The 116,897-nt window shown below is 39.0% G+C and overlaps 18 protein-coding genes and 1 long non-coding RNA gene across 29 annotated transcripts in view; 8 read left to right on the forward strand and 11 right to left on the reverse strand.

Annotated features, from left to right (window-relative positions):
• Nucleotides 1-1,571, reverse strand: part of LOC112169660 (serine/threonine-protein kinase EDR1) — a 5,959-nt gene extending 4,388 nt beyond the window's left edge. Inside the window, exons 1-2 of the mRNA XM_024306722.2 lie at nucleotides 837-1,571; nucleotides 1-351 (exon numbers count right to left, since the gene is read on the reverse strand). The exon at nucleotides 1-351 is cut by the window's left edge and continues 90 nt beyond it. Of these exons, the coding sequence (XP_024162490.1) occupies nucleotides 1-351; nucleotides 837-1,274 (789 nt within the window). The 5' untranslated portion in view covers nucleotides 1,275-1,571. The remainder of the gene's footprint in view (nucleotides 352-836) is intronic.
• Nucleotides 1,572-3,606: 2,035 nt separating this feature from the next.
• Nucleotides 3,607-8,771, reverse strand: LOC112169891 (glycine dehydrogenase (decarboxylating), mitochondrial). The gene is made up of 15 exons (XM_024306983.2): nucleotides 7,527-8,771; nucleotides 7,097-7,339; nucleotides 6,919-6,996; nucleotides 6,728-6,828; nucleotides 6,452-6,647; nucleotides 6,192-6,317; nucleotides 5,854-6,039; nucleotides 5,655-5,768; nucleotides 5,308-5,460; nucleotides 4,911-5,099; nucleotides 4,700-4,777; nucleotides 4,489-4,614; nucleotides 4,317-4,415; nucleotides 4,077-4,194; nucleotides 3,607-3,942 (listed from the first exon to the last, which is right to left on the reverse strand). Exons 1-15 carry the CDS (start codon nucleotides 8,769-8,771, stop codon nucleotides 3,851-3,853), a joined length of 3,144 nt encoding a protein of 1,047 aa, XP_024162751.1. The 3' UTR covers nucleotides 3,607-3,850.
• Nucleotides 8,772-12,228: 3,457 nt separating this feature from the next.
• On the reverse strand, nucleotides 12,229-14,775 carry LOC112173340 (putative GATA transcription factor 22). Its single transcript, XM_024310951.2, has 3 exons — nucleotides 14,184-14,775; nucleotides 13,054-13,497; nucleotides 12,229-12,856 (listed from the first exon to the last, which is right to left on the reverse strand). Exons 1-3 carry the CDS (start codon nucleotides 14,424-14,426, stop codon nucleotides 12,449-12,451), a joined length of 1,095 nt encoding a protein of 364 aa, XP_024166719.1. The 5' UTR covers nucleotides 14,427-14,775; the 3' UTR covers nucleotides 12,229-12,448.
• A 7,331-nt stretch (nucleotides 14,776-22,106) lies between these two features.
• Nucleotides 22,107-25,423, reverse strand: LOC112172515 (probable beta-1,3-galactosyltransferase 12). Of its 2 annotated transcripts, XM_024309891.2 has the most exons (7): nucleotides 24,854-25,421; nucleotides 24,415-24,567; nucleotides 24,240-24,322; nucleotides 24,074-24,173; nucleotides 23,854-23,967; nucleotides 23,347-23,489; nucleotides 22,107-22,523 (listed from the first exon to the last, which is right to left on the reverse strand). In XM_024309891.2, exons 1-7 carry the CDS (start codon nucleotides 25,267-25,269, stop codon nucleotides 22,426-22,428), a joined length of 1,107 nt encoding a protein of 368 aa, XP_024165659.1. In that variant the 5' UTR covers nucleotides 25,270-25,421; the 3' UTR covers nucleotides 22,107-22,425. The 2 variants fall into 2 exon arrangements, with proteins under 2 accessions (XP_024165659.1, XP_024165660.1); XM_024309892.2 differs by lacking the exon at nucleotides 22,107-22,523 and having other exon boundaries at nucleotides 23,347-23,496; nucleotides 24,854-25,423.
• A 771-nt stretch (nucleotides 25,424-26,194) lies between these two features.
• On the reverse strand, nucleotides 26,195-28,539 carry LOC112172514 (zinc transporter 4, chloroplastic). The gene is made up of 4 exons (XM_024309890.2): nucleotides 28,230-28,539; nucleotides 28,093-28,141; nucleotides 27,268-27,971; nucleotides 26,195-26,844 (listed from the first exon to the last, which is right to left on the reverse strand). Exons 1-4 carry the CDS (start codon nucleotides 28,242-28,244, stop codon nucleotides 26,389-26,391), a joined length of 1,224 nt encoding a protein of 407 aa, XP_024165658.1. The 5' UTR covers nucleotides 28,245-28,539; the 3' UTR covers nucleotides 26,195-26,388.
• Nucleotides 28,540-42,100: 13,561 nt separating this feature from the next.
• On the reverse strand, nucleotides 42,101-44,872 carry LOC112168754 (putative F-box/LRR-repeat protein 23). Of its 2 annotated transcripts, XM_040509621.1 has the most exons (4): nucleotides 44,504-44,872; nucleotides 43,412-44,266; nucleotides 42,547-42,857; nucleotides 42,101-42,459 (listed from the first exon to the last, which is right to left on the reverse strand). In XM_040509621.1, exons 1-4 carry the CDS (start codon nucleotides 44,836-44,838, stop codon nucleotides 42,365-42,367), a joined length of 1,596 nt encoding a protein of 531 aa, XP_040365555.1. In that variant the 5' UTR covers nucleotides 44,839-44,872; the 3' UTR covers nucleotides 42,101-42,364. The 2 variants fall into 2 exon arrangements, with proteins under 2 accessions (XP_040365555.1, XP_024161428.1); XM_024305660.2 differs by having other exon boundaries at nucleotides 42,101-42,857.
• Nucleotides 44,873-52,454: 7,582 nt separating this feature from the next.
• LOC112173180 (pathogen-associated molecular patterns-induced protein A70) lies at nucleotides 52,455-53,772 on the forward strand. The gene has a single exon (XM_024310760.2). The coding sequence runs from the start codon at nucleotides 52,578-52,580 to the stop codon at nucleotides 53,475-53,477; it is 900 nt and encodes a 299-aa protein (XP_024166528.1). The 5' UTR covers nucleotides 52,455-52,577; the 3' UTR covers nucleotides 53,478-53,772.
• Nucleotides 53,773-55,419: 1,647 nt separating this feature from the next.
• On the reverse strand, nucleotides 55,420-56,033 carry LOC121050275. The gene is made up of 2 exons (XR_005802537.1): nucleotides 55,907-56,033; nucleotides 55,420-55,654 (listed from the first exon to the last, which is right to left on the reverse strand). It is a non-coding gene; the product is annotated as an uncharacterized LOC121050275 (long non-coding RNA).
• Nucleotides 56,034-63,804: 7,771 nt separating this feature from the next.
• Nucleotides 63,805-66,809, forward strand: LOC112168830. 2 transcript variants are annotated; one of them, XM_024305755.2, is made up of 7 exons: nucleotides 63,805-64,193; nucleotides 64,281-64,380; nucleotides 64,469-64,589; nucleotides 64,947-65,068; nucleotides 65,182-65,303; nucleotides 65,891-66,050; nucleotides 66,208-66,809. In XM_024305755.2, the coding sequence occupies exons 1-7, from the start codon at nucleotides 64,037-64,039 to the stop codon at nucleotides 66,248-66,250; spliced, it is 825 nt and encodes a 274-aa protein (XP_024161523.1). In that variant the 5' UTR covers nucleotides 63,805-64,036; the 3' UTR covers nucleotides 66,251-66,809. The 2 variants fall into 2 exon arrangements, with proteins under 2 accessions (XP_024161523.1, XP_024161524.1); XM_024305756.2 differs by having other exon boundaries at nucleotides 63,811-64,193; nucleotides 66,223-66,809.
• A 4,579-nt stretch (nucleotides 66,810-71,388) lies between these two features.
• LOC112171827 (NDR1/HIN1-like protein 13) lies at nucleotides 71,389-72,192 on the forward strand. Its single transcript, XM_024308946.1, has one exon. It carries the CDS (start codon nucleotides 71,389-71,391, stop codon nucleotides 72,190-72,192), a length of 804 nt encoding a protein of 267 aa, XP_024164714.1.
• A 2,655-nt stretch (nucleotides 72,193-74,847) lies between these two features.
• On the forward strand, nucleotides 74,848-77,279 carry LOC112172941 (probable leucine-rich repeat receptor-like protein kinase At1g68400). Its single transcript, XM_024310454.2, has one exon. It carries the CDS (start codon nucleotides 75,070-75,072, stop codon nucleotides 77,044-77,046), a length of 1,977 nt encoding a protein of 658 aa, XP_024166222.1. The 5' UTR covers nucleotides 74,848-75,069; the 3' UTR covers nucleotides 77,047-77,279.
• A 186-nt stretch (nucleotides 77,280-77,465) lies between these two features.
• Nucleotides 77,466-79,016, forward strand: LOC112172942 (protein LATERAL ORGAN BOUNDARIES). 2 transcript variants are annotated; one of them, XM_040508812.1, is made up of 2 exons: nucleotides 77,466-78,494; nucleotides 78,600-79,016. In XM_040508812.1, the coding sequence occupies exons 1-2, from the start codon at nucleotides 77,834-77,836 to the stop codon at nucleotides 78,668-78,670; spliced, it is 732 nt and encodes a 243-aa protein (XP_040364746.1). In that variant the 5' UTR covers nucleotides 77,466-77,833; the 3' UTR covers nucleotides 78,671-79,016. The 2 variants fall into 2 exon arrangements, with proteins under 2 accessions (XP_040364746.1, XP_024166223.2); XM_024310455.2 differs by having other exon boundaries at nucleotides 77,471-78,502; nucleotides 78,607-79,016.
• Nucleotides 79,017-81,960: 2,944 nt separating this feature from the next.
• Nucleotides 81,961-83,209, forward strand: LOC112173699 (LOB domain-containing protein 22). Its single transcript, XM_024311378.2, has 2 exons — nucleotides 81,961-82,708; nucleotides 82,789-83,209. Exons 1-2 carry the CDS (start codon nucleotides 82,200-82,202, stop codon nucleotides 82,841-82,843), a joined length of 564 nt encoding a protein of 187 aa, XP_024167146.1. The 5' UTR covers nucleotides 81,961-82,199; the 3' UTR covers nucleotides 82,844-83,209.
• Nucleotides 83,210-83,494: 285 nt separating this feature from the next.
• On the reverse strand, nucleotides 83,495-85,486 carry LOC112173700 (acyl-lipid (9-3)-desaturase). The gene has a single exon (XM_024311379.2). It carries the CDS (start codon nucleotides 85,156-85,158, stop codon nucleotides 83,806-83,808), a length of 1,353 nt encoding a protein of 450 aa, XP_024167147.1. The 5' UTR covers nucleotides 85,159-85,486; the 3' UTR covers nucleotides 83,495-83,805.
• Nucleotides 85,487-86,879: 1,393 nt separating this feature from the next.
• Nucleotides 86,880-89,346, forward strand: LOC112170325 (UDP-sulfoquinovose synthase, chloroplastic). Of its 3 annotated transcripts, none has more exons than XM_024307580.2 (3): nucleotides 86,880-87,017; nucleotides 87,502-88,584; nucleotides 88,689-89,346. In XM_024307580.2, exons 2-3 carry the CDS (start codon nucleotides 87,538-87,540, stop codon nucleotides 89,088-89,090), a joined length of 1,449 nt encoding a protein of 482 aa, XP_024163348.1. In that variant the 5' UTR covers nucleotides 86,880-87,017; nucleotides 87,502-87,537; the 3' UTR covers nucleotides 89,091-89,346. The 3 variants fall into 3 exon arrangements, with proteins under 3 accessions (XP_024163348.1, XP_040364618.1, XP_024163349.1); XM_040508684.1 differs by having other exon boundaries at nucleotides 86,981-87,093; XM_024307581.2 differs by lacking the exon at nucleotides 86,880-87,017 and adding an exon at nucleotides 87,047-87,167.
• A 104-nt stretch (nucleotides 89,347-89,450) lies between these two features.
• Nucleotides 89,451-92,324, reverse strand: LOC112170326. The gene is made up of 7 exons (XM_024307582.2): nucleotides 92,163-92,324; nucleotides 91,770-91,888; nucleotides 91,508-91,590; nucleotides 91,072-91,193; nucleotides 90,397-90,561; nucleotides 90,079-90,172; nucleotides 89,451-89,958 (listed from the first exon to the last, which is right to left on the reverse strand). Exons 1-7 carry the CDS (start codon nucleotides 92,194-92,196, stop codon nucleotides 89,706-89,708), a joined length of 870 nt encoding a protein of 289 aa, XP_024163350.1. The 5' UTR covers nucleotides 92,197-92,324; the 3' UTR covers nucleotides 89,451-89,705.
• A 2,951-nt stretch (nucleotides 92,325-95,275) lies between these two features.
• Nucleotides 95,276-100,469, reverse strand: LOC112170259 (ATP-dependent zinc metalloprotease FTSH 4, mitochondrial). Its single transcript, XM_024307479.2, has 7 exons — nucleotides 100,213-100,469; nucleotides 99,228-99,318; nucleotides 98,798-99,061; nucleotides 98,285-98,521; nucleotides 98,061-98,185; nucleotides 97,063-97,539; nucleotides 95,276-96,550 (listed from the first exon to the last, which is right to left on the reverse strand). The coding sequence occupies exons 1-7, from the start codon at nucleotides 100,237-100,239 to the stop codon at nucleotides 95,624-95,626; spliced, it is 2,148 nt and encodes a 715-aa protein (XP_024163247.1). The 5' UTR covers nucleotides 100,240-100,469; the 3' UTR covers nucleotides 95,276-95,623.
• Nucleotides 100,470-102,865: 2,396 nt separating this feature from the next.
• LOC112172453 (protein indeterminate-domain 7) lies at nucleotides 102,866-106,059 on the reverse strand. Of its 5 annotated transcripts, none has more exons than XM_024309804.2 (5): nucleotides 105,788-106,058; nucleotides 105,532-105,570; nucleotides 105,277-105,429; nucleotides 104,787-105,183; nucleotides 102,866-104,112 (listed from the first exon to the last, which is right to left on the reverse strand). In XM_024309804.2, exons 3-5 carry the CDS (start codon nucleotides 105,407-105,409, stop codon nucleotides 103,095-103,097), a joined length of 1,548 nt encoding a protein of 515 aa, XP_024165572.1. In that variant the 5' UTR covers nucleotides 105,410-105,429; nucleotides 105,532-105,570; nucleotides 105,788-106,058; the 3' UTR covers nucleotides 102,866-103,094. The 5 variants fall into 5 exon arrangements, with proteins under 5 accessions (XP_024165572.1, XP_024165571.1, XP_024165569.1 ...); XM_024309803.2 differs by having other exon boundaries at nucleotides 105,277-105,420; nucleotides 105,788-106,057; XM_024309801.2 differs by lacking the exon at nucleotides 105,532-105,570 and having other exon boundaries at nucleotides 105,788-106,059.
• Nucleotides 106,060-108,263: 2,204 nt separating this feature from the next.
• Nucleotides 108,264-111,851, forward strand: LOC112173301 (probable ADP,ATP carrier protein At5g56450). Its single transcript, XM_024310913.2, has 2 exons — nucleotides 108,264-109,041; nucleotides 110,803-111,851. The coding sequence occupies exons 1-2, from the start codon at nucleotides 108,709-108,711 to the stop codon at nucleotides 111,439-111,441; spliced, it is 972 nt and encodes a 323-aa protein (XP_024166681.1). The 5' UTR covers nucleotides 108,264-108,708; the 3' UTR covers nucleotides 111,442-111,851.
• The last annotated feature ends 5,046 nt before the right edge of the window (nucleotides 111,852-116,897 follow it).

Here is a 116,897-nt window from a genome sequence, read left to right on the forward strand (position 1 = left end):
CCTCCTTATTTTCCACCTTCTTAAAATCTCATCCGCATCTCCAACTGGACCACCCATTCTATCAACAACAATATCAGCAATCTTCTGAATCAAACCACTTAAAAGTAGACCATGTTGAGAAATCCCCGACTCTAGAGATGCAGCATATGCTCTTTTCTCAAGTTGTTGCAGTTCAGTATCAACAAAACGGTTAACTAATATGACATCGTAGTCAACATTATCTGAAACCGATACCGCTCGAAATTCCACCAACAATGGCATCTTCCCTTGTCTAAATGAATTCGAGGTAATTCCATACACATCATAAAATCCATCCACCACTTTTTCATTATAATCTACAACATTATGGCTCTGCATCATAACACAGAAATGAGATTATTAAGAACCCACTTTCCTCAGAATTGACAAAATATTAAAGAACCGGATCATCATTTACAAATGTTCATCATACAAACATGCAAAAAATGCACGTTTAAACCTTCCATGATTGATCCTTCTCACTTATACTGGTATGCAATGCAATCTTTTTATCTACAACATTCTTTTCGAGACTTAATAACCGAGTAGAATCCCATAATTAACAGCAGGCACACACCTAACACCATTTAACCAGGAAATTGTTAACTAAAATGGAACCGTAATCTACAATTCAGCTATGCAACTCCATTTAACCACAATCCTAACGCCATTGCTATCTCCCCTACGAAATGCAAATCACTAGTATCGAAAGTTTTACAAACAAAACCTGATCCACTCTCAATTGGCGCAGATAAACTCGTCAAATGCATCAAAATAACGAAACCCTACGAAATTTAATTCATTCGAAAAGAGCTTACCCAGTAGCGAAGCGAAAGTATCTGAAAAGGGGCTTGTGCGTCGGCGAGCGACGTCGCCCCGCAGCCGAGGCTAATCCGTTTCGCGGCGTCGATCTGAGCCGTCTCAGGGTCGTCGCGCGAATCGGGATCGGAAGCGCTAATCGCTAGGGCCAACTGTACCTGAAACTCCTCCTCCAAGAAATTGAAATCCACGCCTCCTCCGCCACTCCCGCTCCCCCCGCCGTCGCCAGACGTCCGATCACTCACCGACTCCAGCGCCGCGATTCTCCCCATTGTCGCCGACCCCGACGACGACGACGCCGGTGACGACGCTGTCGGGTTGAGATTCGCCGTCCCCGGACTCGCCACCACCGGCGGGGCCACCGCGGCCGTCGTCTCGGCCAGCCTCTGGTCCCCGCCGATGTGGAGCTTTCTCAGTAGGTGCTTCATCTTCGACATCGAAGATCATCAATGGAGGAAAAAAAAAATTGAAAATTGAAAAACTCTCTCTCTCTTTCTCTCTCTCTCTCTTTCTCTCTCTTTCCCTTTGTGTGTCTACTGGATTAAACTAAGCTACGCCCCCCCCACTAGAAACAAAGCAGATTCGCTTAACCTGCGCACCCTTCTTCTTCGTCAAGCTACCACCGCTTTTAGAGAGAGAAAGAAAGAGAGAGTGGGAGAGGAAGGACTTATATTTAACCGCTCTCTCTCTCCACCCCCTTGCCATTCCCTCCAACACTAACACGCTCTGTATTAAACCCCTTGAACTAAACAAACGATTAAATTAAACTAAACTAATCTTTTTAGGACTCAACCCAAACAAGTCGAGGACTCTCCCACCACCTTCTTCTACTCTACTATGCTCCTCCTCACTTCCTTCCCATGGACACTCCTACCCACTCTTGGATCATAGACCGTTGAGTGTGATGTGATGGAGATCTAGTGGTTGGGTCTTGTTGCCTCCCCTAATAGTAACAAGATGGATTTGAAAGGGAAGAGGCTTAGTGCTTGATTTTGGATGGAGTTTTTAGTGATATATAATGACCGGAAACTACATTGCGCATCTCTTATGTTAATTATTGTACGTGGATATTGTCCGGTAGCAATGAGATTTTTAAATTCGACAACTGGAAAGTGAGTCCGCCGTTGGTAACACATAATTGAACTTTTGAGCGTTTGGTGAAGCTAAGGTGCGAAATGAATAAGGACGAGAGTCGATGGTCAATAGTTGGTAGATTTTTGATTTTTAGTTTATAAATTTTTTTTTTTGCTCGAATTTTTTAGTTTATGATTGTTGTAGCCAAAACTATAATGAAAAAACAGGAGATGAACAATCCATATATTGTTAGATTGTAATGAAACTGAGAATTAGGCAACTTTGACACAATATTATTTAACGTCCGACCACATTGACACGTATACATTTTTATGATTGCTTTAGCTAAAAATATAATTAAAACATAAAAGATGAACAATGCAGATATGATTATATTTGTACTAAAACAAGGAATCACGCAACTTTTATATGGTAAGATTTAGTGTTCGATAACAGTAACACGTATATAGATTTTTGAGTGATCATTAAAATTAAGCTTCATAAAAAGTAAAATAGGAGTCACTCAGTGACTTTTTGATTACTATGAAAATAAATCTTTTATATGACCACTATGCATTATTTTCACGTTTGAATCTAGTCACTCATCTTATCTTTGTTCAATCCAATTTTTATCTCTAATTAGTAAGCATGCTAGAGTAAGACGGATAGAAAGAGGACAGAAGTGGTATGCAAATATTCGTAAATACGTCGCTATGTGATCCATAATCTATCATGATCACGATTGATCATTGATGCAGGGTATGGTCCAAAGCCTCCGTGGGAGCAATGGGATAGTCATAGCTTGAAGTTGAAATTCATACACAATGTGGGGAATAGGGGCGCCGGGTGCATCATAAGGCGTGTACTTCTGTTGTAGCGAATCCGTATCACTATATGTCCATGTTCATCAATCACCAATCCTCGTATTATTTTACAGAACTTTTTATTTTCAATTTTTTTTCGGGAGATACCTTTTTTTATTTTTTTGATACAAGAATAGACAAACTACAACAAAAAGTCACGAATTTCGGGAGATACCATTGAACAATAGAGCTGTTATGATTTTTACATTGTAGGGGGAAAAAACTATTCAAGAGTGCAAAAGACAGAAAAATTAAAGTTGTTTGATGGAGGAGGAGGAGGATATTTCTCAAATATATTATGGAGGAGGCTAAGGTATTGTTACAGGGGTTTTCTAATTTTTCCTTAATTTATGTTAATCGTCCGGCTAATAAAGTGGGCTCACCTTTTAGCTCATACTATTTTTTTGATATTGACCATTCCTATATGTCGCATGTTTCACATTTAATATGGGATGTTATTGGGCAATTCTAATTGCTAGTTTGTTATCAATAATAATATGTCTTTGTTCAAAAAATTCCCCCCTTTGTTTTTTAGAACTTATACACGCAAGCTCAGCTTAGTGATAATAGTATTGTATTTAGCTTATAATTAATTGTTAATTAATCCTAATTGGTGGAGGTGGGACTACACCGACTCTTATTATAAGAAGTCGTCCTCAATTATCCGGGATCGGGTTTATCCTAGACCAACTTGATTACCAAAAACAAAGGCTTGGAGACTATTCCAAGGTCATGAAAACCATAGATGAGATGCATCCGTCTTACCTTTTCTTTTCTTTTTTTTCTACGAGGGGAAAAAAAAAACGAAGAAATTATAATTGCAACATCTGAGTTGCAAAATAGCAACAGAAGTTGTTATTAGAAAAGCTAATCGTCATCATCATAATAGGGAAATGAATGTCACCAGCTATGGCAGGCTGTATGTGTATTTAGATATGGATAAAATTATGTACAATGTGGAAGAAGGAGATGATGATTTCTTTTTTTGTGAAGAGAAGGGAAGATGTGGACTTCATTTGGTGCTATCCATGACCAGACTTTTTGTGGCGACGACGAGCAATGGATGGAGCTGAAGATTAAGCAGTGGCTGCTGCTGCTGTTTCCTCCACAGGCTCTGGTTGAAGAGTGCAGATGAGGTTGCGGTCACCATACACATTGTCAACACGTCCTGATATAATAGTCAACAAGATACAACATCAATCGGATAGTGATCAAGGCAAAAGAAAAGTGAATGCACAACAAGCAGTTCATGGTGCCAGCTTCCATACTAACATAGAAGTTCTTTCTGTATAAATCGCATACCTGTGGTAGGCCAGAACTTCGAAGAACGGAGCCACGAAGCTGGGAAGGCTGCATATTCCCGGGAATATGGCTTTGACCATGTGTCTCCCATGAGCAGTGATGGCGGGTGAGGAGCTCCCTGCATTCAAAGGTTTTAGTGCTTTTGCTTTATATTTTGAAGTTCCAATGTGCTACTAGTTCAGCCTAAGTGAAAATGTAGTTGCCAATGCTAATATGCTACTAGTGAGTGTGTTTTCTCACCTTCAGAACGTTGTTGTGAATATCAGCTTTTCCTTTCTCAACCTGGCCAATCTCTTCTCTGATGGAGATAAGAGCATCGCAAAACCTGTCCAACTCAGCCTGCCAGTAACATTCGAGTTATTATAAACCCTAAAGAAACAGCAGATAAAAAGTTTCTTTCTCTGGGGTGTACCTTGCTTTCACTTTCTGTTGGTTCAATCATGAGAGTGCCAGGAACTGGCCATGACATTGTTGGTCCATGAAATCCGTAGTCCATCAGACGCTTGGCAACATCTTCTGGCTCTATTCCAGCAGTATTCTAGAAAAGTAAAAAAGCCAAGTTCAGTTACACAGAGAATGAGCAGAAGTGAACAAATCGAAGCACATATTAAAAATACACATACCTTAAAGCCTCTCAAGTCAACAATGAACTCATGGGCAACGGTTCCATTGACGCCCCGGAAAAGAATGGGGTAATAGTTCTGTAAAAAAAAAAATAACAGACACAAGATGAGCAAACAGAGCAAAAACTAAAATAACAGACTAAAATTTCTATGCTGATCCGCTTTTTGGCCTTCAAAAACTTTTAAAAAAAATGAAGGAACAAGCATGTACCTCCAAGCGCTTTGCCATGTAGTTTGCATTCAGAATTGCTATCTTTGATGCATCAGTGAGTCCCTTGGAACCCATCATAGCTATATAAGTATATGATATTGGCAAAATAAGTGCAGATCCCCAAGGTGCAGCGGAGATGGTACCAAGTGGCTGAGACTTTTCTGGGGCAGGAATTCCACCAGTAGGAACCTTCAGTATGATTGCACAGAAGTTAGAAATTTAAGTATTCAACTGATGAAAATAGTCAGCCAACAAATATTACCAGAAATCGTCATGAAGTTGTGAAATGAATGCAGGTAAAATATGCTCCAGAAATTCATGAAATCTCGTATTTGCTAAGATTCACATTAATAGGGAAGAATTACATGAAATATTCAACATGCAAAGAGAATTATACCACAGGATGGGAAGGCAAGTATGGTGCCAAGTGAGCCTTCACACCAATAGGACCCATGCCAGGACCACCGCCTCCGTGTGGAATGCAAAATGTCTTATGGAGGTTCAGATGGCAGACATCAGCTCCAATCCAACCCGGGCTTGTCAGACCCACCTGTAATAACGAAAAGCTTTGATAAATAATGACAAAAATTTAGTCCAATACAACATTTGTTGCTTGAAGATAGTTATTGTATGTGACCTTAGCTAAATGTATTTAAATCTGCAAGATCTAGTCCAACCATGCAACTTAAATCTAACACCAGCAGACTAAAATAACCTTTACAGAGAAATAGATGACATACAGACCTGTGCATTCATGTTAGCTCCATCCATGTATACTTGACCTCCATTGTCATGAATTATCTTACAGATCTCATCAATACCTTCTTCATACACTCCATGAGTTGAAGGATACGTCACCTGGAATTTGAATTATGGTCAAAAGCCTGTTGACGTTACATAATTTCTCTGTCTTTATAAACCTCTTGCTGAATAGGATGCTTACCATAAGAGCTGATAGGTTGTCCTTGTTTGCTTCAGCAGCCTTCTTCAGCTCTTCAATGTTGATGTTTCCCTTAGCATCAGTTCCAATAGTGACAATTTTCATTCCACACATGGCAGCACTAGCAGGATTTGTACCATGTGCAGAAACAGGTATAATACACACATTGCGGTGGTGATCCCCTCTTGCCTACAGTGGTATTAGTGGATGATTAGTCAAGAGAATAAACTGTAGGTCATAGCCTCAAAAGCCTGAAGTTAAAATGCTTATTTTGCTGGACAACACATGCATGCTGATAGATATTAGAAAGAGGGAAACAGGAAGGCTCAGTGTGCCCATACAAAATGATATGCCCGAATAACCATCAGTCCAGCATACTCTCCAGCAGCTCCGGCATTAGGTTGCAATGAGAAAGAGTCAAACCCAGTGATGCTACACAATAGATCACCCAAATCTCTGAACATTTCCTGTGTTTTATTATTTGACAAGATAAAATATCAATAATTTATTTGTATGAAGGAATACAACACATACAAAACTTAGAAAATATTAATAGTTGCAACCTTGTTAAATTTACTAGTGAGTGAACACTTGTAATTACCTGATAACCCTCAGCTTGTTCTGTAGGGGCAAAAGGATGAATGTCTGAGAAATTAGGCCATGTCACTGGCATCATTTCAGTTGTTGCATTTAATTTCATTGTACAGGATCCCAATGGAATCATACTGTGGCATAATGAAAGATCCTTTGTCTGCAACTTGTGAATGTATCGTAGCAACTCATGCTCAGTATGATACCTAATAGAGAGCAATTGAAAATCAGGGGAGTTTTCACATAGTAGATTTTGAGAATTGAGATTATCTGGTAAGGGACATACGAGTTGAAGATTGGGTGGGTAAGATATGGGGTCTCCCTTGTTAGTCCAGAAGGGATAGCAGTCTTTACTTCTGGTGCAAGAGATGCAGCAGTAAAAGAGACCTGACAATACAAAGGAAGATATTACTTCAATGGATGCAATTTATAACCATTGCAAATACCATCTGTCTATAAAAGTCTGAAAATACTCACAGGCTTGCCCAAAGCAAAAATTTTGAAAAGTTGATCAACATCCTCCAAGGTAGTTGTTTCATCAAACGAAACAGTGATCTGAAAGGCAGTAAGTATTTCAGTAATCTCATCAAGTAGAGCATTATACCCTGGTGACCTCTTGGTTAAATAATTGATACAAAAATATAGACAAACTTACAGTTTTTGAGTCCAGTACTCTCAAGTTCATTCCATTCTTGGCAGCAGCATCAGCAATTGCATGTGCATCACCAACCGTAACCTTGACAGTGTCAAAGAAGGGAAGGCTCTGAACTTCAGTCCCAAGTTTCTTTAATCCAACTGCAAAGGCCCCAGCAAGACCATGCACCCTTTGGGAAATGGTTTTAAGGCCTTCAGGTCCATGATAAACAGCATACATAGCAGCCATGTTTGCAAGTAAAGCCTATAAAATAACAAATTTTCCGATCAAAATGAAATATACAAAACTAATGTCAACAACAATAATGAGCTGACCAGATACAACACAAAAATCATGTCAAGACTACTATCAGCCAATTGTAAACTTAAATCAACTCATGCAGCACTATGAAAAAATCACAGACCAAGTTCAAGACAAAGTAGTATTGTACCTGAGCAGTGCAAATGTTGCTGGTAGCCTTGTCCCTTCGGATATGTTGCTCCCTTGTCTGCATGGCCATACGCAGCGCAGGCTTCCCCGAAGAATCAACACTAACACCGATAATTCTTCCTGGCATCATCCTCTTGTACTCTTGAGAAGTGGCCAGGAATGCTGCATGAGGACCTCCATACCCCATCGGCACACCAAACCTCTGAGCAGAACCCACCACAATATCGGCCCCCAACTCACCCGGCGGCTTCAAAAGTGTCAATGCCAACAGATCAGAGGCCATCACAACCTTGACACCATTAGCATGAGCATTCTTAATAAACTCCCCATAGTCCAACACCTCACCCTCAGTCCCCGGATACTGAACAAGCACACCACAAACGTCACCACTCTTGTAATCAATGTCCTTAAGATCCGCTGTCACGACCTTGAGATCGAAACCATCAGCTCTAGTCTTGCAAATATCAATAGTCTGGGGGTGACAATTGTTAGCAATAAGAAAAGTCTTCTTCTTGCCCTTCAGAATATTGTTGCACATGGCCATTGCCTCGGCAGCGGCGGTTCCCTCATCAAGTAATGAAGCATTTGACATGGGAAGGCCAGTAAGGTCAGTGATCAAGGTCTGGAAATTAAGCAAAGACTCAAGCCTGCCCTGAGAAATCTCAGCCTGGTACGGAGTGTACTGGGTGTACCAAGCTGGATTCTCCATTATGTTCCTCAAAATCACGGGCGGAACATAAGTGTTATAGTACCCCATCCCAATATACGACTTGAACAACTTGTTTTTGGAAGCCAAACCTTTCATGTGCTCGAGCATTTGACTCTCCGTCAACCCCTCATCGAACTTTGAGAACTTCATCGATTCAAGACGAATCGATTTGGGCACGGTGGCATCGATGAGAGAATCGAGGCTGTTGAACCCACAAGCCTCAGCCATTTTGGTCTGCTCATCTGGGGTAGCTGAGTTATGGCGGCGAGGGAAGGTGTCACTGTTTTTCAAGGCCTCGACGGCAATGGACCGGGTCTGTTGTGACCCGGCAATGCCAGTTTTGCCTAGCGACGAATCTGATCTGGGATTTGTGCGCATGAATGAAGACAATGAAGAAACGTACCTTGAAGGTGTGTACATAACAGGGGAGGAAGACCCCAGCAGAGCAGAGGAGCTCTCATTCTGGCGAAACTGCTTGGCCTCGGAAACCAAGCGCTTCACGAAAGCCCGGTTCGCCAATCGCCGAGCACGCTCCATTGGAATATGGAGACGACGAAACTACTCTCTGTTTTGGAAAACAGGGGCGGTTGGTGACTATTGAAAGTTTTTGTTTATCAAAGGTGGGTTCTTTTTTAGCTATTCCATTGGAGTGAGTGAACCAGTTGGTGGGTTTGTGAGAGCACACAATCAAATGGGTTTTGTCTATATATAAATATATGGGTATAATAATTTATATATAAAAATGAAGAACATTTTCAAGATCTGGTGGTGGGTGGTGGGTGTGTCTGCGCACCTAGAGAGAAAAAGACAGGTTTTTTTTTTGTTGGGTTTTAAAGCCTATTACAAGTTTTGTGTTCATGAATCATGAATGTATGGAAGGTGTTGAAGCAAATGGGATTGAGTTTCAGTGGATCTGAATGGTTTCGGAAATTTCAGTCGAGGAGGGGAAAATGAGGCTTGAATATCTGGTTGTTGATTTGGTGAAGTATTGAGAATCTTTTCATTATTTGTTGGCAGATTCTCTATCACAATCTGCTTATCTCCATGTCTCACCTCACAGACAATAAGAACAAAAGGAGAGAGAAAATAATTCTTGAGGGCTAGTTTTGTGATAGAAATACCATAGTACTCAAAAATCACACTTGGGGTTATAGGGTTATTTGATATTTGTGAGTCTGGTAAAGTGGGGTAGTTGTGGTAATTTTGGGAAGGAAGGAATGGGAGGGATCATCCTTGAGACTTGAGAGATGAGATGTCCTGTGGGCTGTGGCTGACATGATGATATGGTTATGACGTTTGCCAGGCTGAGGTTGTTTTTGGTCTTGACTTTGAGTATCTATGAGTCTATGACCATAGATTTGTCGAACTATTATGGGGATCAACTATCATGTAGAAATCAACGGTTGGTGATTTGACCACATTTTTAGGGCACCAATCAAGGAGACTAAGGACTTGGTGAGTGGAAATCCGGAATGGAAAGGCAATAACTCTAGAGAAAAAAGGAGATGACCTTGTCATATCTTATTTGATATTTTGATTGTAAATTTCTAATGGTATAAGGAGATGACTTTAAGTTAGGTATTAGACTAGATGCTTTGGATGTTACACGACATTTTAGTTGTTTGTTATCCTAAAGTTAGGTCAAAAGAATTGAAAATGATGATATAAACGAGATTGGAATTATTTATCTTGTTAAATTTTGACCAACACAAAAATAACGTATTTATTAGTAAAGATATATATGGCTCGACACACGATCATGGTGTTGTTAGGCATTATGAGCTTGTGTTCGTTTAAACAGTCTAATGATCAGTCAATCATGTTCTAATTATCTTTTTTGTTACTTTAAAAAAATAATTATCTTTTTTGTTTTAAGACACCTTAAATGAGCTTTTAAGTGTAGGAGATGTTTTGGCCTCTAGAGGACATACATAGTTTCTTTGCTTCATATAGCCACTTTCTTTGTTTTTGGTTATGATATTGGAGGATTGTGGCCAAGGCTCTGTTCTCTAGTGTGTTCACTTCCTCGTTGAGAAGAAGAGTTAAAAGTAACAATCGTTTTTCTCATTTATATTTCCGATCACAAGTATCTGTCAATTACATGTGAAAGTTACATGTATGTACCAACGAGAGAGGGCATCCAATATTTAATTTCACTTAATAATGTCGGCTCAAATTAATTAATCCCCTTTCAAATGCCAAGAAGGTCACTCTCAGTGTCCAAGTGGGCCATGAGGTTTCATAGCCTTTAACTACCCTTCATTCATGGGCTTAGTGCTCAATTTCATCTTATGCGAGCTCAGTTTTACAAATTTTATGACGAGGACTATCCAACAGCAGGGAATTGATATTTGAAAGCAGTTCTCAATCAAGTTGAATCTGTCATTTCAGACAATTCTTAGGTTCACCCCTAGGGTAAACTAGCATATTCACCCTCATTGTCGATTAACATACTTTTACTTAATAAATTTATAATCCAACCATTTATATTGTATAACGTAATACAAATTTATTTTTTTTAGGGAAAAATATAATATTTATTCAATCCAACGAAAAGCAAACATTGGGGGGGACATAGACCGAAACCCCAAAAACCGCGGTTACAAATACCATCAGGCCAATAGGCCCAAACTCTAACCACAAAACACCTCTTTCCAAAGCTACTTTGAACCGATGATCCCCAAAGTCCTAGTAGTACCTCGTGGTCAACAGCAAAAAGACTGCGTCCTCTTCAACACCGTGTCCAAAAAGTACCAGACCACGTGTAAAGGATCGCTCGTCAGCAAATCGACCACCATAGTAAACCAAAGTAGAACCAGATTGTCCTCGGGAATGACACCATTTACATGGCATAACACTTAGACCTAATAGCTCAAAAGAGTAGGAACACAACCCTAACTCCAAGGAGTAACGACTTATTAACCCTAACCAAAAAACTAACTGAAAAAAAAAAACGCTAACAAAAACCAAAATGAAAACATTGCAACCCACAATCCGCCGCCAAGCTACAGTCATCGGAACATCAATGGCAGCCGTCGTCGCTAGTTTGATACTGGTGACATTACTCAACCCTATTGCAAATCTGTTCTGTGGTAGGCCCCAAACATCAAAGCGCAGCCACCATAGCCATCCTCCATGCCAACAAAACAGAGCTGCCAAAAGCCTCCTCTGACCCATATGCCATGCCGCCTCCCGTCGACCTCTAACACAGCAAACCCGACCCAACCGAGACGCAAACCAACCTCACCTACCCACCCAACGCCGAGCGATCCAGTTTTGGACCAAAGTCTGTGCAACTCGACCATGGAATCGCAGCCACTGTCACGCCTCACCCTTGACCAGATTGAAACCACCATTAGATATACCGCCGACATCAACCAAGACAGAGAAAGGTTGCCTGCAATGATTTCGCCACCACCCCCACGAACACACTGAAAACCCGTCCGACAACGACCACCAAACACTAGTGAGGCTAGAGGCCTGCGTCAGAGCCAGGGTGCTGCCAGACGAGACCGCGTAGCCAAAACCGAGAAAACCCAAAGTTTCAATGGAAACCTAGGAGCTCTGACTTTTTCTCTCAAAATTAGAGTCGTAGGTTACCTGAGGTGGTGAATTTTGCTTCTCACCAACATAATACAAAGATTAGCTCTGTAAAAAATCAATCAAATTGAGGACCTTTTAGCTATTCATTTCTATGAAATACATGGACGGTTCATCATAATAGTAGTAAGTATTGTTAGAACCATCCATTTGTTTGGTTCAATTAGATAATTAAACGATTTCCGATTCGATTGATTTTTTACAGAGATGATCTTTAAATGCTAATTTAAGATATGGACCGTTGGATTATAAATTTATTAAGTAAAAGTATGTTAATCATAAATTTATTAAGTAAAAGTATGTTAATCAACAATGGGGGTGAATATGCTAATTCACTCTAGGGGTGAATCTAAAAATTGTTCTTTCCGATCCATAGATACTAGTAAATTTAGCATAAACAAATTACTGCTACAGTTTCTGCAAAGACTTTTTCCATGGAAGTGGGAACGTCCCTTTAGAAAGTTTATAAACAACGCAAAAATCAAAAAGCATGTTTCCAAAAAGATCTCTCTCTCCAACTAGCTAGATTGGTTTGAAGATATAGCTAGCTACATTAATCTTGCTAAAAGATCGATCAGGGAAGTAAAGGAAGTACAGTGCTAATCGAATATCGATCAAGAGTGGTTCATACTTGGGCCAGAAGATAGGTCCATTAGCAGGATAGCAGCTTCTTCAACATCTCGAGGAAATAGTGCTGATGGTGGAGAAGCAGCTACCTGCTTGAAATTACAGAGCTGTTTATCATTTCTCTTGTAATGTATGCTAGGTGCTGCAGTACTCGTACTGTCGTCGGTCATGATGAGTTTTCTTTTCTTCTTGAAACTCACTGTGACATAGTGGTTTTGTCGTGACTTTTTCCCCTTACCCTTACTCATAGATGATGATTTGGCGGTAGTAGCAGCTGAAGTAGCGGCCGGGCCGTTGGTCCCACCTGCCAATCCAGTTGCAGCAGCAGCAGCAGCAGCTTCAGCCATGGATCTTCTCGCTTTCCTCTGTCGAATTCCACACGCATTACATAGTGACTGCACCAAAGACCATGAATTAGTGCCGTATATGTGGCCGTAAATAACACAAGCTAGTATGTGTCCTCACTCCTCTTACATGCATGTATATGTATTGTATGTAACTATGTATGTACGTTAGTACATGTGTATGTGTATGTATATGTATGTATGCAACGCGCACATTCATTTACAAAGATAGAAGAAAGACAGTTAACCTTGGGACCTCGAGGACCACTCCTCCAAAGTGGGGTTGTGTTGGTGCTGCAATCCAAACAAACCCTAACGGCAGACACTATACTGCTACTACTCTTGTTAATGGAAATTGTTAAGCTGCTGCTGCTGCTGGTTTCGCCGGTATTAGTTTCTCGATGCTGATCATCACGACGAGCACTTTGGAACTTATAAGTAAGGGGAATTTTTTCAGGCACTTGATCCGGTTCATGGGTCATCTTTTGCATCAACTTCATCGTCAAGGGTGTCCACTTTACTGGCCTATTGGTGTTACTCTCATGGTCTTCATTATTCTCTATTATTTGATCAGTGGATACAGATAACTTACGGTACTCCTCGTTGCTAACATCGGACACAGGATGAACTAAAGAAGAGGATGAGCATACTTGATCATAACTTGTTTCACCTTGCCATATGCTCTTATTTGCCTAATTAGATGAAAAAGAAAAAGAAAATATCAAAAGAAGAAGAAGAAGAAGATAGTTCACTTCTCAAAAGCCACATAAAAAATCATGTAACATATGCACATATATATATATAGAGGCATGTTCTAAAGCAGACGTTAGCACTTCGCTAAAGTGCGGACGGCGACGCAGCAGCCGCGTTCCAGGAGGCGATGGCTGCTCGGGGCTTGGCTGATGGAGGCCGGAGGCATCCCAGACTGTTCTGGGCAGCGATCGAGGTCGGAGGAGGTGGAGGTTGCAGGTTCTGGGCAGCGACTCGACCTGCAACTACAACTTTCTGGGCAGAGCTGCAACCTCTTCGCCTGCGACTCCACCCGACTGCAAACCGGTCCGTCCTACCCATGGCCTCCATCCGGCAAGAGGCGCCCCGCCGTCGAAGCTTGATCGAGGCTGCTGTGTTGACGTCCGCACTTTAGCAATAGTGCGGACGTCCTCTTTGGAACCGCTCCGTAAATATATATATATATATATAACAAATAGAGATTAAGCATTAGGCTATTGAGATAGCTATTCGAACAGAAGTTCATCAAATTAATCAGCTGAGAATTTAAAGAGGCAACAACACAGAGATTAAACCACGATCCAAGCTAAGATTATCATTGAATTAATATATTTCACAACTCTAATATATATTATATACACGTCCTTACCCTTTGCCCCTTATATAGTAGGGCTTGATCTCCTACAGTAATACTCGTACTAGAGATCCCCGACTGATCAGTAAGGGAGTCAAAGAAAGCAGGAAATGAGAGAGAACAAGAAGCACCGCCATATGGTAGTGATGATGAGATGAAGAGTTTTAGGCGTTGATCCTGTGCTGCTTGATCTGCTACAAAATTTTCAAGGGAGAAAGGAAAGGATGGTGGGTTCAGATATGTTGGAGTACTCCCCATGATGGAGGTATCTGGGTGTTTTTCCAGCAAAGAAGGACAATAAAGAGTACCTACGGTACGTAGAGACTTGACCTGTTCGATCTAGATCAGAGAAGGGTAGCTGATCAGATAGGGATGATAGATTTCTCGGAAGAGATACTATAGACTTTATACAAAAAGGCAAAAAGCAGAGAGATCGATCAAGAAAGGGCAAGACGGATCGAGAGAGAGCCTGCAAGGCATTCTCGTGACTAGTTCATGTCACACAGACAACACCCCAGGCCAGACATGCCAGTTGCATACAAAATGACAAGTTCAAAGGAGGTGTAGAATGCTACTACTCACTACTTGACCCCATTAGGACACATAATGTGACAAAGCCCTATTAATTCATTCTGCTAGCTACTTAAATTGACTTCACCCCTTCATATATTTCATATTGATATATATATATATATATATATATATATATATTTCAAAAACTTACTTCAAGTACATACTAGACAGCAGCTAAGTGATGCACATGTACGTATAAAACCCACACATGTTGTCCGATTTAAGAGATACGTAATTCTTGTCACGAAGCTCCAATTTTCTGTCCATCAAAAATTTTAATCCAGTGATAGAAACAATTCATTCTTTAGGTTGAAATGAAATCGTCCCTCTAAAAAGGTCATCTTTAATGTTCATGCGCATATCGTCTCAAGATTGTACTTGCACACTGGCCTTTGTTTGGTGTATGCAGGATACCTACATCAGTTTCACTCTGTCATTAAACGCTTCAAAACTTGACCTCCTACGCAACTTAATGTTCTCTAATACTATTGTTCAGTATTCAGGTCTACTGGAGTAGCCAAGTACTGCAATAAAGCTTTGAACTATTAGAGTAATATGTTAGTAACTACTTGTATAATTTAAAGATAACTTGCGGCTAAATTGTTTTTTCTACTCTTCAGATTATATGTACAACCTAATCAACATATATACATGAATTATACACGATTAATTTCTATATACACACACTTAAAAAAATAGATATAAGCTGTATATCATTTTGAACATGAAAGAATTATCTCATATATTAGATCTTTCAACCTAGCTAGAGAGAAATATATCCAAGGATCGATTTGGAAATAAACAAAGGAGAGATAAGATATAGAAACGGTGCAGATCGATAGAGATATGAATAGATCATGGATAGATAGCGGAATGTAGACGTATACGTCTATCTCCAGTTAGGCCTTACGTGCATGTTTTGCCAAAACCACATAAAGTTTGTACAGGCTCAGCGACAGTGCCAACCTCCTAGTCCCCTAGCCCCACACATTTTTCCATCAACCTTAGCTAGCTAGCTCCATCAGTACGTTAGACTACCCAGCTTAATTGCTTCAGAAATCACATCTTTCGATGACCCTAGCCTGCAGATTTCATTTAACCTCAATACGAACCTTCAGATTTACGAAGATGAAACTTATTTAGAGTAGCCATTTATCCAGAACTGTTTGTTTCCAAACGTCGATGTTCATCTATGTATGTTCTGTCTGCTGATCTGCCTAGTTGTGAGGATTGAGGAGACTTATATATAATCGATCTGTATGCATATATTCACACTGATCGATACTGATCGATAAGTTCATCACATGATCGAACTAGCAAGAAATGATTGCTTAATCTGAACTCTCAGAAGTGAGAATGCGTCATTGCATACATATATGATGCCAATCTTGTTTTATGAGCTTCTACTATATATGCATGCATGATCCTGTTCAAAGTATATGTCATTCCATATGGGAAAAATGAGACCTTACTAGTGGGTTTAATTATAAGGGTTTGGTCCACTCCATCCATAACCAATTAGTTTTGGATGTGAACCCCAGATTATTTTATCATGATATCAGAGCGGGTTACCCACGTGTGCATGTCTCACGGCCACACAGCCTTCACATCACCCAAAATTGTCCACGTGTATGGCTTGAAAATTCGTCACACGTGTGGAGGCGTGTTGAGAGTATATGTCATCCACATGGGAAAAATAGGACCTTGCTAGTGGGTTTGTAAGGGTTTGAACCACTCCATCCATAGCCAATTGGTTTTGGATGTAAACTTACTTTATCATATCCAACGGTGTATAAGTCAGATGTAGCCTTTTTACTGTTCATTACAGGAGCTATTGCACCGTTGGATCATGCGTATAGGGAATACACGCATATGCATGTATAGTACAAGTATCGTTTTGTTATATAAATATATATATATATACACACACACACACAACCTTGCTCAGGTGCGGATATCCGCACCTAAGCAAAACGTACGGATTTCCCATTTTTACCGACTTTCCGATCATATTTTCATATCTTAACCATTCAGCTTTTAGATCCTAATGTTTAGATCATCTCTACAAAATTTCAGCCAATTTGATGATCGTTAAGGCATCCAAAACTGCAATTTACGCGAACGAACCGAATCTGTAGGAACCGTTCGTGTTTATAATGGTAAATTGCAGTTTTGGATGCCTTAACAATCACCAAATTGGCTGAAAATTTGCAGAAGTGATCTATACATTATGATCTAAAAACTAAACGGTTAAGATGTGAAATATGATCGGAAAGTGGGGAAAAACTAGAAATCTGCAGCCAAGAAGGGTTGTGTGTGTGTGTATATATATATTCATTAATCCTTGAGGCTTCAGCTGACATCTATATATCTCACAACATTTTTGCATTGTTCTAGATCTTGTCTGCCTCTTCCTTTTCGACACCGTTACTCGATCAGAAAATATTTTCCCTACCTTTTACATCACATATATTTGAATTATACACACATATATGCATGGCAGGTATATCTGAGGAGTTTGATCACACCACATATACCTCAGGGTCGGAAGTGTATGTATGTGTGTATGTGTGTGTATAAAACTAGAGAAACTTAGACCAAAAAATAAAACTAGAGAGGTAATGTTCGGTATCTTTTAGAGAGAGGCTTTCTCCAGTAATAATTCATATTAGTCTTTTGCTGATATCTCGATTCCAATCCCACATCCATATCAGTCAGATCGAGGAGACATTCAACATGGAAGAGAACTACTGAATTGATTCCTCTACCATAAGATACCTAATCAACAACAAGTGATTATCAATGTATATATTGATAATCGCAGAAACTTCCATTCTTGGTTTGGCACAACCTGAAAGAAAAATCAAACATGTTCACAACGTGGCTCCCCAGCCAGCTTTAGCTCATGACCAGATAAATGAACAAATTTTCATAACTTAATATGAATTTCTGAGATCAAGAATGTGTATACGTATGATCCACTGTGTGAGTCCACGAATATATGAAGTCGATTGGATTATATATAGCTTAGAGCCCGGCTAGAGATCGAGAGGTGTTATAAATCAATCTCGTCAAACAAAATATGCCGGATTATTCCCTGCCATACAATATGTAATTACCATATCTTTGGTTTTTCAATTTAGGGATCAACTTGAGCTACATGCCACTAATATCCTTGGTGTCCTCACTGTGTGCGCTTAAACTGAGTGATCAGTTGTCATCTACACCAACAGAAACTAATACAAATAATAATAACAAACCAAAAAAAAAAAAAAACATTCTCAACCTCATAATTCTTTGTATATGCATGTCTTGCTGGTGCTAACTTGTCCCATTTATCATGAGAAATGCTAGTTGCGATCTTCTTGCACCCTTCCCTTTTGACCTTGGTTAATTTCCCACAATGGTATATAGTAGAATCCAAAGGTTAGTTGATGAGTGAGAAAGGTATAGTGGGAGGTGCCAGAAGATGGTGGCTAGCATTTCTCTTTGTTCATACTTGCGTTGTGTCGGACTGGATCGACTATGGTGATTGATTATGGTCTTGCACTCTTGCTGGGCTATGAAACATAGTACCCTTCTCTCTTTATTTGGGCTTGCACATCAAATTTGATTTCATGCAAAGCCCAAACCCATAATCATCACATCAACACTAATGACCAAACATAAACGTGCATGCATGGAGTACGGTTTTGTGGAACCATTACCACAGATAAAAAAAGGAAGCACGTACAGCAATAATGAGTCCCCAGTACCGGATGGCAGGACCTTTTACTCCTTGACGTCTAAACATGGCAAATGACTAGCGACCACCGCCTTGTCCCTAACCGGAGACATATGCATGCTTATCCAGCTCCCTATTACAGGACCCCAAACCCCAAGCAAATACCCTAAAACCTGAAAGCTACGAAGATGGTCCATCAATGGTCCTAAAACCTAAGGACAGCGACCACAGATCGAACTAGACGACCGATAGAGTAGAGTGGACCAAGTCTATAGGTGCGCAGATGAAGATTGAGGTCGTAAATTTTTTACATAGTAGTACGTAGCTTCTGCACTTGTACTGATTCTTTCCACTTCTTGAAAACTTGTATCACAGGCTCACCCACCGGCCTCAGTTAGTTGAGGTTGATCCATGTCCAGTCCTTTTCCAGAATAAATGAACAGTGACCAATTAAGGAACATATAATGATGCTTCGATCGATCTGTTTTGTTATTTGCTTTTGCCTGGCATGGAAACTAATAGGATGAGGAGCTTACACAGATCATAAAGAACAGTAACTATTTACACGAATATGGTAAGGATTCTCAAACCCCAGAAGCCTAAGAGACCCAACAGTAAAGACTTCGATTATGGCGCAACCAAAACCAGAACCAGGCTCGCTAGCTACAGTATCTTTGAATTTATGATGCTATGACTACCAGATCTTAAAACCTTTAATTGGCACCAGAAATTTGGTGGGTGTTTGCACTGTGGGTCAAAGCTAGCTTAAGTACCTGTACAGCAGAGTACAGAGGAAGCAAATACATTTGTTCTTACTATGAACATGAAATTAAAGAAGTCTATCGATCTTGAACAACTCGGTCCCCCATTTTCTTCATCTGTATTACTTGACAGAAGCAGAGGTAGGTTTCTGGTGCACGCCATGTTAAATTTTTAGCAAATTTGGTCTTAATCATGGCGAATCCAGGCCAGTAGCAAATGGGCTTTCAGTGGCCCGCGCGACCCACAAATTTATACATAAGAGGCACTACTGGTTAAGGGACTCCAATGGTGGTCCGTGTTATCGATTTATTACAACTATTAGAGCTGGGAAATGTGCTTTAGCTAAATCAGTTGGCTATACTCGATGATCATCACCCTCTTTACAGCTTGATTAGTAATTGCAAGTTCTTCAAAAACAGCCAGCGCGCTTGTGATCAAAATGTTGTTGCGAATAGGCTTACTATGTTGGGACAAATATGCATATTTCCGATCGATTGCTCTTATACGTAATAGTATCAATGGTTTTCTACTGATCGATAAGGTTGGATGATCTAAGTCATATTTTCAATCAAATGACTTGACTCGTCAATGTAACAACTCAGACTTGAATTATCGATGTAACAACTCATGTCAAGACTTTTTCAGACCCATATTCATTGGATGGATGCAATCATTGAAAAGGGCGTAATTGTTTAAAGCGTGCAAATGGCCACAACCATTGCATATAACATGGTGTTAGTGTTTACTTAAACTAAAGCATGAAGCTTGGGGTTAAGATTATACATGATACCAAAACTAGAACCAAAGGAAAGAAAAAAGCTACAAGAAATTTAAAGGTTAAACATGCATCTAATCCATTCCACAACATTCATGAACAGAAATATTAGGAACTCTTAACAGCAAATTAAAACCGCTAATCACGTTTCTAGCTTAGCTATTATTATACCCAAAACCCACCTCTTTTTAGAGTTTAGACTTTAGCTATCGACATCTGTACGGAGACTGTGGTCCTATGCATGGACCCTACTACACCTGATCTAAACTCTCTGCTCCTAATAAGTCTCTCTAAGAAGACCCACCACAGTGTACATCATTCCAGAAACCAGGTACAAGATCCGCTGGGCCCCAACTCATCACCCTCTCAAACCACTCCTCCTCATCCTCACCGTCCATCTTCCGATCCTCCTCGGCCCCACACCCACCACAGCCGTTGATCTCTCCTCCCTCCCCGTTCCCAGCAACCACCACCAACCCCCATTACTCCAGCATTTACAACCGCACAGCCCCCCGCTCTCCGGTGCCGGCACCATTTTCCCGGCGTACTCCACCCCCGCCATCACCGTCGACTCCGAGTCCGAAACAGCCGCCCCGCAGCTCTCGCTCTCCCAGCCGTTCCACCGCAAACACTGCCCCGTTGCACCGTATCCCGCCGCCGTCCACGACGGCTTTTCGGCCGAGGTGGCAGTGCCGGTCGTCGTCGTCGTCATCTCCTTGTAGAGCTCCTGCATGAACTTCTCTATCCGCTCTTCTCCTATAGGAACCTCCGGAATGAGCTCTTCCACATCGTCCGGCACGACGCTCATAACATCCATATATTTCCTGGACGTTTCGCCGGTGATCAGACATTCCGGCGGAAAACTTGAACTCCCTTCCATGAGAGAGAGAGAGAGAGAGAGAGAGAGAGAGAGAGAGTACAGAGCAGAGTGGGCGAAGAGGAAATGGAGGATATAAATGGAGGTTTGAAAAGTGGGGTGCTGAGGTGGCAGTCTGCCACGTAGGACTGGAGTGCAGAGTAATGACGTGGGCTTCTCATTTACGCGAGTCGTAGCTGAAACTGAGGGATCCAGCTAGAACTAGCCAAAACTAGTCTTCCCCAGTCAGACTCTATCTTATTTCCCACCGTTAAAAACCTGGTGGGACCTGTTAGTCATCCAATCGGACGGTCAGATTTAAGAGATAGATGTGGACACGGACAAAGACCGCCTCGAGAACCACATCTTTGAGCACATGGACGAGACTACCCTCATACCCATATCCAGGCTTTATTTTACTAAGCAACAGAAGTCAGACGGTGTAAAGTTTTTTGTACTTTTATAGAAAGCTGATGGGGGCTCCATAATGAGGATGATGATCATGGTTAATAATTAATTACAGTCACTGTTGTGTTGGTTTCGTTTTATTATTTGGGATATCTTCACAAATGGTGTATGAACTTTAGGCCATTCTACATTTTGGTGTACCAACTTTCAAAACTATCAGAATGGTGTATCAAGTTTGCTCCAATCTTTCATTTTGGTGTACGCCGTTAAATTTTCAGTTATCTTTGCAAAAAAAAAAAAATTTCCGTTATCTTTCCTTTAGCTTTGTCAGTTTTTTTTTTTTTTTTTTGTAAAGATAACGGAAAGATAACGGAAAATTTAACGGCGTACACCAAAATGAAAGATTGGAGCAAACTTGATACACCATTCTGATAGTTTTGAAAGTTGGTACACCAAAATGTAGAATGACTTAAAGTTCATACACCATTTGTGATATTTTCCCTTATTTTTTTATCAAGATGACAAACTTATCGTTACACATGACTTGCAGCACATGAAATTTTATTTTAGTTAAAATTAACTTTTGAACCGACTTCAATCAATTTCGCAAATCACGAGGATAAAATTAAATAGTTTAAAATCACAAGACTAATATTGAGTATCACCCAAAATCACAGTGATCATTTATAACTTTTACTCTTGAGTTTTTGACTTCAAGGTGAATGTAGCTGAAAATGGTGACTCAAATGGTGCTGCATTGTGGTACCACCTCTTTATCCAGAATGTGTTGGACAAGTCTGATTTTTGAGCTTTGATCTGGATAACATAGACATGAAGAAATTGCGCGAACAAGGTAATCTGGTATAGTAATGTATATTATTGTATTACTGGTTCGGATTGTATACATTCACTGGAATTGCAATCTGGATTTGTCTAAGATAGATAGATATCAACAGAGTGGAAAAATGCTCAGTAATACTACATTAATTACAACAAGAGACGATCAACACAAGAAACTGCAAGAGCGAGTTATAGCTTCAAAAGATCTCTCGTTTTCCTTTGGTATGAGAATACATGAAGTAATAAGATATTGCAGACCAAACCAGCTGTTCTTCCTGCATAGCCGGTATCTTGATGGGAAGTGTATGCATAGCTCTCTCTATCTGTCATCAGCATCAGTAGGGAGCAGGGTTGGACTTTTGGAGCACATACTCATTGCATGAAGCTCTTTCATCCGAATAGCTGGATTGCATAAACCTAGACATTTTCAACAGCTTCTCCAATCAGAGCACGTAAAAAAGATAAGCACTTGCTTGAAAACATTGCCAAGTCAAAGGTAATAACATTACAACTCAGAATTAGTGAACAACTGGTGTATGATGTATATCCTTTGCAAGCAAGCCACACAGTGCTTTCAACAGCTTTTCTACACCTAAGATTCAGGTCTCAAGGGTATTACTCCTTTCACAGGCCAAATCAGATCAAATGATTGTCATTCAAAGATCAAGTTATACATTTCTGAAGGTGAAAGTATTATACTAATCTATATATGACACAATAAAGGTGCAGCTACTAAGCAGCAGATAAACCCATGTTTGAAGAATCAGCTGTTGATTAAGCTTATAAGGTAACTGTCATAGCTCAAATGATGGAGTTTGTCATGAAGTATGAACCAAGTGTGATTCAGCATGAATACACTGCTTTCCGTTGTTACTACCCCTGATGTAGGATTCCTAACTTAATTAAAAATAATTTTTTTTTTTTTTTTTGAGAAAACATTCAATAAAGAAAATGCCAATGGCATGAAAAGGAGGCCATCTTTGCTAAGCTAGAAAGTTTTTTTTATTCTTTATCTCAATCAATAATTTCTTTCATTGTAAGAAGATACAGTGACACTGACCAGAACATAAGAATATTCTCCTATAAAAACTGAGCATAAAAAAGAAATACTACACCAATCATAAGCCTTCCTCTGTCTTAATTATCATGCCACTTAATGATCATTGGTGTTTCAAATTTCCAGCTTATTCTGTATACATAAATCAACTGTGAAAGATGATGTTTCGGAAAATAGAGTTACCTGAACATTTCGGGATGTCCCACACTGCAATGGATCTAGGTGAGCACCGAGGGTCACATAAAAAACGATTATCCTCATGATGGACATTCATGGCAAGCATCCATGATCCAATTGTGACATCTTCATTGTTAAACATTCTCAAACTGAAAGCTAGAAAATAATTCTATTATGCAAAGGGACATCTTCAGGAAATGAAAGAAGTATACAACAACCTCTTCAGATCAAAGCTCAAAACAAATTTAGAAAGGCTGCCATACACAGCATAACATTTGCAAAATTATTTTGAACAAAACAATGGAGATCAGAAATTCAAGGGTAGGTATCATTGCCCCATGAATCCCATTGTTTAACAAGACTTATACTATTGTCGCTGAATAATTAAATCCAAAAGCAAAGCGTAACATATATGAAACCTCCATAGACTACTATTGAAGAAAGGAAAAAGGTCACATTTGAAAGAAAAAATGTGTAACATAAACCAGAACACATAGAAAACAGGTGGAATACCTGTTATTTTTAGCAGTTGCCAATGACACAACCACCTCTGCAGATAGACCATAAATAGGAGCATAGGCATGTTGAAAGTATTCATTCCCAATCAGATGTCCTGATTTCTCATACCTGAAATATTTTCCATAAATAATGAATACCACAACATCGAAAGATTCATAAGAAGAATATATGACTAACTACAAGCTCGGTGGGAAGAATTTGATAACCCACATACCATTTCATTTTTGGGTCAGTAATCACTGGACCTTTCTTCATGCAACCAATGTAGGTTCGTGAATCTGTTCTCTCCTTAGCTAGAAGTGTTGCTAGTCGATCTGACAAATTGTGAAACTATCAGTGGATTACAAACATGGCTCAATGAAAGTATAATCTTAATATACCTGGGCGTAGATAAATATCATCATCAGCTTTGACATAATAATCTGCTTCAAACTGTTGAAACGCCGCCTTGAAAAACTCCAACCTAGGTACGAAACAGGGTGAAATAGCAGCATGAGAAGAACATACAAGATCATAATACATTACAAAAGTTGAATACAAATTGAGGACTCTTACGTTTTCCATGGAAGGCTTACATATTCATCCTTGATGTCAATCACCAAAAAGTCTCTGTACTTATCTATCTCTTTCTGAAGCTCTGCCATCTTCTTTGCATCTTTCGATCGCCCGATAACAAACCTAAAAGCTAAACCAGTAGCTTGTTCCAACCTACAAAATATCAATAACAAAAAAAAAGGAAACAAACTCACTGGTGGAAGTGTTAAACATAACCCCAATAAAAACAAAAGGCAACCAACAATTGGCATTTTCATCAAAATCAAATTATTGATCTTGCCAAAGGTTATATGAAACAAGTGTGACTTAGCACTACAGTAAATCAATCTGATCACAGCTAAAATCAGAAATCAGAAGTGAATTGTAACTAATAAATTTACCAACTTTCTATTTTGATCAGTGTAAATTAAGTAACTCTGGTGTAGAAAAAGAGATTGACCTCAAGAGACCATCCGGGTCGGAAGGAAACCAAGTGGTGCGCAGGGCGGCGCGGCGATCAGCTGCCCCGAACCCGGTCTGAATTCCGACGAAGCCGAGAAGCTTAGGCCGTTCAATCAGCCCGGCATTGTGGTTGAGGTTGCGATTATTGGAGAGGGAGTAGAATGCTCGGAAAGTATCTTCGGATTTGCCGCATCGGAAAACGGGGAGGGGTGTGGAGCGGCGGAGGGCGGCGACGGCGAAGATTGTTCCGGCGAGGCCGATGAGGAGGGAGATGAGGGAAAAGACGATAATGGGCAGGGGAGTGCGAGTGGGGACGGAGGCGGAGGTGGGTTTCAGGGGCTTGAGGAGCTTGGAGGAGTAGGACGTGGTGGTGGTGGGGAGAGGGGAAGACTGGCGGTGAGAGAAGAGTGGCATTTTGGTAAATAATGGAGTGAGAGAGAGAGAGAGAGATGGAATGTCTTGTTTAGTGTGTGAAATGTGCTAGATCTCAGGAGGTTCGGACGAGTGACAGAGACCCGAGACCCAAAGGCCGACGAAGATGATTCAACTGCAGCTGGACTTTAGTCCTCTCTCTTCAGTTTACAGTTTTACACTGTTTTTTTTTTTTCTTCATTAAAACGGTCTTCAGCGTTTATTAAATTTCTATTTGGCCCAAAGAAAACGAAAAACGTTTCTATAATTAAAAGAGGACAGAAGAACACTAAACTTTCATTTTTTTAGATAAAAAATCAATTCATAGTTTAACAACTTCATAAATAAAAAAATCATAATAATAATGTAGCGATTAATGCTTCTATGGTTGTTAAAAAGAACCAGTACCTAATAATCAGAATCAATTAGTCGATGAACTAAGACAGTGCTAAGAACGAAGCTCTCCCAACTTCTTGAACCCAAAAATAGAAGAGAGCACCTCTTTTTTTTTTTTTTTTAAATTTAACTTCCACGATTCTTATTCTATGATATAGGCTGATATTTATAGAAAAATTAACTAAAATATGGATATTAGATAGTTAGTGAACAAAATTGTCTGATGTAATGTAAGGGATTCATCATAGCTAAATTCTCATTACAAATGTTTCACAAAAATTACTAAAGATTTCTGTAATTGAAGAGCAAGAATTTCGTAAATGAAGAGTAATTTAAATACTTTTAGTGTATAACAGCCATTTTTTTCAAAACTTAGTTTTATTGTTGGTAAATTCTCTAGAAAATTGAGTTCACACATCAATCTCTCTTTCCCTTCTCTCATTTCATGATTAGGGCATAGTTCTAAGTTTGTAACTCATAGCTATTTAGCTTAATTGGATCTCTGTTAGTGTGAAAATATTGTAGATGCTCCTGAAAACCAAACCATGAATGAGCTGGCGATGATTATTGCATTACACGCTAAAGAGTCCTACTATTCTACAACATCTAGTCACTCAATTTCCCTCTCTTAGGAAGAACCAAGCCGAAAGAATTGAATTCACACTTGCATCACTAAAAGCTTAATTAAACACCCCAAAAAGAACATTAACAAAAAGAATGAGCAACCTAAGCCCAAATTGCAAGCAAAGACATCGACCCAGCTCCAAGAAATAGCAAGCAATAAGACAGAATTTGAAGCCGAAAATTGCAGCTCATCCTCTTGCTCAGAAAGTCCGCAGCAATTAGGTCCACCAAGGCCATGTAGACCAGAATACCAGCAGACATGGAATCCAAGATGCCTTCAGTGACCAGAGCTCCTGCACTGTTCGGGTTGTAGGATGAAGAAATTCCGATCCCAACACCAATACCTAGTGGAGTTGTTATGGCGAAAAAACAAGCCATTATCGCTGCAGATCGGTTCCTGAATTGGGCTTGTGATATGCAGCCTCCAAGTGCAAAACCTTCAAAGAACTGATGGAAGGACAGTGCTGCAACTAAGGGCCTTATGGTACATGGGCTCTGTGACACTCCTAGTGACAACCCAATGATCACAGAATGTGACACAATCCCAAGTTCCAGAATCTGCACAAGATCAGATCACCACTTTTAACCAACTTTAACATAAAATTTAGAGTTTTCATCATACCTACAAGTCACTTAGGTACCCAACACTGAAACAATCGCGAATGGTAGTTTGGGTATCCCGACGCACACTTTGGTACATTCAGTTACATTTTCAGTTATAATCACAATTTTTTTTTGCTCAAATCACTTCTTAAGCCCAAGTTAAAGAGCTAGTTCTATAATGTTGTTTTATTTTGAGCTCATCGTTTCAGATAAAAGAGTAAAACGAACTTTAGGTCATCACTTAGCGGTGTCAAATCATGTAGACCCCCACATGACGTAGATCAGAAGGCTCTACAGAATCCCTGAGCTAAAAAGCAACGTTCTTTTCAGAAAAGCAGGATCATGCTAAATCAAAATAACTAAAAATAAAAAAGGTACCTGTGAAACGACGACGTGCCGGACACCAGTATCCTCGTCATCATCACCGAACCCGTGGGAATGGCCATGCCCGTGGGCGTGACCCGAGTCCACATGACCCGGTTCGGTCACGTGCCCGTCGCATGCGTCCTGAGGGTGGCTGTGTCGATGGTGCGCCGCGTGGGCATGCATTCCCACAATGTGCATCCCACCGCCTTCCTCTTCCCCAAAAATCGTGCCATTCGAGTCCTTTTGGGCCGAGACAATACCCGACTCGGAGTCGTCCGACCCGACACGAACTTGGTCCTCGGTGGGCCGGGCCAGGCCCTGTTTGCGCTCGTAGTACTGGGTGCCCACGAAGTCAACGAGCAAGGTGGCAAGCGATGCCATCATGGCGAAGAATCCAGAGAAGGGGAACTTTGACCATGGAAACTCGGGCAGGCACGGGCTGTTAAGCGCGGCGGAACCGCCGGAGAGCATGTGCACGAATCCGGTGGCGAGAATGACGCCGGCGGCGAAGGCTTTGGCTCCGACGAAGACGCTGCCGTCCGTGCGGAGAACCCTCCGGTTCTTCCCGACCAGAGGAATGGCAATTCCGATCACTCCGGCGAGGAGAATGGAAGCGATGGCGACGAACTTGAGATTGAGCGCCGCAGCGTCGTCCCGGCAGGAATCCGACTCGGCGGCGTCGCAGGCGGAGGTGGCCATGGACTGTAAGAAGGAGTCTAAACCAGAATCGAACAGAATTTTCAGAAAATAACAAATCAATCCCCATTTCTAAATTCGTTCGATGCGTTTTGTTTTGTTGTTACAGGCAATCAAACAAAGAGAGCGTAAGAAAATTACCTGAGAGTTTGTGTGGGAAATCCGGAGGGGCGAGGAAGAGCCAAAGATCCTACACAAAACCCAATGCTGTTAATCGGTGAAGAAACTTGATAACAGGAATAAGGGGGGAGAGAGAGAGAGAGAGGGGGTTCACAGACCTGAAGGAATGACATGGGGATTTGGAGAGGGGGGGTTTATTTATGTAAATAAGTCAATAGTGATTGAACTGCACGAATCTCGAATTTGATGATATTGATCAGTTAGGCACAGTGAGTTGAATTGAACAGAACAGAACAGAGAGAGACGCGCACACATATAAAAGAGGGATGTGAAATTGGGAAGCGATGAGCCGATGGTGAAGGAGAAGAGGAATTAGGAGAGGGTGTCGACATTTTTGTGAGGAGAGAGAGATGTGTGTGTACATTTTCGGCTTTTTGTCAATTAATGAGCGCGAGAGTGTCGACACTTGCTGCACACATTTTTTCTTCATTCCTTTTTTAGTTTCAAAAGGGGGGGCTTTAGTTGTGAATTGTCATGGGAAACAGAAAGTTGTTTTTCTAGTTCCTTCGCAACAACCATGTCGATGTCGTGCAAGGAATCAATTGCCTCTGTGGGAGTGAGTGGGAAGAAAAACAGGATCAAAAATTTACCAATACTCTAACCCTGTGAAAAGTTTTTTTTTTTTTTTTTCTTTCTCTCTCTTTCTCTCCGGAAAATAAACGGCAACAGCAGTGTCATTGGAATGTGGACCGTGATTATTCCTTTCCCGATAATCATTTTTAAATAAAACTGAACCGGTGATTTGATCTTCTTCCTTTTTCTTTTTCTTTTTCTCTTTTGTCACCAGTTCATTTGACCTTGAAGGGAAAATGTTCTAATTAAACATAATAAACAGTGTGTTAACACTAATCAATAAGACGTTAATGCCGTCTAATACAACGTCCACTCAAAGATGATTGTCATCACTCGTGAGGCTAATATATTGCCAAGACACAAAGCATTTCATTACAGAGAAGATAACTACATAAACAGGAAGTCTCAGATAGCTAAACATGTCGAGTACATGCAAACCGAAATGTAGGCAGTCAGCATTAGAAAACGAATACATATGCATAACATATTAGGGAAGGCACTGCAAAAAGTTTCCAACTAGCCATCCCAAGAACAAAGTGCCTACCATTAATTATCCACATTGTATGAGGGGTCTATGTCCTCGATGGAATCCAGGGGAAGCCTTAACTTCTGAATTCGCTCGACACATCTTCTACCCACATCACCCTCCAATGTAAGATTCAAGCACCGTCGCAAATCAAGTGACTCAAGATGAGGACAACCATCAAGAATTGCACACAACCCTTCATTACTTCATTTGATTCCTGAAAAGCATGGGGTGGTGTAACCCGTGCATCGTTCCTGCTATAGCAAGTGCACAGTCATTATGCTCAGGTATATTTTGGTAATCTCCGAACAGTTTGTTGAACTTCAGTGATTTCAAAAGCATTGCTAGAGTTTCGTCATTTCATGTAAGATGTCCTCATCCAATGTAATGTCAAGGTCCTCCAATAATGGAAATCTCGAAGCCACTGCACGGAATCCCTCATCTGTAATTTCATGACAACCCACTAAACGAAGGCGTTTGAGTCCACTTGACCTGTTGAAAAATTTTAAATGAATTTGTTAGCCTAAAAAAGAAAAAAAAAAAAGTACTTGAATAAGGATGGACTTTCTAGGTGACTCAAAATTCCAATACAAGCTTAATTATATTGTTATCCATAATGTTCCAAAGCTAACTATGATCGGAATCAAGATAACTGTTTACACTGTGTTTTATCTAATTTTATAGGGGGCATGAGATTAGTCTCTTAAATCTCTCACACACCCCATTTCCTAATCCTATTCATAGCAGACACATTTTCAAGGTCTTGGAAGCTTAAGCACCAATGGAGATTCACAAATTTAATCCTAAAACATATTAACAAGAACCGTGAAAAAAATCAGACAGAATCATGTTGAGACAGTGTAATACTGATTCTAGGAATATTATCCAGGCTTCAAATTCTAATATTGGTGGAATGAAAGGCTGATATTTATAGAAAAATTAACTAAAATGTGGATATTAGATAGTTAGTGAACAAAATTGTCTGATGTAATATATGTATGGTATTCATCATAGCTAAATTCTCATTACAAATGTTTCACAAAAATTACGAAAGACTTCTATAATTTTTTTTGAAATGGGGCTGGTGCGGCTGCCCTTAAGCCTTGATTAACAAAATTGCAAAATACATGGGGAGAGACGTAGAGCTTGAACCCCAGATTACAAGAAACATAAAGAGAATATCCTGAAATAATACCAAGATTCTCCACAAAGTCTATGTATTCTAACAAGCACCAATTAGTAAGGAGTGCACGTATGACAACTCCATTTACGAAAGACTTCTGTAATTGCAGAGCAAGAATTTCGTAAATGAAGAGTAATTTAAATATTTTGAGTGTATAACAGCCATTTTTTCAAAACTTAATTTTATTGTTGGTAAATTCTCTATAAAATTGAGTTCCCACATCAATCTCTCTTTCCCTTCTCTCATTTCATGATTAGGGCATAGTTCTAAATTCGTAACTCATAGCTATTTAGCTTAATTGGATCTCTGTACGTTAGTGTGAAAATATTGTAGATGCTCCTCCAAACCAAACCACGAATGAGCTGGTGATGATTTCACAATAGACTATATGAGAGGATTGCATTACACGCTAAGAGTCCTACTATTCTACAACATCTAGTCCCTTAATTGCTCCACTCAATTTCCCTCTTGGGAAGAACCAAGCCGAAAGAATTGAATTCACACTTGCATCACTAAAAGCTTAAACACCCCAAAAAGAACATTAACTAAAAGAATGAGCAACCTACGCCCAAATTGCAAGCAAAGACATCGACCCAGCTCCAAGAAATAGCAAGCAATAAGACAGAATTTGAAGCCGAAAATTGCAGCTCATCCTCTTTCTCAGAAAGTCAGCAGCAATTAGGTCCACCAAGGCCATGTAGACCAGAATACCAGCAGACATGGAATCCAAGATGCCTTCAGTGACCAGAGCTCCTGCACTGTTCGGGTTAGAGTATGATATCATCTTCTTTCTTTTTCTTTTTCTCATGTCATCAGTTCATTTGACCTTGAAGGGAAAAGGTTCTAATTAAACATATTACAACATTATGTTAACACTAAAGCTGAAGGAGAACCTAATCAATAAGACGTTAATGCCGTCTAATAAAATGTCCAATCAAAAGATGATTGTCATCACTCGTGAGGCTAATATACAATACTCATCTTGCGCGAGACACAACATTTCATTACAGAGAAGATAAGTACATAAACTGGAAGTCTCAGATAGCTAAACATGTCGAGTACAAACCGAAATGTAGGCAGTTGACATTAGAAAACATGTACATATGCGTAACATATTAGGGAAGGTTTCCAACTATCCATCCCAAGAACAAAGTGCTTACCATTAACCATTCATATTATATGATGGGTCTATGTAGGCCTGGCAACGTGTGGCTATAGTGCGGGTTCTTAACAGGTCGACCCGATAAGAACCTGTTAGCTTAACGGGTTTTGCGGGCTAAACCCGGCGGGTTTGCGGTTTATCCGTTGGAACGCGTTAAGATCTGTAAACATTTTTTTTTTTTTATAACTTTTTATCAAAGCAACTAAAACCAATTAAGACTTATGTATATAAAGTTATAAACCCCGCATTTACCATTTTCTTTATATGAACTTTTTTGGTTTTCTATTTTGAAAATTTTTATTTTCTATCTTTTTAGATTTTTTTTCCTTTCCTTTTTTGACAAAAAATAATTCACAAATCATAATTATACCACGATCCAACGGTCGGATCCTCACAGGTCACCTAAAGGATCATCTTTACTGATTTATACGATGATCCAACGGTCGGATCCTCACGGATCGCCCTTAGGTTCATCATCTCAAAATTATACGAAGATCCAACGGTCAGATCCTCACGGATCACCTAGAGGATCATCTTTACAGATTTATACGATGATCCAACGATCAGATCCTCACGGATCGCCCTTAGGTTCATCCTCTCAAAATTATATGAAGATCCAACGGTCAGATCCTCACGGATCACCTAGAGGATCATCTTTACCGATTTATACGATGATCCAACGATCAGATCCTCACGGATCGCCCTTAGAATCATCCTCACAAAATTATATGACTATCCAACGGTCAGATCCTCACGGATCGCCCTTAGGTTCATCCTCTCAAAATTATACCACGATCCAACGGTCGGATCCTCACAGGTCACCTAGAGGATCATCTTTACTGATTTATACGATGATCCAACGGTCGGATCCTCACGGATCGCCCTTAGGTTCATCCTCTCAAAATTATACGAAGATCCAACGGTCAGATCCTCACGGATCACCTAGAGGATCATCTTTACCGATTTATACGATGATCCAACGATCAGATCCTCACGGATCGCCCTTAGAATCATCCTCACAAAATTATATGACTATCCAACGGTCGGATCCTCACGGATCGCCCTTAGGATCATCCTCTCAAAATTATGTGAAGATCCAACTGTTAGATCGTCCCAAATCGCCTTTAGAATCATCCTCACAAAATTATACTACGATTCAACGGTCGAATCCTCACGGATCACGTATTTTTACAATTAATGCCTTGTTTGGTAATGATTGCTAGAATAAGATAAAGTTTGAGAGTAAATCAAATTTTTAAAAAAAAAATCCTAAAAGTTTGCTAGAAATGGGTTTTTGGAAAGGGTTTTGAGTTAACCGGTTCCAACGGATTTAGCCCCCAAAACCCGTTAATTTGCGGGTTTTTTGTGTGCGGGTTTTTTTTAGCCTGGATTAATAAACAGGCAGTGCGGTTTTTTAGCGTGCGGGTTTGTGGGTTACGGGTTTAAATGCCAGGCCTAGGTCTATGTCCTCGATAGAATCCAAGGGAAGCCTTACCTTTTGAATTCATTCGACGCATCTTCTACCCATATTTCCCTCCAATGTCAGATTCAAACACTGTCGCAAATCAAGAGACTCAAGATGAGGACAACCATCAAGAATTGCACACAACCCTTCATTAGTCATTTCATTCCCAAGAAGCATGAGGTGGTGTAACCCGTGCATCGTTCCTGCTATAGCAAATGTTACCATGGATGGAAAATTGCTGAAAAAAAATAATTGGCTTCACAATTTTCTTTTAAGGGTTAATGCTCATACACCCCAAATTTGGGAAAATACTTCTCATACACCCCAGTGTATTATTTTTGTTCTCTTTTACACAACTTTTTCTCACTTTCCTTCCTACCTACCCGTCTTTTCAAAATCCCTACCATTAGTACCCCTTTGTTGTTTTAGTCTGTTAGAGTCTGCATCTGCATATGTCTCTTTCATAAATTTATATATGTTGTTTTAGAAACGTGGTGGGCCCATCAGAGTTTGTTTCATGTGAATCTATGTATGAAGCTGACAGTCATCCTCTAATTCGAAAGGTAAACAGTACAATTTACTATTCATAATTTCAATTGTAGACAGACTTGAGCTTGTTGCTATATGCAAACATACTACTAAAGAACTGCAGAAAGAGAGAGAAAAACTGAGAAAATTAAAAACCTATCGGGACAGCCTTGATAGAGAATCTCCCAATTACTGGGATATTATTTATAGACTTCAGACTAGAATCTATAAAATAGAAGAAGAGATAGAAAATCTCCTATATGTTCTGGAAGAGGAACAAAAACCTCTTGATTATTTGAGCATTGGTTAGATCCACACCTCACTGGTATCAGAGCTTGTAAAAGGCTCAAAGGAGAACCCCTCCTTAATGGGGACAATGTCAGAATTGCTACTAGAGAAAATAAATTCTCTACTAAAAGCTTCTGATGAAAAATATCAGAAGATGTTACTAGAAATATCTAGATGTCAGTCGACACTAGAAACAATACCTGCTATAATCCACCAATTAGAAAGATTGGAAAACAAACTGGATTATATCAAAGATCTTCCAAAAACGGAAGAAGAAAGACTGACAAGTGTCAGTAGAAAAATCAAAGAACAGCAAAAAACGCTGGAAACTATACTGAAGGACAAAAAATTGCCTACAGTAAAAAAGAAGATTAATGGGTTCAAACCATTAGAGAAACCAGACTCAAATCGTGTTCCTAACATGATTTTTCTGGAACCATCTACTAGTCAGTCTAGTATCCGGTATGAAAACCCGGGAAATACAGAAAAAAGAGAAATGAAGATGTTAAGCATCTTTGGAAAAAAGAAAGGAGTTCAACTCCTAAATTCTGAAGAATTTGAATACAATGAAATCGAGCATGAGGTAAAAAACTCCTCAATTCCAAAGCTAGATTTCAAACAGATCTACCGACGGGGAACATTTGACCTGATGGACAGCCATCATTTCAAAATACTTGAATTCACAACCCCCTCAACAACAGGAGAAACAGATCTCTTAATGATCACCCCTGCTGAAGTGGCCAGAGCACAAGCAAAGCAATACCAATTTATGCACATTGGAGCAGTCCAAGTCGGCATAAAACTATTGGCAAGAGAAGGCATCAACTGTTCAGTCCTATGTGTCCTGCAAGACAACAGATTGACAGACTTCCAAGCTAGTCTGTTTGGGACTCTAGAAGCATCACTATGCAACCAGGTAGCATATTTCAACTGCTTCCCCAACTTTTCAACCAGCTTGAAAGATGCAGCCCACTGCCTCAGACTGAGAGTCAAGACAGACGGGATCTCAATGAAAGAAGAAATGCAAGAATTGGCAATAGTATACAGAGTATACTATAAACTGATGAGCACCACAGTGGAACCAAAGACAAGGATCTCCAACATCCCTGGTCTCACTACTGGATTCCTCACCAACCAGAAGAACCATTCACAGCAAATTCACAAGGTTGCTTGGAATGAAGTAACTTTTCCTCTTGAATGGAAACTGTCCGGTCCAAAAAAGCTGCCGGAAAGAGAAAAAGCAAAGATCTACGAGAGTAGACGCACTGGAGAAATCAGCCTCAACTTTGAAGATCACAGGAAAAGTGATGTCTGTCCTGAAAACATCAGGATAAACAGCAGTCTTCTGAGAAGAAGCTACAGCACCAGAGAAGCCGGTGTCAGTGGTACAAAACCCACTATTGAAGAACCAATATCAGAAGAAGATCTGTAAGCTGATCTATGCAGACCAGTCCATATGCTCAGAGCTGAGAAGCTCTATGATCTTTACAAAGAAGCTGAGAATTGTGAAAGTCCTGAACGATTAGAAAAACTAATCGAGGAAATGAAAGAATTCAACACAAGAAAAGTCTTTCCTTACCAAGATGTTGAAATGGAAGAAGGAGGAAGCTCCAGAACTTTCATAAAAAAAGAAACAAGGGAAATAAAACTCCCAGTTCAGAAAGCCCCCACGGGTAAAAAAGGAGAAAGAAATTCTCAAAGATTCGTCCCCGAGGACAATCTGCCAAGAGTTCCGATCACGAACTATGGCATCTGGTTGAATCTAGACAAGAGTCTAGACAAAAGAAAAACCATTGACCAATGGGTAGATAGCCTGATGATGGCTTCTGCACTGACCCTTGGAAAATTTGAAGCACCAGATTTGCAGGTGTACTATGAAACTACTCTCACTGGAGTAGCAAAAAAGTACTACCTATCTTTCAAGGAAACTACCAGAGGAAGAGACTGGCTTGAAGAAATAAAAAATTCAAAGTCTCCGTATGATTTTGCAGTACCCCTGTACGATCAATTCTGTGGAGATCTCTCAAATCTGAGTGAGAAAGCCAAAGAAACGGCAAAGTCGAATATCTATGCTCTCAAAATCTGTGACATGAGATATTTCGAGGAATACCTGAATGAATTTCAGGAATATTACTGTACAATTGGTGAACTAGAGAATACTGATCTAGTTAATCTGTTGCACAGAAAGCTCCCTGAACCATGGAGAACAGCTGTGAGAGAAAGCATAGCTGAAAAACCAATTGAACGATTTTCAGTTGGAGGAATTGCCGACAGAATCCGGCAACTACTGAAGGAGCAATGCAAAGCCAATCTTAGAGCTAAGATGGCCAAGAAGCAACTCAAAGGAGTTGAAAATTTCTGTTACGGAATACTGGATATGCCCACAAACTGGGGATGTCATGAATCCAAATTCCACAGAAAGAAGAAAAAAGAAAAATATTACTCGAAAAAATTCAAAAAGAGTAATCAGAGAAAGAATTGGAGATTCAAGAAAAGCTCCAATTACCAGAAGCAACAGGATGAAGATCCAAAAAAGAAATTCTTCAAGAAAAAGAAGAATACTCAGCAGCATAAACAACCTAGCAAGAAAGCTTGCAGATGTTGGTTGTGTAAAGCTGAAGGGCACTATGCCAATGAATGCCCGGAAAAGGGTAACAGATCTACTAAAGCTCTCTTTGAAGAATATGAGCAAATAGTAGAGGTAGCAAACATGAAAGGCTACGAAATAGCCTATTCTGATGATGAAGATGACGACAGGTCAGTCTATTCTGCCTGGTCTGAAGAAGAAGAAAGTGCATCAGAAGAGTCTGAGATAGATTCTGAAGTAGAGTACTTCGAATCCAGACAAATGAACGTTTTGAAAGTCAAAAACTGGGAAGAAAGCAAGACAGAATCCTTCATGTCTTCTTATCAGGTTAACCCTGGTTCATTCGTCTGTGACTACTGTTTATGTCACGAGAAGAATGGTCTCCCTATGTTCTGTGAAGAGTCTAAAAAGACGTATCACAAAGAATGTTTCATAGCTGAAGCAAGAAGAAAAACCAAGAATGGTCTTGTCAGCCAATGGGTTGAGCAAGAATATGAAGAGTATTTCGCTGAGAAAAAAGCGAAAGAAGTTGAAACTCTGTTCCAGGAAACCATGGAACAAACAAAAAAAACAACTGTAGTCCAAGAAACGACTATGGAACAACCATCTTCCTCAGAAATAAAGGAAGAAATCATCGGTGAAGAAGCAATCGATGAAGATATTGAACTGGTTGAAATACCAGAAAATGAAGCAAAAGACCTGGTGAAACCACCAGAAAATGTTCATCTCTTAGAAAGACAAGAGATAGCTGCGGATACTGATACATGGGATCTACTTGGCCAACCTTCCGGCAAGTTTGACTACAAAGTCAGATATGATCCTCCCCCCTGGTTCAGTAATCCAGACAGCAAGGAGATAACTCCTACAGATTGGGATGATGATGACAAATCACCCACTCAGGAAAATGTTCCAGAAGGATGTAAACCATTCATTCCAACGGAACAAGCTCAAGAAAATGAGCTTCACCAATCGAAAGTCGTCTCTACAAGTAGATACAGCAACTACATAGAGATCGGACTCAAGTTCCCTGATCACAGGAAATATCATCTACATGCTTTTGTAGATAATGGATCAGGTTTTACTGTTGCAAAGAGATTTGCAATTCCAGAAGAACTCTGGAAGGAAGACAAGAAAAAGTCAGCTACTGGTGTTACATTCGATGGAAGCCATCTCACCATGAAGAAAGTAGCAAAAAATGTTCATATCACCATTGGTGGAGGAACATTTATCATCCAGAATGTTTGGCAATCTGAAGGCCAAGGATCTGATTTCTTGTTGGGAAATGATTTTATTCTCCAACAACGATTCATTCAGGATGAAGAAGCGATAGGCTTCAGAAAAGGGGAACGGGTGTTCTGGGCAGACCGGCTCACACATGCATTCAGTGTGGTAGGTCCCGGTTTCACTACTCAGTATCAGAGATCGCATCAGAATAGTGGTGATCTTACCTCCTACAAACCCAAATTTCAGCCCATACTCCAAATCAAACAACAAGAAGAACTGCTTGTTGAAGAATCTTCAGAAGAAGAAGAAGAAGAAGCTAGTTTCATCCATGAGCACAACCTCAAGCACTTTCAGAACAAGCTTGAGTCTCAACAAACTCCCACTCTTGACAAAATCAAGAAACTACTCGAGCAGAATGTGGATACAAATCCTCAGAAGTTTTGGGAAAAAGACCCAGTGGTCTGTGAATTGAGATTGCATGACATGAATGCTATCTGCCATGTCAAAGCCATTCCTCAGTACAAAGAGGAAGATCAAAAAGAATTCCGAAGTGATATAAAAGATCTCCTGAAGAAGAGATTAATTCAACCTTCCACTAGCCCTCATCATGCTCCAGCATTCTACGTGAGAAATCATGCAGAGAATCTAAGAGGAAAAGCTAGAATGGTTATTGACTACAGAGATGTCAATAAGAAGACTGTCAAAGACGGATATCAGATCGCTCAAGTCAGAGTTCTGATCAACCAGCTCAGAGGAGCTAAAGTCTTTTCGAAATTCGATGCAAAGTCGGGTTTCTGGCAAGTCAAGATGCATCCTGAGAGTATCCCTCTCACTGCATTTGGAACACCACAAGGTCATTACGAGTGGCTGGTAATGCCTTTTGGTCTCAAACAAGCTCCCTCAATCTTTCAAAGAAAGATGGACAACATCTTCAAGCATGTAGCGGAGTTCTGCGTCGTCTACATAGATGACATCCTGGTCTTCTCCAAAAACAGAGAAGAACACATGAAGCACCTCCACGAGGTAGCAAAGCTGATAGTCCAGCATGGAATTATCCTAGGTGAGAAGAAAATCTTCTTTATCCTCGATGAAGTTGATTTCCTAGGAATAAACATCAAGAATGGAGTCATAAAGCTCCAACCTCACATCCTTGAAAAGATCTGGAAGTTCCCAGACAAAATTCCTGATGCTAAGAGTCTAGAGAGATTCCTTGGTGTCATAAATTATGGGAGAGATTTCATCCCTAGAATCTCAGGGTTAACAGCTATGTTATCTCCCAAGACAAGTTCCAAAAGAAAATGGAACTTCACAGAAGATGATGAAAAGATCGTGAAGCAGATAAAAAACCTCTGCAAAAACCTCCCTCCTCTTCAACAACCAGAAGAGAATGATGAAATTATCCTCCAGACAGATGCGAGTGATAATTACTGGTCCGGTGTTGTTCTGGCGAGAGCGCCTGGAACTAACATTGAAAAGATCTGCAAATTTTGTAGTGGCAAGTTCAGCCCTGCAGAACTGAATTATCCCACAGGGGAAAAAGAAATTTTAGCTATCAAGAAAACGATTTTAAATTCTCCAGCTTATCTGGGAAAAACCTTTACTGTCCGCACCGATTGTGCTAGAGTAAAGAATTTTAAAAATTTTAAACTTGACAAAGCTGCTGATAGGGGAAGATTAGCCAACTGGCAATTGTTTCTTAACCAATATGATTATACTGTTGAATTAATTGCAGGAAACAAGAACTATCTTCCAGACGCATTGACCAGAGAACTGGCAATGTTCAGCCAAAGAGAAGACAACGAAGGTCGTAATCCCAGAAGCAGAAGGACTGGGAAAGAACAGGAACCTGAAGAAGATGCAAAAGAAACCAAGGAGAAAATCCTTAAAAGGTTTCTGCTAAGCTCAAAAGGCTTGGCTCCAACTGATCAATCCCAGGGTAAAGGATTGGCTAGCCCGTCTCAAACGGCAGACGGTAAAGGCACATCAAGACCGTTGACGGCTGCTGCTTTGCCAAAAAGCAGACCAACTCCCAGTGGAGTTATAAATGTTTTTAATTACGAATTAAGAACTTTTGATACTCCTGTGTTCAGAACTGGCAGGAGACTAGCGTATCACCAGAAGGCAATCCTAGATAATCTCTTATTTGCCTTTCAAGAAAGAAGCAGTGGATTAATGTTCCCAGCTCTGTTTGCATTAGCTGAAGAACTCTACGAGAATGGTAGACCACAAGGTGAAGAGCTTCATACACAGCAGAGTGCTGTAAGGAAAGAAAAACTATCCTTCCTTGAAAGTCCAGAAAGTGCTAGGGTCCCTATCATAGCACTCAATGAATCAGACTGGTATGAATTCCATAATCTGATAGGAAGGCACAATCCTGAAAACCTAGTTCCTCCAACCCTCTTTATTGTCTCAGGACCTTATGTTGGAAGATACCTGGTAAATGTTCAGAGTGAACATCCTCAAGAACACAAGCTATGGCTTGTTGAAAATGGTTTTGTCCATAATTTATGGACTAAAACTAATGATGATCTAAGAGGCTTGCCGCCTATTATTGTCAACACGGTCAAGAACATCAGAAAAGACAACTGTATGCTTCGTCTGAAGTTCAGATCCACACCTCCTGAATGGATCCAGAAGACAGATGGTGAAGTTGAGTATATTCCTCCATATCATTATGTGAGAATTATTCAAAGAAGATATCTTCAACCAGCCTGTGTAGCATACAACGGCCAACCGAATTCTAGCATTCCCTGGATGAAGGCCATGGCTCTTGACTACATCAAAAAGATCATCTCTGAAGACAGCAACAACACATTCCTGGCAGCAGGAGAAAAGACAATTATCACTGCTTACGATCATCCTGACGTAGTCAGCAGCGATATATTCCTATCTCTAACCAGAAAAGAGATAGACTCGACAATGGCATGCATGCGTTGGGTGGAGAAGCTTGAAAATGACAACCACTACAAGATGTATGTTGATACAGACGTCGAGGATAATGCAACAACAACTCGCATGGCCCAGACAGACAACAACTCCTTTGTCTTTGGCCACCATTCTGAAACGGACGAGAACATGTGAAGCTACAGGTGAAGATTCAGCACCAAAATAGCAACTGTAGAACTTTAGACTTTTCTAAAGCTACTTTTGCTTTTTCCTTTTCAAAAAGAAAAGGTTAAGTGAAAAACATTTCACTTTTTCCTTTTGCTTTTCCCTGACCGACCTCCACCAGCAGGAGCACTACGAAAAGCAGAAGTCACGGAGTTGTCCTGTACATTTTTGTATTTTGAATTCTAGTTTGAGTTCCGCTCCCTATATAAGGAGCTTCAGCTTCTCTTAGAAGGCATTCGAAGTTGAGATCAGAAAAACTCCTCTGATAATAAAAATAGTAGAATAGCAGTGTGCTTCCCTTCCTATCTAGGTGTGAAGTAGTGAGCTTCCATTACAAGTAAGTAACTGGTCTCATTCTTATGGATAGCTAAACAGCTTTTGCTGTTTACCTGAGAATGAGGCTCTGACTGTTCAAAGTTTGTATGTAGATTTGAATAAATAAATTCAGATGGATGTTCACCCACTTCTTTAACTTATAAAATATTTATGTCATTATCTTTACATTTCGTATCATGCATAAGTTACTATGTCAAAGTTTAATATTCGAATGCATGCATCCCATGGAAAGCTAAAGTTCTAAAGCTTTACTGTTCAGCCAAAAGAATCAGTTTTAAAACAGAAAAATTAGGACAAGCAGCAGTGATTCCGCCCTGTGAGTAGCCGTTTAGACAGGAAGTCGTTAGGCGAAATGTGGCATGTTGAAGGCTAGTCTTGTTTTTGTTTTAATGTTTTTTATTGTTTCCTTTTGACTGAATAGAACGGTAGAAGGATCTAAGGTCAACATAGGATACAGAGGGCATTTGTTTGTTAAAACTATCCATGTGAGTCTTTGTCTTTTGTCAATAGTGAAATACCAAAGTGTTGGGCAGTTGGGAAAAATACCAAGGATTTTTGGGTATGCGGGAATTACCCCTTCTTTTAATATTCAAATTTAATTATAAATTCATGCAAAAAGATGATTTAGTTATAAATTATTTTGAAGGAACCCTATAAAGGGAGGTTGATGATTTTGACACTCCACTTCTCTAAATATTTTATCACACTCCACTTTTATGTAGTTTAAAATAAAGTGTAAGTCGTAAAGTGGAGTGCTAGAATCACTCCCGTAAAGATGAAATTCTTTTATTCTAAACACAAAGTCGTGCAAGCATTCCCTTATAGTGCGAGGAGGAAAGGAACTGATTTATTGGTACATATAATGATTTGCTTAGCTCAACCATGTCATCAAATCTCTAAAGAATGGAAAAACAATTAAATTCCAATTTCCTTCGTGTTAGTAAATATATAGTACTTGGGTTATAAAGCTGAGCTGACATTTTTAAGTCTGAAGAATGCAGGGGAACCTAATCGATAAGCAGTCAATCTCATAACAAGTACAACGATCATCTTGAGCATAAAAAAAGCAGATACAAAACATTTCCCAACAGATAATGAACTACATAACCAGAAAATCCCAGATAGCGAAATCTGTCAAGTAGCCAAAATGCACGCAGTCAACATTACAAAACGTAGATACAACATCTGCAGAGCATACAAGGGAGAGTACAACAAAAAGTTTCCGAGTCTCCATCCCAAGAACAAGGTGCCTACCATTCAGCATCCAGATCATATGATGGGTCAATGTCGTCAATGGAGTCCTGGGGAAGCCACAACTTTTGAATTCGTTCAGCACATCTTCTACCTGTCTTTCCCCACAATTTAAGATTGAAACACTGTCGTAGATCTAGTGACTCAAGATGAGGACAGCCATCAAGAATTGCAGACAAACCTTTGTTAGACAGTTGATTCCTGAAAAGCATGAGGTGGTGTAACCCGTGCATGGTTCCTGCTATAGCAAATGCACAGTCATTACGCTCAGCCTTATCGCAGCAGTCATCTCTGAACCATTGTTTGTTAAACTTGAATGATTTCAAAAGAGGGCATGATCGCCCAACCAATGCTAGAGTTTCATGTGAGATATCCTCGAATAATGTAATGTCAAGGTGCTCCAACATTGGAAATTTTGAAGCCACTTTACGGAATCCCTCATCTGTAATTCTATGAGAACCCACTAAACGGAGGCGTTTGAGTCCTCTTGACCTGTTGAAAGTTTAGAATGAATTTGTTAGCCAAACTGTACACTATCAATACTGTTTGATTGTACAGTTTGGCGAGCCAACCCCAAGTATATATGTTCAATAGATTTGAAGAAGTTGCTCGGCGCTTATTTATGCAGATGCATGTGGTCAGATAACATGTTCTATATGTACTGCATTGAATTGATTCAGACAGTCCATCAGTTTATAGGCTTCTTTACTGAAATATTAAGAGCTCAATTCTAAGTAGCATCAAGTCAGTCAAGATGATGTTCAAAATGCAATATCTGTATTTAGTAACTCTTGTGCGAGTACCATGAGATTAGTCACTTCACTCTCACACACATGCCTTTTCCAAATCTACTTATAGCAGACACCATTTTCATGTTCTTAAAAGCTCAAGCATAATGGAGATCCATTAATATCCCCTAAAAGTCTAAAACATATAACAACAAGAAAATGGAAACAAGTAAAAGAGAATCATGATGAAACATATAGTACTACGGATTATGATAAGTATTAAGGATCTAAATTTTAGTATGAGTGAGAATGATATACCTCTCTGCAAGATAATCTAGGAGAAAATTGGTACCGAAGTTCTCAACATTGATATCAACCAAATTACCACAGCTACGATCAATGGCATCTTCACACAAGTCATGCAAGTAGAAGGGCCTGTAGTTGGAAATATCAAACTTATTGTGCATGTCGATGGTGCGCCACATCAATGGGTCCTTGCAGATGTAGAACCACTTTGAGCACACTTTCTGAGCAGTGGCCAGGATCTCAATTGCTCCCAGCCGTGACAGTATTGATCTTGTAATATTGTCTGGGAGCTCTGTCCATTTAAAGCAGTAACCTTCAGATCTAGCAACAAATTCTTTGCCCTCAGTAGAATCATGTGGAAGCCACAGTTTTTCAATTCGTTCAGCACATATTCTTCCCAAATCTCCATCCAGATTAAGAATGAAACAGTGGCGTAGATCAAGTGAACAAAGATGAGGACAAGAATCAAGAATATTTCTCAAGCCATCATTTGTCAACTTATTCCCGAAAAGCTGGAGGTGGCGTAAACCACCCATTGTTCCTGCTATAGCAAATGCAACTCCATTGTAATCGTCTTTGAAAGGAAAAGGTGCAAGTTTCTCTCGGTAACAATGACATGAATACCAACTTCCAAAATGGTACGCATAAGGCTCATCATTTGAGAATATACACCACTCTTTGTTTAATTTGAATGATTTCAAAAGGGGGCAAGAGCGCCCAACCACTTGTACAGCTTCATGTGAGATATTACCGCATAGAGAAATGTCAAGTTCCTCCAACAATGGAAGTTTCTGAGCCACTTTTCCCAATCCCTCATCTGATATGCTATTGCAACACAATAGTCGGAGGCGTCTGATCCCCCTTGAACTGTGAAAGTTTTCAGATGAGAACGTTAGGGGTGTCACAAACACAGAAATCCATTGAAACAAATTATAGATCAACATAATAATAGATCAAATTATTAATAGAAATTCCAAGTTTCTGATAACCATATACTAGCAATAGTAATACAAACTTCTCCACCTCTCCGAGCGGGTGGGTCAATGAAATTGCAGTTCAGCCAAGTCGAAACATTTTATAATGAAATAATAACTAGAATATTACCTATCAGTGATGTAATGAAGCAACCGATCGGTGCCGAAGTGCTCGATATTGATATCGACCAGCTCACCACGGCTACGATCAACGGCGTGACGGCACATAACCTCCAAGTCGTAGTCCATGGCTTGGAGATCACCATCATTTCTCATGTCGATGGTGCGCCACATCCGAGTGTTGTTCTTGCAGATTCTGCGCCACTTCATGCACACCTTCTGAGCATTCTCCAAAACCTCAATGGCCCCCAGACGCCGGAATATCGACTCCGCCGCTTTCTCAGGTAGCTCCGTCCAGTCTCGCCGCCGTCCTCTCCCGGCGGCTCCGTTTGAGGGTTCCCCCATTTTCTCAATTCTCAGGGTTTCGCTTTTGGTTTTCGAGAGAGTTTTTGAATTGTGTGTTTCGAGAATTCGAGTGTTGAGACTCGGTGTCAGAGCGATGTTTGGGCCGGGTCTAGACTTATGGGCCGATGTAAGCCCGTATGGTTTTGGCGGCAAAACTAATGGGTAGACTTTATTTGGTTTTGGTTACAAGTTGAATGGCTTGCTTGGTCTGTGCACCTAGCCGCCGACAATAATGGAGACCGGAAGAAGAGGAGGCCCATGTTACCATGTTCACTGGATTCTGTTTATAATTAATTGGACAATTGAGGCCATGCCCACTGCCCATGCTTCCTCTAAATTTGAAGCCTTAACTCAAACTCCCAACTACCTTACTTAGGCTTAGTTTGGGATTGCTGTGCTGTGAGGGGAAGCACTTCCGAACTTGCTGTGAGAGGAAGCACTTCCGAACTTGTTGTGAGGAGAAGCAGCTGAGGTGTTTGGTAAACTATTTATAAAAGTGCTGTGAGGTCCAAAAGCAATTTCTAGGTGTTTGGTAAGTTGCAAGGCAAAAGTGCTTTGGCTGGGTATAATTACCAAAATGGTCATACATGCTAAGATATGCTACTAAAATACATAATTTTGTTTTTTTATTATGTAACCATACCAAATAAAAAAAATTCTCATGTATTATTCTTGTACCCTTGGTTGGACCGAATAAAAGATTTACTTTAAACCCTTCAATATGCATATTATATTTTACTAGATAAGTTGGGTTTTCGGTTTTTTCACTGTTATCTCGGGTGCTACTATATATTTTTTCTAAAAATATTATGCATTTTAGAAATGTTCCTATTGTCTGTTACAAAAAAGAAAATGATATGTTCTTATGGAAGTTTTATGTGGGATATTCGGAGCAATCTCATCCCTCAGAGTAAGATGAACAATCTGAGAAAGTACAAAATTATTTTGTGGTAGTGTAGATGAACCTTTTAATTAGTTGTCATTGGTAAGTTCAAGCTAAATTCAACTTCTAGTTGTCTGAAAAGAAAAAGACGTGCAAGCACAAAGACCACTATTGTTCGTACTCGCGGCAACTTCCGTTCATGGCTTCATGCTCGTCCAAGCGGATCCACAAAAAAATAGAGAATCTCGTTAGAGTAGCTCTAAGCTTTTGCAATTCTGGGCAGACAACACCAAGTTCCAAAACAACTATCAAATACAAAGTGCGCCAAACAATTGGATCAATTTCTCGCCAAGTTCCGAAAACAACTGATCATTTACAAACTACCAAACTTGGATCACTTACCAAGTTCCAAAACAAATGCTACCAAACAATTGGATCATTTTACAATTTCAAACCACTTGGATCAATTAACAAGTTCAAAAAACAACTGATGAGTTACAAACTACCAAACTTGAATTACTTACCAAGTTCCAAAAACAACTGATTAGTTACAAACTACCAAACAATTGCATCATTTACAGAGTTTCAAGCACTTGGATCAGTTACCAAGTTCCGATACAAATGATTTGTTATAAAGAGAACAAAAGCCCAATGCTTTGAAATATCTGAAATTACACCCAAAATGCTTCATCTTAGTAGGGGACTCAGTTACTTCTCTGCTGGAGCTCTCTTCCTCTTTGCAGGGGACTTGGTCTTCATCTTTATCGCAGTTGTGGGATGAATGAACTGGTTTGCAGTTCATAGCTGCACAACAGATGGCTATGTTGGCTTGGGTGGTGATGCATAAAATGGTTGGGATGCAGAGGCTTGCATTGGTTGAACTTCATGTGTGGTTTTTGCCTTCTTGGGTGCTCTATTATCCTGTACAGACAGCGAATCTGTGGCTTAATAGGGGGTATAGACAGAGTTATCTAGGACAGAAAAATACCATTTTTGGATTCATCAATTTAAGTCATTACTAATAACAGTTAATAGAATTATTTGGCAACCCATACATTCATTTGATACCCTAAAGAAAACTATAACAGAAATAGAGTTTATCAAAGAAACTGAAAACTATAACCAATTCACTGATCTATCTTCTTAATCAGCAACCAAAATGTTCCAAAAAGAGTTACAGTGACCCAAAACCCATTAGATAGATAGAGATATACTTGGTAAATGAGAACTTAAAACAACAATGAAAATAGCAAAAATCTTTCCAAGCTTAAGGGTAAATCTAATGTTCTAAATGCATTTAGGCTTACATTATTGATCAGCAACAACCTTTTTGAAATGACCAGTCAGATCATTTTCCATTTCATGATTACGATGAGGTATAAGAATCGACACTAAGGCATTTACATATAGACAATTGGAGCATCTTGCACCGTATTGAACTACATTAGATGGGATTTTAAATTTATTGAATAGAAGAGTAAATAAAATTAGGAGAGTACACATGAAGCTAAGAACTGTGAAATATGTCCAAAAAAAATGAACTGCATGTATATGCATAATGTAGATACATATCAAAGGGAGGACTCATTTCTAACTCAATTTTTATTCCTACTGAGCCAAGGAACAGACACAAGAGGATGCAAAGGACAGGACCAAAACTGCACCCATAAAAAGAAACCAAGACACAATAACTAATACATAAGGGAGCAGAGGAATATAACCAAAGCTGCATCCCAGAACAACCTATATTAAAAGGACACAAAGAGTAGAAGACCAACTAAAGTACAAGACCAATTGAAAATCGCTAAACCAGCTAAAAGAACCCAGCAATAGTTATAAGCAAAGTAGCAATTGTAGTGTTTCACAGATGAAAAGAGTACAGCTTGGGTGCCTAAGTCAAATTCTCAAGATACAAACAAACAATCCTTGAGCAAATACTATAAACAAATAATAGCAGTATATAATAACTGAATTCAAACCAACCCAGATAATCATATGAACTGACAAACAGTTTGCATAGCGTTAGCACTTATAACTGTAATCAAGTCAATAAAAACATTGCAACTATAAAATATCGAAGTCACTTGAAAATATAACTAATAGCAATAAAACGCGACAAGTTCAGGAGAAACCACTCTGAGATCAAGTTGAAAATTGCTTAACTAACTCTCAACCATTCAGCCATTCACGCACTTGTCATTTGTCAATGCGTGGCTGAGTGACTAATCAAATACCAGTAGGAATAGGTGAAATGGATATAGAATTATAGGGATTAAGAACCAACAGAATCAAAGATAAAGTACCAGATCAACAGAAACAAAGAAGCCACTAAGACACTGATAAGGAAATCAATGCCCAAAAAGGCAATCCCACCCTTGGTCCGAGGTTTGATTCGCTGAAGACAGAAACTTTCGGCTCAATTTGCTGCTGGGTAGAGAGGCAGTGATAGAGTGGTTCTTGGTAGGCTTGCGAAGATGTGATTACGCAAAATTGATGAGGAGCTTACCAAGTATGAAAGGAGGTTGCAGAAGTTGGGGTCCGGGAATGCTTTGGGTTTGGGGCGTGTGGCGGAGGAGCGAAGGAATCGGGTTTTTTGAAGACACAGAAGAGATCAATCTATGAGCTTAGGTTGTTTGAGTTTTGACGGCAGAGGAGGCTGGGAAGAGAGGAGCTGAGCATAATAAAACCCTATCTGGGTCAAGGTAAAGTCATAGAGAAGATGAGGACATAATAGGAAAGAAGAGAAAATTTCATTTAATGAAACACTGTTCACTCCGTGTTTTCTCATAATCAGCTTCCCAAAGCTGGTAAATGCTGCTTCTCAATTTCAGCTTCTTGAAGAATCAATTCGGACCAAAAGCCACTTCTAGACATTTTACCAAACAGCATAGCATAAGCCCAAAAGCAGAAGCAGGTTCAAAATCACCTCCAAAATCAATCCCAAACTAAGCCTTACTATACTATTATGGCCCAAAAAATCATAACTAAAATTATACATATTTCTTAAAGAACTCGCCAACTGTTTGTTTCTTTCATTACAAAATTGGAAGGAAACCTATTCCTACACACTAATGTCTACCTCACTACTTATAGAGTTATATCATAGAACACGTGTCATGTCATTCTCAAAACACTTCTAGCTTGTTGGATAATATTTTTTTTAAAAACGTGATTGATTTTTAAAAACAAAAGCAAGAAAACAAAATTATATATTTTAAATTTGAAAATGTGTTCAATAGTTTAATGTGAAAAAATATTTTCTATAATATATAAATTGAGAGACGAAAAAGGTGAAAATATTGAATTGTTAATTTTAGTTTCCCTGTTGAAAATAAAACATAATTTTTTTATTTTATCTTTTAAAAAAATAGGTCGCCAAATACATTAAGAACTCTATTTTCATTTTCTAATACAGGTATGAAAATGTTATGAAATGCCACTTAAATTTTGCACACGAGAAAAATTAAAATGCTTTTACTTTCTAATAATTTATACGCAGGGCAATGATATAGGGCCTCAATGAGGTCTAAGATTTGTGGCCTCAATCCTAGGTGTCAAGCCATGTCACCTATACACCTCATTAATTTGTCAAATCATGTCATGTCATTCTTGAATAAAAAGACTATCTTATCCTTTCAAAATCTAATGGCTCTAAATTATTTTAACTTTATTCTATAAAAGATAACTTTTTTTTTTATATATATATATATAATTTGTCTAATTTTTTTTTATATTTATATAATTCGTCAAAATATATATATATATGTTGTTAAATATATAACGGCTCTAAATTATTTTGACTTTCTTTTAAAAAAAATATTGTTTGGTTTTTTCTCCTTTCTTTCTTTTTCATTATTTTGGATTTTTTTTCATTATACATATTAAAAAAAAAGTATGGGTGTGTGTGTATATATATAATTCTTCCAAAAAATTTATATATTTTCGATGGAGAATTAATGTGGTGTGTGTGTGTGTATGTATATATATATATTAATATCGTAATTATTATCCATGAAATCTGGTAAATTGAAGTAATATTTAAATCTTTTAATAAATAAAATTAATGGAAGATTAGTTACCTTATATTAACAAGTTAATTTGAAAAATCAAAAATTAAATTAGATTCACAAAAATGGAAAGAAAATGTATTTAAATCGTAATTTTAACTCATAAAATCTGGTGATTAAAAACCTAGATATCTAAATTGATTGGGAAGTTGATATCTGAAAAGAAATTGCTTAATATGGAATACAATATATTGCACATGAGGAAATTAATTTTTGAAAGTATACTTGATTTGTTGATCCCAATTTTTTCAATAGACAATAATGATTTTTAAATGTGAATGATAGCTTCTATTTTAGTATAAATATGTCATTAGAAAAAAGTTCTTAGTGAACTCTACTTGTTCATTATTAGCTACTTAGTACTTTTTTATTCGTATAAGACATGTTAGTACTTAGCTGACTTTCAATTTCAATGTGAATGATATATGGCTTCAATTTTAGTGTGAATATGTTATTAGGGAAAGATTCCCCGTTGAACTTTACTATTGGCTACTTAGTACTTACTTGTTTGTGCAAGACACACTAGCTTATTTTAAGTTTCAATAGATGATGGCTTCTATTTTAGTGTGAATATGTCATTCGGGAAATGTCTCTAGTAAACTTTACTGGCTCAGTATTAGCTACTTAGTACTTATTGTTCGTGCAAGACATGCTAGCTAACTTTAAATTTCAGTATGGATGATGACTTCTATTTTAGTGTAATTATGTCATTAGGAAAAGGTCCCCAGTGAACTTTACTAGCTCATTATTGGCTACTTAGTACTTATTTGTTACTGTAAGACAATATGGATGATGACTTCTATTTTAGTGTAATTATGCCATTAGAAAAAGATCATCAGTAAACTTGACCATCTCATCATTGGCTACTTAATACTTACTTATTCGTGCAAGATATGTTAGCTCTTTCAGTTTCAGTAGATGATGACTTCTATTTAAGTGTGAATATGTCATTAGGTAAAGGTCTCCAGTGAACTCTACTAGCTCATCATTGGCTATTTAATACTTACTTGTTTGTGCAAGACATGTTAGTTCTTTCAGTTTCAGTAGATGATGACTTCTATTTAAGTGTGAATATGCCATTAGGTAAAGGTCTCCAGTGAACTCTACTGGCTCGTTATTGGCTACTTAGTACTTAGTTGTTACTGTAAGACATGTTAGCTGACTTTAAATTTCAGTGTGGATGATGATTTCTATTTCAGTGTAAATATGCCATTAGGGAAAAGTCCCCAGTAAACTTTACTGGCTCATTATTAGCTACTTATTACTTATTTGTTCGTGTAAGACAAGTTAGCTGACTTTAATGTTAATGTGGACGATGACTTCTATTTTACACCTTCCTTAATTGCACTTTTTCTTTGATTATTGTTGTGTTATACACCTATTGTTCATTGAATTTCTACATAGTATTAATAACATTATGATTGTTTTTTCATGTAAAAATAAACGAACAGTTGTATTAATGAAGCGTCACTTGACCTTTAAGGAACACTTCCTAATGTTGCGTTTGGATGAGACAATATTAAATTATCGAGAAATTTTGAAATGATGGAATCTAGAATTTTATAAATTCAATTTATTAATGATATTTTCTTATCTCTTCAATTACCAGATTTCATAGATTTAATTACGATTTCAATACATTTTCTTTTCATTTTTGTGGATCCAATTTAATTTTTGCCTTTTCTAATTAACTTGTTAGTGTAAGGTAAACTAATCTTCCATTAATTTTATTAAATTCATTTATTAAAAGAGTTGAATATTACTTCAATTTACCAAATTTGATGGGTTATAATTAAGTTATTAATATATTTTCTTTCCATTTTTGTGGAATCAATTTTAAATTTGACTTTTTTTTTAATCAATTTTTTTAAAAAAAATTTTGTGGGTTAGAATTATGACATTAATATATATATATACACACACCATATTAATTCTACATCGAATATACATATATAAATTTTTGTATGAATTATATATATACATATATAATATAATTATATATATATATATATGTTTGTGAATATATATATATATATTTATACACACAAACACATTTGTATATAATTTATTTTTGACGAATTATATATATATATTCACAAACAAATATATATATATATATAATTATATATATAACGAAAAAAAGAAAAAAGAAAAAACCAAAATAATATATTTTATTTTTAGATGAAAACCAAAATAATTTAGAGCCATTAGATTTTGGAAGGATAAGATAGTCTTTTTACTTTAGAATTACATGGCATGATTTGGCAAATAGGTGATGTGTGTAGGTGACATAACATGACACCTAAGATTGAGGCCACAAATCTTAGGCCTCATTGAGGCCACAACTCATTTTCCTTTATACGTATTACGAATTTTGATGGGAGAGCCGGGAAATATGTGGCAAACTAGTGAGTGCAGAGAACCCCTTTCATACCACCCAAAACGACGTCGGCCGCCGAAGTCAGCTTACTCGCTTCATTCAAAAAAAAAATCCAGCCACAACCTTCCATTTTCTCCCAAACCACCTACTCTTCGTCTTCGTTTTAGTGTCTGTTTCACACACCACCCATTACTGACTGACACGTGGCCTCCAGTGCATGAGAGAAAAAGGAGAAAACAAATCTGAGAAAAGACCAAACTACCTCTGCAGAAGATATCCACCCAGATAAAAAGAGACAAGCCCTCCCTCCACACAGATTGTGGCCGTCCTCTCTCTCCAGCAACTGGAACCCACTCTTATACTTACAGTCCCCCAGTTTCCTCCCCCACTGTAACCAATCCCAAAAGCCATGTTTGAGGAATCTGTATCCTCCCTGCCCTCAATTTGGGCCTCCATGAACAGCTGGTTAACCCCAACTGTTCTCTTCCTCCTCCTCCAGCTCATGATTGGCACCATCTTCATTGCTTCCAGCTTAGGCACCCAGAAGCACCACGACCAAGACCACCACCAACACCAACACCAACAAGGCTTGGCGAGATCTCCCTCTGTTTTGCAGCGGTTCAAATCCATCAACTTCTACGCCTACAGATCTCCGGAACCGGCCACGAATTATGAAAAACCACCCGAATCCGAGACCCATTTCGCTTTCCCGCACGCCCAGGAGGTCGAACAGCCCAAACTCCCCAGATCTCCTTCCATGCTGGAGCAGCTCCAATCCAAGTTCCAGTTGCACTTCCCGAAAGGGTCCAGCCCGCTACAGCCCCGAGATTTCGCAGCCCCGGAACCCCATTTCAGTACTTACGAGCACTCTCATGAAGACGAAGAGTCGGAAGAGGAGGCCAAAGAGGCTGAAGAGTTGGATGAGGACCAATTCGAAGCCAAAGAAGAAGAAGAAGAACAGACCCTGGACGAGGTTTACAGCCAGCTACATCTGCAGGACCACCACGTCAGCAGGACGAAATCGGACACCAAGCCGGCTTCCGGCGACTTACCCGCGAAGCTGCCGAAGAAGATGAAGAAGTCGGCCAGCGCCAAGTCGGCATTTGCTCATTTCGAGGCGGACGACATCGTGGAGAGCCGCCGGCCGGCGACCGTGAAGGAGAAGAAGGCAAAGGCGGCGGAGGACGACGCGGAGGTGGATTCGAAAGCCGATGACTTCATCAACAGGTTCAAGCAGCAGCTGAAGCTGCAGAGGCTGGACTCGATCATTAGGTACAAGGACACGGTCAACAGAGGAAGCGACAAGTGATTAATTAAGATTATTATTATGGGTTTTGATTCATTTAATCTTGTGTTAAGTTTTGGGGAAGAAGAAGAATTCTTAGGGGTTCTTGAATGTATGTAATGTAGATCTACTAGTCTCCTGCTGCTACTACCAAGTCTCTCAGTCGCTGTTGCTGCCGCGGCGGGCACTTTAATTTGTTTGTTTTGTTCAGATATGCCCTTCTATGTTTTAAGTGTTCTATTTACGGTTGGCATCCCTTCGTTATTGAGGGGTATATGGGTAAATTTGGTCGTCGCTGTCGATCTGTGTTTTATTGACTTATTTGAAGGAAGCGGTGTTGCAGGGGTGGAGATTAGATTATAAGCTGGAATTGCCCACGGACCACAAGAAATTTAGTTATTTATTTTATCTATGAATCGGTGGGGCAATTCGGTCAATTCATGTTGGATTTCGCTATCTCGGAGTTTTATCCGTATGTGTAGGGAGTTTTGGTCGTGTTGCACGTGGGTGGTTTTGATACTTGCATTGAACACCGATTGGCGACGTGTACTATAACCTAGTTCTTCTTCGTCTTCCAAAATAAACATTCAAAAATTAATTCTACGCTAATTAGCGTAGACTCGTAGACTTCAGGCAAGAAGTTAAGGAGCTTTGGCAACTGGCAAGCTGTCTTACTCTTGGGGACAATAGATAACAACGGACGTTACTGCTTTTGTTTTATCATCCGCTCTCTAAGGATATAGGAACTCGGATAGAATACTGATACATTAAAAAGATGTAGTTCGATAAAAAGGGTAGAATAACCTAGTATTGATGAATGGAGTCAGTGAGCCTCTAAATTAAGTTATTTTACTTAATAGAGGAACCCACTTGTACATAACTGGATTTGGTGTTTGGTGACATAGTTATTGCTGGGTTTAGGTTTTTATCGCTGGGGTTTGATCCATTGTGCGTTTTAATGAATCCATAAATTTCTCTTGGATATGGTATGGTATGGATGTGGGGGTCGTAGCAGGGTTTTTCGGGGCCACATTAGTAATTATGTATGATTCTTTTGTCTTGAGTCTTGACCAATGTTTCATGATGTTAAATTGTGAATGGTGAAAGGGGCCACATCAGTGGGTAAAATGTCACCCTTTTTATACTTGGACCGAGGTAAAATGAGTGACTTGGGTCCGAATAGCCACTGCCGAGGCAGGTGCTATAACCGTAGCGAGAGCCACTACCTGAGAGTTCAATCCTCGTTCACCGTATGGCAACTTCAACAGAGTTGTGTATATTCCGAATGTGCACTAAAATCTTTATTTCATCTTCAAGAATAAACCCTAAATATTTCGGAATGGGGTTACACAATAGTATAAAAACTAAAACAACTAACTAAATGAATATTTATTTTAAGGAACAATTTGACACATTATGTGTGATACAATTTGATACATTATATCTAAAGCTACCAGTAGGACTAAAATGAGAAGCAAGGGGCTAGTGGCACTACCATCAGACGAACTTTACGTGCATTTGAGTACTTGTATTAATCACTAAACTACCTCTTGGATCTTGATATTGGGTTTTGGGATGAGCTTTGAAGAACTAAAACTTGTGAAACAAAAAGACCATGCTCTAATGGTTGGACAAGCAAGCAATGTCTTGGAGGTAAGATTACATTAGGCAGATGCCTTGGCTTTTTACGGGTGGTTTTTGTGTCGCCCCTTTTAAAGTTATATGATCAACTTGATCTCAATTATTTGTTAATATCAATTATAATTGCATTAAAGGCATATAAGTTAATCAATCAATAATGGAGTACTTGACAGAAGCTCAAGTCAATCTATATTTTCAAAGACATATGAAAGATTTGCTCGATTGCTAAGCGATACATTTCTTTTTGATATATTTTTGTGTATAAAATATCGATCTGAGAAGCTGATTTCAATCTACGAAGTCCAAAACTCTTCACACCAAACTCTACAAGGAACACTTTTGTCTTCTAAAATTCTATGAGTTTAAATCAATACATTAAATACAAAAACAATCCAAAAGTACCCTGTGTTTAAAAGAAAGAAACAACTTGATAAGATCCCTCAGCTCCTAAACATTTTGGCCTCTGATTGCCTTATTGTTTTCGCTTCACAGGGCTATATTGCTGGGCTATTTGATTCTGATTGACTTGCACACATCCTATTTGAGGCTTCACGCAGAACCTGAAAAAAAAACCTTTCACAATTTATGAGATCATACCTAGAACATAGTTATGCCCGATATGGCGATATCTATATAATGGCACATCAAACTCCCAAGTATGAGAATGAACATCTCATTCATAAACACAAAGCAAAAGATCACAAACTATACCAAATGAGAATGAAAAACTTAAATTTAAGTCGCAAACAAAATAAAACAACCGTAGGCTAAAGAAGAAATTTTGAAACTAGAGTAAAGGATCAGATCTTGACCTGACTGCATCCCCATTCCAAATCCAGTGGAGGACTTGGAAGCCCGTCATTTAGAAGAAAACAGAATATCACCATCTTAGAGGCCAAACCAGCAAGAAGAAGTAAATGAGAGGTAGAAGAAGAAGAAGAAGAAGGGAGTATATATGTAGGGGGAGTTTAAGGTTACAATCATGCAAATCAGGACCCTTCATTCGAATTCAAGGTGTTGCACCAACTTCTCATGCAGATAGAGCAGACCGAGTAGCATGGCATAGTGACCATTGACCATTGACCAAAACCATTGACAATTGATTTGGGACTTAATTTCAGGACGTATTTCTAATCAACATTGAGTTGGATCAAAGGTCGGCTGATTGAGGATTATATATGTGTTCAAATATGGATAACTAAACTTTAAATTTTTTATTTTTTTTTTTAAAGAAGGGTTGATGCTGCTACCCTTAAGTCTTGATTAATGAAACTGCCGAATACAAAGAGGGGGACATTGAGCCTAAACCTCTGATTACAATAAGCATCTAGAACACATCCCGAAATGATATCGGGAGTCTCTATTGTTTGACTCCAGTTTTGTTGCAACTAGTCAAAAGTCTCTTTTCTGCGCGGGCGTGCCAGCACCGTTCGGGTACGGTCGTCGGGAGTGTCCCTTGACCTGGCTTCTTTGGAGCGATTGTGGATGAGGAGAGCACCAACCTAGTCGCGTGATTCTTTGTGCCTCTTGGTAAGGACTTTTGCTAAGCTTCTTTAAGATTACACAATCGATACTCGACGTCGTAGATCGAGCATAGTGAAAATCACTGGGAAGTGGGGAGAACTTGCTAAAGCGTGACTTTAGCTTAGCTGGACTGCGAGGGCGTTACCCTTGCTTGGCTGGTTTCGTAACTGTTGTGGTCGCGGTACTACAGTCGGCTCCCGAGGAGACTAGGACCGAAGCACGTTGACAGAGGGTTTAGTGGCACTGACAGTCGGCTCTTGATCAGACTAGGACTAGAGTGTGATCACAGGTAAGAGAAAGAGAGGGATTCTCTGGAGAGACTTGAGTAGTCGTAGAGATTAGTTGATGAATTGTGTCTTGTTACTTGTTGTTGCCTCTATATATAGGCTACCAAGCCATAGTGGTTGGCCTTAAACAAATCATGATGGGTTTTCCATTTAAGCACTAATGGAATCATGATAGGTTTTCCTATTAAGCACTAATGGAATCATGGAGCACTTAATGGAATTATGGAGCACTAGATGGAATTATGGTGGGTTAGGCACTTAAGCACTGATGGAATTGAAAATGATGAGTTTTGGAGAGGTTTTGAGTCACTTTCTGCTTATTTATTCCTTCAATTATATCTCTACCAAGAATTCAGAATGGGCCTTCGACTTCTTCATATCAAATGATCCACCATGAGTGCAGATCATTCTGGAAAATTCAGAGCTTACTTCTATGTGGTTGGGCCTGAAACGCTGCTGGACTCCTTACAGGTCCGGTTCTTCAGTTTTGTCTTTCAGAAAATTGGATTGAATGTTTGAAGGTTTTCCACTCCAAACTAGCTCTTGCACTATTCATAAGAAATGATCCTTGGGATATCTAGAATGAATCTGAAAAGTTTTAGCTCAGTTGGATTTCGTTTGGTTAGTCTTCCGCCCCTCCTTCCTTGTTTAGCTCGGTTTCTCCTAGTCGAAGTAGGAAAATGTGCTAAAGTTGACTTTTCTTTTCCATGCTTCCATCATTTCATTTTCTTGCAGCTCGCATAATCTTCCATAATTCTGCAGGTAGGCTTTATTTAGCCTCTAAATAATATATTTCGAACTTGTCGACAATATATAGCTTGAGCCACTGACATTGGCTCAATTTCTCCAAGATACGCCTTATCAGGCCAAAATGCTCATTTTGGGTTCAAACATCTATAAAGTACACGTATCTAACAAGCACCAATTAGCAAAGAGTGCTCTACTAGCTACTCCATTTTCTTTGACATAGCGGTGACATACTGGAAAGATAACTCGATTACAACGAAGCATAATTACCAAACTCACAACTTTCCTACTATGTTGCCGCTAGAAAATAGATTCGGCAACACTTACTTTCATTCTGCCACTAGGAGATTGCGACCATTTAATCATAGATCGCCACCTCACTAGACCAGATAAGGCACTTAGAGTGCATACACAGACATTTAGCCTGACTAGCGCTGCAAAAAACATGCAGGGACCTATTACACGCCAATGGTGCGACAAAACTAACAAGCGTAGATAAATCTAAAGACAGAAAAAATAAAAAAGACAGCCCAAGCCAGGCCCAATAAAAGGGCACAAGCCCAAACCTCATCACAGGACCTCTGCCATCAACAAGGCATGGGTGAGCTCTGCCTCTGCCAATCAGACTCTCCCCTAGATATGATCCAAAGGACACAACCCAGATCGGGTTAGCCCGATCAGAACCTCGTTGCGCCGCCACGACCATAGCACGACCACGCTGAACCCGTGACACCAACCCACTCCGCCGACCATTGCCACGAGAAACCAACCAAAGCCCGACATTAGCCATCCTCCCCTTCCTGACCTCAAAAACTGCCACCGCGATCCGAACAAGGATGTTGATTGAAGAAACCCGGCCTACCAGACGCACAAGGAGTCAATGAAAGCCCGTTTGACGACGGCGAAGTGGCTCGCTGCCCTACAGGGAAGATAACCTCAGCTTTTTCTCTCAAACCTCTCTAGATTTTTTTCTCATAGATTCTTTTACTCTTCTCAACTTTAAATTTTAATGAAAGGCTGATTTGAATGTCATTTGGGATATGGTGAAGGTTAAATGCTTAACTAGGTCACTTGTATGTCTTCTTGGTTGACCGATGGCGTGACGACCGCGAAACGTACTTTTTTTTTCACATCACGTCTGTAAATATTCTATCGATGGATGTGCGTGGACATAAGATAAAAATTTCAATTTTAACTACAAAGACGTTGGCCTAGACCAATTTGCCTCCTAAAGTTGTATTGACTTATACATTGCATTTAAATTGTTGAGGTTCATTCTAAAGTAACTATGAAGTGGAAAATGAATTTGGAGAAACCAACCGCTCGATGGAGAGATTGTATTATTTTATGGTAGATGTAAAAAATCCAGCCAATTTGGTTCTCTTTTCTAATTCGATCAACAAGGTCAAACTTAGTTACTCTTATAAACTTATATTTATATATCATGCACTCCAAATAGCAACCCCTATCAATTCAAAGAAAATGTAAAAACTGACCGTTGGATGAGATTATTACAATAAATTACGAGTGTGGTAAAAAATTTAGCCAATTTCACCATACTTTTGTAAATATTCCATCGATTGATGGGCATGGATATAAGATAAAAATTTCAATTTTAATTATAAAGATGTTGGCCTATACCAATTTGCCTCCTAAAGTTGTATTGACTTATACAGTGTATTTAAATTGTTGAGGTTCATTCTAAAGCAACTATGAAGTGGAAAATGAATTTGGAGAAACTAACCACTCGATGGAGAGATTGTAATGTTTTTTGGTGGTTGTAAAAAATTCAACCAATTTGGTTCTCGTTTCGAATTCAATCAACTAGGTTAAACTTAGTTATTCTTATAAATCTATATTTATATATCATAGACTCCAAAGAGCAACCACTATCAATTAAAAGAAAATGGAAAAACCGACCGTTGGGTGAGATTATTACAATAAATTGTGAGTGTGGTAAAAAATTTAGTCAATTTCACCATATTTTTGAATCCGATCGAATTGGTCAATCATAGTCATGTTATGTAGAATAGCACATATTCTATATAGAAGTATGAGAACTTCCACATATAACACACACATATATATATATATATATATATATATATATAGAGAGAGAGAGAGAGAGAGAGAGACATATATATATATATATATATATATATAAACACACACACACACATATATATCTATATATATATTATATATATATTTATAAACACACACACATATCTATCTATCTATATTATATATATATATATATATATATATATATATATATATATACGTATAATAGTTTACGGGCTTTTACGGGCCGAGTTTCAACCCCCTAAACTAAGCCCGGCCTTCTACCCACCGAGTCGGGCCTATTACAAGCTCTTTGACCGGCCCTACCGGGCTTTTGGCCCTACGGGCCGGTAGGCCTCCATCGACCCACTTGAGCTGCGGGCTTTTTGATGAGGCCTACATAGCATATGCCTTTGCTTTTTACTGGTGGTTTTTGTGTTGACTCTTTTAAAGTTATATGATCAACTTGATCTCAATTATCTGTTAATATCAATTATAATTGCATTGAAGGCATAAGTTAATCAATCAATAATGGAGTACTTGACAGAAGCTCAAGTCAATCTATATTTCCAAAGACACATGAAAGATTTGCTCGATTGCTATGCGATACATTTCTTTTTGATATCTTTTTATGTATAAAATATTGATCTGAGAAGCTGATTTCAATCTAGGAAGTCCAAAACTCTTCACACCAAACTCTACAATGAACACTTTTGTCTTCTTAATTTCTATGAGTTTAAGCCAATACATTAAATACAAAAACAATCCAAAAGTACCCTGTGTTTAAAAGAAAGAAACAACTTGGTACGATCCCTCAGCTCCTAAACATTTTGGCATCTGATGGCCCTATAGATATCATAGTCTCTAAAGAGCAACCACTATCAATTAAAAGAAAACGGAAAAACCGACCGTTGGATGAGATTATTACAATAAATTATGATTGTGGTAAAAAATTTAACCAATTTCACCATATTTTTGAATCCGATTGGTCAACCATAGTCATGATATGTAGAATATATATATATATGCACATATTCTATATAGAAGTATGAGAACTTCCACACACACACACACACACACACACACACACACACATATATATATACACGGAGCCGTTCCGAAGAAGACGTCCGCACTTTTGCTAAAGTGCGGACGTCGACGCCCAACCCCACTCAGGCAGCGACGGCGCAGCGCCGCTTGGCGGACGGAGGCCAGGGGTTGGACGGACAGGTCTGTAGTCGAGTGGAGTCATTGGCGACGAGGTTGCAGCGTTGCCCAGAACCTTGCAGTTGCAGGTGAGGTCGCTGCCCAAAATCCGCAACCTCGATCAGTGCCCAGAAGCGGTATGGGATGCCTCCAGCTTTAATACGGCCCGATTCACGCCGCCGTCGCGACCTGAACGGGGCTGTTGCGTCGACGTCCGCACTTTAGCGAAGTACGGACGTCTGCTTCAGAACCTTCCTGTATATATATATGTGTATGTGTGTGTGTGTGTGTGTGTGTGTGTGTGTGTGTGTGTGTGTGTGTGTGTGCAAACACACACACACACATATCTAAATATATAAACGCACACACAAAAAAAAAACATATATATATATATATATATTTATAAACACACACACACACACACACACACACACACACATATATATATATAATTGTTTACGAGCTTTTACGGGCTGGGCCTAGAGGGCTTTTGGTGGGCCAGGTAGGGTTTCAAACCCCTAAATCAAGCCTGGCCTTCTACCCACCGAGCCTATTGTAGGCTTTTTGACGGGCAGGGCCGGCGGGCCTCCATGGGCCCACTTAATCCGTGGGCTTTTTGATGAGGCCTACACAGTACGCTATACTCAAAAACCAATATCTGGATCAATGACAAAAATCATTTCCAAATGGTGAACTCCAAAACCCATATTTGGATCAACAAACTCAATCATTTCTCAATGTTTGCCTTAATTAAAATTATTCCACCATTAATTGCATAGTAGTATAGGACCTTGGCTGGAAGTTTGGAACACTTGTTATGTACACATTCATACACTGCTCCAATTTTTTCACTTGGTTGCAATCAAACAATTTTCTATGTACACAACTTTATCAGAATTTAGGGTCTGGAATGGTTACTCATATGGATCCCAGTCTCCGAAGACATTTTATAGTTTAATAATAATGGCAAAGAAGAAACCCTAGTTTGATTTGCCAAGAAGCTGGGCTGGTTATTAAACAAATGTGTGGTTAGACAGAAAAGAAAACTTGATCCAGATGTATATTGGTTAATTGATATTTGAAGTACAATAGTAGATACATCTAACCTCCAGTCAAACCTGAAATACATGAGGAAACAACATTTATGTAATATCAAATATGAACTTTCATATATCCCTGAATTAATATATTCAGAAACTTTCTACTGAGGTTGTGAATTTAGGATTTATGCCTTAACGTAATGGACTTCTGTGAACTTTTCTTATTTGCCTTTTTTACAAGAAATTCTCACTTTATTTATGTCTTAAAGTGATGTAATTGTTTGGTTTTGTTTGGCAATGGGTTTGGTTTAGTTTTCCAGGAGAAGTTTGGGGTTGGGCACTGTTCTATGCAGGAATAGAAGGGCTGGCTTTTGGGTCTGCTTATTATCATTTGAAGCCAGATGATATTAGAGTGACTTGGGATATCTTTCCCCGGTTAGAATTTCAATACAAGTGGCGGCTTTAGTACTACTCAATGGGCGGTGGGTTGATGCCATGTCTGTCTTGATGTCATTCCTCCCTTTTCTACTGGTGCTATGTCTAGGTGTTTACATAGTTGGGTGACCATTCGTGGTGGCGCTTTTCTCCTTCTCTTGTCTCTTTTGGCTGTGGTTTGTACTTGGCAGTTATTGTTTTAAGACCTTGTTAGAATGCTAGTTCTTCCCCCTTTTTTTTCCCTTTCTTTCTTTCTTAGGACAATTTTTGAACAGTTTATGGAATAAATAGATGTAATGTCTATAGTTCCTGCTACAATGTTGGATTCATTCTTGACTGTATATAACGAATGAATTAGACATCCACTTTGGACCGTTTCTAGTTATGATTATGAACTTGGGACATGAAGAAGCTCCAAACTAAACTGAGGACAAGAAGCTACAAACTAAACTACTCAGTCAACCCAGATTTAATCAAATTGTTCCATCAATGCTGGAGTAAAAAAAGTAAATGTCAAAATCTGAACACATTCCACCAAAAATTTTAGCACTGTCAAACATGTACTGTGTTATAATCTTATTACATGAAAGTGCCTGGTACAGTAAGGGAAAGTTAAGCTCTACATTGAAAAGCTTTAGTACAGCATATTAGGTCAGCATTCAGCAATAAGCAACTCTACCCCTTAGGTTTATCTTCAGTGTTTATATTGAGGAAGCCTACACCATGGCCTTTTAGAAATCTATCTCATGCTCCATATTTGGGGGCCTTCCAAAGTTTGAAGGCGACTTCGTGCAGAAATCTATCTGCACCATACTGCATAAAAGAATAACGAAATTTCACATGAAAAGATGGGCCAAGCTTTTGTTATTGAAGTAGAACAAAACTGTCAACTAATTTCATAAAGGCACACATACATCTACATTCTATATTAAGTGAATCTAGATTAGGGGTAATTTTTCATTTTAACATAGAATGTTAGTTTCTAACCACCGTTATCAGCGGATTGATCACTGCACGCACCTAAAAAAAACTACTTTTGAAGGAGATACGTGTCCCTAGTCCCTTGAAGTGATGACTAAATAAACTCAAAAATAACATTGCGCGCTCTCGATACAATTGTAAAGTCACTCGAGTCTTACTTCTAACCACAAAAATAAATCACCTTTAAGTAATTTATTAAAAAAAAAAAAAAACATATCAGTGACATCACACGAATTAACGGGCCACATTTTACATTTTAAAATCCCGTACTCTGTAAGTAACTTTTGAAATTTAGCACACGTTATCAACTCTTTGTGCTAAGCACCAAAGACCAAACCTCCATGAATTTGAGAAGATGCTCTTTCACTTATTTTTCCTTTTTCTTTCGCTAAAATGATAAGGAAGAGATGCTCTTCTCAATTCAAAGCTTTGTCAAAGGGAATGCCATCTGGCACCACGAGCCCATGAGAGTCCATGACAAAAGGGCTCTCTGACCGGAAAAAGGTCACAATTCACATGTAAATATATGAGTAGAGCTTAAAGTAACTCGTCCTTTCTTCAAAAACGAAGTCCCCTCCCACATTCGAATATTAACCGCAACAAGAGCAAAGACCTTCCTTTTCTTTCTAGTTCTACACACACACACACAGTGAGGAAGATGGTGTGGATGGTAACTCAACAGTTTGTGATTAAAGGAAAGAGAAGGCGCATATGGGGAGGAGCTTTTCTCTGTTGGGTGCTGTTAATGTTGGTCACTCCCAAAATTTCTCACTCCCCAAATCACCATCACTATGCTGACATGCGCAATTTCCTTGGTACCCAATAAATTCCCAATCTTTTTTCACTTTGTTACTGTATTTAGACACTTGTTGTTTTAATTTTGCCATCTGGGTTTTTGACAGGAGTGCCCAACACATTGAATGTGATCACCAGTTTCCCATTCTTGGTTGTTGGGGTTCTGGGTTTTGTTCTCTGTGTCCAAGGAGGCTTTTTCAATATCAGGTTCAGTAATCGTGCACTATCTATCACTTTATTCATGTCTTCTAGTGATGTAATTGGTTGGTTTTGTTTGGCAATGGGTTTGGTTTAGTTTGCCAGGTGAAGTTTGGGGTTGGGCACTGTTCTATGCAGGAATAGCAGGGCTGGCTTTTGGGTCTGCTTATTATCATTTGAAGCCTGATGATAGTAGAGTGACTTGGGATACCTTGCCGGTTAGCATTTCAATTTCTTTCTAGTGCTGTCAATTTTTGCCTGTTCATACTACTGTTCCTTTTCCAGAAATGTTCAGAACGTTTTCTTATACTGATTTTTCAAAACTTTTGACTGATAAAAGGAAGAGTGTTCACTCAACCGTGCCGAATTCAATCAACTTATTACTCAAAAGGAAAATATATGTGTGTGCCAATTACGCAATTATTTTCCCACTTTGGATGTATTTTAGAACAACAGGAGCTATGTTAGTATGGTAATCTAATGAAGGAAACTGGGCTCTTAGGCATTTCCCAGTTCCCACCTTTTTTGGTTTCTCTATGTTTAGTTCAACTATTGAAGTAAATTCTGGATTGCAGATGATGATCGCATTCTCCTCGCTTTTCTCTAGTTTTATAGTGGAGAGAGTGGGAGAGAGAATTGGCTTAAGTTGTCTATTTGCACTCCTCGTTATTGCGGTTCTCAGTACTGCTTATGAGAGGTCAGTTTTGTACTTCAAGTTTATATATTCTCCATTGTGTTCTTTGCTGAACTCTTTATATTGAGGTAGGCATGATGTTCTTGCTAACTATGGTTCTCACTAGTTGGTTGCAGAACATGCAATGATATCAGATTGTACATGATGTTCCAATTGATTCCATGTATAGCAATTCCAGGAATGACATTTGTGTTCCCACCCAAATATACTCACTCAAGATATTGGCTTTGGGCAGCAGGTAGGTCATTCTCATCATTTTTCTCCTGAAAGAAAATAGAGTTGTTAACTAGCTGTTATGCAATAGAAAATGAATGGGTTTTTAACCCTTACGCGGACTTGTTTCTTCTGTGAATGTAGCTTTACAATATCCAAGAGTATATACTGGGAATTAGACTGGTTTCTCAATGGATGGTCATGATTCTTGAATGCTAGCTTCACAGTTGATGTGGGTCAAACTCAAATTTTTGGTCATGTCATGCGTGTAAACGAACTTCTACATACTTGTATGTTGTTTATGTGTACTTTCATTCCATAAAACAATTTAATAAATGATGTTACCTGGAGCCCTAAACTTATAATTTGAAGTCACGGATAGATTTTGGGGCTGCAAGCTTGCTTGTCTTTATCATCTATTGGAATAAAATTTCACTAGTGTAGGTGTTTCTTTTTGTTCTATGGTGTTTTTAGTGAATTGCTGTTTTCATTCCTTGAATATGATAATGATTTAAAGGGATCAATACAGCTGTAAAAATTTTGATATCTGATCATCCCTATCCTTTGGGAAACATTGAATAATTTCGAAGTGACTACAGCAATTCTGTACAGGGGCTTACATTCTCTCCAAATTTGAAGCTTTTGCTGACATGAAAATATACCATGCAAATCGGTACACTATCAGTGGGCACTCTTTGGAGCATTTGTGTTTAGTAATCGTCCCTGTTCTGCTCAGTATTATGCTCGTGCACAGAAACAGGAAATGTCAAAGGTACTTTAGTTTCTGCAGTTTTGTAATTCAGTGAATCCTGATCTGTGTGAAAATAATTCTTTTCGACCTGATGGTATGTTTTCAATTGATGTTGTTGGATTTATAGGCTGATACCTTGGAATCATTCTCAAAACTATTTTGTCTTCTTACTTGTTAGTGGGCTTGATGACAGAATAGGGACCTTTAAACAACTTTTGTGAAGTAGGCAAGGCGAAGACGATCACATTTTCTTTGCAGCTCAGCCACGTAGTCGGTGCTTAGAACTTCTCTGTAAATGGGGAGTCATTGGAGTAAAGAGTGATTATGTACTGTTCTCCACTACTAGTCAATCATGTCTCTTGAGCATTTAGATGATTGCTTTATCTGGGTGAGTATGAAGATTGGTCAAGAACGTCCCCACCTGCTCCCTCCCGGTGGCTGCGAAATGGTGAAACTGCATTGACTGCTAGAGCGTAGGAAAGTTAAAAGGTGAAGCAAGAAAATTTGTAACTGCATTCGATTTCAGATTTTGATCATTTTGTAACTGGCTTCCAATCGACAGATTGGATTTTCTGATGATCGAGGTATTGGAGTTTGATCTAATTCTCAAGGAAGGACAAAATTTGTGCTTGAGATATAAGGTCATCACCCTGCTTTACTGTGAATCTTGATCAATCTTATCTGCATCTTTGTGTATCTTTGCGATATCGTGTAGTTTTAACTTTTAACATTCGTGAAAATTCAGGTGTTATTCATGATAAAATCTCTTCTTTTAAACTTCGAGGTAACAGCCCAAACCAAACCCTCATAACATGAGAACCCAAAACAATCTTCAATTGTTCATACAGTTGCTAAACCATTGCGGAGGGGAGAGGACTAGTGTCGACAAAGGAAAACAAAAATTCTCATACTGTTTGGAGCTATTTATCTTATATATATATATGATGTTAATGACATATTCCTAACTCAGAACTTCAAATGCAGCATTGCTAATGCAACCCGGTGAGTCACTGACCACGACTTGGTAACTAATTGCCGTGCAGCCAGCTGCATCAAAACCTATAACTAGCCGTAGCAGGCGGTTCTCTTTCCTTTTCATGGGCCCTCCTTTGCTTCTCTGCTACTCCTTGCTTTAGGTACCCTAATATGTCAATAAGAATCAGAGAACCATTTACGCAAGCACTTGCTCAGCTGGAATACTGGGCATCTTCCTTCATAATCTGAAGTCACTGATAGCTACCGTTCGAGGGTGATGCCAAACCTCTGTATTAATCGGTCGGGAAAATTGAACGCTCTATCTCAAAATGTTTAGTTTGTTGTTCATGAATTGGACTCGAGACTTCCCACTTTTAAAAGAAAAATCTGTCACTAGACCACTAACAAGTCCAATAAACTCTAGGGTGCGGCTATATCCACCCTACTAAATACTTAGGGTGCGGCTATATCCATCATACTATTTTCTTAGTTCACCCTACAAACATTTGAATTATTGAAAGACTATATTATCTAAGTGCAAAATGACTAATAAGTACATTAATTTTCTAAAATCCAAATATGTAAGAAACAAATAAATATATAAGTAATTAATTAAATACAAATACTACTTAACTTCTCATTTGATAACATTAATCTTTATCTTCTCCACTCAAATTTGAATTTACTACTATTTTTTTTGTCTTTTTGTTGCCTCTTCATCGTTAATTCGTTATTCAATTCACAAAACCATTGCATTTAACTTCATCAAAATATTTGGGACATTCTTGGTGAACACCAAAAGTAAAAATTTAAAACACGAAGAAGAAAAAATCAATTTCTTCTTCACTGATCATAGTTGTAAGAGTTTTTCTATTGGAACCTCCAAATTTACTCACTTGACCTCTATGCTTTTTACACCTCTTATCAAATTTTCAAATACTAAGTTTACTCACTAAACCTCACTAAACTTCCTCAAATAACCTCACTCATATAATTTGCAAACAAATTATTATCTTTAAAATAAAAAATGATTTCAATGATTTAATCACTCTACAAATCTTAACTAAATATGCATTTCTTAATCAAACTTGAGTTTCAAAATTAATGTCTAATCAATGAGAAAATACCATGAACTATTATGTTTATATATATATATATATATTTTTCTATTTTAGCTGTGCAAAAAAAAAAAAAAAGAAATAATTTGTTTTTATTCTAAAAAAAAATCATTCTTTTTTTAATGTTTATTTTTTTTTTCTGTATTTTTTTTTTGAAATGGGGATGGTGCGCCTGTTCTATATTTTTTGTACCACATGATTAATTATTTAATTTTTTTTGTGCAAATATAATGGATTGACTTAAATTTAGGTCATAAATCATAAAAGGATTTATTTTGTTTTCCCTCACCAATATGCGTTCAACATATATATCATACATTTTTATGTCACATGATCTTAATCATATTTTTAATTTTTATTAAATATATATGAATGTTTTAATGAGTATGTAGTGAAATTGGAAAATGAAAATAGATAAGGAAAATAATAAGGAATACAATCTAATATTATTGAATTGGAAAGTCTACATAAAATAAATATAATATTTTTTTGGTATAATTATTGTCCTTAATAGTCATTTTATAGTAGGTTATATATGTCATTTAATAATTCATAATAGAGTGAGGTCAAGTAAGCAGATTTAGAGGTCCGAATAGAAACTCTCTAGTTGTAAATTTACTATACTTTTTACATAGATTGAAATAGAGAACATTGAAATTGAAAGAAAAAAAAAATGGGAGTAAATCATATTATGATTTTATTAGGAAACTTTAATAAATTTTAATTGTTTATGAGTATAAATTAAATGAGAGATTTTTGTTAATAGTATTTATTTTTTAATTGGATATGTCATAGAAGGATATTCTTGGAAAGAGAATAGGTTAAATAAGTAAATTTAATAATTAAAATTAAAATGTAGAGTGTAATGAGCAAGTAGGGTGAACAAAGAAAATGGTAGGGTGGCAATAGCCGCACCTAATACTTATCACACCCTACATATTTATTTTTATGATAATAATCCAATTTTACCCTTGAGTATTTGAATTTTGAAAAATGAACGATAATTCAAGATAACAAAAACAAATGAGCCAGCAGCCCTATTCGAGCAACTCACTCTTAGGCTGTCATCCAACAACCCAAACCTGTGATGGTTGCCGGCAACCAACAACGCTGACATCCTCTCTCTCTCTCTCTCTCTCTCTCTCTCTCTAAGAAACATTCAATTAAGGCATTTAGATCCTAATTTCGTGTGTATCTGGGGCAGTTGCTTTAAGATCGTTGCAAGATTAATATGAACATATATTTCTTCTCATGGTTTAACTGTGTCATTGTATGTATTAATGTACTCTCAACAACACAGTTGTTATGTTGTCTTGTTAGATGGGATCATGGAACAAAGGGAGGGTAATAGCTTTTTGTTGCAGAAACAAACACAAAATTCCGAGGAATACAAAAACGCAGAGCTATTTCTATTTTTTTTGGGGGGGAGGGGGGTGTAATAGCTTTTCAGTTAGTATTTTACTTTATTTTTATTTTGTATCTATTTCACTTCATTTTGTTTTATTTTTAATTGAATTCAATGATAAAAATGAAACTTTATAGTATAAAGATTGCAAGTAGGGTGACAATAGCCTCACCCTAAACTCTATTATCTGGTGATATAATATAGATTATGGAATAATTAAAATTTTGTACTATGTATAAACAAACTCTCTATTATGTGCTGATACTCTACTATGTGGAGGATATAATGAGGATTATGGAATAATTAACATTTGTACTATACTACTATATATACAAACTTTTTAAGGCAAGCTTGTGCTCTCACATGACAAACATGTATAGGCATTCCTTCATTCACATGTATATTTTGGTTCTTTTGGACAATTGTGCTACATACTCATATATCTATCTGAATATACTCACGCCACATGTATGCATGTGAAACAAATTCATGCCTACCATTATTTCTCTTTATTTTCTAATATTCAATAAACACCTATCTCCAAAAATCTATGAACTTGCAAAAAATACAATAAATAAACATTAGAAACACCAGATTAACACAGTGAGTCACTATACTATATTTAGCCGAACATTAAAAGAAAAATAGACACTTTCCAATTAACGTAAAGACTAAATTGCATGCATTACAAATACATAAACAAAATAGTAAAACCTCAGGCCTAACATAAGAAATTTTGCCCAAATTTGCTCTCTATGATGACCTAAATGTAGAACTCAGAGCTCAGAAAAAGTGAAAACACCCACATTTAGTTTCTATACGAAGCTAGAGTGCCTAGTACGATAAAGATTGGGACCAATTAGACCATTATTAGGTGAATCATTAAGAAACTTCGCCATCGAATTTGGTGCACTTATTATTACCACTTGAGAGTTTGGTGATGTTAAACAACTAAAAAGGATCTCACTCCAACCTCGAGAGCAGCATTGTTAATTACTCCATAATTGACTTAGTCTTCAAGTTAATGTAAACACTCAATCACTGACCAAGGACTCATTAACAAATTATTACACGATTAAAAGAATATTAATCAACTAATTACCGCCTCAAAGTCATCGTTTAATATACTCTTTGCCTAGAATCCCACAGTCGTCGGTGGGCTTCTCTTTACTTTAATGGTAGTGCTTATCTGTCCCCCAGTAAAAAGTGAATTTTCACCAACCAACATTGGTAAATTCATAAAACGGTCAAGATTAATTTTTTGCATTCAAAATAATATGAAGTATTAAAACTCTGAGTCGAGATTTGCAATCTAACAGCTATGTATTTCGAAATTTCAATACTATAGAGTATAGACAACTCATCATTAAATTTATAATTACGTAATTACCGTATAAGGAAATAACCATTAGTAATTAAAGGCTAGATCGGAAAGTAATTTACTCTAAATAATTAGCTCTCTCCAACCGTAGGATTTTCCAATAACAGATCAAAATAGAAAAGGAAGAGCGGACCCCACACGTTCCGGAAGTAACACTCCACCACGGATGCGGGGCCCAAGCTCGGGACACGTAGCGGAGGTTCGAAGTAGGTAAGATTTGTACAACAAAAAAGTGGTAGGAGCCCCCATTTATTACCGCCTTCATTATCCTGATTTCACCACCGTTGAAACTGGCGAGTAATTTTCGGTGGTGAGCTGGAAATAGCATCCATTAAAATCCCTCACTTGGCCACTCAATCTCTTTTCATTCACTTTCTAGTTCCTTCTTCTCCTCCTTCTCCTCTCTCAGAAATTCACACTGAACCCAATCCCAAATCCAAATCCCATTTTCAATTTGGATTTCAATTTGGTCACTCCAGAATGACGGACAGAGTCTACCCGTCTTCCAAGGTGGCCACAAACGGCGCCGCGAACGGCACCACCGCGACCACCACCGCCGCCAACCCCACAGCCACCAAGCCACAGCCGCTCCGGCAGCCGTACCGACCTCAGCCGCAGTACCGCCACCGCCGAAACCGCCGCAGCAACCGGAGTCTCTGCTGCTGCTTCTGCTTCTGGTCGATACTGATATTCCTGATTGTGGCTCTCCTCGCCGCCATCGCCGGCACGGCCCTCTACGTCCTCTACCGTCCTCACCGCCCCGAGTTCACCGTCACAGCCCTCAAAATCGGGAAGCTCAACCTCACCGACAACCCCGACGGCGCCAGCTCACACCTCGTCACACGCTTCAACGTCACTATCGCTCCCAAAAACCCGAACAACCACCTCAGCTTCGCCTACGACTCCTTCGCGCTCACTCTCTCCGCCGCCAACAACGACGTCGTTCTCGGAAACGGCTCGATCCCGGCGTTCTTCAGCGACACGAAGAACTTCACGTCGTTCCGGTCGATCATCACCACGGCGAGTGACCTCGATTTGGAGTCGGTCAAGTCTCTGAGATCGGATCTGAAGCGGAAGGGCGGGGTTCCGATGAAGTTGCGGATGGACACCAAGGTGAAGGTGACGGTGGGAGGGAAATTGAAGAGCAACAAGGTGGGGATTAGGGTTACGTGTCAGCAAATCAGAGGGGTAGCACCGAAAGGTAAGTCTCCGTCGGTGGCTTCTGTTGCTGACTCCCATTGCAAGGTTGATCTTCGGATCAAGATCTGGAGATGGACCTTTTAATCATTACTTAATTGCTCTTCTCTCTATATCATTAATTCATTGTCTTTTTTTTTTTTTTTTTTTCAACGCACCTTTGAATATTTTTTTTTTTCTGGGTTTTTTTTTCGGGGATATTGTAAACGTTATTATATTCACAGATCAAGAATTGGTCGAGGAAAATTTTAAGAGTTTGATTCGATGATTCATACTAGATATTATTAGGATTAAGCGCCACTTTCATCTTTCTCTGTTTCGAGTTTGTGCTACATTGTGTCCCTCTGTAATTGCCTTCCAAATTTGTCCTAGTATTCAAAAATAATGGCCAGAATCAACAAAATGGCTTATTTTTCTTCTTTCTGATTTGTAAAGGAATATATGAGCTGTCTAATTCTCCTTTTGAGTTTGAGAGTTGTAAAACAGAGGACAGGGATCTTTTAATAAGTTTGGTGCTGTGGTTGTAGAGTTATAGACCTCATTAGGACTACTTGTTGGTCACTGTGATTGCTTGCCCAGAGCTTGAAGCTTCTCTCACTTGATACCTGTGAGTTTGGTGGTCCACTCTAACTCTGGCTGGTACACTAGAAATCTAAATGCACCCACAAACTCTGGCTGGTACTAGAAATCTAAATGCACCTACAAGTTTGGGTGACATGAATGAATTTGAGGCTTCCAGCTTCCCCTGTCGTGTACTTGCCAGTTGCCAATTAATACATGTATATGTTAGTGCTGTATGGTTACTGTTGTAGACTTCTATTGATCCGAAGCGAGGCCTTCAAATATTGAACTGAGATTTATGACACGTTTACTTACTGAAACTTCCGATTGTAATGAAGATTATGTACTATCTATCTATGTTTAAAGTGATGGGATGGAGACCCAACTCTGTCTAAAGACAACGACAAATTCACTTACTTTCCAATCCTCCAATCTTTGTCTTGGTGAACGTCGGGAAACTCATAATATTTATAATGCAAAATCTAAACCGGAATCATAAATACAAATATTTTTTAGATTTGTTTGCGGAGCTAGGGGATGATGATGGTGATAGTGTGATAAATTTGGGTGCACGTGGTTTCTGAGTGTAGTTGGTCTGGTTTAGAGGGGCAGTTGGAATTTAGTCAGAAGCTGTTTCAAGTTTCTTTCCTCCGTGTATGGCTCCTTTCTCTTTCCAGTTTTTGTTTTACAACCGAGAAATGATTTAGACCCAACAAACAGTGTCTTAAGTCCCATCTACTTTTGCAAACACAGTGGGAGTGATTGCTTAATCCTCTGTCTCTGCCCTTTATTCCCTCCTATTTTCCGGTTTTCCTTTCGCCAACTCATAACCGGCCGGTCCGGCCCGCCATAGATTCCGGTGAGGTCTACTTTGCAAGAAAAAAAGGGACTGTTTGGACTTTGGACCTAACAAAAAGTGTCCGCCAGTGGTGAAGTAAGGGGTAACTTGACCGTTCTTGATGTATACACAACATGTGCCCCAGCAAACAGGGACATGTAATTACACTTGTTGTTTTTACTGATAATTACAAGATGAAAAAGGTCAGATTCTTAGATTGTCGGTTGACGACGGGTTGGCCCATGCCAGTAAGATCATGTCAAATTCGGCATTGCGGCCAGATTCAGACCACTATCATTTATAATCGTATCGGGTGTTTGGACTTGGCGGGTCCAAAGTACTTTCTTCATTGCGTTAATTAGTTGTTTGCAAACCATTTGGATGAAATAGAAATCGATGAAATTTAACTGAAATTATAAGATTTTTAAATATTAATTATTTTAATTGACATAATTTTAATTTTTAATTTTTTTAAACAAATGAAGGAATTGATTGGTTGGAGGACAAATATAGTGAATCTCACTCACATCAGATTGAGTTGGGATGGGGATATTAAAAAAATATAATTTCGAATTATCTTATTTTCTATTTTTTTATTTCTTTATTAGTTTTCAACACAATATTTTTTTCCGTTTTAGTCTTTTGATCTGTATTAATCTTTCATAATTTATTCCAGTTTTTATATAAAAATAGCCAAACAATGACAATCGTCACTAATGAAATTCTAATTAATGGAGTTATAGCTTTTGTTATTTCAAAATTTATAAATATTTAATAATTATCTCATCCAGATGCACAATAACTATCGCCAAATTATGACATTATGGACATTCCTTAATTGAGAATCAAGATACACAAGCATTCCTTTAGCAACAAAATTGATAATGAGAAAGACACAAATCCAATCACCATACTCTAAGTAAGCACTTGCCATCTAAAAAAGAAAATACTTGAGCATAAAAACAATTTGCTTTACATAGTGTAGTGATACATCATTTGGAATGAAAAATGAACTCATTAGAGTTTTTGGTGGGATGATGCATAAAGTATCATTTTGCTAAAACAAAATTGTTGTGCTTCTAAGTATTTGTTTTCATTGTAAAGTAAATTATGTCGTTGACTCGATCACCTGAAGAGTTCGCTCTGATAAGACATTTTCTAATTTTTTCATGATTGCAAAAAGAAAAAATTATTTTAAACCAATTAAGTGGAAACAACCATAACTAATTTGTCTCTTTCAATACTCACTGACAAGTCCCTTTTTCGTCCCGAAAACAAAACGTGTGTTTGTTTTGAATTGCGGCAATTGCCTACCCCCGTCCTCATCAAAATTTACCCTTTTATAATTTACGCTCAGTTACTCAATCCTCATGCTGTTTATGAAGCCCACGATGACAATTGACTCCAACAAATTACCGTTAAACCAAGTGTGAAACCGCCCCCCATCTCTGTTTGTTTCCGCAACGGCTAGTTTCTACTGCCGGTAAAATCTAACAATATTTCACCCACTTCTTCCCTTGTTCCACAGCTTTGCTGGACCAGAATCCCCCCCAGACAGAAAAGCCATGCTGCGAAACCAGAATCTCCTCTCTACCTTCTTCTTCACACTCTTCTTCTCTCTTTCTCTCTCCAACCCAAGCCCAGAAGATAAAGCCGCCTTGCTCGCATTCAAAGCCTCCTCTGACCGCTCCAACTCCCTCGCCTCCTGGGCCGAATCCACCGAACCCTGCGCCGGGTCATGGCTCGGCGTCACGTGCAACCCGAAAACCCGTCGGGTCACCAAGCTCGTGCTCGAGAATCTCAACCTCACCGGTTCGATTCAGCTGCTCACCGGACTCGACCGCCTCACCGTCCTCAGCCTCAACCAAAACCTCCTCTCCTCCTCCCTCAACCTCTCCTCCTGGCCCCACCTCAACCACCTCTACCTCTCTCACAATAACTTCACCGGAACCATTCCCGCCGGAATTTCCCGCCTCCGCCACCTCCGCCGACTCGACCTCTCCCACAACCAACTCTCCGGCGAAATACCTGTCGCCGAGCTGACTCGGTTGTCTAAGCTGTTAACTCTGAGGCTCGAGTCCAACTCGCTCACCGGCTTCGGCGGCTCGCCTCCCGACGCGTCCTCTGCTCCGTTCACGGATTTCAATGTGTCCAACAACGAACTCGCCGGGAAGATTCCTCTGTTTCTGGAGAAGTTCGGTGCGGCGTCGTTTTTGGGAAACGTGCAGCTCTGCGGGAAGCCGCTGCCGCACGATTGCCCCGATCCGACGGCCGTTAAGCCGCCGTCCCTACCACCGGCCGAACCGGAAGCCAAACCGCACTCGAAACACGCTGCTCTGATCGGCGTCAGCCTCATGCTTGGGTTTCTGGTGATCGCCGGCGCCGTCACGCGGTGGCGGCAGAGGAAGAGGAGCGATGTTGTTGTCGTCGGCGGCGGGAACCCCAAGGTGGCCAACGGATACAGTTACGTGAAAAGGCACTACGGGTCCTGGGAATTAAAGAGCGGCGGGTCCCACAGAAACGGTTATGGGCCGCGTGGGCCTAACGGGTCCGTAAGTGGCGGGCCCAAGGAAAGCGAGGAGATGGTGGTGCTCGAGGGATGCCACCCTGGTGTTGGGAAGGTGGGCGATCTGCTGAGGGCGTCGGCAGAGCTGCTCGGGAAGGGAAGCGCGGGGGCCACTTACAAGATCATGATGAACGGCTGCAATGACATGGTGGCGGTGAAGAGGATGAGGGAGAGGAGAATTCACGGCAAGGAAATCGAAGCGTGGTTGAGAATTGTCGGCGAATTGAAACACTCGAACATTGTGAGCCTGAGAGCCTACCACAACTCCAACTACGAGCTTCTTTTGGTGTATGATTTTCTGCCTAACGGAAGCCTACATTCTCTTTTGCACGGGTTTAGAGGACCGGGGAGGACACCGTTGGACTGGAGTACAAGACTGAAACTAGCTTGGGGCTGTGCACAAGGACTTGCTTTCATCCATGGCTGTGGCAAAGGCAAGCTCTATCACGGACGCGTTAACTCGTCCAACATTTTAATCGATCACATGGGGAATGCTTGTGTTGCTGACATTGGCCTCCAACAACTCTTGGTTGCTCAAAGTTCGTCCTACAATGCCTACAAAGCCCCGGAGTTGATCATGTCGAGTAGTTTTAGTCCCAACAAGTACACTCGCAAGTGCGATGTGTATAGCTTTGGGATGGTTTTGATGGAGATTTTGACGGGGAGGATGGCGGGCGAGGAAGGAGAAATGAGCTTGGTGGAGTGGGTTAACAGGGCGGTGAAGAAAGAGCTTGGTACATGGGAACTTTTTGATTTCGTGCTGTTGAGTGACAAGGAGATGGAGGAGGAAATGTGGGCGCTTTTGCAGGTGGCATTGCTTTGCACAGCCGCGCAGCCTAAAGATCGTCCAACGATGAACATGGTGCACAATATGATCGAGGACATTAGGAACAAGGGTGTTAGAGAAGATGGGACCAAGTCTATTCTAGATGACATTTCGTTTGATACTTCTTCTCCTTCACAAAGCACTCCCTGATGACAGTGGCAGATGGCAGCAAACTTCATTTTGCTTAATGTTTTGAGCTAGCTCTTGCAGCATCTATGGATTGCGGGAAGCATCAATAAAGAGACTCGATTTCTTTCAATTTCTTAATGTATTGCTACCATTTGATATAGTATGCCTAATGATTCTTGTGCTTGTTAAAATCAACTGTGGGTGTGGGGGAGACCGATTGCAATGGAACATAGCAGGCTCTCATTTTGCTGACTTGCCTTAGCCTACAAGTATTCGTCACTGCAAGATGAATGACATGGATTTTTTCTTCAAAAGAGTAATAAACTCGCAAATCTATGTTCATTTTATACATAAATTTTATCTCCGTTGTCCACGAATTTAATTTTATTGTCAAATATTCGCCGAATTTAGAGTTCATGAGTAAATTCCCCTCATTTCTTTTTTTTTTCTTTCTGCTTGTAAGATTTCCATTGCTTGTGTGTATTTTGTTTCAGAAGCCCGTGTTCATCTTTTTCTTTATTCAAAGAAATTAAGAAACTAATGTCACACAAGCTTGAAAAGCTTATAATACGTTTGGCTATTTACCAGATTACCCACTTTATAATCCAAACAACAAAAACCCAAATCCAATTTCGCTCAAAAATTCGAACCCCGCAGAGGCGCAGACTATAAATATGATCACAGATGCTCTCCAACTCCTCCTCCTCTCTCTCTCTCTCTCTCTCTCTCTCCCCAATCACAAATCACCATATCTACTTCTCGCCTGAGATTCTTACTCTCTCATCTTCCTCAAAATTTCATTTCGGATATGAATAACCCCCAGACTTGTTCCTCTTGCAGACACAACAGAATCAAATGCGACCCAGATTGTTGGCTGGCCCCGTACTTCCCTGCCCATATGCACCAGAAATACAAGAAAGCCCAGCAGGTGTTCGGCAAAATTTACATGACCAAGTTGCTCAAGAGCCTCCACAAGACCCCTAACAAAAGAAGCACTGCCATGAAGAACATCAGAGCCGAAGCCGATATCCGCAGCGCCGACCCGGTCGGCGGTTGTTATGGTGTTGTGAAGGAGCAATGTGCTGTTATAAGGAGACTGGAGAGGGAGATTGCAGGGCAAGAGGAGGAGCTCCGCCGCTTGCGCAGTCAACTTGGTGGTGGAGGAGGAGGAGGGTCTGTTAATGTGGCTATGGCACAACCACCTTTGGCCACCGCCATGTATCAAGAACAGAGCTACAACACTTTTCAGCAGAATCTTGAAGAACAGAATTACAATGCAAGTCAAGGATATGATCAAGAACAGGGCAACTTTGCTCAAGGATTTCCGCATGTTCATCCAGAAGAGGGCAACATTGTTCAAGGATATCGAATTCGACAAGAACAGACTGACATTGATGCTCAGAGTCAAGGATATGTTCAGGCACCCACTCATCTTCCAGAGACTAATCAAGAACAGGGCGACATTTTTTTATTTCAGGTAGTTTGTTCATGTGACGATGGTAATTTCTCCCTAGTTTTGTACCCTTATGGCCTCTTTCAATGTTAGTCCTAATTTGTGTGGTTTCCTGTTTGACATTTCAGGGATGAAGTTGTTGTGCCAGAACATGATGGTCTCAACCCTCGACCCTCAACCCAATTCAGGTGAGCACAAGTGCAGTGACATAATAGGCTGGTGGTTTGTTTGAATGTCATATAACCTAGCTTTCTGCGCATCAAATAGAGTACAAGACAAAAAGAATCAAGTCTAGATGGTGCAGGCAACTTCTTAGATTCATAGTTGAGTTGTAAAGAACCAATATCAAGCTTGTGACTGTCCTTCCTGATTCCAGTTATGTAGTATAGGTGAGTGGAAGAACCAATATCAAGGTTGTGACTATCCTTCCTGATACCAGTTATGTAGTATAAGTGAGTGGTAAAGATATGCATTCTTTCTCAAAAAGCAATGTAGAAACTGTGTGATCTCTAGAGAATATATCCTTTCAATTTCTGCAGTGGATTACTTTCATTTGATATAGTATGTGTTTGCCTATTGATTGTTATGCTAGTTAATTTGGGGCCAGGGCATGTTGGAGTTGGTGTTCTCCTATTAGAACCAGGAGAAGGGTCTATTTCTCATGTCAATGTCTAATTGTCTAGTATGGAAAAGAGAAGGGTCTATTTCTCATCTTTCTCATGACAATGTCTAGTGTGGAAAAGACTTCCTGAATAAATCAAGTTTAGTAGGGTAGACCAAATACAATGAACATAGCAGGCTCCAACTTGTGAAGTTGTCTCACTGGTATTCATCTGCATAACCTTTACTGTTGGCCTGCAAACAACATAATTGGTTAACATGAATGGCATGGATTTTAATGAGTCTTAAATACAATGATATATTTCCAATCTTTTCAGATTCAAAACATGAATGCCATAACTCCTTTATGGATATGTGTTGATTATATTCCTGGATATTCTCCTGAATTTTTCGGTCTTGCACATCATAAATAGCCTCTGATGTAGAGACAGAGTTGGCATTTACACCTATTGGGTAATACCTACCCAATAATAGTTTGTGGATAATACCCATCAAATAATTCATGGATATTGGGTATTTAGCCAACCCATTTCTAAACGGGTAAACCCATACCCACCCATTTACCCGTTTTCAATACGGGCAGTTTTTTTTTAAAAAATAAATAAATTTAAGGCCTTTAGCCTACTAAATAAATTTTTTTATTCTTTTTATTTTCATCATTGTTTTGGTCGATTGAGTATTTCAAATACTTGAGACAGTGTTTAAGAAAAAAATTGTTGGTTTAGTCATGAGGAAGCAATAAGCTTAAAACAAATATTTATTTCTGTAGACAATTTTCACAACTTGGCGATTAAATGTAAAATAATAAAATTCGGTTCGTAAATTAACCATGTGAGATTTACTCATCTTTAAATCCCACTGCGTCTTTTCTAACAGCCAAAATCACAAATGATCGTTCAATGCAATTCCTTCAAGCACCTAATCACATACAGTCTCAACTAAGCATACAAATCACAATTATATGATGATCCAACTGTCGGATCCTCACAGATCACCTTTTGAATCTTATTTTCACAATTATACGATGATCCAACGGTCGGATCATCACGGATCGCCCTTAGGATCATCCTCTCAAAATTATACTAAGATCCAACGGTTGGATAGTCTTGGATCACCCTTAGAATCATCCTCTCGAAATTATACAAAGATCCAACGGTTGGATTGTCACAAATGGCCTGTAAAATCATCCTCACAAAATTATATGACGATCCAACTGTCGGATCATCGCAGATCGCCCTTAAGATCATCCTCTCATAATTATACTAAGATCCAACGGTTGGATAGTCCCCGATCGCCCATAGGATCCTCCTCGCAAAATAATACGATGATCTAACGGTCGGATAGTCCCGGATAGCCCTTAGAATCATCCTCTCAAAATTATACGAACATCCAACGGTTGGATCGTCTCTGATCGTCTGTAAAATTATACGACGATCTAACGGTCGGATCCTCATGGATCGCATTTTGAATTGTCTTTTCACAATTATACGATAATCCAATGGTCGGATCGTCATCCGAGACCACACAAAGTCATGGGAACACTTCTACGATCAATTTATCAAATCTACAAGTCGATCGGATGGCCTGATCCTCACGAATCAAAACTCATTTACGCCAATATATCGAAACTACATTTCATAACAATTGAAACTACATATCGAAATCCACCACATTCTCAACCCTAGATGCCGGAGTAGCCAATCTCCAGCGAGATTGCTAGGTTGAAAGGAGAGAGATGAGAGAAGAATCGGAGAGAGAAGTGAATAGGGTTTGGGTATTGGGTAAATTTTATGTACCCGTGGGATACCCATACCCACCCGTTTCTATAATGGGTATTTTATAAAATACCCATACCCACCCAAACTTCATAAATGGGTACCCATACCCATACGGAATAAATACCCACGGGTACCCATACCCATGGGTTAAAATGCCGTCCCTATGTAGAGTCTTTCCCATCACTTGATGGCTGAGTTCCTGAGTATTTTCATAATGCATATTTTGAATGCTTAGAGCCATTTGAAAGACTTCTACATAAACAGTAGCATTTTCTCTCCGACTTTTGATTACTGTTTGTTCTATCTATATGTTGCTTTGTTCTTATGATTGGCTTTGTTCCCGAGAAAGCATGTCAAGTTACCATGAGGAAGCTTGACATGAAAAGGGAATACTTAATCGGTTCAACGATATACCAGATTACTGAACAATAACAAAACTCTGCATCTGGGTTATGACCTCTTCATCTGTCATCAATCATATATGATGGAGAAGATGATTTCAAGTTTACAACAGCTTTTGCTCTCATTTAGTGAAAGCACCAGGCCATATGAAGCAACCGGAATTAAAAGGCTGGAGAAAGAGATCGCCATACTTGGTGAATGAAGTACACAAATCGTCTCATACCAATTTTATACCAGAGAGTAACCCTATCAATTTTTTCCAGTTTATATATTTTTTTCTCCTCAAATAATGTACCAATTGAATTCATACTGAAAATAAATGTGTTGTAAACTCTCACAAATCAGTAGTGACAAGGTTCTGCTAAGATCACATTGAGCCTTTCTACGATTCCACCGTTTGTACTTTATTTTTATTTTTTTTAACAAAAAGAAATTTCATTCTAACTAATTGTAATTACAAATCAATCACAATTATAACACCGTCTAAGAGATTGTAACCAATAATAACATTAATAAATTAAGACTCACTTGGCCTTCATTTGAGTTGTAGTTTTAATTTCTTTCTTTTAATCTGTTAGACTGAAGGTTAGTACCTCAGTTTGGCTAGAGGCATAGGCATTGTCCTCCCTTCTTCTGTTTGTAATATTTATCCAGCTCTTTTAATAAATCGGGTTGGGAGAGTCTGCTCTCTCCAAACATATTTAACCCCAAAAAAAAAAAAATATCACTGTATTTTTTGATCTATAAATGAATTTAGAATATATAATCACTAAATTCCATTTCGAAATTTAGAACCAGTCGACCACGTAGACTATAAATACCACTACTCTCTTCTTCTTCTCTCCAAAGTCCAAATTATATTTGATTCTCGACTGAGCTCAGATTCTCTTTCCCACCTTCCTGAAAATTTCATATCAAGTATGAACAAGTACCAAAGTTGTGCCTCTTGCAGACACAACCGCTCAAAATGTGTACGGGATTGTCCACTGGCCCCGTACTTCCCTTCCCACATGCACCAAAAATTCAAGAATGCCCGCAAGGTGTTCGGCGAAAGTCACCTGAAGCAGTTGCTCCGGAGCCTACCCCCTCACAAAAGAAGCACTGCCATGAAGCACATTATAGCGGAAGCTGACATCCGAGTCGCCGACCCGGTTGGTGGAAGTTATGGACTTGTAAGGAACTTGGAGCTGAAGATTGCGGAGGAAGAGGAGGAGCTCCGCCGCTTGCGCAATGTACTTAGTGTGTTTCGTGGCAGAGGTAGTGGTAGTGTTGTGGCACAGCCTTTGGTTCAGAAACAGGGATACATTGTTCAAGAACATGATAACATCAATTATCAGGGATATCATATTCCAGTTCTCCCTATTGTTCCTGGTGGATTTCTTCATGCACTCCTTCATCAAGAACAGCGCAACAACATGTTTGATTTAAGGTTTGTCCAAGTAACGATGGTAATAAATCCTTGATTTAGTAGCATCTGATTCAGTGTTAATCGTATCTTCGACATTTCAGGGATGAAGTTGTGCCGGAACATGATGTCAACCCAAATCAGGGTGAGGAGGAGTGAGAGCAGTGACATAAGGGGAAGGCGATCACAGGTCATATCACTTGCAAATGGTGAAACATAGATAGACCAGCCGCGTTTAGTTTTGATCTCATGTAACCTTGCTTTCTGCACATCAAATAAGAGCACAGGATAAAAAGAAACAAGTATGCAACTCTCCTGCAACTTCTTGTTGGACACATAGTTGAGTTGTAAAGAACTAATATCAAGCATTCAAGCTTGAACCTTCCTTTCTAATTCAAACTATGTAGTTAAAGAGTGGTTAAGACATGCATTCATTCTTATCAAGCAATATAGAATACTGAATGATCTATAGTTTCGCAGACATTATGAAACTTTTGCTTCATATGGTTAAGGAAGTTCAGGGCCTGCTCTGCCTTAGGAAATGGGAACTACACACATTTTGTAATGCATATTTCTAAGAATCTAAGATATACGTGTAAGCCTGTGTTTTTTACCGCTTATAGGAAAATTGTTGAGTAAGAGGGAGGGAGACAGAGAATATCAGTTGAGAATCGGATGGGGTTTGTTTCTGGGGAATATGAATATCAGGGACCTGTTTATATCGTTCTTTAAAAAACAGTGCATATTTAACAATACTGCATAAACACCATCCAATACCATACAGTAATCAAATACCATAGTGAATAGTAATTCAGGGAGAACCAAAGCCTTAAAAGAGACAGTGAGTGGGCTATCAGATTTAAATAAGCAAACTAATCAAAACACAGTACTTTACACTAGAGGAGAAGGAAGTACTACATCAACTACTCCAGAAAAGAAATGAACTGTTGTTACAAGCTTGCAGATATAAAAAGACCAAGCGATCCAAGAGATGATTATTATTCTTCCAATTGAAGTCATAATACCCCTTTAACATCATCATTGTCATTGGGCATAAATAACCACACCAGAGCAATTCTCAGAAAGCTTCACCTTCACAAAGACATTGCTCTCATGAGTCATTATCCATATGTGTGTACAGCTTCCCAAACTAAATTCTTTGGAACAGGGCTGGTAAGATCACGAGCCTGCAAGGCTGCAGCACGCAGAGTCCCAACTGTCAATGTGTTGGCCTTTGTGAATGACACGCTTGTGTAAGGTAGATTGTGCTTCTTGCAAAGCTCCTTAACAAGAGGAGCAATCATCCTCAGATACCTTCTAGGCAACCTCGGAAACAAATGATGCTCGATCTGAAACTGCAAACCACCATGAAACCAATCCATCCAAGATGGGCACACTATATCAAGTGACCCATTAGTCTGCTTCTCACACCAGTCATTCCCAACAGGTGTACCAACATAGACACTTGAAGAGAAATGGTTCAAGCAGAACTGAACATGCTGAATCCCAGTGATCGAAAAGCTAGCAACAACAAACAAGACTCTCTCACCCCAATTGGGCAAGCACGAAACTAGCAGAGGAAACCAAATCCAAAACACAAGAAGCCCCAAAATCTCCTGGCCCCTATTGGGCACCCTCAACCTCTTAGACCCTAACAACATGAATGACTGAGCAAAAAGATTAATCCTAGCAAAACACATCACAGGGTAAAATGTCCAGTGCTGATAGCTAACCAAGAACCTAGTAAACTTATCGAAATTCATCTTCCTATCATAATAACAAGACCTAAGGGACTGGAACAGTTTCGAAGATACCGCAAAGAAAGGCATGTGCTGAAGATCTGGATCGAATTCGAGGCTGTTACAAGCAATGTGGTGGGCATTGTGGTTCCTCTTCCACCAAGCAATGCTGATGCCAGCAAGGCAGTTTCCGGTGAGGATCTGAGCGAATCTGTTCACCTTTTTGTTGCTGATGATCTGGTAATGCCCGGAATCATGACCAAGCCACCCACTCTGAATCCAACCCAAGCCCATTAACCCACCCGAGACCAAATGAACCCATGCCTTATCAGAACACAAAACACCATAGACACTCAAACTGAACAACATTGCCACAGAAAACAGCTGGAAATACACACCAAGTCCCCTGTTTTCGAACAAACCCATCTTCGAAAACTCGTTGACGAGTTTCCTGTAATCCTTGGACACCTCGGAGACTGTGTAGTGTTGGAGATAGTAGCCATTGAAGAACCGGTCAAGATGTTGCCACGCCGAGCCGGGGTGGTAGGCGACGAAGGCGTCGGTGACGTCTTGGCCAGCGAGGTTGAGCAATGGGAGCTCGCCGCCGGGGTGGGATTGGGCCCAGTCGGAGACGTTGTAGACTTTTCCCTGTATTGAGATCCATAGATCTCCTGGCTTGTTGTGTTTTGCTAGGTCTTGAGAGGAAATATACTTCTTGTTGTTGAGCTCTGCCATTGAAGATCCGAGAGCAAAGACTCGAGCTTTAACAGTAGCTCTCCCTTTTTGGGTTGCAAAAGGAAGAGACTTTGATATCTGATTGTGATTATGTCATTGAGAGAATATGTCTGACACTGTTCTTTTGGTCAAGGAGAGAAAGAAACAGGTTTAAGGTTTAGGGATTAGATACAGTACTGGCTGAGAGCCTGAGACTGAACAAGCGCCACAGAACTGTTTATAACATAGAATGCTTCACAGGTTCTCTCTCTATGTTTCTTTTCAGTTTTCAAAATGGTGCCCCCCACGTCTTCAACATTATTGCCTCTTCTGAATTTACCACTTTACACTTTACAGAGAGTCAGAGAAGATGAAGGGAGGGTTTAGAGGAAATGGTGGTGAAAATGAGGAGTGGAAAGGTAGCGTGCGTTACTAATAGATTTGGCTGTATAATAGTGAGTTTCCTAGTGTAGCTTTGGGTAGATTTTGACTTTGAAATGTGGTTAGAAATACAGGGGATGTTGGACTGTTAGATTTGGTGAAATCCCAAAAGAGGCAAACAAAGATTATCTGTAACTTATGCCAATATGAGGTAATGGATGGTGAAGCCGAAATGGAAACGACACATTCATTTTTCAAGTTTTTTGTATTACAGTTTTATTTGATACGATTTTGTTTACAATTTTATTTGTTATCTATTTATTCATATTTTGATTTCAATCGTTGCGTTATGGTAACGTTTGAGAATGTTTCTTATTAGAGTGAATTTATAAACAAAATTCATAATTGATAGAAGTTTCAAAATGTATTTTTCTTGTGTACATGGCATGGCATACACGCATGTATAGTAAAAGTTTTATTTTCTGGATTGTCTATTGTACAAGCGTGTATGTCATGCACTCATTAATCTGACGGTGTGTGAGCATTATAGGGACTTTTTACTGTTCATTGCAGGAGTTGAGGCACTATTAGATCAATGCAACATGACATACACGCATGTATAGTATAAGTTTTGTTTTCTTATACACTTCAATGTAAACACTGTTTGTACATGGCAATAGTAAAGAAAAATTGTTGAAGTAATAGTAATGATGCATGTGCTTCTGAATTGACTGAATGGAGCTTGAGAATATGCCATTTTGGATTCCCATGAAAGAGCAAAAGGATATGCCATAGGACAGATCAGGATATCCTTTACAGCTAAGGAGATTTCTTTCCTCTTTTGTCAAATGATTATGCATCCGCAGTCACATATTTTTGTTTGTTTGTTGGATAGCTATATTTGACATCTAAGGAATTCAGAGCACCGACGTGCATTTACACTAATAAAAATAGATAGCTGAATAACATCAAGTGCACTGTCATTGCATAATAATATTTTTGCACTTGACACGGTTGTGAAACCTTCTCATCTTCTTCCCCAATCCCAACTAGATTTTCTTTTTTAAAATAGAAGGGAACCCCTTTTTTTTTTTGGTTACAAGGGGCCTAAAAGGCAAAAACAAAGAGAAGGGAACGCCTTTGCTGATGAAATTACATCGGTCTAGGTCATTTTACAAATCTTTTTAAATGGAAGAAAACACTCTTCCCAATGTAATTTTGTCGGCATAGATCATTCGGCCGACGGAATTTTTATCAGCCTAAGGTATGTCAACAAAATTCCGGCGGCAAAATGACCGATGTCGACAAAATTGGCATGGGCCCATTGGGCTGGGTTAGTTGCTTGAAAATTGAAAGTGTATTGGAGCCCATTTTGGATCAGCGGATAAAAGGAATATCCCTTCTCCTTCTTCTATTGTAATTGACCTCTCTCTCTCCGTCTCTCATCAGACGCATCCTTCATCACAGCAGCTTCCAGAATTCTCAGCTCATCTTACACGGTTATAATAATATACTGCTATTTCTGTTCAGTTTTCACATGTTTCTTTGTTATATTTCTTCCAGAGAATTATTATAGTAAGCAAAAGATTCTTACTTTGTTTGAAATGCACTGTGGAAATTTACTCATACTTCTTCTGGATCATCTTACTGTAAGTTTAAGCTAGTTTGTTATTGCCAATCTCTACTGAGAAAGCAAAAGATTTTGACTTTTTTCTTTATGGCACTAAAAAGAAATGTGTTTTGTGCATTTTATCTGCTTCTTGTGATGTTCAAGACAAAGAATTATATTGAATTGCTCTGAGTCCGAGGTTGTGTTGCTACTTGGTTATAGTTCAACATTTGTTGATTTTTGAGCTTAATTCTTAAGATGTTGTCTTGCTTTGCTTGTCCCAGAATTGTGGGTACAATACATGGATTTGGTTCCGCTAATTTGAAGTTTATTAATTGTCAGAAATTGAAAATTTGAGTCATTTTTTTTTGCAGGTGTATTTGAATATCAGATAGAGGAAGCAAACATCGATGGCACATTTGCTTTCAACTTCGTATTCTGTAAAGTTCTCCTCTGGCTGTAAACCTTCCACAAAACCATTGATCCAAGACTCGGTTGTATTTCCCAAGTCTGTTACGTTTCAGACATCCAAAACCCCATTTACAAGGCTCCTCTTGCAAGCGCAGAGGTCGCGAAGTAATTGCACAGTGTGTGCTACCACGCTCTCTGCAAGTCGGGAAGCCTCAAATGAACCCAGTCAGGGGGTGCATCAGAGTTCTAGTGAACCATCCAAATCAAAGAGGGTCATGGTCATTGGTGGAGATGGCTACTGTGGTTGGGCCACAGCCCTTCACCTGTCCAAGAAAGGTTATGAGGTTGCCATTGTTGACAGCCTTGTCCGTCGTCTATTTGACCAACAGCTTGGTATCGATTCCTTGACTCCAATCTCCTCCATCCATGATCGTCTCCGTTGTTGGAAAGCTCTCACTGGAAAATCTATTGAACTCTACATTGGTGATATCTGTGACTTTGAGTTCTTAACAGACGCTTTCAAGTCGTTTGAGCCTGAGGCTGTTGTTCATTTTGGGGAACAGCGGTCAGCTCCTTATTCCATGATTGATCGGTCAAGAGCAGTATATACTCAGAATAACAACGTGATTGGAACCCTTAATGTGCTATTTGCTATAAAAGAGTTTGGAGAGCAGTGTCATCTAGTCAAGCTTGGGACTATGGGAGAATATGGAACTCCAAATATTGATATCGAGGAGGGTTACATAACAATTACTCATAATGGAAGGACAGATACTTTGCCCTACCCCAAGCAAGCAAGCTCTTTCTACCATTTGAGTAAGGTTCATGATTCAAACAACATAGCCTTTACTTGCAAAGCTTGGGGGATTAGAGCCACTGACCTCAATCAAGGAGTAGTATATGGTGTGATAACAGATGAAACTGAGATGCATGAAGAGCTAATTAACCGGTTGGACTATGATGGAGTGTTTGGAACTGCATTAAATAGGTTCTGCGTTCAGGCTGCTGTTGGTCATCCGCTTACCGTGTATGGCAAAGGTGGCCAGGTAAAAGCTCTCTTCATGGCCCAAAGTTGTTACCACATACATACACAAAGTCGGTTTGCTGCATCACTTCCCATTTACTAACACTCGTGTTTTTTATATGCCAGACCAGGGGATATCTTGACATACGAGATACAGTCCAATGTGTTGAGATTGCCATTGCAAACCCAGCACAGGCTGGTGAGTTTCGGGTCTTCAATCAATTTACTGAGCAGTTTTCTGTCAATGAACTTGCTGCGCTTGTTACAAAAGCTGGAGAGAAGCTTGGACTTGATGTGCATACTACATCAGTGCCAAACCCAAGAGTTGAAGCGGAGGAGCACTACTACAATGCCAAGCACACCAAACTTATTGAGTTGGGACTTAAACCTCACCTTCTTTCCGACTCTCTTTTGGATTCTTTGCTCAATTTTGCCGTTAAATATGAGGATCGTGTAGACAAAAAGCAGATCATGCCCAGTGTTTCTTGGAGGAAAATTGGGGCCAAGCCGAAAACTGTTGCCGCGTAGTTAGGGAGTAGATGTCATATAGCTGTATACGTATGTTAAGGATATCTTTGATCTTTGTATTATCTATCTTCTAAGTTAGTTGCTAGTTTTGCAACTTCCACCTTTTTATAAAATGTGTGCGGTCAGTGATTGCTCAGTTGCAATCTAAGAAATGGTTAGTTTTCTGAGGCAAATTGTACCCTACTTGCAGATTTGCCGGTAAGAACTATTATCATTAGAATGATCATCTTCACTTCTTCAGAAATCAGATTATTTACTACCCCATCTTCATATTGCTAAAGTGTGATGTATCTTAGAATCGAAGTATGAAACTATGAAACAAACAATCACAGAATGAAAGTATGAAAGACACAATCAGAGTTGCTATAATTTTTCCTAGTCGATGTGTCTGATCAAGATTTATAGTACTTAGAACTACAGGAGTCGAGTAATATTACAAGCATTCACAGGAAAAAAGTTTGATGATGGGTTTAAGATCACAGTCGTGAAATGAAGTGACTTATCTGCTGCTCTTGTGCCAAAAGGTGACTGTGCAACCGCACCATGGCTAAACTTGTTTGTTCAACAGTTTTAGACTTTGCACCAAGAAGTACTACATTTAATGATGGTTAAAGTTTACAATCGTGGATTAACAGATCTATCTGCTGCTCTTGTGCCAAGTGGTGACTGCTTGAACATAAACTTGTCCTGGTGAAAATCTTTCCTAATGAAACCCAACACAATTGAAGCCAACTCATTTTGATATGAAGTGAATTCATGATCAGCTCCTTCCACTATGTATAGTTTATGATTAGGTATGATCTTATTGAACTCGTAAGCATCTTCAACAGGAACCATCTTATCCATTGATCCATGAACTGTCAAAACCCTGAAAATTACAGAAATTAACATTACATGTAATCAACAGTCATTTTCTGTGCCTCACATTCATTCAGTGCTCGGCCATGATGGATATTATACACAGGAGAAGATAATTGCATTCTCTCACCTGCAATTTTGATCAATTGACTGGCACACTGCACGCATATCAATCGTTAGCCGCTCCAACAAACTCTCTTGAGTTACTCGATACTGAAATGTGCCTATGAACAAAAGAAAAACATTCATTGGGCAGATGATCAATCTAAACCAAAAATCAGCCAGATCCAAAGTACTTCCAACAATAATTAAAATGCAAAAGTACTCCCAAGTTCCAACAAAACTAGAGTCTTGAAAGATTGAAGATATAGGCTCAGACAGTTAGCACATGATACAACACCACTGAAGTTTTAAGGGGATGAGAATAATTACATATTTGATGGCTTACCTCTTTTATTCTTCACATCAATAAATCCATCTTGCTTGATTCTTTGTAGATAGTCTTTACCTAAGCGATCATCAATACCTCTTTCCAGATTAAACCGGCCAGAAATATTTACAACTAGAGGAACATCCCTGTACTTTGCACCATACAAGATCACTGCATTTCCCCCTGCAAGAAACATGTCAAGTGATGACTTTCAAAAGAAGGAATTTTCTCAACTAAAAAGGGGAAAGAAAACAGTTGAAGCACACACACACACACAAAAAAAGCATGAAAATAAGGGAGCATTGCATACGAATGGATTTGCATGTGTTAAGTGACTTTTTCCTTGGAAGATGAGACTCTTCTATAACTATTGAAGGAAATTTTGAGCTTTCAACCAAAGCAAAGAAATTTTATATTCACATGTGAGTATCCTCAACCCAACAACAAAAATAGCACATACAGGAACATGCATAAATTGAGTAACCTGTAAGGCAACAATAGCTTGACGTCTATCTTTCTTGAGGAGAGGGCCAGAACCCAGCCAAGCTGGGAGGCTAGGCCCTCTAGCTTGTCATCTATCTACCTCAATTAAAATGTTTAAAACTTGATACATCTTAGAAATCTATCATAATATCCTCTTTTGGTGCAAAAAATTAAGGTTTGGATCAGTATGAACACAAATTATATACGGACCTTTACTGTGCCCAACAATCGCAGTTATTACATAATGGCACCCAAGAAAGTGTTGAACTACTGCACGTAAATCATCAGCTTCTCTGCGATAGTTACCGTATCGAAATGAACCTTCACTTTCCCTATCAGGTATAACACAAACAATTTCTTGTAAATACTACACAAGAAGTTCCATGCAATGCTAAAGACTCAAGTGCTCTATGACTTGGACCAAAAATGCCTATGCTCCTACCTGTTCATGTTTACAACAGAACAACAAAATGCCCCTGCTACTTGTATTTTAAATCCTAAAATTTTCAAGGATCTATCCCTCTAGATCACATGAACTGGACTTCATTTTAATGCTCTTAAGCACTGCCTCAAACCATCGGAATTCTAAATTTAGGCAGACATAAAAAATAATTCAAAAGAATCGTAAGAGCGCGAGGAAGCTCACCCATTTCCAGCAAAGTCAAAGCGGAAAGCACTTGTTCCTTGTATTTCCAACGCAGCAGCAAGGTTCACCATTGGGATGCGTTCCTAGAGATGAGAGCAAAATGAACTCATTTCTCACCATGTTGGAACAAGACCAATAGATGAAACACAGATTTATTGAACTTGTTTCAACAAAATCAACAGTGATACAGTTTGATGGCACAAAAAAAATAAGGATCATTTGGTAGATATGTCACAACATGGTAAGAAAGAGCTGTTTGTACCTTTGAGGAATGTATGCCATGGCAGAACACAACGAGCTCCTTTGAACCCGTATCATGTAATATCCCCACAAGCTTCTCCCCATGGCTGTTTTCTATGACAACTCTCCGCTTTTGAACCCCTGCACAGTGCACACACAACAATTCAGTTGAATGTAACAAATTAAGACACTCCTTTTTTAATCCAAAAGCCTTTGTTTTGTTTAGGATATGAATATGATGTACTCAAACCAAAAGGAAAGATCAATCAAGTTCAAATTATACATCAAACTCCCAGAATTATAAATTCAAGGTGCTGTTGAAACTGGGTATTGTGAAAGATGGCTACTTTAATCGACCATGTTTTAAATTTGCAGCCAAAAACAAAGGAGGTCGAGTCTGAGGAGGTTTGATTACCGGGTTGTTGTTGACTCGGCCGAGTTACGGACATGGATCGGAGCTGCACTTAGGAGATTTTGCCTCTCTGTGGCGCCAAACTGATGACGAGTCCAACTCGGAAAATTTAAGCCTACAGAGATCGGAGAATGAGTCTGTGCCTGTGAACCCATTGATCATGAAAAATTTGGGGACCATATTACATTATTAATACCTTTGGCTGCTGCTGTGTTCATAGTTTTTACCTGTCACTTGTCGGTTTGAATCGGTTATAGGTATTACTAACCTCAAAACCAAAGCTTTCGGTTTCAAAATTGAGCTGCCAATTACCAATTAAAATTTGGGATAATGACCAATAACTACAAAATGAAATTATTAATTACCAATAGCAAAATCCAAAATACTGAGTCCGTGCGGCCATAATCGTAAAGAAATAACTCTCAAGTATTCAAAAAATTACCAAACATGCCACTGACCAATATAAACCATTTCTCCCAAAATCAAAGCGATCCCAAAATCTAAACCGTCTGAACTAAATCAACATCTAGGGCTCCGGTGAATCTAGGCGACGAAGCAAGGGCGCAAGCGCGACCCCAGAGGTGAAGCAAGCGGGCGACCCCGGCGGCGAAGCAAGGGGGCGACTCGGCGGCGAAGCAAGGACCCGATCCGGCAGCGAAGAAGGACCCGATCAGGCGGAGAAGCAAGCTCGCAACCCCTGCGGCGAAGCAAGCGCTCTACCCAGCGGCGAAGCAAGCGCGCGACCCTGCAGAGAAGCAAGGGCGCGACCTCAACGGCGAAGCAAGCGCTCTACCCAGCGGCGAAGCAAGCGCTCTACCCAACGGCGAAGCAAGCGCGCGACCCGGCGGAGAAGCAAGGGCGCGACCCCAGCGGCGAACCAAGGGCGCGACCTCAGCAGCGAAGTAAGGGCGAGACACCGGCGGGTCAGTAGCTATAGTCTTGAAGGTCAGTAGATAAATTTGTAGTTACTGAAGGTCAATAACTATGGTCTGATTTTTGTGCAATGCATTCAACACTGTCGAAATTTGATTATGTTTAGCAGCTTTACCTGAGAAATTTTGGTTGAGAAATTCTGAGGGTCAGTACCTTCAGCCTCGTGTTGTCATAGTCTCTCCCTCAGGTAAATGATTTTGGTTGAGAAATTTTAATTATTCTCAATGGTTGAGAAATTTTGAGGGTTAGTAGCTTTAACAAATTAAGAAATTAACATTTAGGCTATTGAGGGTCAGTAAATCTATGTGTATTGCAATCTCATTTTTATGTGTAGCTAGGCGGTGAAAATTGATGTTATGTGGCTGATAATAGTACAAAATGAATTGTCTGAGCTTATTGACAGTCAGTAGCATTAAAATGCTCCAATATGTGCAATCTATGATGATTGAGCGTCAGTAGCATTAAAATTCTGCAATATGTGCAATCTATGATTATATGGACCCTCTAAAGATCATTAGCTTTAGTTTCTGAGGGTCAATACGTTTAGTTTCTGAGATTTCTTTGTTCTGATGGAAAATGATGAGTTCTGTGACCAACAATAGTACAAAATGAATTGTACGAGCTTCAGTTTCTAAGAGTCAGTAACCTTAGCTTCATGATTTCACTAACCCTATGTTTATTGCAAGCTCATTTTTATGTTTATTTCTAAGGGTCAGTAGCTTTAGCTGATTTTATTAGGCTCTGTGGATATTTGATCTTATTATTGCTGTTAGTCTTTATTTTCTGCTTGAAATTCTAGTCATTGATTTGCTGCAACTGTGAGTATTATAAGGTATAATGGTTTTTTAATCAAATTAAGGGTCAAATACACTATTGAGGGTCAGTATTCATATATTTGCATTTATCATATACAGATTAATCGCAAATGGCAAGGAGGAAGGCTGCTGCAATAGACAAAGAAGATGTACCGATTGAAGAACATGAGAAGAACCATAGTGGAGAGATTTCTTTTATGTGTATACAAACAATCCAATAGGTTAATCATTTAGAATTGCCTCTAGAAACTAGAAAGAACTGTAATTCGTGCATGTCAGAATGATACTGAAGCTCAGTACATTAAATCTGCAATGCCTTAGAATGATACTGAAGCTCAGTACATTAAGTCTATATAGAGGTTATTTTGGTAATTTACTAGTTAACAGAATCAATTCAAAAAATGGCCGCATGGGCCTGGACATTGCACATGGTTCAGCTACAGTACCGCAAGGGAATTGAAAAAAAACAGGCTTGCTTGTGGTAATAAATGGGATAAGATTGTATCTATTGGTAATTTGCTATTAAAATTTTCGGTTTTTAATCATAACTACCTGTATTTCAATTTTCGGTATTACCAACTTTAGAACAACTAATTCTTTGTAATAAAAATTAGAACGAACAAAACTAGATTCTTCAATTTTATAGTCATAAACTTTGTACTCATCTTTTAATTATAGCTTTCTTTTATATATATGACATCAAGTTTGAGTCATTTTCAATAAAACTAGGTTATTTAACCATCTTTGTTTCTTTCAAAAAAAAAAAAAAAACCATCTTTGACTGAGTTACTTAAAATACATATACTATTAATGTAGTATATGTAGTAATGTTCATACTATTATGAAAAAATTTATGTTTATTTCTTAATATACATGTTTGTGTATTGAAAACCATAGTATATAAAGTTAATAGTTATATAATCGGTAGATTCGGTATTTACCAAAACCAAACCAACTTTTTCAGTAATTTTCAATTTTGGATTTATCGATCTCAGTTACCAAAAAGTCGGTTTACCAAACTTAAAACATCGGTTGATATTCGGTCGATTTGGTAATTACCAAACCAAGTGGCAGCCCTAGTGTTTACTATCAAAATAAAACTACAAACATTGATTGATTAAGAGTACACCGCCACCATATTTGTTTCTCGGAAAACATTTAAATACTTGTCTCAAACCATCAAACTTCAAAGTGAAAATGTTTTCTTTATCAAGCTATGGTTATTCGTTTAGTCGGAGAATTGATTCTACCTAAAGATGAAGAGTGACGAGGTTTTGAGCGGCCAACAAGTTTGCTTCCCGAACTTGAGCGCATGTTGTTTCATTATCATCTTTAGCTCTTTACAACTTGAGTGCTGAAGGCAAAAGATAAAGAGCAAAAGGGTTTATGAAATTACAAAACTGAGCATACATCAGGAATCCATTATTCTTTTATAGTATAAACAAGAACCTCCAAGAAACAATTCAGGAAAAAATAAATAAAGGAAGAATCAAAAATAGACAGTGGGTGTCTACCAATGCCTCAATCAGAAGGCCTACACTGACTTGCCAATTTAACTCTTCTACAACTCCCGGTCAATCCGACTATGGCAATTCATCATAAATTAATCCTCGCTGGCACCATTCTTTGGTCTACCCCCATACAGAAAGGCTGCTAAGTAATTTTACCATATGCACATCGACTTTAGATACCTGCAACTCTATAACCTCACTCGTGCTAAGATCCCACAGGAGCCATGCCTTTTGATTTGGCTGCAGCAGTTGCAGCGGCCGCGGCGGCTGCTGCTGCTGCAGCAGCAGACTGAGCTGCATTGGGTGGTGATGGAGGCGGCACTGGTTTTGACTGTGACGTTTCTGCAACAACTTGCTGTTGCGGTTGTTGGTTCTGCTGAGAGTTTATGTTAGCAAGCAAGACCTTGATCTGTTTTCCGGTGAGTGTCTCTTGCTCCAATAAGGCATTAGCAAGAGCATGGAGCTCCTTGTGATGTGTGGTAAGTATATTCTTTGCATTGTTGTAAGCCGTTTCCAAGAGGTGCTTCACTTCTTCTTCAATAAGCAGCCTAGTTTCTGTGCTCATGCTCTTCCCATTGTCGTCATAATTGTGAGTGACAAGCCCCACTTCTTTGCTCATACCATACTTTGTAACCATTGCTCTGGCAAGAGCAGTTGCTTGCCGGAGATCGTCAGAAGCACCAGAAGTTACTTCACTTTCACCGAAGATGAGCTCTTCTGCAACCCGTCCCCCCATGCAAACATCAAGCCGCGCAAGCATCTGTTTCCGTGAGACACTTGTCTCATCCTTTTCGGGTAACTGGGCAACCATGCCAAGTGCCATACCACGGGGAACTATTGTTGCCTTGTGAACTGGATGAGCACCATCAGTATGAATAGCCACAAGTGCATGGCCACCCTCATGAAAAGCTGTTAGCTTTCGTGACTCATCAGATATGACAGCTGACTTTCGCTCACTTCCCATCATAATCTTGTCTTTTGCATACTCCAGATCAGCCATACTCACTGCTTTAGCGCCATCCATGGCAGCCTTAAGAGCAGCTACGTTGATCAAGTTGGCCAGATCAGCACCAGAGAACCCAGGAGTTCCTCTAGCAATGATCATCAAATCAACATCATCAGCCTTCATAACCTGTCAAAAGGGCACTTTGATCAGTCTTACTACAATGGCTTCTAGTTCTCAGGATTCTGCTATATCAATCTTATAAACATCTTACAACAAAATACAACACACACACAGAGATAAAAATAAAAAATAAATAAAAAAAGATATGCAATGGTATTCTGTCCTCGTGGATCCTAATACACAAATAAAGAAAATTTCTCAAATATCAATTGACTATGGCATTGCAATAGTGATGACAAAGTATCATCAAGAATTCCTCCCCGTTACAGGTTTAAAGCCATTTCTTGGTATGATTGTGGCTTTAAAATTGATGCCACAGACCTAGCGGTGAACGACTAAGATGGCTGGAAATTGAACAATCTTCATCAGGGTACAATACTCGCATCCACCATAGCCGTGACAACCAGAATGCTAAACCCTAAAGCTTAATCCAAACATGGAATAAAGAGGTAATTGTAACAAAAGCTTACCATTCCCTTTAAGTACATTAAATTTTTTCAGAAGAAGTACAAGATTACCTTAGACATGTGAACTTCCATAATCTGCCTCCGCCCTTCAACATCAGGATTGGGAACAACAATGTGGCGATCAAACCGTCCAGGTCTCACCAATGCCTTGTCCAGTGACTCGGGGAAATTAGTAGCGGCAATAACAATAATTCCTTCATTTTGTTTAAAACCATCAAGTTCAACAAGTAACTGATTCAGAGTCATCTTCATGTACTGCTGATCCTTTGGGTTGCGACTTCCTCCTATAGCATCTATCTCATCAATAAATATAATACACGGTGACCGCTTCTTTGCAGCTGCAAAGAGATCCCTCACCCTTCGAGCTCCAACGCCAACAAACATCTCTTCAAATTCACTGCCACTGCATGAAAAGAAAGGTACCCCTGCTTCTCCGGCAATTGCTCTTGCTAACATTGTCTTTCCAGTGCCAGGTGGGCCAACAAGCAAAACACCCTTTGGTAGCTTGCCACCAAGACGAGTGAAACGCTATTGCAAGGGAAACCAAGGTAAGGAATACTAAAATAAAACTTTGACGTTATAGAAAGATAAAAACGAAGAAAACATGTAGAAAAGGGGAGATAAAAGGCACACAGGATATCAAGATGTACTCAATTAAACCATTTGGATACAGTAGTTTCAAAAGGTCAACCCTTGAAGATAAACTTTCAAAATGATTCAAAAACGAAACATAGAAAACATGTAGAAAAGGAGAGATAGAAGGCACACAGCATATCGAGATGTACTCAATTAAACCATTCAGATACAGTAATTTCAAAAGCTCAACCCTTGAAGATAAAATTTCAAAATGATTCAAAAACGCTGTACGTGAGGGGTGGAATCAAGATATTTCAAGTTCTTTACTGAATCTTTATAGGTCAATCCCAAACTCATCTTAGGTTGGATGAATAGCAATGAGATTGCCGCCGACTCACAAAACAAGGAGGGTAATCCAAAATCAAGGTGTCAGCATTTCATATTCGGCTGGTTGTAAAGCTAAATGCATCTACCTTGGGATCTCGGAGATAGTGAACAATTTCTTCTAGCTCCGCCTTAGCTTCATCAACTCCTTTGACATCGCTAAACTTAGTGCTAGATTCCATGCTCGGTTGGACCTCTTCATTTAATCCAAGTCCTGAAAATGGAAACATGGAATTAAGAAAAAGCTTCATCTTTTCAGAATGCATATTAATCCAATCATAGGATAACCTAAAGCACTAAGAGATGGCAAGACCTTTGCTTATTCCTCTATCCTCAATGAGTGCTCCTACGCCAGATATCAAAAGAAAGGCTAGTGCAATTGTGCGAACTGTACGCCACAGCTGCTCTTTAAAATGACCTCCTTCTCTAGCCACCATATGAATAGGTGCACTTGCAGTTCCAAGAACGCCATCTTTTGTAGACTTCCCAACGTTCCTAAGAACTGAGAAGCCACCCATGCTTTCATCCTCCCTTGCAGAGTTGGATACACCTAATATATTTGTAACAAATGTTAGTCACCAGCTCAAATTCATAAGATGGAAAGCAGGTAAAGAACTTCTGAAAATAACTATAAACTTTCAGAAGAAAAGACTATTAGATTATTCCCGAAATATTATAGAACCATTGTCTAGTAAGTTTCAATCATCCCAACTTACTGTAAACCTCCAAAATGTAAAAAACAAAGTCACACAAAACATATACAAATAAAACCGCCACTTTGGTAGGAATAATTAAAAGCGAAGTATCACCCTGCTCCATTACCCACCTCTCTGCAACGTCTTCAGTAACTCACTCTCATCCAGCCTGCCAACTTTTACCAATGCTTTCACATATTCTGAAAGCGCTGAAGAGTTGGAATGCAATGATGGTTGACTTTCAAATAATCTTATCACTTCTTCAGGGTCATTTCGCATGGACAGTTCTTTTAGATAGGCAAGTTCATTAGCTTCATCAACATCACGTCCTCTGCGAGCCAAATTGCGCACATAGCCTGACTGACACCTCTCTTGAGTATTAAAAATTGTATTCCCTGCACAGGTTATAGGAAAATTATTGCTTTGATAAGTGAATATAAATGGAGAATAGTGTCCTGGCTTCTACTTAAAGCCTAGAAAAAAGCACCAAAAGTTAAATTGTTGACAGAAAATAAACCTAAAAATGAAAAGATATTAGTAAGAAATTTGTGAATGTCCTACCTCCAGCACCTCCTGCAACCCTGTTGACCGGAAAATATGTCCTAGAAACAACTTGTTTCAGCCGTCCCAACTCTGATCGATGCCTAGATACCTGTTGTGGAAAAAAAAAACACACACACACACAAAATTTAATAGGGCATAAAGCAACAAAAAGAAAAAGGATTTCTAACATGGTAATCAAACGATGCCAAAGTGGCTAGTTGAAATCAAAGTCCGATCAGAAAACCACTCAAGCACAGCATCAGCATACTTAAGGCCCTAATTAGAAGTTGTTCAATAAAAAGAAGCATTTGGACAAGTGTGCGTCTCTTTTCAGCCAAATTACCCCCTTACCAAAGTGAATAAATTGATTTGAAGAGTTGAAAGGTAACAAAAACAAACACATTCCATTACTTTCCTCCTCTATCATATGTATCTAATCACAAGGAAAAAATTTCATTTCTTTTCTGTTAAAATCCAAAAGGAGCACACCACAAAAATCTCATATCACAGGGTCATCTGTAACCGAAAGCCTCATTCTTTACACCCCAACAAGAGAAGATTTAAACGTCACAATCTAACCAAGCACACACAACTCCCATTCAGCATGAAGATTCAGCCTTCCTATCACCTAAAAGCACTGGCACACAGTGCAACAGCTGAGAAATTGAACAATAAGCAAAAAGGGATTGGAGTTTTCACAAAACACCCAATTTCTTAATGAGCTCCCCCAATGCAAACATGGACCAAAAACCATATTCATCACCATATCCTTAATCACACACTAACTCCAACCTAAATAGACCCCTATACCGCAACACCTTGATTATACAGAAGAAAGGTAATGAAATTAACATACCAATTAAACAATTAAGATCAATCTAAGAACTAGGGTTTTCGAGATCAACTTAAAAGACTCAAACTTTGGCGCTAAATAGGTAGATAGGATCCAAAGATTGCATAAAAATCTGAAATTGATAGAAACCCAGCTCGAAATTTAACCGACCTGAGTCAGCAGGCGTCTCAGGGCCATATCCCTTTTGCTTTAAGACGTGAAACCTCTTGATTTGAAGGTCCTCTGTTTCTGAAAGGTATCTGTATCTGAAAACTTCGGATGGGTGAGAAACGGTGGCGTTTTGATTGGGGGAGAAAGTAGGGAATGGAATGAGGGAAGGAAACAATGGAGAGCAGAAGAGAGATACTAGGGTCTTAACAACATCAACTTCATGGTGGAACAGAAAAGAGGCTTAAGGTTCTAGTTTCCGCACGCTTTTCTGATTTGTTTCACGTGTCTTGTTTACCATTATCGTCCTCATGGAAATGGCTGTACTGCCCCTGTAGGGGTGGATATTTTGCCTTGGCTTCTTTTGGGAATTCCCAAAGATGAGAGTAGTTTGGACTTCTTATCCGGGTTGATTCTAGTAAGGAGTGGATGGATTAACCGGAGTTAAGTCTCGGTTTATTTGCAGAGAAAAACTAGGATGATCATTTGGTTCTTTCTTTCTAGGGTCAAAGTAACACTGATGATGCTTTTGGCGAATTTCGGTCATAAAATTAACGTTGATAGTTGGCATGATAAACTTCATTCTCCTGTTCTTTCGGGCTTTTGATTTGATCTCTTTTAAATAGATTGTAGCAGGGGTTTTATTTTATAATTTTCTTTTCATCGAAAAAAAAAAGAAGTAACATTAATGATTTACAAATCTTCACTCTACATTTTCATAAACTTGGAACAACAATTACAACCAGAAGAAGAAGATAGAAATCTATTAGTAATTCATCAGCCTAATATTTGCTGAAATCGATACATTTACATGTTACAAATGTATAACTAAAATATGTTTTGTTTGATTGAATACTTTTTTTTTTGGATATATTTTTATTTGGTTAAATTTAGCCAAATCAAGGTTAGAATATCCAAAATGTAGCTCCAAGGGTTGAAAATGTGCCTTCTTTTGGACCGACTAACAGACAACATATTAACAAAGACATGTTCTGATGTGTTTTAGCAAGAAAAAAGAAATGCCCCAATTTGGTACCTTTTGCAAGTGAGGTTTTCAAGCTATGTATAAGGCAATATGGATTTTTATGGCATGTCCGAGGGCCGAGGCACAAAGTTGAAATGAACTTCTTCTTTAAGGTGCAAGGCCCAACAACAAGAAGGTGGGCTGAACTTCCGCTAGATCTCCTTGAGCTCTAACCCTAATAATGAGCTCTTGGAATTTGGCACAAATAAGTGAATAACTTCAAGGAAGGACACTATCCATTAACAGAGAACCTAGCTTGCCTAAATTTCAAGGATGTGATGAACTGTTCAAAGTATCAGCAACTGCCGTGTTGCTCTTTCTGTAGAAATGCCTTACCTGCGCATCTTCAAAATTTCAATTTTCAAATACGACGTGCTTGCAACTTGTTTAACACCCTCGATCACCAATATTCTTACCAGTACTAACTCGAATGTATGAATGAATACCAGCACCAGCAGGAGGCAGAATTTTGAAATTCTAAAAGCAAGGAGTATTTGCAGGAAACTAAATTAAAGAAGTGTAAAAGGAGAGGCATGGTTGTGTTCAGTCAGAGCTAGCTAGGCTAAGGCTGCTTTTCTTTTCCAGAGCTAGCTAGGCAGGGTTACTGCAAGTACTGGAATATAATTTCATGTTTCATCATCTTTCTCGGGATTGAAATTACACAAAGCTAGCTTTAGCTCAGCTAACAGAGATCACAATGGCATCTTCTTTACTCTGCCCACTCACACAATTCAAATCATAAATATATAGACAAAGCAGCATGCATATTCGATCATACTCCAAAAGAAAAAACAAGGACTCTTCATATGATATGTCGACATCCAAGCACAGTATTACTGTACTTCCACGAATCTTTGTCAGCGGCTAACTTAGCTTTATTTGAGAAAGTAGTTCAGAGACTTTGCACATTTAATTACCCCGTAACAGTCAACACATACTTTTGACTATTGTATAATTCTTAGTAAATAATTTCTCGTTGAGTACTTGTATTGATTTTGATATGATTTAGTTTTTGCTTCAAACCCAAAAAATCCTGTACTCTTCGAAAAGGACTTATTGTTGGTTTTGATAATTTCTTGACCTACATCTTTTCCACTGTGCTTACTCTATGCATGGCCATGAATTGAATTCACGTGAATTCACGAAAACACTTGTTGAGTTGTTGGTGATGGAACACTGGCTATTGTTTGGCCATCGTTCATTTGTTTGTCTTCCACGTACGTTGTATTTTCTTGAATTTGATTTTTATTATTCACAGTATTCTTTCATGTCAAAATATTGGCCTTTTATAATAACAGTTTTGACAACTAACAGTGCCTAAAACACATGATGCGCCAAGTTGCCACCAACGCGGTTTCAGAAGAAAAAGCACTAATTGTTAAAGTTATTAGTCGGATAATATATATGCTGTTCTGCTTATTAAATGCTTTAGCCATCCATGAAATTCAAGATGGTTTTTGAGTTGGGTATTTTAAGTCACACAAAGGCAGCCTAATCACTAGATTTTAAGTACTACCAGTAAAAATCTAACTGGAGGAGTTTGGATGTTAATTATATCTTAGACGCATTTTCTATTTCGGACCAAAACATAAGAGACAATAAATTACAAATTAACTGAGCAATCCAAAAAAAAAAAGCAGCAACAAAAGATGTTTACATATAAAAAAGACGAAAATTAAGAAAGTGAGGAGTGCATAATTAGAGCACCATTCAAAATAGAAGTCTATTAACCACATTGATGAATACGCCTTAAGACAATAAGCTAGATTGTAATTGTTCTTTCCCTCTCTCTCAAGGAAATGAAGGAAATGATGGATCCTATTCCTATATATCTAACTTCGATCAGTGCACTGCTAGCTGATCAATTACCTTGCCAAGAAGTCTGGTTCTGATGATTATGCTGCTGTCCATTGTAATTAGCTGAAGAAGTAGAATTCACCACATGCTGGTCGAGTCCATGAGCAGCAGCCATGTTGAAAAAGTCTTGATCATCTTGAGAAGAAAATGCTCTCAGACCCAAGAAATCTCTTGTCATTCCCTCATTCATCCCACCACCGCCACCGCCGCTGCCGCCACCTCCTCCTCCTCCATCAGTAGTACTACTAGTCCTCCGAAGCTGAGATTCCCCAGTGATTAGTTTCTTCTGAGGGGAAGGGTTAACATTTTCAGCGAAACTACCCATCACCATCGATCCATTGAAGCCCTGATGATGATGATCTCCAAAGGATGGCGAGGATGAAAGCTGGTCAAACCCGCCACGAGCCGCTGAAGAAGATTGCTGCAGATGAGAAGTCATCATCATCATATCATGCAAAAGAGAGTTATTAGAAGCTGCCGCTGCGCCACCAGAGTTGGCACCAGCCTGCTCCATGAAAGAGCCAAACGCTGTCGTTTCCGGCATCATGTGGGAAGCTTGGTGTTGTTGGTCATGGGGCTTGAGAAACATCGAGGAAGGCTTGCTTACAGTGGCGCCCATTTCTGACGCCTTTTGAAGCAAAGCAGTGGCTGACATGTGAGCAGAAGCTGAGGGCTGGAAATCCGATGAGCTAGGGTTAGGGTTTTGGTGCAGAAAAGACTGCTGGTGGTCGAATGAAGAGGTGGAGAACAATGGTGACGATGAGGATAGGTTTATATTGCTAGAGAGGTGATGAGATGGACCAGCTGAGGCGGCTGCTTCGCCGCCCATCCACGGCGGAAGCTGTAGCTGAAGATCTTGTACTTCTCTCTTCACGTGATGATGGGATAGGTGATGAGGTTGGAAGCCACCGTGGAGTTGGGGCAGTGATGAGGAGAGAAGTGGGTTTATGGCTCTAGCTGCGTTGCTGTTCTCTTGTGCCAAAGCGTCACAGAAAGCTCTGTGAGTGATGAAACTGTCCCTCCTGTAAATAATTACCAGTAAGATATAATCAAAACAAACACAAAAGAACAAAACAAGCAAACCATCAAACAGCAAACGTATATAAATTAACATTGTAGAATCTCTCTCTCTCTCACTCTCTCTCTCTCTCTCTCTCTCTCTCTCTCTCTCTTTCTGATCACGTACCTTTTTGTATTTTCGTTCTTTTTGTTTTTAAAGAACAACAGATGTGTAACCCATTAAAGCCTGCTTCTTACACTAGGCACTTTACAACTCAAAAGCTTTGACTCCGTCGCCTCTCCTTCTCATTTCATTTCATAAGGGTAATTACTATAGTGATGAATATGGAAAAATATTCCCAAAATTGTGTACAAATTATAGATGATTAATTTTTGAATGAAAATCCCAAATATAAATTATAGACATGGTAATTGACTCTCCAGGAACTTTTCTTTGCAGTTAGAAGTCTAGAACACTCTCGTAAAGCTTTTGCATCATTCCAGACGAGAGCAAACCGTCACAATGCTACAATTATTTGCATCATTGTATAAAACGCGCTAAGCTTTCTGACAGTTTTTATCACATAGATATCTTATAAAAAATTATTAATTAAGTTGGTTCTTCAAATTCATGTGGTTCCATTCCAATCCTTTTCAACAGGTTTGCCTTAATTATATAATTAATTGGGAGTGTTACCTAGAGAAAAGGGTTCCACAGTCACATCGATACTCTCTTGTGCCACAGATCTTAGAATGAGCTTTCCAATCCGATTGAACCGCATATCGCTTCGAGCACTTCTCACATTTCCACTTCTTCTCACCGTGCTTTCTGGAAAAGTGCTTCTTGATCCCTGTGAGGTCTCCAAGAGCCCTCGAGGGGTCATGGTGGACACATGTCGGTTCCGGGCACAGATACACCTTCTTCCTCACCTCCTTGTTTGTCCTTTGCTTTAGCTTCCATGGCAGATTGTGGCCTCTCCGGTGAAGCTGAAGGTTCTGCTCTCTCTGAAACCCTTTGTTGCAGACCTCGCAAACGAATCGGTTCGTTGCCATGAGTGATTTGGGGGACAAGGCTATCACTTCAGCGTCTGGGTCTGTTACATATATAATCCAAAATAATTAACGTACCAAAACTAAAGCTAATTGAGTTAAGTAACAAAAGTTGAACCAATAAAGATGAGACCGACCTGGGTTGCCTGGAAGATTTCTCTTTTTCTTTTGCGGTGGTTGTTGCTGTTGTGTTGAAGATGATGAATCATTTCTGATACTCGAATTGGCAGAAGCGCTTAAATCTCCAGATGCACAAGTCAGATTGGACATGTTCTCATCCACTGCAAAACCTTTCATCATAATTAATTGATTTTCACCTACATTAAATTTGAACAACTAAGCACTTCAATTCTGTGTATTAATAATAGTATGCATGAGATTCATAAACATACCAACAAATTGATTAGCAACTTTCACATCTAGCTAGCTAGCTGTATGCCATAGAAGATTAGAAGTTAGATCTCAGTTGCCAAACCCTAATTCAAATTCACATAAATCTATCAAGGCTTCATTTTTTTAATAGCTTTTCAGTACTACCCTTTTTGATGATGATGAAACTCATCAAGAGAATCAAACAGGAAAAACATGCAAAAAATGAAAAACCAAAGGAAAAGGAGCATAGAATTTTAAAAGAAAAATAGCACAAACCTTGCTGGTAACTAGTGGGTTGCATTCAAGATGGGAATTTAGGTAAATCAATTAACCTTGAATCATATGAGACTGGATTCTCATATCAAAGAAGATGAAGATGGTGTGCTTTGCATGAGAGAGAGAGAGAGAGGGGGAGAGAGAAGAGAGAGAGAGAAAGAAAGAGAGAGATGTGGATGAGGACTGAAGAGGAGATTCCCTTGGAGGTGTCGACCCATCCATCCAGCACCACAGCTAGCTAAGCTAAGCTAAGCTAACCAACAGCCTTGCTTGTTCTGACGTGCACTTTCTGTCTTTTCCTTTGGTCTCTTCCCAGTCTCTCCTTCCTCATTTTACTTGTTTATTATTATATTAGTATTCACACCAATTTTGAATTTCCTCCTAACTATTTTGTTTTAATAATCACTTTCTTAAGCTCTTTGATAACACACCAATCACTACCTTTCCCTTGCCATTAAACGAGAAAATTAATGAGTAGTACAAAAGTAAAGCAAAACCGGCCAAGTGAAAAAGTGCAAGCTTTCATACACAGTACCAGAGAGAGAGGTAGAGACTAGAGAGATCGATAATGAGAAGTTGATTAAGGCCTTTTTAACATGATGGGTAAAAGAGAGAAAAAGCTATATAGCAAAACCTCTCTCCTCTATCTGTGCATCCATGTACAAGCATGAATGAATGATTGGATGATTCAGTTGTGTATTGATTGAAAAACATATATATACATATATTCTAGCAGACATGCTTATGGAAAAACACTCCTCCTCATTCTTAGCCCATATGTTTTACTTGTTTGCGAACGTACTGATCGATGTTTGTTCCTTAACCTACTCATTAAAATGGCTAGTTTTCTGACATATGTCTTGGCCTTTGAAATGAATGTACATATAGCTAGGAAACACATATTGAAGTAGCTAGGTCGGTCCCCAGTGCTTCACAGGCCATCGATATTCGTTGTTTTATTTTACTGTGTGTTTGCTAGCTAGTGAGACTGTGAGAGAGAGAGAGAGAGAGAGAGAGAGAGAGAGGCGGCCTCTCTCTCTCTCTTTCTATGATAATCAAGCACTCGTGATTTAGCAGTGAAACTGGTTATTTATAGTACGTATCTTGACGATTGAGGTTAACAGTAGGCAGTAGCAAACAAGGGCGACAGTAAAGAATTATATCAGCAGCTTAATTAATTACCTCAGTGTAAAAAAATAGCTAATAACTAATTAGCTAGATGCCAGAATATTAGTAATAATTAAGAACAGATATTTAAATAAATATATAGAAGGGTGAAAACTCAGGTCAAGGGGTAACATCCAAATATTTTGATAAAACTTATGATCATATATTCATATGATGTGTATATATCAGTTAAATTATTAACTGTCATTTCTTGGTTGGCTAAAATTCAAAGAAGGGGGTCTGAGTTCAAGATTCAGATTCACTGGATGCATGATGTACGTTCTTGTTTCAGTTTTGCTGTGCTGGTTTCTGAGACAATCATGTTGTGTCTGGCTAGCTGTTATTCAAACCGACACCAACAAAAAAAAAAAATTGGATTTGATTTTCGTGTATATATGGACTAAGCTACTGTTCGTTTCCTTTTGGGCACTCTCTGTCTCCCAAAAGCCCTCCTTTTCTGGTTGGGTAAATTCCCAATCTGGTATACAACAGAAAAGCCGAATATTGAGTTGGGCCTATTTGTGGGCTTAGGATGGGTCTAACACACGCTGGGTAGGTAGCAAAATCACCTGATCAAGAAGAGATGCACGACATTTTAACACGTCCTTAACAATGTTCTTTCTCTTTTAAGTTTTTCTTGGTGAACTCCTACATCATCTTTTTCTTTTTCTTTTACAAGCCATTATGAAAAGGTACTTTAGAGATTCCATTTAAAGGGTCACGTTATAAGCCAGGTGAGCGAATGTTTTTTCTATTTTGTTTTCTTAACTTAAACACCACACAAACTTACTTACCTCATTCAATTAATCACGTAAAATGACTCAATACTAACCCAACTCGTTTATAATTTCATCATACTCACATTATCATGTTCATCATGTTTATGTAACTCATTTAATTTATCTTAAGGGGAATGAAATTCACGCTTCTTGTTTCAGACTAAAACTCTATTTCTAAAATCGATATATTAATCACAAGAGTCATTTTAACATGTACACTCTTTGAAGTCCCAATAGTAGTTTACAATCTCACGAACGCTCACCAAACGTTAAACATTTCTTCCCCAAAAGGTCTCAACCCAATCTCAAAACCCCAAGATAGCGGCCACACACCTGGTTCTGCTGGGCCACCTCCCTTACATTTTCTATTTGCTGGGTTTGACCTCTCTTCTATCTGTTTCCTACCCTGCTCTTTAGTCTTTATGGGCTAAAGGCGCCATAAACACAAAAGTATAAAAGCAAAAGATGGGTTTGGTATCCCTGGCACAGCATCATCGGGAAAAGTAAACGCCCGAAGATTAGCCAAACCCAAACCTCGTTTAGTTTGGTGTTTACGTTCTGAAGTTTGCAACTTTGAGAAGACAGAGTCCCCCGAAGCAAATAATTTTATGTTAAACCTTTGCGGGGACTAGGGAACAAATAAAGATGAAGATTGCAGTAGAACTAATTTGACCAAACAGACGTGTCAAAACAACGTGCGTACTTATCCATCAATCCAGGGGGGTGCTTCTGATCTTAGCCGTCCTCTATAAAACTCAGGTATCGGGAAGTGAAGCGCATATTTCGTTTTCTCAATGCAAAAAAGCACACATCTTTATACACAAAGCTTGTAAATTTTAAGCTAAAAAATCAATGAAGCTTGGCGTTTGGGATTTGGGTAATTGCCACTATGCATATCAGGGTTGTTGTTAGCCCCATTCAATCTCCCATTTTCCATTTTCCACAGAGATAAAGAAAAAGCGGGAGGGACAAGAAATGAGGGAAGATGATCGTGGCCCAGAAAATTCAGGGTCGAAGCAATCAGGGCCGCACGATTGGCTGACCAACTTCCACCGTGATCTGATGGCCGGGGCGGTGATGGGTGGGGTGGTGCACACGATTGTGGCTCCGATAGAGAGAGCCAAGCTGTTGCTGCAGACCCAAGAGAGCAATATGGCCATTCTTGGGGGAGGAAGGACCAAATTCAAGGGCATGTTGGATTGTATAGCCCGTACGGTTAGAGAAGAAGGCATCTTGTCTTTGTGGAGAGGCAATGGCAGCAGTGTTCTTCGTTATTACCCTTCTGTAGCTCTCAATTTTTCCCTCAAGGTAATTTTTTTTTTTCTGGTCAAGATTGCTAATTTCTTATGTGTTTCAATTGGTTTAGGATTAATTGTGATGGGTTTGTTATTTGGGGAGATTGCTTGGTTTTGGATGCAATGGACTAATTGAGAACCTTTGATTGCATTGAGGGAATATGAAAGATCAGTGTGTTTGTTTGAACATGGAGAAAGTGTATATGAATGCATGCTTGTATTTCCTATTTACTTGAATGTTTTAAGAGAAAGGAGTCCTTAGGGAGCAACATTGTCTTATTGGTATCTCATGATGATCTGTAATGTTGCTGGTTCCTGCATTACAAAACTTGAGTCAGATTGTGTGTTGCTTCTGGCAAAGTAGATTTAACTGAGGGAGTTTGTTGGTAGATAGATTTTGAATGTGAAATTGCTAGCTAGAACTTGTCTGGAGGAGTGGCTCTTTTAGTCCAAAGATCTGCATCCTTTCGGATGAATTCCCCTCTATCTAGTCTGCTAGCTATGACGGAGAGAAAGTAGCTGATATAAATTGGTTCATGGTCTGTTAAACATTTGTCCCTGATATCCAATCCACTATTACTGAGGGCTTTTTATCGGCAATTGTTATAAAAGATATTTGAGGTATCTGGTCGAGTTTGAGCACATTGTAGATAAGGGGTTTGGTTCACCATGCATGGATGCTCCGTTTGTAAGGGGATTTTTGAAAGCAAGAGGGTGAGGTTGCAATCATATTCTGGTTTTCTACTCCTGCCTGGTTCATAGGACAATGTTAGGCATGGTTTAAGTCTGTCTAGGAACAGCACTGGGTTGCAATGTTTGAGAGTGATAATGGTGAGACTTTTGAGATATCAAGCATGATGCAGGACAGCACAAGGTGGGTTATTGCCTTTAAATGTGCTGAGCCTTAGATGGTAGAAACTTTAGTAATGGAAGGAGGTGTTTACAGAGGAGAAAAAGATTGTGTTTTAGTTTTGGAGAGATTAGAGTGGTTTGAAATAATAGGGAGGCGAAGAGAGACTTAGGAAGGAGATCTCAAGGCACTACGACTTTTGGAAATGCTGAAATCTATTTGTCAAAGTATTGAGGTCATGTCATTCAACCATAAAATTAGTTGTTCATAAGATTCTCATAAAAATTACAAGTTATAACCAAGATTTAAACTGTGGCATTGTCTTAGATGCAGTAAGTAAAGAAGATAGCAAAGAAATTCTCCGCTTAAGAGAGGTTTTTCAAGTCTAGTCGATGTGACTACTTCATTAGGGTGGGAGGATTCCCTTCCCTTGATAAGCCTGAAAAGAAGAAATTAGAAAAGGCTAAGGTAATTATGGAGTGTTAGCTCTAGGAGATTGAGATGGTTTCTTTAACCTGTGTCTCAAATTGCATATTGCCTGTCCTTGATAGTGTTAGTGTTATTTGTGAAGCTATGATGGCAGAAGTTAGTAACAGTATTGACTGTGAGATTAAACAGAAGTAAAGCTTTAGAAGAATAGCAGAAATCCATTAGTTCCTATACTTGTTAACAATGTGTATATATTAAATATACATTCTAAGTTTATTATCATGATACGAAGCAAATTACAAGTATAAATCTACAGCAAAAACATTGATAACATTCTGTCTTTGGCGCATTGATGTTGATAGTGAAGGAGTCTACCATTCTAGTTATTGTTTGCTATTATGGTTGATGAAGGTGTTAATAGTACATGATGATTTCAAAGTGTTCAAATCTTCATATCGTGTAGTGCATGGTCCTTACTAATTTTTTCTTTTACAGGATCTTTATAGAAACATGTTAAGGAGTGGAAGCTTAGATGGTCATTTTTTGTCTGGTGCACCTGCCAATTTCATTGCTGGGGCTGCTGCTGGTTGTACAACATTGATTATAATATACCCCCTTGATATTGCACATACCCGCCTTGCTGCTGACATTGGAAGAAATGAAGCCCGTCAATTTCGAGGGATCTACCATTTCCTGGTTACCATTCGCCAGAAGGATGGGACTCGAGGCATTTACAGAGGTCTTCCTGCCTCGCTACAGGGGATGGTCGTTCACCGAGGACTTTATTTTGGAGGCTTTGATACAATGAAAGAGATCTTATCAGGAAATTCGAAGAAACATGAGCTGGAGTTGCCAATGTGGAAACGTTGGGTAGTGGCTCAGGCAGTCACGACCTCTGCTGGATTGCTGTCATATCCACTGGATACAGTTCGGAGGAGGATGATGATGCAGTCTGGCTTGGAACAGCAGATGTACAGCGGTACTCTGGACTGCTGGAAGAAGATTTATAGGAAAGAAGGGGTAGTTTCATTTTATCGTGGTGCAGTTTCTAACATGGTTAGGAGTACTGGCGCAGCTGCAATCTTGGTTTTATACGACGAGGTCAAGAAGTTGATGCATTGGGGCAGATTATAACACGAATATCGTTGTGATCTCTTCCCTGTCGCTTCAGCCAGCTTAAGAGAAGGATTAGAGTTATAGAGTAGTGGATACTAGAATGAAGCAATGGGATTTACACAGCAGAAAAATCTTGTAAAAAGCAGATGAGTTTTGATGGTGTAGTTTCGTAACATGCTGTGGGTGACATTCTTTTTGCCGCCTTGCTTTTCGAGGCTCCGGCAATATTTACTCACTGATTTTTACGTCATGAAATTAAAATTTGACTTGGAAACCGTCATTGGTAATTTAATTTTTATGGAACCGTTCGTTTTTTCTTAGTTGGGAAGGAACAACAGGGATGAGCTCTTTCACAAACAAGAGGATGTGATTATTTTATTATCAGATTATAAATAAAATAGCTTTAGGCCCCGAGTTAGGGGGTGAAATTGTATTAGTTTTCTTAGTCCTGGTCTGAAAAGAAATCATAGAATTGAGTTGATTCAGTGATGAAAATTTTGTTTTCTTTATGAAAAAATAAAATAATTTCTTTTATTAATCTAAAATATTACAACTGAAGAAACGAGTCAAATGATAATATAAATTTCAAGGAATCCAAATTTCAACTATTTCAATTAACAGTACTAATTTACAGCTACCGCGAGCCAAGTGTGTACGTGTCAACTGTCAAAAAAACTTTTTAACATTTTAATGGGACGAAAATAACCCATCCAAAACACACAAACTACAAAATATCCTAGTTGTACTTGGTAGGTAATTTCAGTTGCTTAGCCAGCCACATCTTATCTTTCGGCCCATGTTTTCTGTTATGGCCCATTGCTGCCGTCACCGATCACTAAAACTATCTGGGGAAGGTTACGACTGGAGCTGAATGAAGCCTAATGAGGTGGGCCTACAGCAGATTGATATCATTCGACTTTTGGCATAAATTCTATGTTACAATTTTCAACAAACCCTTGTGCCTTTGCTGAAATCGGACATCAACTTCATTTATTATTTGGCAAAGTAAAATAACTAGTTGTTTTTGTATGAAAATTATTCTATACACCGATGGTGCAAATGACACAACACTTATAAAATGATCTCAACTCTTATAACTAATTGTTTTTGTATCAAATTCAATATCTCCCCCAAATACATTCAGCTATTCTTAATTTCTAATTACAACTCATTGATTATGGTGTAATTTCAAGATTCCCAAAAACAACTAATTCTTTCATATATCCCAAAATAGAAAATTTAATATAATATATATAGAGAAAGAGAAGTTTTAAATACACACCCTTAATTACTTAATACACACTCCTTACTCAATAGTTAATACACCTACCATTTAATTATTCATTCTAATATTTTACTAAATACACAACCTAAATTACCTAAAATATCCTTAACCTAAAAAACCATGAAATACACTATTATTTAACTACATTAAGGCTACTATTTTATTTGATTAGTATATATTAACATATTAGTATTTTATAATTGACCATATTAATTACTTGTGTTAGTTATTGAGAAATCCATAAGGAATTATTATTGTTCCCTTCAAATAGATGCTTAGAAATAGGTTTTGTATTATTTAAGTTCTCATCCACCAAACACCATATTGATCAAGTATAAAATTTTGAATCGAACATTCAACCAAAACTGTATCAGTAGTTTCTCCACAATGGCGGAACTACTAAATTGTCATTGGATGGTCAAACAAATTAACAATTACAAAGTTTTATACCTGTAATTTTTTATATTAGATAATAAATTGACTAGTCATAACTTTTAGAAAGAAAAAAGGGTCCTTGACCAAAAGCACCAAAATGAATCAAAATTATCCCACTTACCCCAGCAACATATTTTTATTCCCACTTACCCAATTTAAAGTAAATTGACTTTTCTACCCTCCACCTAATTAACAAACAACATCATTGTCCTCTCTCATCATTTCTGCAGATCGAGCTCTCTCTCTCTCTCTCTCTCTCTCTCTCTCTCTCTCTCTCTCTCTCTCTCTCTCTCTCTCTCTCCCCTCCAAAATCCGGTTCCGGACTCCGACGTTCAGCATCAAAGTTCGAAGTGGCGCGGCCGACTAGGAACCACAGGGCAGTCTCAACATTGGCTGCGGCGCCAGGCAGCAGGTCTCGGCTTCGTTCGTGAACTCCTTCCGAGTCACCGCCGTCGCCGACCACCTGCTAGTCCACGTCCAATCTGCAGTTGCGCGCCGAGTTTTTGCTGCTAGTTCAGAGCTTGATCGATAGGGTTTCGGAGAACCTGCACAGGAGTTTCGATTTGGAGAGCACAGAGAAGGAGAAAGCGAAGAGTGGGCGGAGCTACTGGATTATTCGAGAAAGGAGTTGAGAGATGGCGGTGGTGAATTGGAGAGCTATGTTAGGGTTTTGGATAGAGTATTGGAATTGGACTGCAACCGGCGGTGGAGCGGTCTTCTGGAGTGCAGGAGGCGAACTCGCTTTCGGTCCCGGTCTGCAACCAGCGAAGAACAAGACAAGGTGCCCAATATTTTTTTTCTGTTTTTGGTTAACTTTGGGCAGACGCAGGCTAAAAAATCTGAATGGAGGCTCATAAACTTTGGGCTTGCAAGGTCACTGCTCCAACCTAGAAGTAATGAACAAAAAGAGGCTCACAAACTTTTGGCTTTGAATTTTTTTTTTTAACAATGCATTTTTGGTTTCAGTGGGTTTGTATGGGTAATAATAAATTTTTTTATTAAGGGCAGAAGGCGCAGAAAGAAAGAAAAAAGAAAAAAAAAGTGTCTATTGGAGGGCAATAGACCTATATTGAAGGGCAATAAATGTTTTGAATTGATGTATTCTCATCGTTTTTTGTCTTAATCAAAGTTTTATTTGTTTAATTTTACGGAGATTAGTTCTCATTCCAGTGACTGCAATGTCTATTAGGGGCAATAGACGTATATTGGGGGGCAATAGACGTCTATTGGGGGGCAATACATGGCTGATAGTCATCTATTGGGAGGGCAATACATGGTTAATAGACGTCTATTGGGAGGCAATACATGGTTGATAGTCGTCTATTGCCCTTTTATTGGAGGGCAATAGACGTCTATTGGGGGGCAATACATGGCTGATAGTCGTCTATTGGGGGGCAATAGATGTCTATTAGGGGGCAAAAAAACTTTCCGGTGGGTGGTAGCCGGTGATCGGAATCCGGCGGCCGGTGACCGGATTCCAGCGAAAATTGGCCGGATTCCGGTGACCGCTCACTGGATTCCGGTGAAGTTGGCCGGAATCCGGAGGCCGGTGACCGGAATACGGCTGCCGGTGATCGGACTCCGGCGAAGTCCCCTATGGTTTCTCTCTCTTCCATTCTCTCTCTCTCTCTCTCTCTTTAAATAACAAAGGTGAGGGTAAAATGGTATTAAAAAAATAATAAAAACAAAAAAAAAATCTTAATGGGGTATTAGGGAAGACCTCCTTAGAGTGTTTTGGGTAAGAGGGAATTAAAAAAACTTAGTGGGGTAAGTGGGAAAAAAATCTCTAAAAATGGTGTAAATGGACAAAAACCCAAGAAAAAAAAACTAAAAGTGGGAGTAAAGCGATTTGTTTCAAAAACATTTAATGCCATAGATTTTGAAATTATAAATGATATGGTTTCTCACCCCATTTAATTACAATTTATTTAAGGAAAATTTTAATTAGATGGTTTCTAACTTTATTCTTGTTTTAAATGAGGATGCATGTATATAAATTTATTGTGTTTATAATTATAGAATCATACAAGGAAGATATGATTATTATTATTATTTTTCTTCTAATATATAGATGTCTATTTTGGTCATTTAATCTACCTATAAAATCTGATTTGAAATGTAAAATAATAAGAATGTGTATTAAGTAGTTTGGGATGTGTATTTAAAATTTCTCATATAGAAAAAATGTAAATATAAAAAAAAAAATTAGGTATATAAGACACCTCTCCTCTTCTCCTATTTCTCATGTTTTACATTTTTTTTTTGAATGAAAAACGAAATGATCAATTTGCATACAAATAGTGGATGTAAAATGACTTGTAACAAAAATTGATAATTGTGATCAATTAAGAACATGAAGAATGGGAGCCCGTCCTACAAAGAAGCACAAGCATGACTTCACTACCCCATTAGAAAAGAACAAGTGGTTATAAAACTAATTAAGAGGCTTAGAGCCTTAGAGAACTGCTAGTAAAGTACTTAAAAGAAACTTTTGCCCACTTTAGACTAATACAAAGTGTAACCTAAAACCCTACCATTAAGGAACTATCACTATGACTTACCCAATAACTCACTCCTTTTTTTTCCATTAAAATAAAAACACAAAATTAATTTCTTTTAATAAATAAGTTAATTACCATGGTGGCCTACTATTATAATTTTCATTACAGCAGAATCACTCGGGGAGATTCTTCTGACGTTGGACTTTTGTAAAGATTCTAGCTTCGTTGGGTCCCGATGGGAGCTAATCCGACCCAGTGCATGGGTGCCACGTATCACAGGCTTAATAAAGAGCAATTAAAGGTGGACACGCAGCCTTTGATGGTGGTGGATGGCGTTCTGCTCACTAAGTAAGCTGTCTTTTCCAAAGACAAAGGAAATTTTGGGGTCCCCATGATCGATGGGATTGGGATGTGGAGTTGAGCTTTAACCCCCTTTGATTATCAATTTAACACCTTTCACATCCCATCATTCTTTCCTTAATTGGAAAAAGACCTGTGTAGGGGGTTCTCTTCCTACCACTGGCTATCCATGCAACCAGAGGTCGCTAGCTAGGCTCGACTGCACCGTGGGTTTGTGTGCATTGAGAAAAGATGGGCGGAGAAGGAGAGGGTTGAATTCCTTACGTTTATCGAAAGACAAATCTTAAAGTTAAAATTATTCTGTCGAAATTATTTAAGAGAGTATTTAGTATATTAACGTGAACTTGCACTAAAATAAAAATATTGGATAAAATTAAGTACATATTTTAGTTATTAAAAAAAAATTAGATATAAATATTAGCAGTTAAAATATGTTAAATTTGTTGATTCACTTGTATTACCGATATATAAAAGAATTTTTTCATTTTTTAATAGAATAATTTTCATTACAATTATTGTGCCACGTGTATGGTGTGATAGGCTAATAGGATTGTAACTGAGAGGTGATTTCAAAATTTCGCTAAATGCCTATGGGGATAGCATGGGTATGAGATATTATTATTTTTTTTATATACTTTGTAAGTGAAATGTGGTAAGTTTGACTCATACATTCTTAATTGTAATATTATAAAATTTACTAATTAATAAGTAAATAAAATATTTATTAAAAGAGAAATGGATTGTTATTTTATTGTTGGGAATACATCAAGAGACTCATACATCAATCACTATACGTGAAAAACATAACACTGGACCGATTATATATTACTTAAAATTATCAATGGAACCGCCGTGTGTTAACATGATTACACACCTTGGTATTAAGTGTAACT

The sequence above is a fragment of the Rosa chinensis genome, chromosome 6 (genome assembly GCF_002994745.2).
Source record: "Rosa chinensis cultivar Old Blush chromosome 6, RchiOBHm-V2, whole genome shotgun sequence".
NCBI classification, from domain to species: Eukaryota; Viridiplantae; Streptophyta; class Magnoliopsida; order Rosales; family Rosaceae; genus Rosa; species Rosa chinensis.

Bases quoted from the DNA above. Each gene is read 5' to 3' on its own strand.
- LOC112173180 (XM_024310760.2), top strand. From the start codon at position 52,578: ATGTTTGAGGAATCTGTATCCTCCCTGCCCTCAATTTGGGCCTCCATG.
- LOC112168754 (XM_024305660.2), bottom strand. From the start codon at position 44,838: ATGGGGGAACCCTCAAACGGAGCCGCCGGGAGAGGACGGCGGCGAGAC. The intron at 44,267-44,503 runs GTAATATTCTAG...AAACTTTCACAG, and splicing joins CTTCATTACATCACTGATAG to TTCAAGGGGGATCAGACGCC. The intron at 42,858-43,411 runs GTATATCATTCT...AACTTTCAACAG, and splicing joins CTAGATTATCTTGCAGAGAG to GTCAAGAGGACTCAAACGCC.
- LOC112172515 (XM_024309891.2), bottom strand. From the start codon at position 25,269: ATGCCACTCTTCTCTCACCGCCAGTCTTCCCCTCTCCCCACCACCACC. The intron at 23,968-24,073 runs GTATGTGGGTTA...AAAATATTTCAG, and splicing joins ACTGACCCAAAAATGAAATG to GTATGAGAAATCAGGACATC. The intron at 23,490-23,853 runs GTATTCCACCTG...TCTAGCTTTCAG, and splicing joins GCAACTGCTAAAAATAACAG to TTTGAGAATGTTTAACAATG.
- LOC112170326 (XM_024307582.2), bottom strand. From the start codon at position 92,196: ATGTCCGTAACTCGGCCGAGTCAACAACAACCCG. The intron at 90,562-91,071 runs GTCCGTATATAA...TGTTTCTTGCAG, and splicing joins GATTGTTGGGCACAGTAAAG to GGGGAAATGCAGTGATCTTG. The intron at 89,959-90,078 runs GTGAGAGAATGC...TGTAATTTTCAG, and splicing joins TCAATTGATCAAAATTGCAG to GGTTTTGACAGTTCATGGAT.
- LOC112170259 (XM_024307479.2), bottom strand. From the start codon at position 100,239: ATGGCCCTGAGACGCCTGCTGACTCAG. The intron at 99,319-100,212 runs GTCGGTTAAATT...TTTCCACAACAG, and splicing joins TGAGACGCCTGCTGACTCAG to GTATCTAGGCATCGATCAGA. The intron at 96,551-97,062 runs GTAATCTTGTAC...CCCTTTTGACAG, and splicing joins TGGAAGTTCACATGTCTAAG to GTTATGAAGGCTGATGATGT.
- LOC112173699 (XM_024311378.2), top strand. From the start codon at position 82,200: ATGAACAAGTACCAAAGTTGTGCCTCTTGCAGACACAACCGCTCAAAA. The intron at 82,709-82,788 runs GTTTGTCCAAGT...TCGACATTTCAG, and splicing joins AACAACATGTTTGATTTAAG to GGATGAAGTTGTGCCGGAAC.
- LOC112170325 (XM_024307580.2), top strand. From the start codon at position 87,538: ATGGCACATTTGCTTTCAACTTCGTATTCTGTAAAGTTCTCCTCTGGC. The intron at 88,585-88,688 runs GTAAAAGCTCTC...TTTATATGCCAG, and splicing joins TGTATGGCAAAGGTGGCCAG to ACCAGGGGATATCTTGACAT.
- LOC112173301 (XM_024310913.2), top strand. From the start codon at position 108,709: ATGAGGGAAGATGATCGTGGCCCAGAAAATTCAGGGTCGAAGCAATCA. The intron at 109,042-110,802 runs GTAATTTTTTTT...TTTCTTTTACAG, and splicing joins CTCTCAATTTTTCCCTCAAG to GATCTTTATAGAAACATGTT.
- LOC112173700 (XM_024311379.2), bottom strand. From the start codon at position 85,158: ATGGCAGAGCTCAACAACAAGAAGTATATTTCCTCTCAAGACCTAGCA.
- LOC112171827 (XM_024308946.1), top strand. From the start codon at position 71,389: ATGACGGACAGAGTCTACCCGTCTTCCAAGGTGGCCACAAACGGCGCC.
- LOC112173340 (XM_024310951.2), bottom strand. From the start codon at position 14,426: ATGGGGAGTACTCCAACATATCTGAACCCACCATCCTTTCCTTTCTCC. The intron at 13,498-14,183 runs GTAAGGACGTGT...TCATCTAATTAG, and splicing joins TACTATATAAGGGGCAAAGG to GCAAATAAGAGCATATGGCA. The intron at 12,857-13,053 runs GTTAACTGTCTT...TCTTTGGTGCAG, and splicing joins GTGGTCCTCGAGGTCCCAAG to TCACTATGTAATGCGTGTGG.
- LOC112172514 (XM_024309890.2), bottom strand. The intron at 27,972-28,092 runs GTAATTTTCTTA...ATTCTGGTTTAG, and splicing joins TTTCCCACACAAACTCTCAG to ACTCCTTCTTACAGTCCATG. The intron at 26,845-27,267 runs GTACCTTTTTTA...GATCTTGTGCAG, and splicing joins GGCACGTCGTCGTTTCACAG to ATTCTGGAACTTGGGATTGT.
- LOC112172453 (XM_024309800.2), bottom strand. From the start codon at position 105,812: ATGCAACCCACTAGTTACCAGCAAG. The intron at 105,457-105,787 runs GTTTGTGCTATT...AATTTAATGTAG, and splicing joins ACCCACTAGTTACCAGCAAG to GTGAAAATCAATTAATTATG. The intron at 105,184-105,276 runs GTCGGTCTCATC...TATATGTAACAG, and splicing joins AAATCTTCCAGGCAACCCAG to ACCCAGACGCTGAAGTGATA.
- LOC112169891 (XM_024306983.2), bottom strand. From the start codon at position 8,771: ATGGAGCGTGCTCGGCGATTGGCGAACCGGGCTTTCGTGAAGCGCTTG. The intron at 6,829-6,918 runs GTGAGTATTTTC...TTGTATTGTCAG, and splicing joins TTTTTGCTTTGGGCAAGCCT to GTCTCTTTTACTGCTGCATC. The intron at 6,648-6,727 runs GTATGTCCCTTA...GCTCTCTATTAG, and splicing joins ACCCACCCAATCTTCAACTC to GTATCATACTGAGCATGAGT.
- LOC112172942 (XM_040508812.1), top strand. From the start codon at position 77,834: ATGAATAACCCCCAGACTTGTTCCTCTTGCAGACACAACAGAATCAAA. The intron at 78,495-78,599 runs TATTTCAGGTAG...TTCCTGTTTGAC, and splicing joins AGAACAGGGCGACATTTTTT to ATTTCAGGGATGAAGTTGTT.
- LOC112172941 (XM_024310454.2), top strand. From the start codon at position 75,070: ATGCTGCGAAACCAGAATCTCCTCTCTACCTTCTTCTTCACACTCTTC.
- LOC112168830 (XM_024305755.2), top strand. From the start codon at position 64,037: ATGGTGTGGATGGTAACTCAACAGTTTGTGATTAAAGGAAAGAGAAGG. The intron at 64,194-64,280 runs GTACCCAATAAA...GGTTTTTGACAG, and splicing joins TGACATGCGCAATTTCCTTG to GAGTGCCCAACACATTGAAT. The intron at 64,590-64,946 runs GTTAGCATTTCA...TCTGGATTGCAG, and splicing joins TGACTTGGGATACCTTGCCG to ATGATGATCGCATTCTCCTC.